Genomic DNA, 104,334 nt, shown 5'->3' on the forward strand with positions numbered 1-104,334 from the left:
CCACCTGATTCATGTTATTTCCTCCAGCCCAGCCGGCACTGAGGGTAATGACACTGTGTGCTCCCTCTCTCGGTGCCTCCCCTTCAGACTAAGCCATTCTCCAATGTATCGGAAGCCTGTGCCAACACAAAGCAGCCATAGAGGAAATGAAGACAGCCTCTAATCAAGATGTCTGTATCAAGGGATGATGGGAGGATTATTGGCACGGATTTGGAGTTGAGAGGAAAGAGGGGGATGCCGAAAGAGGGTTGCTGGTTGCGGGCTCTGCAGCTGAGCCACAGAAGAAACAGAGTTGGTGGGGTCTGATGGCTAAATGAAAGGCTATGTAATACTCGCTGATAGCCTATAGCCTGGAGCTAATAATGTGCCCTTAGGTTCTCTGGGGTTCATAATCAAACCCCTCCTTGTCACATGATTGTCGACTTCTTGCCAGGGTCCTGTTTATACGTGAAGATGCTCCAAAACTATTCAAACCTGTCCAATAAGAAGTGTTTCATGTAGCAAAAACATTTTCTACAGTGTGCATTAATTAACAGAACCAGGTGTTGGGATACTGACTTTCAGAAGGTAGTCTGAGTGTACATTGATCACACATTTCCTGCTGTGAGATAAGTTGAGTTATCTGTCTGAGTCATACACTATAGTTATACACTAAGTGTACAAAACGTCTGCTCTTTCCATGACATAGATTGACCAGGTGAATCCAGGTGAAAGCTATGATCGCTTATTGATGTCACTTGTTAGATCCACTTCAATCAGTGTAGAGGAAAGGGAGGGGCAGGTTAAAGAAGGATTTGTAAGCCTTGAAAGAATTGAGACATGGATTGTGTATGTGTGCCATTCCGAAGGTGAATGGGCAAGATAAAAGATTGAAGTGCCTTTGAACAGGGTATGGTAGTAGGTGCCAGGCTCACCAGTTTGTGTCAAGAACTGCAACGCTGCCGAGTTTTTCATGCTCAACAGTTTCCCATGTGTATTAAGAATGGTCCACCACCCAAAGGACATCCAGCCACTTGACACAACTGTGGGAAGCATCAAATCAAATTGTATTGGTCACACACACGTGTTTAGCAGATGTTATTGCGGGTGTAGCGAAATGCTTGTGCTTCTAATTCCGACAGTGCAGCAATATCTAGCAAGTAATATCTAACAATTTCACAACAAAAACCTAATACACACAAATCTAAGTAAAGGAATGGAATTAAGAATATATAAATATATGGATGAGCAATGTCAGAGCGACATAGACTAAGATACAGTAGATAGTATAGAATACAGTGTATACATGAGTAATGCAAGATATGTAAACATTATTAAAGTGACATTATAATTAAGGTGACTAGTGTTCAATTTATTAAAGTGGCCAATGATTTCAAGTCTGTGTATGTATGCAGCTAGTAATGGCTATTTAACAGTCTGATGGCCTTGAGATAGAAGCTGTTTTTCAGTCTCTCGGTCCCAGCTTTGATGCACCTGTACTGAACTCGCCTTCTGGATGATAGTGGGGTAAACAGGCAGTGGCTCGTGTGGTAGTTGTCCTTGATGGTCTTTTTGGACTTCCTGTCACATCAGGTGCTGTAAGTGTCCTGGAGGGCAGGTAGTTTGCAGACCGCACCACCCTCTGCGGTTGTGGGTGGTGCAGTTGCCGTACCAGGTGGTGATACAGCCCGACAGGATGCTCTCAATTGTGCATCTGTGAAAGTTTGTGAGGGTTTTAGGTGACAAGCCAAATTTATTCAGCCTCCTGAGGTTGAAGAGGTGCTGTTGTACCTTCTTCTCCACACTGTCTGTGTGGGTGGACCATTTCAATTTGTCAGTGATATGTATGCCCGAGGAACTTAAAACTTTCCACCTTCTCCACTGCTGTCCCGTTGATGTGGATAGGGGGGTGCTCCCTCTGCTGTTTCCTGAAGTCCACGATCATCTCCTTCGTTTTGTTGACGTTGAGTGAGAGGTTATTTTCCTGACACCACACTCCGAGAGCCCTCACCTCCTCACTGTAGGCTGTCTCGTCGTTGTTGGTAATCAAGCCTACTACTGTTGTGTCATCTACAAACTTGATGATTGAGGTGGAGGTGTACATGGCCACACAGTCATGGGTGAACAGGGAGTACAGGAGGGGGCTGAGCACGCAACCTTGTGGGGCCCCAGTGTTGAGGTTCAGCGAAGTGGAGATGTTGTTTCCTACTTTCACCACCTGGGGGCAGCCCGTCAGGAAGTCCAGGACCCAATTGCACAGGGCGGAGTCCAGACCCAGGGCCTCAAGCTTAGTGATGAGCTTGGAGGGCATTATGGTGTTGAATGCTGAGCTAGAGTCAATGAACAGCATTCTTACATAGGTATTCCTCTTGTCCAGATGGGATAGGGCAGTGTGCAGTGTAATGGAGATTGCATTGTCTGTGGACCTATTGGGGCCTTAAACAAATTGAAGTGGGTCTAGGGTGACAGGTAAGGTGGAGGTGATATGATTATTGACTAGTTTCTCAAAGCACTTCATGATGACAGAAGTGAGTGCTACGGGGCGATAGTCATTTAGTTCAGTTACCTTTGCATTCTTGGGTACAGGAACAATGGGTGGCCAACTTGAAGCATGTAGGGACTGCAGACTGGGATAGGGAGAGTCAACATGGGCCAGCATCCCCGTGGAACGCTTTCAACACCTTGTAGAGTCCATGCCCCCATCGAATTGAGGCTGTTCTGATGTTTTTTACACTCAGTGTAGTACCTGAATGTACTAATAATATTTTTTAAAAGCTGGGAGTGAAAATATAATCAGATACAAAATGGAGTAAATAAATGTTATCACACCTGGCTTGATGATATGAAACATGGGACATCCAGTATGAAATTCAACGTGTTATTTTCTTGTCACAGAACTTGACTGTGAATATCAGAATATTCATCAGGCCTTGGGGCTAAAATGCAGTAAATAGCAGACTACTAGGTAGAGGGTGTGAGGTGTTCATTTTATTGAATTACATATTCCTGAGGGAATTAGCTATATACTTTTCTTATTCAATTGCATTTTCCAAATGTCTGATTTCTCAGCCGCAATGTGTTTTCATTGTCAATATTGCATGCCTGATGTGATTTATTGTGAGGAAAATAAAGTATCTCTTGCAGCCTATGCCATTTTTGCGGTCATGTGAGGACCTCTTGTGGTAGTCTGTAGTACAGTAAAATTAGTACCTTCCCTCATTCATAACCAATTAGAACCACAATCCTAACCCTAAACTTAACCCTAGCTTCATGTCCACATCCCAGTTCAACCCTAACCCTAGCATCAACCACAACCCTACCCCTAACACCAGCTTCATGTCCACATCCCAGTTCAACCCTAACCCTAGCATCAACCACAACCCTAACCCTAACCCTAGCTTCATGTCCACATCCCAGTTCAACCCTAACCCTCAACCACAACCCTAACCCTAACCTTAGCTTCATGTCCACATTCCGGTTCAACCCTAACCCTCAACCACAACCCTAACCTTAACCTTGGTTTATCCTACTTTATTTTGGTTTATCCTACTTTATTCTACTTTGTATCCTACTTTCCTCTTTGGACCTGTAAGGTGCTAAAGCTCAGCTCTACCTGGCTCTCCCTTTGGCACTTGGTGCAGGAGGTCAGCTGTGGGTGGCTCTGGGTAGCTCTGGGTAGCTCTGGGTAACTCTGGCTCAGTTACATCAGTTCGGTGAAAACCTTTTTGGGGACTTAAGCTTATTCTTATTTTGTTATGGAAACATGGCACTCTCCGCTCCTTAGCACACATGCACTCACTCAAGCACACACATACACTCATCCATCCATCCACTCATCCACTCACACACATACACTCATCCACCCATCCACTCATCCACCCACACACATATACATTTACGCTACACACACATCACAACTCTACCAGACTCTTATTGTTATTGCTAAATAGAGCACAATTTAAACACTTGCCCCCCAATCCACCCTTCCCCAAAACAAGTGTCAATATTGGACAATAAATTGTTCCTTTTTGTATCGTACGTATGCTAAAATGTTTATTCTATTGAGCCATTTACTTTATGTTCGTATTGTTGTTGCATTGTCAAGGATGATCCATTTGGTTGGACAATACATTGGACAATACATTGGTGCGTATGTAAGATATGTACCCTTCACATACAGTATGACTAATTAAACTTGAAACTTGATGGCGATAGTGTCAGTAAAATAACCACTAGGTGGCCATAGCTGCATTGGTTACACAGTACAGTACATTTCAACATAAATAGGATAGTGAAAACATTGCCCATCTTGGCTTACCACTGTAAGGGGTAATGAGGCCTGGTTTTGCTTTGTGTCAATTAACTATGATAAAGTATTATAGCTACAAAGGAGATGGAATTATATTTATTGACATTTCCTAAAGATTGGAAAGCTGCCACGGTCATCCCCCTCTTCAAAGGGGGTGACACTCTAGATCCAAACTGTTACAGACCTATATCCATCCTGCCCTGCCTTTCTAAAGTCTTCGAAAGGCAAGTTAAACAAACAGATCACTGACCATTTTGAATCCCACCGTACCTTCTCCGCTGTGCAATCCGGTTTCCGAGCTGGTCATGGGTGCACCTCAGCCACGCTCAAGGTACTAAACGATATCATAACCGCCATCAATAAGAGACAGAACTGTGCAGCCGTCTTCATCGACCTGGCCAAGGCTTTCGACTCTGTCAATCACCGTATTCTTATCGTCAGACTCAACAGCCTTGGTTTCTCGAATGACTGCCTCGCCTGGTTCACCAACTACTGAAGTTGGAGACTTAAATCTCCCTCACTAACTTTAAGCATCAGCTATCTGAGCAGCTTACCAATCGCTGCAGCTGTACACAGCCCATCTGTAAATAGCCCATTCAACTACCTACCTCATCCCCATATTGTTTTTATTTACTTTTTTGCTCTTTTGCACACCAGTACTTCTACTTGCACATCACCATCTGCACATCTATCACTCCAGTGTTAATTTGCTAAATTGTAATTACTTCGCTATTATGGCCTATTTATTGCCTTACCTCCTTACTCCATTTGCACACACTGTATATAGATTTTTCTATTGTGTTATTGACTGTACTTTTGTTTATCCCACGTGTAACTCTGTGTTGTTTGTGTCGCACTGCTTTGCTTTATCTTGGCCAGGTCGCATTTGTAAATAAGAACTTGTTCTCAACTGGCCTACCTGGTTAAATAAAGGTGAAATACAATTTTTAAAAACATATAATAAGTGATCACATATTTCAAATGAGTTTACTAGTTTTACAAATTAAGCTGCTGACAATGACTAGAGGTTTATGGCTCTGTTTATGGCTCTGTCACGTCCTGACCATAGAGAGCTCTTATTTTCTATGGTAGAGTAGGTCAGGGCATGACTGGGGGGGGGGGGGTTTATCTAGTTTATTTAGTTCTATGTTGTTTTGGTTCTAGTTTCTTTTTTCTATGTTGGGATTTTTGTATGATCCCCAATTACAGGCTGCTGGTCATCGTTGTCTCTAATTGGGGATCATATTTAAGTAGTTGTTTTTCCCACCTGTGTTTGTGGGAAATTATTTTGAGTTAGTGCATGTTGCACCTCTTTCATCACAGTTTGTGTTTTGTTTGTAGTTTATTGTTTGTTTTGCAAAGTTTCACATTAAAATAAAAGATGTGGAACGATACCCACGCTACGCTTTGGTCTCATCCTTCGGACGAACGTGACAAAATCTCCCACCACCAGAGGACCAAGCAGCATGGCCAGGAGTGGACATGGGAGGAGATCCTGGACGGCAAGGGGCCCTGGATGCAGATTGGGGAGTATCGCCGTCCAAGGGAGGAGATAGAGGCAGCAAAAGAGGAACGGCGATGATACGAGGAATTAGCACGGCAACGACAGAAGCCCGAGAGGCAGCTCAGGTGTAATGTAATGGACATACACAAAACAGTTTAAATTGGTGAAATGGAAAAAATAACCTTTTAAAATTCTGAAAAATAAAGAACGGGAAAGTGGTGTGTGCATATGTATTCACCCCCTTTGCTATGAAGGCACTAAATAAGATATGGTGCAACCAATTACCTTCAGAAGTCACATAATTAGTTAGATTGAACACAGGTGGACTTCATTTAAGTGTCACATGATCTGTCACATGATCTCAGTATATATACGCCTGTTCTGAAAGACCCCAGCGTCTGCAACACCGCTAAGCAAGGGGCACCACTAAGCAAGTGGCACCATGAAGACCAAGGAGCTCTCCAAACAGGTTAGGGACAAAGTTGTGGAGAAGTACAGATCATGGTTGGGTTATAAAAAAAATATCAGAAACTTTGAACGGAGCACCATTAAATTCATTATGGAACCACAACAAACCTGCCAAGAGAGGGCCTCCCACCAAAACTCACAGACCAGGCAAGGAGGGCATTAATCAGAGAGGCAAGAAAGGGACCAAAGATAACCGGGAAGAAGTTGCAAAGCTCCACAGCGGAGATTGGAGTATCTGTCCATAGGACCACTTTAAGCCGTACACTCCAGAGAGCTGGGCTTTACGGAAGAGTAGCCAGAAAAACAGCCATTGCTTAAAGAACAAAATAAGCAAACATGTTTGGTGTTCGCCAAAAGGCATGTGGGAGACTCCCCAAACATATGGAGAAGGTACTCTGGTTAGATGAGACTAAAATTGAGCTTTTTGGCCATCAAGGAAAATGCTATTTTTGGTGCAAACCTAACACCTCTCATCACCCCGAGAACACCGGCAGGGACTGGGAAACTGGTCAGAATTGAAGGAATAATGGATGGCACTAAATACAGGGAAATTATTGAGGGAAACCTGTTTTAGTCTTCCAGAGATTTGAGACTGGGACGGAGGTTCACCTTCCAGCAGGACAATGACCCTAAGCATACTGCTGAAGCAACACTCGAATGGTTTAAGGGGAAACATTTAAATGTCTTGGAATGGCCTAGTCAAAGCAGGGGATAGATGTGCCAAGCTTATAGAGACATACCCCTAGAGACTTGCAGCTGTAATTGCTGCAAAAGGTGGCTTTACAAAGTATTGACTTTGGGGGTGAATAGTTATGCACGCTCAAGTTCTGTTTTTTTTGTCTTATTTCTTGTTTGTTTCACAATAAAAAATATTTTGTATCTTCAAAGTGGTAGGCATGTTGTGTAAATCAAATGATACAAATCCCCCCAAAATTAATTTTAATTCCAGGTTGTAAGGCAACAAAATAGGAATAATGCCAAGGGGGTTGAATACTTTCGCAAGCCACGCAATACAGTGCATTCGGACAGGATTCAGACACACATTTCGTTACGTTACAGCCTTATTCTAAAATAGATTAAATTGATTTTTTTCTTCATCAATCTACACACATCAATACCCCATAAGGACAAAGCAAAAACAGGTTTGTATAGATTTTTGCAAATGTATTAAATATAATAAACTGAAATATTACATTTACATAAGTATTCAGACCCTTTACTCAGCACTTTGTTGAAGTACCTTTGGCAGCGATTACAGCCTCAAGTCTTCTTGGGTATGACGCTTCAAGCTTGACACACCTGTATTTGGGGAGTTTCTCCCATTCTTCTCTGCAGATCCTCTCAAGCTCTGTCAGGTTGGATGGGGAGCATCGCTGCACAGCTATTTTCAGGTCTTTCCAGAGATGTTCGATCGGGTGTAAGTCCAGGCTCTGGCTGGGTCACTCAAGGACATTCAGAGACTTGTCCCGAAGCCACTCCTGCGTTGTCTTGGCTGTGTGCTTAGGGTCGTTGTCCTGTTGGAAGGTGAACCTTCACCCCAGTCTGAGTTCCTGAGCGCTCTGGAGCAGGTTTTGTCAAGGATGTACTTTGCTCCGTTTATCTTTCCTCTCAATCCTGACTAGTCTGCCAGTCCCTGCCTCTGAAAAACTTCCTCACAGCATGATGCTGCCACCACCATGCTTCACCGTAGGGATGGTGCCAGGTTTCCTCTAGACGTGACACTTGACTTTCAGGTCAAAGAGTTCAATCTTGGTTTCGTCAGACTAGAGAATCTTGTTTCTCATCGCATGAGAGTCCTTTAGGTGCTTTTTGGCAAAATCCAAGTGGGCTGTCATGTGCCTTTTACTGGGTGCTGCAGAGATGGTTGTCCTTCTGGAAGGTTCTCCAATCTCCACAGAGGAACGCTTGAGCTCTGTCAGAGTGACCATCGGGTTCTTGGTCATCTCCCTGACCAAGGCCCTTCTCCCCCGATTGCTCAGTTTGGCCGGGCAGCCAGCTCTAGGAAGAGTCTTGGTGGTTCCAAACTTCTTCCATTTAAGAATGATGGAGGCCACTGTGTTCTTAGGGACCTTCAATGCTGCGCAAATTGTTTGCTACGATTTCCGATATCTGTGCCTCGACACAATCCTGTCTCGAAGCTCTACGGACAATTCCTTGGACCTCATGGCTTAGTTTTTACTCTGACATGCACTGTCAACTGTGGGACCTTATATAGACAGGTGTGAGTGCCTTTCTAAATCATGTCCAATCAACTGAATTTACCACAGGTGGACTCCAATCAAGTTGTAAAAACATCTCAAGTATAATCAATGGTAACAGGACGCACCTGAGCTCAATTTCGAGTCTCATAGCAAAGGGTCTGAATACTTACACTACCGTTCAACAGTTTGGGGTCACATAGAAATGTCCTTGTTTTTGAAAGAAAAGCAATTTTTTTGTCCATTAAAATAACATCAAATTGATCAGAAATACAGTGTAGACATTGTTAATGTTGTAAATGACTATTGTAGCTGGAAACGGCAGATTTTTTTATGGAATATCTACATAGGCGTACAGAGGCCCATTATCAGCAACCATCACTCCTGTGTTCTAATGGCACGTTGTGTTAGCTAATCCAAGTTTATCATTTAAAAGGATAATTGATCATTAGAAAACACAATTATGTTAGCACAGCTGAAAACTGTTGTTCTAATTAAAGAAGCAACAAATCAGGCCTTCTTTAGACTAGTTGAGTATCTGGAGCATTAGCATTTGTGGGTTCAATTACATGCTCAAAATGGCTAGAAACAAAGACTTTCTTCTGAAACTCGTCAGTCTATTCTTGTTCTGAGAAATGAAGGCTATTCCATGCGAGAAATTGCCAAGAAACTGGCTTTTTCTTTGCAACTCTGCCTAGAAGTCCAGCATCCCGGAGTCGCCTCTCCTCTTGCTCAGTTGTGCACCGGGGCCTCCCACTCCTCTTTCTATTCTGGTTAGAGCCAGTTTGCGCTGCTCTGTGAAGGGAGTAGTACACAGCGTTGTACGAGATCTTCAGTTTCTTGGCAATTTCTCTCATGGAATAGCTTTCCCACTCATAATATAGAGAGATATGTGATAGTATACAAATGTAAGCAAGATTTGTAATGATTATGTTTTAGTCAAATATTATGTATGTTTGGGCTTCTTGCAGTCCATTTGCAGTCTATAAATGATGTGAAATCTAAATATCACATGACATCTAAGGATTAGGCCTACTGTATAAAATGTGATATAAAAAAAAAAGTTTCGTTTTTTCCAAACCCTTTGTTATTTATTATGATCCATGCACCGCGATGCATAGAAGTAGGCCTACAGTAACCTTGTACTAGCCTCAAAAGGAGGGGCGACGCGGACGCGCGCTCAAGGTTTGCATGCTGGCGCGCATGGGTAAAACACTTGCAGTTCGCACGTCAGCTGTGGCAAGAAACTTCATTAAACCTCGACTATGCCGTGATAGTACGCGAATTGTTTTCGTTTTTATCACACGTTTTTAAACAACTAGTATTTCCTCTAGGATTTCCTATTTGTATCCTTCTTTCAGTATGGTCTTAAACGCAAAAACATGGAATGTATATCTGTGTGGAAACTAACGTGGGGTTTAAATCTCACGGCTGCTTTGCTTTCCATCGTTCGGGTGTGCTGCATACAGGATACTGCAGCAAGTCTTTGAAAGGATATTTGCCCTTAAAATATACTTTACTATTGAGTTTATTTTTTCAGTCAGTTTTGGAGGACACAATACACATTTTTACTACAGTTTTGGCAAGATAATACATTGCTGAAAATGGAGACTGTCATTGAAAGAGAATGCAGTGCGCTCGGAGGACTTTTTCAAACAGTGATAGGCGACATGAAGGTAACACTTCGGGGACTAATGTATATATTGTTTATCTTAATATTTATTTAGGTTTCGTAGGGTATTATCTTAATTTAAATTGTCTAGAATAATACGTTTTATTGATATGGCAATACGTGCCCTTATGTTTTTACCTAATCGATGTGACATTGATTGTGATAAAGGGCATGCAATTATATTTGATTTTGCAGAATACGATAAAAATGCAAAGAGTGGCAGGCTGGGAAATTATTGTGTACAGCCTAGGCTACTAAATTGCGCTCACGGAGGGACTGCATAGAATCTAGGTACGCACGGTGGGCGTGTTCTGATTCGTTGACCACGAACGGTTGCATATAAAAGGCTAAATGATCCAGGATATGGATTATAATAGAATGTTCTAAAACCACGTCAATCAAGTAGCAGTAAATGTCCTGAAGGTTTCCCCTTGGCTTTTGTTCTGAGGAGAGCAAGACAATGTGTCACTGTTGAGATGTGGAACTCATTTAGGCTACGCATCTGGTTTATTTTGCTTTTCTCATAAACTCAACAGTTGGAAATGAAAGAAGTACTATTTTTTTGCACAATGCCATCTCAGAAGGAAACATGCCAATTTGTATTTTCTATGCTTAGCCTAATAAGCAGAGAGAAAAATAATTGAAAAAAACATATTTTCTGACGCGCCTCCAGTCTGGCCGAAAGTGTTAGCGCACCTATTCTTACCTGTCCCCACCTGTTCCTCTGACAACTGAATGCAGTGAAATGGTGGCAGATAAATTCAAAAGGGTGTGAACTGTGAAAGTTTGCCCTTTAGCTGTGGCTGAGTGCATTTTGGGGTTTATGGTGGACCGTGGCTTTGCGTGGGTAAAATCCCTGGTGAAGTAAGCCCCCCCATATTACAACCTGCTGTATGTGTTGTGATAATCGCGTTGTTTGCTCTATAACCTGTTATTTCATATGCCTTGCGACCTTGATATATAGGCGTAAAGGGTCGAGACGACAAGAGGACACAGTGGAAGTATAAATTCAACCACACCTTTGTTTTATCACAAAACCAGATAACAACCTCTGTCCAGTGAAGTCCACAAAGCATATTGCATGTACAGTAACAGACAGTTACTACAGCATAGTCAAGCAAGTTAATGTTTCCATTTCAACTTCAATATTTCAACATCATCAAATCACCTCTGCTTAGTCTAATACAGTCAGTGGCGGTTCTAGACCATTTCAACTGGGGGGGCCAAGCTGGGGCCAGTTGTACTGTTAGAGGGGCCAGTGACATTAGACGTTATTGTTGTCATATCGTTTTCTTCACTGCATTGCAGGCATTAGCAGGTAAAAGACCATGTTCATAATCATCATCGTTGCCACTGTCTAATAACAGATGTAAAAAAAGAACAATAGCAAAAATAAGTTATGTAAAAATTATTTCATACTCCACATTTAGGTGGGCCACAAGGGGGTCCAAAATTGTTGTCACAGGGGCACTGGCCTCCCATGCCCATCTCCAGCCATGGCTAATGTAGGAAAGGGACAATTTTAGCCACCAGAGGACAACAACACAACGAGATGCAACAATTAAAGTTTTCTGTCAAATCTTTTGTCAAGGGAGGCCGATGCTCGCTGGCTTCCCTTGCCTTCAATGCTACGGGCGGCAACAATGTCACACTCGTTTTGACCAGACAGCGTCAGATAGAGGGCCTGCACATACGGAGGGGCGCTGTTTCACTCGCTCGGGTGCTTTCTCCGGTGAAATACATTCAGCCTTTTGCAAATTGTAGGAACATTTTGAAACACAGAGAGGTGAAAGATAAAGCATTTTTTTTATTGGTCAGTTGTTTTGGGAAGCCAGGCTTCCTTTGGCATCCATGAATACATGCCACTGGCGGTGGATAGACGTTTGATGTAGGAGAATAGAGATTGAGATTCCAAACAAATGAAAACCATGATGTCCATGATGTGTTTGAGAAACTTTTGCAAAGCCATGTGATCAACTCTGCTTAACTATAAATGATTTCAGAGAAACAATGGGACAAACATTAGAGAAATTGGCAACTTTTGTAGATTCTGATGACGACAAATGCTTTCCAATGGCCTAACATTAGGCAGAAATATGTTCATTCATGATAGCCTTCTACAGCCATTTCAGACAGGTTTCACTGGACCTGTATAATAAACCGTTTTCGTAGGTGGAGGGCTTTTCCAAAGGGCACCAGGAATTAGACTCTTGTCTGCTGGCAGATGTGTACATGTGTGGGTGGGGATTGTCTATGTGTGCCTATATTTGCTCGCCAATGTTTGTGCTTAAATTGAATCAGCGTGCTGGTTGGTGTGCGTGTGTGTGTGTGTCTTTGTGTGTGTGTTAATACATCATTCATTTAGATACTGTTCACACATCCCTTATTGTCTAAGCAGACATGTTACCATTCATCTGTTTAACTGGAACCAATCCTACATGCCTTTCCTGAGCTCCAAGCGTTCTTTAAACTGAGTATAAATTCTGCAGTGTGAATGACCCCAAAAAAATCATGGAATTCAGTGGTAATTGAATCATTTCAGAATTGGTTCTATAAAGGTTTACTTTTAGGTTTTATTTGTGAGTTGTGCTACTTCATGGATCTGTTTTCTGGATACATTAAGCCTAGTCCTGAAATAAAACACAGGCTACTCAATGGAGAGTCTAGGACTATTTTTAGTCTTGGGCTAGGCCTAATACTGTACGTGTCTGGGAAACCGGCCCATAATGCTTTATTCTCTATTACCCCTTCAAATGTATACGCGTTTGAGCACCATTACATTATTAATCTGTTGGCTTGAGGTTGAAGGTAATGCTATTGAGGGCATTGGATGTAGGCCTACTTTGGTTTATTAATAAGTATTTATATTAAATCAGAGTGGATCATCACTCTGGCTAAAATAATCCTCTCACTGGGGGGTTGGGGTGAAATGACTAGATGAACCATAGAACTGGAATGGATAGAAAAGATAAACCCTAGAGGTCTGCTTTGGATCTAGTTATGACCATGCATTGATGGATCCATGAGAAGTCTTGTTGAACACACAGCCATGTTCTTTTTACCCATTTTCATTTCTGAGATGAGCACCGTGCGGTAGAATTGCCTGAGTCAAAGCCTGATCTTTTTGTTTGCCTGATTCGATGCATTTTAAATGATCTGCATTTATTCAGTCACTGCATTGAACCTGAAATGCCGTTTGCGATGCTAAAACGATGATCTCTCAGTAGGACATCAACACATCAAAGCCATACAAGTGAGTGAATTCATGCAGAATTCATGCAGTGCATATTTCATGTTATTCCTCGCCTCAGCGACGTAAAGGATGAGCGCCGGGGAGATTGAAGTGCAGCGTCATTGCCTCGGTCGTGTTGTCACGGTAACCAATGTGGAGGGCTAGTGCCGTGGATGAACAAAAGGATGCCTGAGTGAGGCACTGAGAGACGGCAGACTTCACATGTATCCCTCCTCTCAGGGGAGTGCGGCTAGGGCGCTAATCAATCACTCAAGACATATCACCTTGACAACGACAAGTCTGACAGTGTGCTATCTCGTTAACCCCACCGCCCCGTAATCTGATTGTTCGGCCCCATTATCAACTCAGGGCTGTGATCCATTGCTATCACAGTTTTTTTTTGAAAAGGCTTACGGTGTATATTTTCTACTGTGTTTTCTATGTTCAAAACAATAGGGTTGTGGGTAGTTTATTTCAATTGAAGAGTCTATTCAGAGAGTGAGTTGAAATGCAGATCTTGTATCTCAAATACAACCATGTTCATGTGTTATTACATATTTACTCAAAGAGTGGAGGAAGTTGAGCTGGAATTGAATTGACCCGCCCAAGTAGTGTCTGTCTTCCTGTGCAGGTCTCTTCATCAGTCGCGGACACACTTATGCACTTTTACACACACACACACACCTCTAAGAAGACACTTGTGTTTGTCCACTCAGCGAGCATGTCACTCCCAGCTAGAGGCCGTTCCCTGTTGACTTCCACAGTCTCTTGCCTTCCAGCTGTGGTGTGGCCTTGTTAGCTTCACCCAGACTGCCCTGGTGACAGATGTTTACTGCATGGCCCCCAGACCATAGCTGGCTAGCTACCACTCTGTCCTTTCACCACCACAGCCCTGAATTTAGACGTTAGAGGCCTGGGAGGGGATGACAAGGTGCTTCAACGAGAGGCCAACATGTCTTCAGACAGGCAGGCTAACCTACAGTCACCTGCTTCTAAGTGTAGTGTCAGTCCTATATGGTACATTTCAGGTCCCGTGTGGCTCAGTTGGTAGCACATGGCACTTGCAACGCCAGGGTTGTGGGTTCGATTCCCACGGTGGACCAGTAAGAACATGTATGCGCTCTGGATAAGAGCGTCTGCTAAAAATGACTAAAATGTAAAGTAAACATGTTTAGGGCGGCAGGTAGCCTAGTGGTTAAGATCACTGGGACAATAACTGAAAGGTTGCTGGTTTGATTCCCTGAACCGACTAGGTGAATAATGCCTTTGAGCAAGGCACTTAACTATAATTGCTCTGGATAAGAGTGTCTGCTAAATGACAAAAATGTACATTTCCAATGTTCTTGCACCTCATACTGAATAAGCCTTTAAGGTCTTCGCACTGACAACAAAGGCAACACTCAATTCATGGGATTCTTATGATGTTTGAAGCCAATTTAAGCAATGAGGCCCGAGGGGTTGTGGTATATGGCCAATATACCACGGTTAAGGGCTCTTCTTAAGCACGACGCAATGCATAGTGCCTGGATACAGCCCTTAGCCGTGGTATATTGGCCATATACCACAACCCCCCGAGGTGCCTTATTACTATTATAAACTGGTTACCAACGTAATTGGTATATGGTCTGTTATACCACGGCTTTCAGCCAATTAGCATTCAGGGCTTGAACCACCCAGTTTATAATCCACTTTTTAGAACTCTTCGGTTTACTGTAGTTCAACTTCACTCATGGTAGCCTACATTCTCAACAGAGATACCACAATGCAGTATTGGGACTTTGAATTGAACCCAATTTGATCCTAACTGTATCCATATTGCCTGTGGGCTATTGTTTTACATACACTGAAAGTGAGAGTGGGGTCTACATTCTCAGTATGGGTCTATGGATTTATTTTATTGATCTCTCCCATTGTTGCTCTTGTATATGTGAGATTTTTCAGACATGAGCTTGCGGACATGTTGCATTAGAAATGTCTTTGTCTTTGTGTGTACTCCTCGTCCTCACATGTTCCTCTTTTATGTCCTCAGAGCAGTTACCCAGTGTGGGATGACTTCATCAGCAAGGCTGGGAAGCTACAATCACAGCTCAGGTAAACAAACAAACTAAGCAAAGCAAAACAACACAACAAAGAAACACGGACTTACTGCACATCTCTCTACACACACACACACACTCCATTTACCCAACCTCATAAAAAAATATCCTTCTTCTTCAGATGTTCCTTGTTATCTGTCTAGAATTTCACACACACCCTGCCCTGGTCTTGTCAGCGTGTTTCTGGATCACAGTTGCACACAGTCACAGCTGAAGGTCATGAGGGAAGGAAGAAAAAAAAGGGAAAAACTTAATGAACCTTTCATCAAACTGAGATTAACGATCAAATCATAAAGTCATTATCTCAGCGTGGTGGATCAGTGCAGCGCGCCAGAAGCTTTTATTTCAGGCCAAGGGTTACACTGGGTTAACCCGCTGAAAAACATCTCTACTTCCTTGTCCCGGTGAGGCTTGTGGAAGAAAAGGCTTCCTGAGAAATCCTACCGCTGGTGTGACAGAAGCCAGCTGGAAATGTCCTCCTCCTAGCCTCTTGGCCTTTCTCATTCAACAAGTCTTCTTGCATCCATAGCTCTATAGTCTCCCCCTTTACTCTCCACAGGTAAAGCGAAACATGCTAACATTACAAACAGAACATGCATTTTTCTAGTTTTCTATTTTTCAGCTCTTTCTCACCACATGGTAAATGGTGTGTCTACAATAGCATGTGTGTGAAGCAATTTTTTTTGCGTCTGTGTACTGCACTGTGCATGTACGTGCTTACGTGACACACACCTCTGCAATCTAGGACAGTAGCAGTGGCACGGTGCACCAACTACATGCTATAGGGAGTGAGTTCCGGAGGGCCAAAGGGCAGATACCCATAACCTCTGCAGTGCCAATTGTGTGCGACCTAGTCCGGGTGTTTTCCTAACACCATTTTAAAGGAGAATTTAGCTTTTTAAAATGGCATGTTATAGAAGGGTCCAGACCCTTTTTTTTTTTAGCGATTCCTCATCCTCGTTGTGCAGCTCTGAAAAAACATGAATAAATGCTCCGAAAACAGCCAAGTAAGTCATTTTTAGAGCCCCCGTACTGCACAACGAGGATGAGGAAGTGAATCGCTGGTTGGGGTAAGTTAAATTGCTAAAAAAAAGTGTCTGGACCCTTCTACAACTTGCCATTTACATCCAAAATAAAAATTTGGTATAAAAAAGCCAAATTCTCCTTTTAAATAGCTCATCTTAAGTTAGAGTAGACATGTCCACTCTTTAAGTAACCGTGCTCTGCTTTAAATAACGAAGAATTGCTTGCATCCGCTTAGCCTTGTGTTTATCTGAATAGTCGTTACTTCATTAAGAATGAGAGAAAAGCAACCCTTTGGATTGCACATTGTACAACAGAGTACCATCATGCAGCATGTGGCTCAGTTGAATTTCCTAACCTGAAATGATTTATGACATCAAATTGGTTGATGATAGTTTGCCTACCTACTGACTTCAATTTCAGCTCAGTTTCTTGTCAACAAAGGTCAGTCTCTACTTTATACAATTTCAGGGAGGGCTGGAACAGACAATTTAGTAATGGATTTGTTTCTCTGGCTGCATGGTAATCTTAAAATGCAGAAATGCAAGGGCATAGAGGTAAAAAAAAAAGCTTCAACAATAATCCAGATTAAATCTACAGTGACCCCTTTATCCATAGTTTTGTACCCCATGCAGTGTGGTTGCTTATGGTTACCACCTAAGGGGGTTTGAAAATGTGTTAATACGGGGATGGTTGAAGGTTAACATTTTCATATAGTTAGATGATGAATACTCATGAAAGGCAATGCAAAAAAATGGGGATCTAGTTGGATGTAACCCCAGTCTTTCCCCAAATTCAATTTCCATGCGCGGTGCAAAGGACCCTAAAGCAACATTCATCACCCATCCAGGCCCTCTGGCATCAAACTGTCAATTGAAACCAATAGAAGCCTATAACATGTTTAGATGGGGGGGGGGGGGGGCAATAGAGCTAGATGGAGGGACCCACCCCGCCTATACAATTGTAGGGTAAACACTGACCCAACCTTGACCAGACTACTAACTCTGTCCACCCCTTTCCCAAAGCATATGGTGCTACTAGTGAAGTGATTCAAACCATGGTGAATATGGGTGTTGTATGGTTGTAGGTCTATGTTGTACATACTGTATGTTCTGCTGCCAATAATAATCAGAATGGTGACCAGCTGTGTCTTTCTCATCTCCCAGGACGACAGTTGTCGCAGTAGCCGCCTTCCTGGACGCCTTTCAGAAAGTGGCTGATCTGGCAACCGGCAGCAGAGGTAAGCAGATGTACCTCATAGTCGGGGGGCTATGAAGTGTGTGTGTGTGTGTGTGTGTGTGTGTGTGTGTGTGTGTGTGTGTGTGTGTGTGTGTGTGTGTGTGTGTGTGTGTGTGTGTGTGTGTGTGTGTGTGTGTGTGTGTGTGGTTTGGAGGACGAATGGCAGTGGGGTATTGTGGGGGCTGGTTGCGATGCTAAGGACACATATTGACAGAGGAAATCACGTTTTCTCCTGGTTGCAGTCGTTCATGTTCTATACATGTAGAAGACTTGTCCTAATCATTTAGAATGATTTACAAAGACCCACATCGTAATAATGTTATGTTCCCCTCTTTAGCCAGCTCTCTGCTTAGCCTTTCATTTGGACTTGAAAGAGCCACTAATAGTCATGCTCACTCACCCTCCTGTTAACCTCTAACCTCTAACCTGCCTTTCTGGCAGACACTTGAGCACTGAGCTGTCCACCTCATTGATGGATGCATGTACAGTATGTTCATGTCTTGGAAACTATGTTTTCCTCATACCCACAATCCTAATACACTATGATAGTGTTTTTGTCAACAAACAAGCAACATTTTAACATAACTGGAGCTGCCTTGTCATTTCTGAAGGCATGATACTACCTAACTGGCTATGTGGGGAATAGTTTTGCCGCACACACTTTTATGTGGTAATAGTGAGTGTATTACATTTATGACAGCCTTTACGGATGCTATATGAATGTTTTCTGAAGGAGTAGTCTCCCTCACCCTCAACAATCGGAACTGTCAATCTAATGCAACGTCAAGCTTCCATCAGCGGGATTTGTGGTCCTAATGTTGTTGACAGAGTGGTTGTAAGATGCAGGAAGAGTGGGTTTGTGGTCAGGTTGGGGTTGGTCTGTCTGCCCACTACAGAGCGCTGTCATGGCCACTGACTGTCACGGTGACAGAGCGAGCCACGACCAGGCAGTCACTCTTCGCTTGGCTAATTGAAGGGTTAGTAGGTCAGTGGAGCTTTTTCATTTAATGTGAGGGGTGTCACATCTTAAACAACTGTCATGTTCCATCAAACACTTTTTAAGTGTTTCAAGTGTTAACATGAGAATATGGTTCAAGAACATTGGCCACACCATCCCGGGCGGTTGAACCGTGGTTGTGGTCGCGTCTGTGACGGTGCAGCTTTGTTTTGTGGTGAGACTGAGTACCTCCGAGGGTTTACAGTTGAAGTTCACAGGGAGGGCATGTCCTGAATAGAATGGACTTCATTTAAAGACTTTTGTCACTTTAAGTGGTAAGGTGGGATACACGGCAGTGGACAGAGTGCGTATGGTGACCTCCTTTTCCACTCCTCTCCTTCTTTTCTCCCTCCTTTCTAATATGTAGGCTACTACCCACAATGATTTCCAAGGTTTTATGACATAACAACGGAAGCCCACAGGCCTTTATTATCAATATGTAAAATGTAAGCAAAAAAAGCTGCATTTTTTTTTTTATCTCCCTTGGCTTTCATTATAAAACCCCTCTGATTCTTCAGTAATATGTTATCCATTCCAATCCAAATACATGTTTTTTCAATACCTCAGTAATGACATATTGTAATGCCACATGTTTTTATTCAATCCAGTAATGGCTATTCAATCTGGCTGCCATAGATTCAGTTCAATCGTTACGTAAGCGACATAACCCTATTTTTACATTTCCGCATATTCATATCCTCTGCTGTAAATGATTGCAGCTAGACAATCGGACGCTCACAACTCAAAGGCCACAGTGGGAGGCCTTTCCACACAAAGGATGAAAGGTCCAAATTTGACAACACCTTTCAGCTGTGTAGGTGTATGGGAATATCAACCCAACACAGTGGAAATAACCACCAGTGCTAAATAAAAGCATTTTCTTATGCTGAGCACCTCAATCCAGTTTGTCTATGTCATTTCTTTTGATACCCGTTTTAGAATAGGCTGTTGTATAATATGGCGTAGGGCAGCGATTCTCAACTGGGGGGTTGTGAGGTTTTGAATGGGTCACAGGTATCTGTGTAAAAAAACGACCAGGTAGAAAGTGTGTTGACATTTCAGTGTACTTAAATTTTTAAATAATTGAATCTCTGAACAATATTTCTTCAATCACAGTATTTTCAATATAGAGTTCAGGAATGCTTTTTGGGTGTATGTTTTTGGTCTCAAACCAGTGAGTTTAACTTTCTTTATCAACAATATGGGCAAAATGTTTTTATTGACAATGAAAGAGGTGGGAATGTTGTTCCCTTGTCATATAATTGCTACATTTAATATCAATATGTCATTAAAAATAGTTTTCCAGATTGTATTTTGCCGATTTTGTTTTTCGTGACGCGAATATTGCGTCGCAATTGAGACAACCTGGTTTAATTTGGGTCCCGAGGCGAAACCAGTTGAGAACCACAGGCCGAGGAGCGGAGGTTGACGAATGAGATTGTCTGCCACAGTGTATGTATGTATGTTTACAGATGTTTTTGTTGTACGGTAGGGACCGTATTTTCTCCATGTCAACGTACATTGTCATATAGACATGAAAACGTCATTATGGGAGGTTCCGCAGTTAGCCACACTGCACCGTGATTAGCCGTTGGCTGTTTTTGTGTGCTAGTCCCTAGACGGGGGAGATTGACTGAGTGTAGGAGGCCCATTTTTCAATCTAAAGTGGAGTACACCTAAAATAGCAGTGCTTTGCCCTCCTTTTATTCTTCCCTCTCATTACTCGGTCTGACTGTCTGGGTGTGGTGTGAGGCAGCCCGTATGATGACCATGTATGGTCAGGGCCCAACAACGTCCAGTCACGGTTTTGTTTATGCGACACACAAGGCCACTAATGTTTGTTTCTTTTGTGCCCTTTGTTTGTGCCTTGTCTTATGTTCCAATGCGTGTTACGTACAGTATTATCCACTTACGCAATCGCACAGCCTTCTGAGGATCTATGAGGTTTCTAAAGGACAGGCCTACAATTGTCAGTGCACCTCCCAGATTGTTTGAACTAGCGACTGAGACAGCCCCCACTACTCCAGTCCACACCCCTATCCTTTACCTTTAATCCAGGATAAACCGTCCTTCAGTAGGCTACGCTAAACCCCCCCCACCTCATTTTCATATTTATCTGCGTCTCAAAGAGGCCGTCGTGAACGGATGGCCATATGTGCTTGGCTCCTGTCCTGTCCTTCCACACAGCAGCTAGTCACAGCCAGACCGGTGCTCATGGCAACAAGTATGGAAATCAGGAGGGCTGGTCCCACCTCTGGAGCCATGCTGTAGGAGCCCTTAGCAGCTCTGCGGTGGGAGACGGCATAAGCAATAGACAATAGGAGTAGACCATTATGAAGAGCAGTGTGTGAAGACACCTGACATAGGACTTTGTTCACGTTGATGCACCCTTGTTCAGTGTGATGGGAGTTTGATTTCAATTTCCAATGGATATGAGCACAGTACAGTCTCAATGAGGTTTGCTTGCGTTGGATCATGTGATCAGCCCTTTCTGTTAATTAATGGCCATTTGGTGCTCAACTCTACGGCTAAATGCATCATAGAACTAGAAATGACAGAACAGTCATCAATGCCGAAATCATGGGATAAACACATGTTTGCTACACTCGCATTGAAGATTCTGATTGTATGCAACAAGCATTCAACCGCTAAATCCGTCCTACTTCCTCTGACACAGCACCGTTAATGTCTTTATATGAAAACCAGGAGACGCAGTCATTCTGTCTGCTCTATTTCTACATCCAGCACCTATTTGCTATGTATTGTGTGGCTGTGGTTGCCATGGTGCCCCACTGCCAGGAAGGATTCCTTTCTTTAAGAGCTCGGGGTGTTGTGGCAGATGTCAGCAACCCTTCTGTGTTGCCTTTGAGAGAATTAGATCCTGCAGGTAAAAAGGGCTAGCCTGGTCCCAGATCTGTTTGTGCTGCCTTGCCAGCTCACTCACGTGACAATGAGTATAGGAGTTGTCAAGACCGCACAAATACAGTGGCGTAGTGGAGTTTCGCGGAGGCCCCCACAAGGTCCGAGCAAGGCCCCCCCCCCCCCCCCCCCCGTGGCGCAGAAAGAAAAATGTGCAGTATTATAGCTTATCTCATGCTACAGTATTTTGCCATGAGACTGAGAGGAAGTGTTGCTATTTTAGATCTTAGGGATTCTTGAAAGATGGGACAATCTAAACTTTTTTCCCCACAAATATTTGTCTTACTATTAACCCAAAAAGGTAGATATATTTTGATAGACCAAAATATCAGCTATCAAACCATGTAAAGGAACAACCTTCTATTGATTTATTTTTCATAAAATGTAACTAACTGGATATTTATCAACTCTGTCAGACACCATGAAAGGCATTTCATTTTTACAATTATTGTCCAACAAGTGTTTTAAAGGCCTTGATTGTTTAATTCTAACATTAGATTATTCAAATAAGGAATACAAATCTCCAAAACGTATTTTTTGTTTTATTGTATGGCACTATTAAAAGCTCCAGGGCTAATTAGATTTAGAACATAAAACAACATTTCTAAAGCAAACATTATCCATTAGGTCTAGCACAGTAAATTGTTTAAGCATATGTTGCAGAACAGTGGTTACAATATTTTTTTCAGAATATGAAAGAAAATATATTGACTCCATCAGTGACGCAGTTGACGAGCTCTGATGGAGTTGACAACAACTCATAACGTACATTTTTGCCTCTAAAAGTTAAAGTTCAATACAAACATCTGTAAAATATGGAAAGTTATTCATTTGAAAATCCCCAATAAAAACACAACCATTTTATCAGACCTTTCAGCACTCTGATGGAGTTGATGTCAGACAAACATCTGACGGAGTTGATGTTTTATGAAGTTGACAAAAAAAAATGTTTTCATCAGTTGCTTTATGACTATAAAACCCGAATGAAATGTAACATATTTGAACCAAAATTCATATTCTATCAGGCAGAAGGAGTTGACAGTTTATGGTTGTGACCGTGGTGATTCCATTTTCCGTTTTAGTTATTTAGCAGACGCTCTTATCCAGAGCGACTTACAGTAGTGAATGCATACATTCATACATTTTTTTCTCCGTACTGGCCCCCCGTGGGAAACGAACCCACAACCCTGGCGTTGCAAACACCATGCTCTACCAACTGAGCCACACGGGACCGGGATTCCAATATTGTTTGTTTACATCTATCAAAAGTCGAGAACTTTCCAGACCATGAGTGGTCTTGTTGCACTACATGTAATGAAGACATGAATAAGGGGTCCTTATGGTATAGTTGTCCCTGCTCATTCCTGATTCATTTAGGATTTTAGACAAATCTGACACGGTTGACCAAATCTCCAGACACATCTTTTAGGAATCACAGATTTGAGATACATATTTACAAAGGGCTATTGCAAGAAACTACATGAGTTAATTGTTCAGTTAATATCCATTATTTACCCGTTTTATATATATATATATATATATAGATATATAGATAGATAGATAGATAGCATTTTTGGGAGTTTGAAAATGAGACCCTTTGCGCCGGACAAGGACATTTCCAGACATTGAGCCGACATTAATAACATTGAAAGTATAAAAAAAAATCCAAAACAAACCTTCTCCATTATAAAGGTCCCTTAAATGTAAATGTTATAATGTAACAAAATCCATTATTTTCCTCTCTAAAAATAATTGTCCCGACTTTCAAGAATCTTTGAGGTAATCTCCTACTATTCTAGGCGTTGGGGGCCCCCAAAGCTCGTGGGCCCCCGTCTTGCGGGGGCTGCAGGGGTGTGTGCTATGCCAGTGCACAAACAGATCCAGGACCAGGGTAAGAAAGGGCCTGAATGTAGGTGACAGAGATGAAGGGGTTTGATGAATTACTAAGCTATACTGTAAGATCAAGGGGTACGGAGAAATGACTGTTGCATCAGGACTAGAATTAACGTCACATGCAGTGGTTCGGATTGGAGGGACTGGAGTTCCACCTACTTAGGCTTAGAGACGACTGTTAAAAATGGTCATTGAAAAACAAGTCCGACTGAGAATATGAAAATTAGAAAATGTGAATATCCACATATGCTAATTGACGATTGTAAAATGTACTACAACGTACATAAAACGTTACGTCAGTTGATATGTAGTTATTATGTAGATCAATTGGTGGCCCACGGTTTCAAAACCGGTCGAGCTGATTTGATGTGGCCGGCCAAGGCCTTTTTGTTTATGTCCCTTGGAGAACATGCAAGTGGGCAAATCACTAGAGGATGCACAGTGAGTGGTCTCCACAGAGACAGAAGGACAGGCGTGCCAGTCAGAGGGAAAAGCCTCAGTGCCATCAACTGTACAGATGGACTCCTTTGGCAGCTTCTGCTTTTATGATCTCATCTCTGCAAAAGGGAGAAATCATATTTACTGCATTGCGCAAGACAGGGCATTTTTATAGTTTCAAGGGATTTTCAGTGCTACTTTTCACTCTAAAGGGGTAGATTTGTGCAATTGTTTTTGTCAGGTTCTTTTATATCAGTGCAAACTAGTAAATCATATTTTGTGGATGAATTCAATTTGTGGGTTGCTTTTGCTGAATCCACTTTCCTTAGTAGCTAGCGGGGGTGAAAAAAATGATCAAATTGTCATACTTGTTTAAAGTAAAGATACCATAATAGAAAATGACTCAAGTAAAAGTGAAAGTCACCCAGTAAAATCCCACTTGAGTAAAAGTCTTAAGTATTTGGTTTTAAATATACTTAAGTATCAAAAGTAAATGTAATTGCAATTTCATACTTTAGTATCAAAAGTAAAAGTATAAATCATTTCAAATTCCTTATATTAAGCAAACTTGATGGCACCATTTTCTTGTTTTTTATTTCCGGATAGCCAGGGGCACATTCTAACACTCAGACATCATTTACAGATAGCCAGGGGCACATTCTAACACTCAGACATCATTTACAGATAGCCAGGGGCACATTCTAACACTCAGACATAATTAACAGATAGCCAGGGGCACACTCCAACACTCAGACATAATTGACAGATAGCCAGGGGCACACTCCAACACTCAGACATCATTTACAGATAGCCAGGGGCACATTCTAACACTCAGACATCATTTACAGATAGCCAGGGGCACACTCCAACACTCAGACATCATTTACAAATGAAGCATGTGTTCAGTCCTCCAGATCAAAGGCAGTAGGAATAACTAGGGATGTTCTCCTGATAAGTGAATTAGACCATTTTCATGTCCTGCTAAGCATTCAAAATGTAACGAGTACTTTTGGGTGTCAAGTACATACATTCCTTCAGGAATGTAGTGAAGTTGTAGTAAAAGTTGTCAAAAATATAAATAGTAAAGTACAGATACCCCCCAAAAAACGACTTAAGTAGTACTTTCAAGTATTTTTACTTAAGTACTTTACACCGCTGATAGCTGGGCCAGTTAGACAGAGACTTGCCCAGTACTTTGGCCACTGTCCGATTTTAACAACAGTCAATGCCAACGAACCTAGTAGCACCCTCAAAGTACACCTCCCCATAGTCCCCGCAGTCTCTTTTTCTAAGCCCAGGAGCTTTGCCTGAAACCTTTCTAGCTTTACGAAGCTCTACTCCCGTTCCGTCCACCACTCCCCCGTGGGTGAAATCTACAGCAAAGATGATGTTTCTTCTGAATAATTCTGCGTGAGTTTTTTACCACAAGGTCATAACATATTCAATTAGAGAAACCTCAGTAGATAATTAGATAACTAATATTAGATAATTAAGTCATGGTTGAGGGATCAATCCTAGGCGTTGCACTCGACCTACAAGTCCATTCTCCCTGCAGTTCACTGAAAAGTCTGTTTGTGGCGATGGTGTCGCCAGGGCTCTTCCTGTTGCGTGCCTAAACAGCCCTATAGTGTCATGGCTGGCTCGTTCCCCCCCTGAACCCATGTCCAATAAGGTACTCTGGGAAATACGAGACCACTATGTTTGTACTCTACTCTCAACTCAGTGGCCACGTTCCAACAATCTCACATATCCTCCTAACTTTGTCGCCTCTCCTTCAGTGCCGCTGTTCTGAAAGGACTTGTTCCAAACAGTCTCAAATATCCTCCTTCCGTCATCTCCTCTCCTTTACACCTACTGATCTGAAAGGACTTGATAGGTGAAAGCATCAAGGCAAAATCATATTCCATGCATTCACACGTCGGAGGCCACAAAGGAAAGGAGATGAGGAAAGAAAGTTGAGTGTGTGCCAATGTGTGTATGTTCTGGCAGAGTTAACAGGTCAACGATCCCCACCTGTCCCTCTCCATATAGATTCTACTGGCATTAATTGAGAGTGTAATAGTATAATTACAAGCGGGCTGACATGGTATGCAGCATAGCAACAGCCGGCGGAGTTCCTGACGTCACTGTTGCACTCGATCCACTGTCAGTATGTTTGGAGGAGAGGGAGCGTGCTCTGCCTCTCTAGATGCGTACATGAAAAGCCTCCCGTAGTCAGTGCTCTGCGTACGACGCAATTTGCATGGTTGGCTGGGCTCGTAGAAGGAGGGGTGGTAGTGGAGATCTGAGCCATAGAGGACAAGTCTTCTCAGACTGCCTGTGATGTGTGAAGTGGCCATCGGTAGCCTATATGAAGGAGTGTGTTGACATAAACCCATAGCTTATGGCACCATAAGAACTGTAAGAGAGGGGTATGACACACTCTGTCTTTCTCTGTCTCTCTCTGTCATCCATCCATGCATTTAGTCCAATCCAGTTGTTATCATTCAATAGTCCCTAAAACATTTTCCTATCTAATTACCTTGCAAGCAGTGTGTGATTTTTTTGGTAGCTGGCGACGCATGTAACGAAACAGCAGCTGTAATTCTTTCTTTGTAACCAAGCCGATAGTGAAAATAGCCGAACACCTCAACTATTCAACGTTGCCCTTCCTCCTGTAGCGTGTAGGACTATGTTCTCCCCCAGCTGACCGTACAGCCAGAGGACATGTTTGAATTATTGACTAAGATCACCCAGCAGGTGAGTCTGTTCTTTCATGCGTTTCACAATGCCCAACCCCCCCCCCCCCCCCACACACACACACACACACACACACACACTTTTAATTAGTTATGAAGCCCTGCTCGTCTCCGCTCGTTAGCGTGAATCAAACAGCATAATTTACCGCCCGTGCGTCTGTTGATACTACTTTGAGGGTAATTGTACTTACTATGACTGTGATATGATATGTGGGTGTCTCACCTAGCTGTCTCTAAATGACTTAAATGTAAATGCTAAAATGCTAGTCTGTTATCAAGACCCAGTGTTGCCTGGTACCTGTAGCCACAGTGGAGTAGATGGTAGAAGTTGGTGATAGAACTGGTCCAGGGTCAGATATTATATTTAGGTTGCTAATGTTTGAGGTTAAGGTTGGGGGTAGGGGAATCTGATCCTTGATCTGTGGTTCTAGCTGTATGGGGAGCTCCGTATCATGGTAATGAAAGAGGGAAGTTCTCCCAGTGCAGTACAAGCCCTTACAATGGCCATTTGGCACCTGTCATGAAATATGCAGCCCACATTATGAGATACTGCTACTTGTTTATACACGATTGTTCATTGTCTGAAGCATGTCGTCACCACAAAGTGGTAGTCTACTGGTGGAGTCCTATCGTGAAACAGCCCACAGAGAGGTGAGATGCCAGAGGATCCTAAGGGAAAGCTAAGTGGTCACCAGGGGAGCAGCGCATTTTGTAAAGGTTGAACAGGTATTCAATAATTCAGTCATCTCATGCTGCAAGACTGACTCACAAAGCACAAGTGTCTGATTGTTGAATTTAGGTCAGAACAAAGTTGATAGTAGGTCACAGATCTCTTGATTGACGCTCAATTTCATCTTTTTGCTATAACATGTTTTCATTGAACGTGAAACGGGTGCACTGCTATCCAATGAACATTGTGCTTGGGTGGCGTGTAAAAGAGAGCCTACCCTCTTCTACCTCAGAAACATGATGTCCTATTTATAATTTTATATATATATATATATTTTTTTAATGTAACCTTTATTTAACTAGGCAAGTCAGTTAAGAACAAATTCTTATTTACAATGACGGCCTATAATATGTGGGATTCGAATCCCACATTGGGGCTGTTTACAGTAAACTCAGTACAGTGTTAGTGTTAACTCTCACGGTGTATCATTTCCGTGTTGTTGTCTCACATTAGCCTAAATGCACAATGTTCCTAGAACAATGCTTCATAGTATTTTAAAATGAGAGTACCTCAGGGAGGGACACAGTTACTGTATGGGAGGGGGTCGGGTTGTCTGACTACCTTTTCTCAGTGCTTTATTGCACACCACGGTACATAATAATTAAACCATTTACTGCTTTTGTGGTACTTGGCGCACAAACAGCACACACCTCGTCCGACACAATTTCCACCAACAGCACCACTCACATGTTGCTAACCTTCAGGCAGCTAGAGAGCATGATTCTAGTGGCCAAGGACTTTAATGCAGGGAAACTCAAATCCGTTTTACCTAATTTCTCCCAACATGTTAAATGTGCAACCAGAGGGAAAACCACTCTGGACCACCTTTACTCCACACACAGAGACATGTACAAAGCTCGCCCTCCATTTGGCAAATCTGACCATAATTCTATCCTCCTGATTCCAGCTTACAAGCAGAAACTTAAGCAGAAAGCACCAGTGACTCGGTCAATAAGAAAGTGGTCAGATAAAGCAGATGCTAAGCTACAGGACTGTTTTGCTAGCACAGAATGGAATATGTTCCGGGAGTCTTTAGATGGCATTGAGGAGTACACCACATCAGTCACTGTCTTCATCAATAAGTGCATCGATGACATTGTCCCCACAGTGACCGTACGAACCACAACCAGAAGCCATAGATTACAGGCAACACCCGCACTGAGCTAAAGGGTAGAGCTGCTGCTTTCAAGGAGTGGGACTCTAACCAGGAAGCTTATAAGAAATCCCGCTATTCCCTCCAACGATCCATCAAAAAAGCGAACACTAAGGTAACCTGCCTAAATGGCTATCGACCCTTAGCACTCACGTCTGTAGCCATGAAGTGCTTTGAAAGACTGGTCATGGCTCACATCAACACCATTATCTCAGAAACACTAGACCCACTCCAATTTGCATACCGCCCCAACAGATCCACAAATTATGCAATCTCTATTTCACTCCACACTGCCTTTTCCCACCTGGACAAAATGAACAGCTATGTGAGAATGCTATTCATTGATTACAGCTCACTATCAACACCATAGTGCCCTCAAAGCTCATCACTAAGCTAAGGATCCTGGGACTAAACACCTCCCTCTGCAACTGGATCTTGGACTTCCTGACGGGCCACCCCCAGGTGGTAAGGGCAGGTAACAACACATCCGCCACGCTGATCCTCAACACGGGGGCCCCTCAGGGGTGCGTGCTCAGTCCCCTCCTGTACTCCCTGTTCACTCATGACTGCATGGCCAGGCACAACTCCAACACCATCATTAAGATTGCCGATGACAGTGGTAGGCCTGATCACCGACAATGATGAGACAACCTATAGGGAGGAGGTCAGAGCCCTGGCTGTGTGGTGCCAGGACAACAACCTCTCCCTGAACATGATCACGACAAAGGAGATGATTGTGGACTACAGGAGAAGGAAGACCGAGCACACCCCCATTCTCATCGATGGGGCTGCAGGTTGAGTGTTTCAAGTTCCTTGGTGTCCACATCACCAACAAACTATTATGGTCCAAACACACCATCGAGAGTATCCTGACTGGTTGCATCACTGCCTGGTATGGCAACTGCTCGGCCTCCGACCGCAAGGCACTACAGAGGGTAGTGCGTGTGGCCCAGTACATAACTGGGACCAAGCTTCCTGCCATCCAGAACCTCAATACCAGGCAGTGTCAGAGGAAGGTCCTAAAAATTGTCAAAGACTCCAACCACCCTAGTCATAGACTGTTCTCTCTGCTACCGCACGGCAAGCGGTACCGGAGCGCCAAGTCTAGGTCCAAAAGGCTTCTTAACAGCTTCTACCCCCAAGCCATAAGACTCCTGAACAGCTAACCAAAGGGCTACCCAGATCCCTCTTTTACGCTGCTGCTACTCTGTTTATTTTCTATGCATAGTCACTTTAGCTCTACCTACATGTACATATTCCCTATATATTTTGATTCTGTGGATACTGCAGATTGCCTTAAATCCAAGATATACTAGATAGCTATACTAGATGCTATCGGCAGATCAAAGCCATAGGTTTGGCAGTGGAGGCCCAAACAGAGAGTGAAGCGGTGCCCAAAGCCAGCTCTGTGTGGTAAACATTAAGCAACGGTAATATGTATCACGGTGTAAACCAAGGCCTCCCAGGTGTGTGTGTGTGTGTGTGTGTGTGTGTGTGTGTGTGTGTGTGTGTGTGTGTGTGTGTGTGTGTGTGTGTGTGTGTGTGTGTGTGTGTGTGTGTGTGTGTGTGTGTGTGTGTGTGTGTGTGTTAGTATTGTTGTGGAAAATTCGATCCGAAGACTAAGGCAGAGATTATTGAATGATATAATAGAAAAATCTTTAGTGGAAGCAGCTACAAGGGGAGATCTATCTCTGATTTCACAGGGAAGAACTCAAATAATAAATGGTTACATGCCCTTTATACTGTTTAGTGGGAGGTGAATAGTACAATCATATTGTTTACACGACAGTTCTTTCAATACAAGCAACAGCCCCGGAACACAATGTCCTTGTGTTAGGGTGCAGACATACTAGGTGTCTATGAAAGGCATAGTCCAACACAGAACATATCCCTTGAGAAGATACAACAGCTCACCCCAAATTCTGCCACCACAGTATTATCCAAGTGCTTTCTCTGGGTACTGGGAATTCAGAAAATCAGTTGAGTAACTTTTTCTATAAATAAAATACAGTTTTATTTTTCACATGCTTCGTAAACTAACGGGGGAATTTTAGTTTTTCGGGCCCTTTCCAACAATAAAGAGAAAATAGAGAATTAATAGAAAAATAAAACGCATAATAATAAATACACAATGAGAAACGATAACTTGGCTGAAATGTGATATTCCCACCTATACTCAATACAACACATGGAACTTTTTTACATTTATTTTTACATTTTTTTAAATATTAAAACATACAATCTACTTGCAGTGAAGCCACTCAACATCTACATCACATGCAGTCATCTAACAGACTCTATCCAGAGTGACCCACAGAAGTAACTTTATGCATTTAGTTTTCTTATTTGATGGGACTACACATAGGGAAAACATGGTACAGTACGGTGCCTTCGGAAAGTATTCAGACCCCTTGACTTTTTCAACAAAAAATGAGGTTACAGCCTTATTCTAAAATGTATTAAATATATGTTTTCCATCATCTACCCACAATACCCCATAATGACAAAGCAAAAACTTATTTTAGAAATGTTTGCTAATTTATTAAAAATGTAAAAATTAAATGGCACATTTACATAAGTATTCAGACCCTTTACTCAATACTTTGTTGAAGAACCTTTGGCAGCGATTACAGCCTAGAGTCTTCTTGGATATGATGGTACAAGCTTGGCACACCTGTATTTGGGGAGCTTCTCCCATTCTTCTCTGCAGATCCTCTCAAGCTCTGTCAGGTTGGATGGGGAGCGTCACTGCACAGCTATTTTCAGGTCTCTGCAAAGATGTTCGATCGGGTTCAAGTACAGGCTCTGGCTTGGCCACTCAAGGACATTCAGAGACTTGACCCAATGCCACTCCTGCATTGTCTTGGCTGTGTGCTTAGGTTTGTTGTCCTGTTGGAAGGTGAACCTTTGCCCCAGTCTGAGGTCCTGAGCACTCTGGAGCAGGTTTTCATCAAGGATTTCTCTGTACTTTGCTGTGTTCATCTTTGCCTCAATCCTGACTAGTCTCCCAGTCCTTACAGCTGAAAAACATCCCCACAGCATGCTTCACCATAGGGATGGTGCCAGGTTTCCTCCAGACGGGATGCTTGGCATTTAGGCCAAAGAGTTCAATCTTGGTTTCTTCAGACCAGAGAATCTTGTTTCTCATGGTCTGAGAGTCTTTCGCACCAAACTCCAAGTGGGCTGTCATGTGCCTTTTACTGAGGAGTGGCTTCCGTCTGGCCACTCTACCATAAATGCCTAATTGGTGGAGTGCTGCAGAGATGGTTGTCCTTCTGGAAGGTACTCCCATCTCCATAGAGGAACTCTAGAGCTTTTTAAGAGTGACCATCGGGTTCTTGGTCACCTCCCTGACCAAGGCCCTTCTCCCCCGATTGCTCATTCATTTTAGAATAAGGCTGTAACATAACAAAATGTGGAAAAAGTCAAGGGGTCTGAATACTTTCTGAACACACTGTATATTGCTTTAGAAATGCTGCAGTAGGGTGAATTGGCTACAGAGTAGAAGAGTCACTGAGTTCCTTTTGATCCTGGGAGTAGCTGTGCCTATCAGGGCGTACATGTTGCTCTTTGCCTCCCTGTCATGCTCCCAATGTTCCTAATTTCCAAGTTTTATCTGCTAATGTTTATGAAAGCGTTACAGAGCTTGGCCTCGACAGGCTTCAACCCCACAGACCACACACACTTCGGCTGTGGCCCAATTCTCTTAATAGACATAAAAGCACTGGAATACAAACACTGCTTGGCAGTTATGCCCCCCCCCCCCCTTCCTCTCTGTCTGGTCTGATATGAAGTTTTGGCTGGTTTGCTTAGTAGGCGTTTTGCTTTCGTGGCTAGCCAGCCATCCAGAAGCCGGCCGGTCAGAAGTGTGTTCCACTCCGGAAATTGGGTCTTGTTAAATCCATGCTACCCCGAGGGCACGATCACCCCTGATGCGCCAGCCTGATATTTCCATATCAGACACACATGTGGGCACAGACACACTCATGCACATGCTTGGAAACACACATGGAGGGAGGGAGAGAGCGAGAGAGAGAATGACCTACACCCCCCCCCCACCCGCATTCTGGTTCTCTGTCTAATTTCAAAGCCCCAACAGAATTAATGAAACAGACAGGGAGATATCTGGCTGCACTAGAGGATGGAGGAGAACGAAGACAGTGGCACATTTTTCAATGGATCCTCTAATAGAGCTGTTTCCATTGGGGTTTTTTTGGGCGTGAAACGAGTTGACTGGTGTCTTTGTGTCGACGGCCCTTTTTCATTTCTACATCTCTGAGAATCACCTCAAGGTTTTGTCAGTAAATTAAAGCTAATTAAAGGCGAGCGGCATTCGGGAAGCGGACCCACTGGTACCGCCACCGCCTCACGTTTCAAAGTGAACAAACACGCCAATTAACACCCCAAAATAAGCACGCCACGCACTAGCCCCTCGTGCGCCTCACTAAATAACTATGCTATTCACAGCTGATTACGAAGGCTAGGTACAGTACACACTAGCGGTTCTGGGGGGGCAGGGGGGGGCAGGGGTGGCAGGGGGGGCAATGCCCCTGTGACAACAATTTTGGACCTCCTTGTGGCCCCCCTAAATGTGGAGTATGAAATAATTTTTACATAACAAATTTTTGCTATTGTTCTTTTTTTACATCCGTTATTAGACAGTGGCAACGATGATGATTATGAACATGGTATTTTGCCTGCTAATGCCTGCAATGCAGTGAAGAAAACTATATGACAACAATAACGTCTAATGTTACTGGCCCCTCTAACAGTACAACTGGCCCCAGCTTGGCCCCCCCAGTTGAAATGGTCTAGAACCGCCACTGACAGTACAGGGGAGTTGTCTTGGTAGTAAAAAGAACAACTTACGTTTAAATGCTCTCTCTTCAAACCTCCATTACTCCATAATCTTCCAGACTGTAGTCTCCTTCTCTTTTATTTTCTCCCTTATTTCCTCACGTCTCCGTTTTCTCATTCACAGCCCATTGACTTTTATCTGGCTATAGCTGAAAGTAGGCTTATCATCATAACGGTGTCCCTTCTGGTTCAGATTTGGCCTGGTAATATGGGAAGGCCATAAAACACTTGAGCAAGATGGGGATTAGGAGGAAACTTATTTTAGCCCCAGAGGCCTTTCAGCCGCGGGCGGCACGGGTCGGCTCGCAACTAGGACTAAACGGTGTCACATTGTCGCGCATTAAGTCTGCTGAATAATCCCAGATCCAGATATGTGTGTCAAAGACGGAGGGATGAAAAGAAGAGAACTAGGCCTCTGTGGCAGGGTCTTGGAAGACGACAAATGGAGTGGGAAACTAATGAAGAGATTGAAGAGAGAGATGTGTGTGTGTGTTGGATACTCTGGGGCTTATTCGTTTAGCATTCAGCTGCAATACACATACAGGAAACAGAGCCATGAGTGTAATGCCAATGGGTAGTAGTGACTGAGGCTGCCAGTGGAAAAGTGTTGTCCTGTCCTCACTGGGGCTTTAGCTACAGATTACTGCTCTATTGAGGAAAATGATTTTGCTTAGAGACTAGTGACAAGAACTGGGTCATATTCATCAGGGCAAGCCTTAGCAAAATGTAGCAAACCGTTTTGCAACAGAAAAGAAAAACGAGAATTTCTTATTCAGGTAATTGCTCCCTGTTTCAGTCCGTTTTCTTCTATTTGGTGCGTAATGAATACGACCGTGGAGTGAAATAACATGATGGGTTGAATGAACTGGATTAATGAATGATGTCTTCATTGGTTGACCCGCATCGTTATATACTGCAATTCGGAAAAGGTCAACAGAATCCTGTCAACCTGAAAGTTATTTTAAGCCACACCCTAACTGCTGTACCTAACATACAGATGGAATGTCATATTAGTCCCACAGTCTTCCAAACGGCCTGCTTTGGTTTTCACAAGCCGTGCCCTCACAGTTTTCTCTTTACGCTCACAGTTTGTGAGGCCTGTTCTGTCTCCCGGTCGTCTCATAGTCGTGAGCCATCCTCAAAAGCCCTTATGAGGAATTACCAAGAGGCTGGGATGTCTCTCAAACCCCACCCTTATTCTAGGGCTGTCTGTCTGCCTGCATTCCTATAGCCGTCCTGTCTACCACCCCTACTCTCAGCTGTCAGTAGTAATCCTGTCTCCATGCCCCCCCCCCCCAGCCCCAGACAGCTGTAGGACCACCAATGTACCTAATATAGAAGGGAGAGCCTTCTTCAATCTGATAGTCTGCACAGTTGCATAGACACCAAAACCTGGTTCAAATAGTCTACCATTTGTTTTATTGGGGCGTTGGATTGAGCCTGCGGGCAGGGTTTGCAAATTTGAACTTTTGGGACTAAGTACCATTGGTTCCCTTGTGCCAGGTGAGCTCAATCAAGCTCATCTTAAGTATTTGATAGATTAGTTCTATTATTTGAACCCAGGTCTGATATAGACCGGACTGCGGTCTGTCTTGTAGAGTCTGCCCCATCATACAAACACCACATGTCTATGGCATGAAGATTGACAAGGCTCTACGGGGCTATAAGATGGGCTAATGGGGTGATAGGATGAGTGGGAGGGAAGGAGGTTAGGGGGTTTCCTGGGTCTTATTTAAGGAATCTTGGAGGAATGCGAAGACTGTGCCCCCACCCTTGAAGCTATTTGGAATGTGTAGTTCATTAGTTTCCGCCCTCACTGTTTTGAGGAGGAACACCCTGGGTAAGGAATTTGAAAAAGGAGTTAAGTTGACCTTGAGGGCTGTAAAGAACTGATGTAACACCATGCAAAACTGTCAAAGTGATTTGATATCGACAGCTTTCAGATACTGCACTGTCTCATGATTGGGCCTGCCCATCGTCCCTCAACCAATCAGAGCTTCCTCAGCAGTAATTGTGACACGATCACAACGGGGTGTTTTTGTTGACTTCACAGGTTGTCACGACGGCGTAGTGGTGTCATTGGTAATTTTTGCAGTAGAATTTGCTAAATTGAACCACATCCTTTTCCTCAAATGTGAACTTCTTTTGGATAAAATTGTTCCGTTTAGCTAAGAACTTAGAGCCTGTTTTTTTGTCCTCTTTTTTTGGTCCTCAGACCTTGTGGGACTTTTCTCTATTTCAAGGAAGGCATCTGCTCATATTCCTTACTTTGTCATGCCCCAGTCAATAAAGTTAATTAAATGTCCGATTCCAAGGAGGAAGGGCTTAGTACCACAGTCCTCTATCCATTACCCTGGCTACAATAGGACTCATGACAATTGACTCGATTTAAAAAATGTTTTTAAAAAGTCAAAGCCCAGACACACGAAATCTAAGAGTTAGCTTCATGGTGGTGCACTGAATCCAAACGTTGCCACGCTGAACCATCCTCATCATTTCCACTGTATGCATTGGGGTCTTTGGCTCGGCCATGTCCTCATCTGCTCTAATTCCCCGTCCCGGTTCTCTCCCTCCACCCCAGGCCCCTGTGGCGCCGTGGCTGGGATTGGTGCTAGCACTAGCGTAGCGTCACACGCTAACACAGGCTAACACAGAGGGACAGGGACAGTTCTGCCTGCCTTCCCAGACTCCCGTCTCAGTAAAGGGTGATTGTAGGACACTGCTGTATCTAAGCAGATATATAGGCGGTGTTACGTTTCACTATCAGAAGAAAAGCTTGGTTGTTGGTAGCTGAAATGTGGTGCTCAACAAGGAGATGGATTTAGTCTTCAGCTTCAGTTTCCCTCCAATAAGAGCCTTCCCGCTTTTACACCCACTGACAGCCACAACAATCCATTCAAAACAAACCACAGACAAAACAAAGTCTACACGGCTGTTTCTCATCTACAAAATGCTCTTGACTCTGCATTTTCCTCCCTGAGTGGGCCTGCCAGTAGCAGTGTGGTGAGTCTTCATCCCTGCGTTCCGCGCTTGTTTGTGGTACCCTGCCCTTACCCATGCCACACACACACACACACACACACACACACACACACACACACTCCACACCACAGCATCCCAGAGAGACGCCACACATTCCTCATGCCCTGTCACATTGTGTGAGCAGTGGGAGATGGAAAGGACAGCTCCATCTCTGTTACCTACTCAGGGGAAGGCTGATGCACTGACATACAGAGACGAGTGGTTGAATGGGCTTTCAGAGTAACCTAAAGAAATACACCGCAGACACTGTAGAACAACATTGGAAATAACTAGAAGAAGAATGTGCCTTGAAGCATCACTCCCTCTGATTGTCTCACGGATCTTGATAAAGTAGTCAGTGACATACTGCAATTTTATGGTAAGTAGTATGGAGATTAGCCTAATTATAAGTGCACTTCACCGTTTTTAACATCATATTCATTATCTCCAGCACCACACCAGTGTCGACATGTGAAAACGGCCATTTTCTACATTCTGTTGTCAAAAATATAGGAAGGAGCTGTCTGTTGCTTTACAGATAGCTAGAGATCATACTAAACATATTTGGTCACTGGGCCAAAAACATACGTTGACATGTCTAACTATACATTTTGCTGACTTGTCTAGACCAGACAGAATTATGGCGACACACGTTGGTAAACACACTGGACTGTTAGTGCTGGTCTGGACAAAGAGGTGAATCGATCAGCCTGATTGTCATTAAAATGCCATCAACTCTGCTGTGGTCAATACGTGTGTGACAGCTGTAGCCTGTTTGGCCAGAGGGCGTTGGCCAGCCTGCAAAGTCAGTACAACATGGCAACACTAAACTGCAAAATGGCACCCTATTCCCTCTATAGTGCACTACTTTCCACAGGGCTCTGGTCAAAAGTAGTGCACTATATAGGGAATAGGGTGCCATTTCACGCAAACTCTACCAGCTTTCATTGCTCTGTATATTTCTAGCACTCTGAGAGCCTATACTGTAGCTACTGTAGCTATGTAGGTCTCTTTCTGGTTTGTAGTATATTACTTTATGTAGGTCCCTTTCTGGTTTGTAGTAAATTGCTTTATGTTGGTCTCTTTCTGTTTTGTAGTATATTGCTTTATGTAGGTCTCTTTCTGGTTTGTAGTATATTACTTTATGTAGGTCCCTTTCTGGTTTGTAGTATATTACTTTATGTAGGTCTCTTTCTGGTTTGTAGTATATTGCTTTATGTAGGTCTCATTCTGGTTTGTAGTATATTACTTTATGTAGGTCCCTTTCTGGTTTGTAGTATATTACTTTATGTAGGTCCCTTTCTGGTTTGTAGTATATTGCTTTATGTAGGTCCCTTTCTGGTTTGTAGTATATTACTTTATGTAGGTCCCTTTCTGGTTTGTAGTATATTACTTAATGTAGGCATCTTTCTGGTTTGTAGTATATTGCTTTACGTAGGTCTCTTTCTGGTTTGTAGTATATTACTTTATGTAGGTCCCTTTCTGGTTTGTAGTATATTACTTTATGTAGGTCTCTTTCTGGTTTGTAGTATATTACTTTATGTAGGTCCCTTTCAAACTAATCTGGGCCGACTGTTCCGCAACTAGATCAGACCCTTCCTAGATATTTTACGACAAAGCTCATAAAAAAGCTTTGCATTTTAAGCTTGTTGTTAGTGTCTGCCTATTAAGTTTATTAGCAGTCGGTGAATCATTTGTCATCTACAAATGATACATCAGCATAAACAGTTACCATTTTGTCTTCAGTAGAAATAGGCTATATGTTTCTATTGAAATGCTAGGTCATTCTACAAAGACCAGACTGACAGATAGAGATATCAGAGGCAGTTTTTCCTCTTGCATCAAAGAGGTGGGGAGAAGAGGAGAGAAGAGGTAACTCACAGAAGGGGAGAGGGAAGGGGAGGGTGTGAGAGGGCGTGAGGAGAGGGTGAGAAAGAAGGGAGGTGTTGGTGCAATGCAGTGCTCACCATGCCACAGGGCCCCCATGTCACAGCTATTAATAAGGAGTGCTATTCCATACATCAGCTATTCAAGAGGGATCCTGGCAACCAGAGCCCCCGCGCCAACCAATCTGGTTATTTATAGATTTGGGGGTCAGGAGATTTTTTGGAGACTGGCATTGTAGGGGCGGGACTTCACATACTAGGAGTAGGAGACAGTGTGTGTATGTGCGTGTGTGGTGGGTGTGTGAAGAGATTGGTGTGTGCCTGTGTGTGTGTGTGTGTGTGTGTGTGTGTAGAGCAGGAAGTATGTCCGGAATTTTCCAAACCTCTTCTGGATTTCAATTAGATGTAAACACACCACCACCAAGGTATTGTAGCATATAAACACTACTCCTTACGTAAGATAGTGAGCGAAGGACGGTGTAGAGGAAGATTTGAATTGTAACGACTGTGGCATAATATATTAGGGAGGAGCAGGAGATTTATTACAGACGGGTGCCGTTCAGCAGAGGAAGTCGGATACATTTGTTCTGTATGTAGAGAGGGATGAGGAGGGAGAGCGAGAGAGAAAGAGAGATTGAGATTTATGTTGACTGCTGCTGTCTCCATGGCAACCCTCGAGCATCATGGGGTGGAACATTGTATTTTCCCCTCTCGGTGCTGTCATTTTGCAGGAGACCTGTCATATTGACAAGGCGCAGAGGCGCTTACGTTAGAAAAAGACACAACTTTTCACTGCTTCATAAACAATGTAGAGATTTTGGTAGTGGAGCAAGTGCTAGGCTAGGATAGAACTGTATTAATCCATCTGCAGCTAACTTCTGAGTTTTCCAGCGTAAGTGCCTATAAGAGAAAAACCTTACAGTTATAGATCTGACTGTCCAGTGGGTGCTTGAAAAATAATGAGCCCCATGTTACCCACAGACATGGACGGTACATAATAGGAGAGCGGTGAACAGAAATCCCCCTAACAAATGTTGAGCTAAAGGAGCACTTTTACAGATGTCGGATCTTAATTTGAGCTAGTTTTCTACAGCGGGAAAATAATCCTGCAGCAACAGGAGAAGTGAATTATGATGTGGATTCTAATCAATGGACATTTTTGTAGGGGTTGATGCATTTTTGGTACGGGAAAATCAAGTCTGAAATTTCCAATTGGAAATTACAAACTTCAGAAGCCTTTTTAAGAGTGCAACAGGCTGATCAAATTAAGATCCTACAGCTGTGCATAATACTGTAACACAATACCCCAACCGCCCTTTAAAATAATGTATCTCCCGGGTTTCATTTTCAATAGCTTTACATGGCCAATCTCTGCAGATGGAAATATGGGTTAGAAATACCATACAATAACATATGGAAATATCACACCGTAGCACATTATTATATTTCTATTAATGCAATAGTAGATGGATGACAGAGGGGTCACACAGACAGAGTGACGACAGTCAGACAGCCAATCCACAGAAACCTAGTGAATGATGGATGAGGAAGATGTGAAAAGGAGCTGGGAACTTGAGAAGGGAGAATGTGAACCATGGCTGATGAGCTCCACTTCATGGTTGGATGAATTGACAAGAATGGTCTTTTTAATAATTCATCGACTTAACCCTAGCTGTGGATATTGAAATACATCACGGTACTTCCTAGGAGATCAGTGACAGTGCGATGAAATGGATTTTGAGTATGACATGGGTTTGGTTTGAGAAACATCATCAGAGCTTGTACTGAATTGGGTAGAATACTGTAGAAAAACTCATTTGTTTTACAGTAATGACTAAATGCACAAGCTGTTTTCTGCAATCCCCACCGTTTGAAACGATGGTCATCAGCAGTGGTTACAAGTGCAGCAGTACAATACAAAACCCCCAAATAGATGAGTTACAGTGGATCTAGCCATTCCATTGTCCACTGCACCATTGAATCACACACCCACTTGTTATAAAGGGATGTTTTTGAAGAACTTCCTCCTCCATAGAGCAGCCTGGGTCTTTACTGATGAGGCTTGAAGTCCGAGGAACAATAGCCCAGGAGGGAGTCTCTGTCTGGGGGAGAGAGTGGCCATCTGTCCCCCCTGGTGCCTGCATAGCTATTAGCTACTGCTAGTCTGCTACTGTTGAGTGCTAGTCAGTCAACACAGGGGGGTCAGGAGGGGGGTGTGGCTTTTTTACTGTCCCCAGGGAAACCAGGGGGGCTTTGTGGAGGATGACACGACTTTTTCTTCTGGCCAGGAATTTTCTTCTGGCCAGGAACACCCTCCTCTACTCCCTCCCTTTTTTTCTGGAGAGGTGAGGTCATAGGCTTTGTTTGCTTTTCACTAGAAACCCTAACGGTCACACTTAAGTGATTACGGCTCTGTGTCTGTGTGTGTGTGTGTGTGTGTGTGTGTGTGTGTGTGTGTGTCAGTGAGTGATGGAATGAACAGTGTGCTACCTCTCCCCTAGCAAGCTCCTCCTGATAGTCCTAGACTTAGACAGACCAGGCCAAATGGAACGGGTGTGTTACAAGTAGTAGCATTTTGTAGAAACCACCAAGTCAGCTAAGTGACGTGCGCTGACTGTCTTTTGACCCCTGTCGAAAGGACCTATCACTGCCTCTGTTGCTTCAGCCTTCCACTGTGGAACTAACTCTCCTGTTCGTGTACATATTTGGACACTGTATGAGTCATTGACGGCGTACTGTTATGTTGGCCTCCGCTGCTCAGGGACACAGCATCCAACTACTGTACGTTATGAGATACTTACGTTTCACTTACAGCGGGGTTTTTTTACAGTAGCACTCTTACTGTTTATCAGTTCGTTGATGCTGTCATCACAAAGCGGTTGAAAATGGAATCGACTGTAAATCATCATATCAGTGACTAGGCTTGAAATTCATTTTGATATTCTAGTTTAATGTGAAAGCACATCTATGCGTGCTCTGACTGTTTGTGATTTAGCTCGTGCACCCGTTCAATGATTTCGACAACCTTCAATCATTTGTACAGGGAATAACAGATCGTTATAAAACATTGTGAGATGGGATCCCTCTTCAACAGACTCTGCCTGATAGCTTGTGTTGTTGGTCTGGTTTCAGGTGGCACCAGAGACATCGGATCAGCCCTCACCAGGATGTGCATGAGGCACCGGAGCATCGAGGCCAAGCTCAGGCAGTTCTCCATGTGAGCCCCCGTCTCCTCCTCCTCCTCCATTCTGCCTTTTCTCTCTCTTTTCCATCCTTCTGTCTGAATGGGCCCATTAGCTCATATTGTGGCGAGAGTGAAATAAGCAGAAATGAGGAGATGAAATTGCGCACAGTGCCTACACACCTAGAGGAATACACCAAGAAAAGTAGCCTTGTAGCAATTCTTCTCTGCTACAGATCGTTATTCTCCGCTCTGTTTGACTTGAGTTGTAATCCCCACCCAAGGGTTTTCATCGACTGCCTGATTAACCCTCTGCAAGACCAGATGGAGGAGTGGAAAAGAGTGGCCAACACGCTGGACAAGGACCACGCCAAAGGTAGGGGCTACACACACACACACACACACACACACACACACACACACAAATCACAAAGATGCTTGTCTTTTATCACCACAAAATAGCTTCCTTTGTGTTTTAAAGGCATTACTTTGCATAGTTAACAGTACAATAGTGCTTTTATGCGCTTCAGCTAACCACCTCGAACCCAATCCCCCTCTCCGCTCAATAATACCCAACCTAGGAGTTCAGTTCTCCCCCTTAGAGAAAAAGAGTGCTCCCTCGTTGCAAGGTTTGATTCCAGCCACCGCTTGTCATAACGAAGTTACAGTACGATGGAAAGCGCGTCCCTCAGAACAAAGATCAATCAGATATTATTCCTTTTTCAGAGTCGCCCACGTTTTGGGTGTGCTGCCGCACTTCAAAGCACTGACAATGGCAACGTGCGACACTGTGTTTCCCTTCCTTCCGCAGAGTACAAGAAAGCCCGTCAGGAGATCAAAAAGAAATCCTCCGACACTCTCAAGCTGCAGAAGAAGGCAAAGAAAGGTAGGGTGACTCTGAGGATGCCTGGTGTTGGGTGTGGACTGCTTACGACTGGAACTAGAACTTACGACTTTGAAGCTAAATCCGATTTTGGGGGTGGCGGAAGGAAACTAAAGTGTTGATACTGAATTCTACCAAGACACATCTCATACTGTCCCAGGTGACTTGCCATAGGGTCAGAATAGTAATGGGAAGAGAGGCAGCTGAGCCACATAATTTTGGGACGTTATGTGTCTGGATTTAGGAGGGACTATGTTGTGCAAATATCAGGATAGGACAGAACCGTACTCGAGTCACGTAATCCTTGCTGCATCTTGGCAAATCCTTTGGGATTTTATCACAGACCTTTATATCTTTACGATTTTGGGCCAAAGTCTAATATACTGGGCAAGATGATAAGGATCTGTGACAATTCTGCAACCTGTAGCCATTCAAGAACAGGTCCCCTTGTCCTGGGTCTAAACTGACTGAGATTTCTCCTCTCTGCTCCGACAACTGCCATGTTGCATCCGATCACGCCCCTGTTCTTTCCAGCTGACGTGTTCGGTAAGTCGCTGCCCCCTCCAGCTCCCTTTGTGTCACGGTTCTCTGTTGACCTCCGTTGACCTTTCCCACCTGTGTGTGGTCTCGTCCCTGTCCCCCCCCCCCCACCCCATGTACCCTGTCACATTGTCTACTGGTCTGTTTCATATTGTGCGGTCACATTCCTCACTCAGGGGTTAAAAAAATCTCCTGAATGCCCAAAATAGTTCATCTCCCTGCTTCTCTTACTCTTCCGGTCTCCCCTGAGGTCCCCTCCCCCACCCACTACCCTCACTGTGTCATGAGTTTGGTCTGCTTCCAAATATATCTCACTGACTCCCTTGGGCTTTTGGCTGTGGCTTAATTTCGTATCATCAGGGGAGATCGGGACTGCGGCAAAGTCAGTAAATAATTGTGGAGTTCATTATTTGTCTGGCTCCAATATACAGGTAAATGCCAAAATAAAGGAAACACCAACATAAAGTGTCTTAATAGGGCGTTGGGCACCACAAGCTGCCCGAACAGCTTCAATGTGACTTGGCATAGATTCTACAAATGTCTGGAACGCTATTGGAGGGATGCGACACCATTCTTCCACAATAAATTCCATCATTAGTTTTTTTTGTAGATGGTGGTGGAAAAACTGTCTCAGGTGCTGCTCCAGAATCTCCCATAAGTGTTCGTTCACACACACACACACACACACACACACACACACACACACACACACACACACACACACACACACACACACACACACACACACAATGCTCCTTTGAGACCCCTCCTTCAAAGTCACTGAGATCTCTTCTTCTAGCCATGGTAGCCAAAATAATGGGGCAACTGGGCATTTTTATACATGACCCTAAGCATGATGGGATGTTAATTGCTTAATTACCTCAGGAACCACACCTGTGTGGAAGCACCTGCTTTCAATATACGTTGTATCCCTCATTTACGCAAGTGTTTGCTTTATTTTGGCAGTTACATGTAGATCTCCTCTGAAACCCAGCCACAGCCAACAATCAGGGCCTCTTCTTTGACAGCTATGATATTATATAGATTTGTGAGAAGCTTGTCAAGAAAATCGCTTGTTGTTTAGAGTTATGTTTTGACTTGACTCCTGCACTGTCTCACCCTGACCATATCCTGCCTGTTATGAAACCAAGTACAGCTTAGTTTGTATCTTGTATTATGATTTACGTGTTTACATCATTTGTAGAGTTTCGGCGTATATCATTCTTGTTTGTAGAGGTTAAAAATGTTGTAATATTCAATGTGAGAGAATGATTCAACATTATGAATGATACCCTTTTGCATACATTCACCAAACACAAAGAATTTGCAAGTACAACGAAAAACTAAACATTTGCTTTTTGAACCAGTCTTTTTGTCTGTTTTAGTAGCATAAAAGGCCTATTATGATTATAAACAAGGCCATATTATCCTGACCATCAAAAGAGTTTGATTACCAGCTTCAATCTCACCTGTGAGACAAAACAAACAGGACCGATAACTGACCCCTGAGGAACCTCAGATGTGGTCAGAGCTCTCTGGTTCAATAGTCTCCCTAGCCTGTTATATAGCACAGGGAAACTCCCCCAGTGCATTTCTATGAGTGAAATAGAGAGCAGCAACATGCCGAATGTGATCCTTCAGCACACAGTAAATAATGTGGGAAACCAAACGTTGCATTCTGTGTCCTGTGAAGGAATTCCTCTGCAGTGCTTTCCCTGGAAAATAAGAAGGGCCTCCATCTATCTAGCCTTAACCACATAACTGGTACAGGCTCTTCTAAGAAATGTAAAACTATAATTGCATGTTTACGTCCTTAAAGCCTACAGAGGAGATTATTGAACCTTTCTCTACAAGTTCAGACTAGAGTTTTATCATTTTAGCACACAATGTCTTGATACTTAATCTACTTAGATTGTGTTCTTAATGCCCTTTCGGTGAAAGAGCTGTTTGAAAAGGCCGAACTAAGATTTCAGCCTGTTTTGTGGGATGGAGTTTTGGCCTGCCTGGTGTCATCACCAGGTGGTCAATTAGTTAATAGACCAATAAGAAAGAGTTCCAAACAGGGTTGGAAATGAACACCTGCTACCTGCCAAATGCGGGTAGATTTTTCATTGGCGAGTAAGAATGTCTATTTCACCAGCCATGTTGGCGTGTGGTCACACAAAGGATTTGGGATATATATTTTTTAAAGGCCACATGTAGAAGTTGGTCGAATTGACAAAAAAAGGCTACTAAAGTGTGACTTTGTCCTCGTGTTTCTTGGCAAGTTGAATTGTTTTGTTCACAGGCTAGGTTAGTTGCTGCAACTGTCTGATGCTAGGAAGGCGTCACAGTCTGAGATTTTTTCATCACGGACTTGCAAGTGCCCAAGTTATCACGGTAAAGGCTTGTCCCTTAAAGGGGCAGCTGGACATTTTTGTCTCACCTAATGATTGTACTTGATTGAGCATGGATCAGTCCTAAAAACATTTATTCATGAACTTTTAGTAATTTCTTATAATTAAAACACTCATGTAAATTGTTCTCCTAGATTTATTTGTGTACTCCTAGTAAAAAACTGTCTGCGTAGCCATAGACCGTAGAGTCCTGAATAATAATAATAATAATAATAATAATAATGAATAAGCCATATCACTCAGCCTTTTGTGGCAGGGTTGGCACTCTGTTGATTCTTGATGTTCGGTTTTAGAGATGTTTATCTATACTGAACAAAAATATAGGTGTTGGTCCCATGTTTGATGACCTGAAATTAAAGATCCCATAAATGTTCCATATACACAAAAGCTTATTTCTCTCAAATGTTACACACAAATTTGTTTATATCCCTGTTAGTGAGCATGTCTCATTTGCCAAGATAATCCAGCCATCTGACAGGTGTGGCATATCAAGAGGCTGATTAAACAGCATGATCATTACACAGGTGCACCTTGTGCTGGGGGCAATAAAAGGCCACACTAAAATGTGAAGTCTTGTCACACAACACAATGCCACAGAAGTCTCGAGTTATGAGGGAGCGTGCAATTGGCATGCTGACTGCAGGAATTGAATGTTCATTTCTTTACCATAAGCAGCCTCCAATGTCATTTTAGAGAATTTGGTAGGATGTCCAATTGGCCTCACAACCACAGACCACTTGTGATTACACCAGCCCAGCACCTCCACATTGGGCTTCTTCCCCTGCAGGATCATCTGAACCAGCCACCTGGACAGCTAATGAAACTGTGGGTTTGCACAACCGAATAATTTCTGCACAAATGGTCAGAAACCGTCTCAGGGAAGCTCATCTGTGTGCTCATCGTCCTCACCAGGGCCTTGACCTGACTGCAGTTCGGCGTCATAACCAACTGGCACGCTGAAGAAGTGTGCTCTTCATGGATGAATCCCAGTTTCAACTGTACCGGGCCGATGGCAGACGTGTGGGTTATGACTTCGTGTGGGCGAAAGGTTTGCTGATGTCAATGTTGTGAACAGGGCTCCCCATGGTGGCAGTGGGGTTATGGTATGGGCAGGCATAAGCTACAGACTATGAACACATTTTATCGTTGGGAATTTGAATGCACAGAGATACCGTGTCAAGATCCTGAGGTCCATTGTGGTGCCATTCATCCGCCGCCATCACCTCACGTTTCAGCATGATAATGCACGGCCCCATGATGCTAGAATCTGTACACAATTCCTGGAAACTGAAAATGTCCCAGTTCTTCCATGGCCTTCATACTCACCAGACATGTCACCCATTGAGCATGTTTGGGATCAAATCAAAATCAAATCAAATGTATTTATATAGCCCTTCTTACATCATCTGATATCTCAAAGTGCTGTACAGAAACCCAGCCTAAAACCCCAAACAGCAAGCAATGCAGGTGTAGAAGCACAGATTGACGTTGTACGACAGCGTATTCCAGTTCCCAACAATATTCAGCAACTTCGCACAGCCATTGAAGAGGTGTGGGACAACATTCCACAGGCCACAATCAACAGCCTGATCAACTCTATGCGAAGGAGATGTGTCGCGCTGCATGAGGCAAATAGTGGTCACACCAGATACTGACTGGTTTTCTGATCCACGCCCCTACCTTTTTTTTTTAAGGTATCTGTGACCAACATATGAATATCTGTATTCCCAGTCATGCGAAATCCATAGATTAGGGCATAAATAATTTTTTCATTGACTGATTTCCTTATATGAACTGTAACTCTGTAAAATCTTTGAAATTGTTGCATGTTGCGTTTTATATTTTTGTTCAGTGTAAATTATTTATTTGAACATATATTGGTTTGAAGACGCAGGTCACACAAATTAAATTAAGCAATATACCCCATTACTTGTTACTAATCATGCTCATCCGTTTATATGTATATTTTTTGGTATAATTATGCCAACAACAAAAAAATCTGAATGGCTGGTAAAAAAAAAAAATTCTTTACCTGCCACGGTAGCTGGTGGACAAAAAAATGGATTTCCCAACCTGGTTCCAAACCTCTGTACCACTAAGAGCTAGTTTTCAGTCCCAGACAGTCCTAGCAAAATTTTTGCTTGAGAAATTGATCTTTGCTAAGAAGCTATTTTTGTTAGTTTTTGACCATTTTAATTGAAAACAATCACAGTAAGTTACTTAATTGTTACCCACAAATAATTAGATATTGAGATAAAAATGGCTGCATTGGACGTTTAAATAAAAAAGTGACACTTTTTATATTAAAACACGGCTAGATTTCTGAATGTCAGTAAAACCAAAGACACTGATTTGATACGATTAAGTGGTCAAATTTGAGAGGGTAAAATGTCCAAATCAGAACAATGCTCCATTTTGTGAAGAGCGATTACATAAATGCACTCCCATCTCCTAGGGCGATGGTTCTTCAGTGTGTTCCCGAATCCTAAGTTTGTCTAATATTGTGAGGGTGTGACCCCGATGTAAACACCAACTGGTTCCACAACATGATTTGATTGGTGCTTGAGATAGCACTGTGAGGTTATCACTAATAGATATAAATAGTCTATGATTACACTGACCATTAGTGATCAAAAGATGAAGCGTGAAGTAGTGCAAGGGATTGATGGTTATATCTATATAACCATATATCTAATGATGATGGTGATGATGACGACGACTGGACACCACAACAATTCAATTAAAACCTAACTTTAAGAGGCATTGGTGTCTTTTCGTGCTGTTTTCACTGCCGAATTCCTTGTACGTCACACGGCTACAGTCCCTTTGTCTGGTTTGAGACCGAACATAGATGATGTTGCTGTGTACTCAGAAAGACCTTGTCCTCCTAAACCTTAAGTTAGGATAAAACTAACAAAGATGCTTGTTGTGTGTGCCGCAGGCCGGGGGGACATCCAGCCCCAGCTGGACAATGCCATGCAGGACATCAGTGATAAGTACCTGCTGCTGGAGGAGACAGAGAAGCAGGCGGTCAGGAAGGCCCTGGTGGAGGAGAGGAGCCGCTTCTGCACCTTAGTCTCCATGCTGAGGCCCGTCGTGGTGAGTCCCCACCCAGCCGTCTGTGTAGTCAAACACGCATCATTTGTTAGGGGGTTCTGGGCTGATGAAAACATGTAGAAATGAAGTAGGACCCCGCATACACAATTGCTCCAACACATTAGAACCAATCATGTTGTTCCAACAAATGAGTTCCAACCAACAGCGTCATTTTGTTATGAACGTTAATATACAGTGCACTTTGTGCGTCCAAACAACCATCTCATCCTTTTAAAGTGAACTATTTGGCGATTTTTGATGAAGGTGTATGTCACTCAAATGTCGCATTTGTTAGTAAATGTTTATTCTGGAAGTATACACAATCTGCGGTAGTCCACGCTGGTCAGTTTACTTTAGTTTTTGCTTCTCCTATGCACCTGTTAACGTGATTAATGTAATCTATTCTAAGTTTTTCTATTGCCATTAAATCTTGCTCTCCAAAGAGATTTGGAAAATCCCAGTAGAGAGGGATGACCTGCTTCAATTCACAGTCTAAAAGTAGAAGTATTGAGTTAATGGAGAACCAGATCTAATTTGAAATGTATACCACATTCATAAGCTAGCACAATCCCTTACACCAGGGCTCTCCAACCCTGTTCCTGGAGAGCTAGCATCCTGTAGGTTTTCAATCCAACCCTAATCTAGCACACCTGAATCTAATAATTAGCTGGTTGAGAAGCTGAACCAGGTTAGTTACAGCTGGGGTTGGCGCGAAACCATACAGGAAGGTAGCTCTCCAGGAACAGGGTTGGACATCCCTGCCTTACACCAAAGTGACATTCTTGTTCATCAGGAAGAGGAGATGTCCATGTTGGGGGAGATCACTCACCTGCAGACCCTCACCGACGACCTGAAGGCTCTGACCATGGACCCCCACAAGCTGCCCCCTGCCAGCGAGCAGGTCAGTGATTTGGTCCGCACTCTCAGGACAGGGCTTAAATAGTCCTCTTTTTTTGCATGTTACACTCATGTCCTGGATAACGGTTAGTGTCTCTGTGTTACTGATTCACATGGTTGGAGGTACGATGGTAAAGAAATCAATTTCCCTCTAGAAATAGGGCTGCCAATAGCTTTTTCTACAAGATTCTTTGTTCATAAATTCCCTTGTTCTGATGTTCTTCCTCCCAGGTCATTTTGGACCTGAAGGGATCTGAGAGCAGCTGGTCCTACCAGACCCCTCCTTCCTCCCCCAGCACCACAGCATCCAGGAAGTCCAGCATGTGCAGGTTAGTGAGCATGTCCAATAATCACCACTACTACACCCAAACCTCTCAGCTGGTTGAGAACATAGCATGGACTGGGAGTGACGCATCAGCCTAGCATTCAGTCCTCCTACTCCATCTTGTGGATCGGAGGTGGTAATGTAGCTTTGACATTTTTGCCATCATTTGGATGTTTACAAATGTGAGGCCGCAGTGGCCTCTCCGAAATTAATGAGTTCACTGTCTCAATAATTTCTGTGTTGTGTGAGGCATTAGGGCCAAAGAAACCATCATATTTGTGCTCCAGGCGAGCTTGTTAGCAACCTTTGCTTGTTGCTGGCGCTGTTACTTGTTCAAACTGTAGCCGTTTGCAATTACCTAGTAACAGTCTTTTAAAAACCTTCACATGTAAGTATTGTTTTGAATCAATATTTATTTATCTATTTACTTAGTTTAACCAGGCATTTCAGTTGCGAACCAGTTACCAATATCTGTAGTAACCAATGTTCTCTCATTGTCTCTCGCAGTAGTCTGAACAGCGTCAACAGCAGCGACTCTCGCTCCAGCGGCTCTCACTGCCACTCCCCCACCTCCCACTACCGCTACCGGAGCTCCGCCCTCCCTCAGCAAGGCCCCGCCCGCCTTTCTAGTGTCTCTTCCCACGACTCCGGCTTCATCTCCCAGGATGCCTACCAGTCCAAGTCGCCCTCACCCATGCCCCCTGACACCCACCCACAGGTACTACGGAGAAACGAGAACAGGAACGTGCCCTGTTACGACTGCTTTATCAACACCCCTCAAACAGACATGTTAGAGAAGCCCTAAACCGCTAAGAAGCAGTAACATACTCTATGAGCTAAAACATACATACACACACACACACACACACACACACACACACACACACACACACAGAGTAACGGTGGCATTGTATTCCAGCCGACACTTCCCTCTCCCCACCTGGACTCTGTTGCTGGTGAGAGAGAATCCTCCCAGGTTGCTAGGTAACGGGGCTCATTAGAGACAGCAGAGGCGGCGTCACTGTAAGAGACGGCGCAGATCGATCCTCAATGAGTCACCCTCCCATTCAAACCCCCGTTACATTAGACCAGTTAGGGCCACAGGGGGGCCACAGGGGTGAGCAGCAGCCCAACAGCCAGGCCCCCTGCTCACAGACCCAACACACACCTGGGTCTGATTGATTGCTCACCCACGCATACATACACACACACACACACACACAACGTGTGTGTTTAGTCACTGCACGTAGATCATGTAAAGGACTTCTGTACTGTATACCTGTATGACAACTACAGTGTTGCTTAGATACAAGATAAGGCTTGTGTGGTCTCAGTGGTGGCTGGAAGTATATGTCTGCTTTGTGGCTGCTCAACTCAAACAATGCCCTCGTAGCTCTAATTACCACTGAAATGGCTGTGCTATGCTGTGCTTAGTGGCTGAACAGCTCCGCTGTTTTCTGAGGTGTGTATAAGCGCTCAAGCTGCCCCCCCCACCCCCCCACCTTAGACTCAGCACCTGCTGTATGACTCTACTATTATTAATACTGTCCATTGCAATATCTGCATACTGCTAGCTGTTTAGTGTGTGACAAGTCATGCTGATTTGCATAACTTTCAGGCTTCGCCGTAGTGCTTATAGTTTTTGTAGGATATGTTTCATGTTTTCCTTCTTATCGATGTTGTGAACCCAGAATGTTTTTCTTCTGTTCTTTTTCTCTGTACTTCTGTCTGTGCGTCTTGTCTTTTTTACATGTCTCTTTGTGGCTGCTCTGTTTTGAACTGCTTCTTTGTGTGTGTGTGTGTGTGTGTGTGTGTGTGTGTGTGTGTGTGTGTGTGTGTATACCTGTGAATCTTTTCATGTATATTTGTGTGTGTGCGTGCGCCTTTCTGTCCTGCTGCACGGCTTTGCTGCAGACCTCTGGCTCTTCATCCTCGGCCGTCTCTGAGACTTGCCAGCCTGTCAGTGAGGGCAGCTCCTCCTCTTCCTCACCTGCCTCCTCTAAGGAGACCTGCTCCAGCACTAGGGTGGAACAGGTGAACACACGTTTAGACACGTACAAAACACAAGCAGTGTTATTAGGTGCACTTTTGCTGGTTGATCAAACCTCCCTCATTCCTGTCACATAGACAACAGCGTCATGTTCAGTGGGCCTCAAATACAGGAGCATTCTTATTGGACAAGTAGTAGCCTACCTTCTCTGGTTCTCTTTTGTTTCAAAATGTACCTGCTGAACATGACACAGGTGTCTGCTACCAGGATTTGGATGTTATTAGATTCCATCTGATTTCAGTCGTGTGCATTATTTTGACCTTCCTTTTTCATCACCAGCAGCTGCCATTTTGACTTATGATTTCTCATTGTTGTGTCACTTTGTCCTCCACTCACATTCAGCTGTCAAACGGGTATGATCATCATCATCATCAGGGGCCCTCCGCAGCCCCCTATCTGTCTGGCGGGGGCATGCAGGAGGTCTACCCCGACCTCCCACCATCCTCCCCCTCCACCCCCCTCGCCTCGCCCTCCTACTCTCCCACCTCCCCCGAGTGGGCATGGTCGAGACCAGGTTCCGCCCTCCTGGTGGACACCCCCCCCTATTGCGCCCTGGGACCAGGCATGATCCCCTCCTCCAAGGTCCTCACCTGGAAGGTGCGTCCGTTCTGTCATCGACCGCCGCCTCCTCTTCCTCCTTCCTTATTCTCCTCCTTCTCTTCCAGTCTCCTCTGTGGATGATCAGACACTGATACAGTCACGTCTCACAGTCACGTCTCACAGTCACGTCTCAGTCACGTCTCACAGTCACGTCTCACAGTCACGTCTCACAGTCACGTCTCACAGTCACTTCTCACAGTCACTTCTCACAGTCACTTCTCACAGTCACTTCTCACAGTCACTTCTCACAGTCACAGGGAGATTGCAAACACTCTCCGGTTACATTATGCAAGTCTTTATATGTGAAGTCATACAGCATAAATGTCATTCATAAAGGCATGAATGCTATAAAAACCCAATCAGTTTCAGTCCTTTTTCTTCCGTTTCTTGTGTAATGAACACAACAGAGCAGAGCTATTTTTGGTGGGCGTTGCTCAAGAGCTTTGTTTCTGTGTTTTGTAGGACTGGGCCAAGCCAGGGCCCTACGACCAGCCCATGGTGAACACCTTGAGGAGGACCAAGGAGAAGAGGGAGACTCCAGATCCCAGCAGCCCCCAGGCCACCACACCAGGGGATGAGCCCCAGAGAGCCAAGGCCACCAATGCAGTTATACAACGGGTGGGTCTAATCCTGAATGCTGATTGGTTAAAACCGCATTCCAGCCGGTATCTATTCCACAAGTTACCACCGGCTAAATCTATGAAGTTAAAATGCCTATTTACTCTGTTCCATCAGCTCAGCCAATCAATTTAAACATTTGATCTCCACTATAAAAAGCATCTAGAAATGATCTCACATTTCTTTTAGACTAACATTTAGTTTTCAACAGCGGAAATTTATATAAACCTTGCAGTCTGTCTCTCTCCGACATAAAAAAAAATATATATAATTATATTCAAAGTCGATCTCCAGCTGTCCCATAGTAATGAACGTGTCGGGACGAGACAGACAGGCAGGCAGCGTTTCTCAGCAGGCGAAATCATGAATCAGCTACACCCATAATTACAGAAACACATGTGGATGCTAATACTGATATCCTTAATGTAGAGGTGTACAATATATAAATGTGTTTTATGACCATGTGAATGTCATGTGTGTATTTTTATTGTACGACTTTACTGTATACTACAAGGAAAACTAAATCAAGCACAGCTCAAGTTTTTAAAAGTATTTGACATAGTATTTAACCCAGGTCTGTTGTGTGGCTGTTAAATGCAGTTGTCTGTATGGTGTGAAACATGTTTTTTAATATGTATTTTGCTGTATGCTTGAGATAACATGGACTTAATAAAATGTGGACTTAGGTCATTTTTTGTTGTTGTTGACTTAAGTCCATATTAAAGGGCAACTCTCCCACTTTTCAATCTCATTTTCATTATCTCCATCACATTACCATTGTCAACATACTGTATGTGAAAACGGCGCATTTCTACATTTTGTAGAATAAAATATATCCGATGACATCACCAAAATGTTACATTTTATTAACGGTGATTTTCAAACACTATGAGATTCACGGTAACGTGGGGAGCAAGAAAATATCCTCCCTCGTTAAACACTTGTAATCCTGCTCTGTGATGTCACAGATGAGCATTTTTTTTAGGACCTTTCTTCTTATCTTCTTAACCACATATCATAGACTGTGCTGTTTTCAGATGTGAAGACACTGGTATGGTGCTGGAGATAATGAGTGAGGTTGAAAAGTGGCAGGAATTGTCCGTAAAGTCAACTTATCCCAAATCTGAATCGGGCCCATATTGCATAGGTATGTATAAGCTATACGTGTTAATATGTGTGTGTCGGCAGGAGGAGGCGGAGGCCCATGAGGAGCTGGCCCTGGCTCTGGCCCGCGGGTTGCAGCTGGATATCCAGCGCTCCAGCAGGGACTCCCTGCAGTGTTCCAGTGGGTACAGCACCCAGAACACCACGCCCTGCTGCTCTGAGGACACCATCCCCTCACAAGGTACCGTAGTGTGCATGTGTGTCTCCCGCTGCTTGTTAGGGGTAATCGCCGTCAGTCCTTAATATGTACAGTAGAAGGTCAATGTGTGGATATTTTGATAGGGATCCACTCACTTTGAATTATAGTGAACAATAGTAGGTGTTAGTCGTGTTTTGACTAAAGGATCTGAACCTCTGTCTAATGGCATTTTCTGATTAACAGCCATACGGATGAAAAATATGTTCTGTATGTGTAGGTGACAATGATCCTCATCCACATATTATGTCTTCCCGCCAGTGTCCGACTACGACTACTTCTCCGTGGGTGGTGACCAGGAGACAGACCAGCCCGACTTCGACAAGTCCTCCACCATCCCCCGCAACTGTGACATCAGCCAGTCCTACCGCCGCATGTTCCATGCCAAGCGGCCGGCCTCCACAGCGGGCATCCCCACCACAGCCCCCTCCCCCGCCAGCATTGTCACCCCCGGGGTGGCCACCATCCGCCGCACGCCCTCCTCCAAGCCGAACCTGCGCCGGCCCTCCGGAGGCCTGGGTCTGGGCCCCATCCCTGTCAAGCCCCCCATGATCCCCGTCAAGACGCCCACTGTGCCCGAGCACCCCGGGGTGTTCTTCAGAGGAGAGAGTGAGGGAGGGGGACCACTGAGCCCCCAGAGCCCACTCTCTTCAGCGGCTGACAACGGGTTGGTGTCTCCCAAGGCAACTTGGGACACTCAGGCCCCCTCCGATCCTCCCACTTCCCCACCTCAGTCTGGTAGTAGGCTGTCGGAGTGGGACCGCGAGGCCCTGCCGGAGGTTCAGGAGGAGGAGCCCGGGTGCAGCGAGGGGGAAGACGTGCTCTTGGCCATACGGCGAGGGGTCAAGCTGAAGAAGACGGCATCCAACGACCGGTCGGCGCCGCGAATAGTGTGAGAGGCTTAGTGTGTGAGGTCCACTGCCCCTCGATGTAGCAGATTGAATCACATACAGTATGTGTGTCTTCACCCATAGGTTTAAGAAAAGGGTGGGAGTCTAGATGCGTGAAAATACATGGGAAAGTTGGGGAGGAGGGAAACGGAGCGACAACTGCTTTGACTATTTTCAAATGACGGAAAATATCTAATCTTTTATTTGTATGTACATATTTATATTTTGATGCGTTTGTATGTTTCGTGTCCGATGCTCCTCTTCGTACTTTCTCCTTTTACCCGTCCATTGTCATAAAAGGTGCCAAAAGCTGAATTAACTTAAATTACTTTATTTTACTGAATATGATTCATCTTTTCTGTGAAAACACATAGCAACAACAAACAAACAAAAAGATTGGAGGGAGAAAGATATAGACGGTAAGACTGTGTGGAGAAGAGGGGCAGATAGGGAAATAACCACAATGGAAAGCAACATTTTACTTTCCTGTAATAGCAAGTGTTTCATCTGTTTTCTTTTGCCATTGAAAAATAAATCAAATTGCATGTTCTACCCCAATTAATTGCACCCTAATAAACTAGACCGCCAAAAGATTCAGAGCGAGAATAAATACAACCCACTGTCAATAGGAAGCTTCTTGGTCAGAAAAGAAGGACGCAAAGACTTGCCACACTAACAATTCTTAACAATCGAATGAGTGGTTGTCAACGGGTGTCACATCATTTGTCATTAGTAATATGTTGCAAGGTTTCTACCTTGAATGCAACTCTGGTGTCAGTGGAAGCACTCATTGATTGGTGGCTTTAGAATAGGAGCCTTATTTACTTTCCTGTTATTCTCTAGAATTAGAGACGAAAGTTTCCATTACGCTTGAGACTGATCATTTATTTCAATACAAGTGATGCTGTGCTAAATGGTATACGGAGGATTCATACGCAAATATAACTGGAAAATGTAACAAGTGCTCGTCCTGCTGTGAAAATACTAGTAGACTCTGTGAAAGCTAGTGGTGATCACTGGTAACTAGAAGTCATTCGAAACGCGAAAACAAACTAATAGTATTAGTAAAAAAATATATATATATTAAAAAGTGAAAGGTAACATAGTGGAGTTTGTTAGCTTGTGTTCAGCACCGCGAACTGAAGACAGAATTCACTATTGCGACTACCTAAAGTATTTCACAAGATGACATGGCCTAATGTGTACATATTCTAAACATGGTCATTTCTTCCACTATAATTTGTCATGAACGCCATACCTTAGTTTGTGGTGTTGTAGACCAGCTTCCCTGTCAAACACACAACCCGTTAAATGAGATCCGAGTAATGCATGTTTTTTTTGTTATTTTTTTACTCAAATGTGTTAAAGCTCATTTTTATACTGAACCTATTTATCCCAATACATTTCCCCCGTTTGAGAGCAGTTTGACTTTCTGCATAGTGCCTGCCTGCAGCCTGATTATTTTTCCATTCAAGACAGGTAAGGCAGGGGAAACTAAAGTGTGGCCGATGCAACGACATGCATATGACGCTGAAGATCCTGTATGGCTCACAACTCAATTATTCTATACAAATGGTCTGATATTGTCCATGTAAAACTTAGCTGTAACATACTGTAGTATTTTTCGAAAGTACAGCCGTTGGTGTAGAGATACGTTGCTAAATCTTATGTATGCTAAATGGTTAGAAGTAATCGAAGTTAGTTTTTGGTCATGGTCAGACTCACACCTTGCAAATACGAGGTTTTGTCCCAATAGTCTGCAATGGTTTCCTTCTCTCATTTCCTTTTCTTCATGGTCAGATTCAAGAGGACTTAGCCTACTTATATGTGACAGGTAAAAGTAATATGATGTAAACATAATGTTAATCTAATGTGTTAATCTCGAAGTTCACGGACATGAGAGAAAAGAGGCGAGGAAATGAAGGAGCATTTGGACGCAGATTGTGGTCTAGATTGACACACACTAGTACTTTAGCCTTGTGAGTCTGTTGCTGATGACCTAGAGACATGTTTGGACAGAGTTGACCTCTTTCTGTACCACTGACGTTGTCTAAGATAATTATTGTTCAGTTCTGGGAATTCTGTCTCCTATTTTCTATGTAACAGTTGTTTCAGCTAAAAATAAAGATGTAGCAGAATGTGCGTCTGAAAAAGGTTCTAGAAGTGTTTTTGATTTTCTGCTTTCTACATTTCATATCAAAAGTCTCACCTTTGTTGTAGTATGATTTCCTGACTATAAGCGGAGATCATAAAATTGGTATCACTTGCTCAAGATACTCAACACTACAATGCCAATACTGCATATCAAGAGACACAGGAATCATTTCCCAAGAATTATACTCAGATTTATTTAAACAGATGTACAAGGACATCTACAGTACATTTGAAAGTCACCTGCTTTTACTACTAAATAATTGCTGTCAATTCAGACAGGGTGGAATATCTTCTGACAAAGCATACGGCAACCTCTTCCAAAACGACTCCATTATATAATTATCTTTACAGATGGATAGTAATTCACCAGGAGGTGAATCTGCATGCTGTTGTGTGGTAGTAGGTACCATGGTGAGCTGCCATGTGCCACTATGGAGTTATCACCAGGTAGTGTCATCCGGGGGCTCTTAGACGGGGCGCTCCCTGGGGCGGGTGACGTACTGCCACCACAGAGGGGGGAGGTCGCCGTCCTTGCGGGCCGGGGGGAGGGCCTCGGTCTTGGGCCCAATGGCAGGGGTCTCTTCCTGCAGCTGCTGAACCTGAAACGAGAGATGACACCACCTTAAGACTCAGAACAGTTCAAATTTCAACAATTTATGTAGATTGATAAGGCGGTCTGAAGTGAGTATAATCAATTGATTCATTGGGTTATTTAATTCATATGAACGTTTGTTAATCTGTCATATTTCTAATCCAACAGGAGGGAAGTAATTAAAAAACGTAAAAGAAAATATGCCAGGACCCTGATTATGACTTGAATGAACATTGCATAAATAAAATGTTCCCAGACTTCCAACTCAGACCCTTTTTGGAGGATTTAGGTTGGGGAGTGTACTTGTCGGCAAATATAAAACAAAAGTGCCTTTCGTAAACTAACACTTGCCCTTGGCTTTCCCCCCCCTACTAGCAGTGACTTATGATAGCTAGGTGGGACTACCACATATCACAGTAAGTACATTTTTCTTCTAAAGTGGATAAGAGCTTGTGCTAAACTACTGAATGTAAAAACAGACCCACTGGTGAACATCAAACCATGCATTCTTTAACTTTGATGCTTTGTTTAGCACAGAAAAGTACGAGAATGGACAGAATTCTTCACTTCGTGGAAAAGGGACTGTAGCCTAACTTACCTCTCCTGCCCAGCTCTGTTCTCGCAGCTTCTTCCACTGCTCCCTCTTGGCAAAGTAGTCAGGATACATGGCCTTCTCTGACGGATGCCAGTGATCTAAACACCATTCGGGGACCTGTAAAAACAGAATACAAGAAATCAGAAAACTGCTTCTCCAATAGAATTCCCAGATCAAGCTTGGAGATGTCATGGCGACTTTGGCTAGCTTAACTCATGCACAGAAAAACGTCATCGGTTCTAACGGTCATCTCGTGCCGAACTGCGCAAGTGCAGGCCGTCAAATGCAGTCCTTCGATATGAAGTCGTTTTTTGAAAATGAAAATGTGTCAGTTATAATAACCTGTTCAGCAGCAGCTACTTTAGATATTGGCTCAAATCTAGGTTGTGCCTTTTATATTGAGAAAATGAACAACTAAGAATTCCGTGTAAACTTGCAAGTTAACACGACCCCTAAGTTTATCTAAACAAGTGGCTGAATTAATAAGGTCACAAGGCATCAGTGTTCACATCGGCAGTGTTTGAGAAGTCAATGCCCTTTGTATGAGTTATCTGTACAGCTGCCACTGCATGGTTTCCTTGCGTTTTTGTCCTGTCCGTTCTCGGCCTGTCTACTCCTGCCACCTCCTATCTAAACAGAGCAGGCAGGACCGTTGCACTAACCGTTGCCCTAGCGATTCCAGACTCCGCACGGGCACAGCGTGTACACATGCTGCTTCAGAGCCTGTACTTTTCTTTAGACAAAACTTTGTTCATTTGCACAATGTCTCTCGTTCACATTCGCTTGTAAATGTCCAAACTCACCAAAAATGACATTCAGTAGCTCCTACCTACAGTACTAGTCTAAAGATTGGACACCTTCTCATTCCAGGGTTTTTCTTTATTTTTACTATTTCCTACATTGTAGTGAAGACAAACTATGAAATAACACAGCCAAAAAGTGTTAAAATCAAAATATAAAATATGAGATTCTTCAAAGTAGCCACCGTGACAGCTTTGCACACTATTGGCATTCTCTCAACCAGCTTCATGAGGTAGTCACCTGGAGTGCATTTCAATTAATAGGTGTGCCTTGTTAAGTTAATTTACGGAATTTTCTTTCCTTCTTAATGCGTTTGAGCCAATCAGTTGTGTTGTGACAAGGTACACAGAAAATAGCCCTATTTGGTAAAAGACCAAGTCCATATTCTGGCAAGAACAGTCCATCATTACTTTAAGACATGAAGGTCTGTCAATCCGGAACATTTCAAGAACTTTTAAAGTTCTTGAAATGATCTCCGCATGTGTGGTTCCCACCGTGAAGCACGGAGGAGGAAGTGTGATGGTGCTTTGCTGGTGACACTGTCTGTGATTTATTTAGAATTCACGGCACACTTAACCAGCATGGCTAACATAGCATTCTGCAGCGATACGCCATCCCATCTGGTTTGTGCTTAGTGGGACTATCATTTGTTTTTCAACAGGACAATGACCCAACACACCTCCAGGCTGTGTAACGGCTATTTGACCAAGAAGGAGAGAGATGAGTGGTGCATCAGATGACCTGGCCTCCACAATCACCCAATCTCAACCCAATTGAGATGAGTTGGACCGCAGAGTGTTGGAAAAGCAGCCAACAAGTGCTCAGCATATGTGGGAACTCCTTCAACACTGTTGGAAAAGCATTCCAAGTGAAGCTGGTTGAGAGAATGCCAAGTGTGCAAATCTGTCATCAAGGCAAAGGGTGGCTACTTTGAAGAATCTCAAATATTTTGATTTGTTTAACACTTTTACAGTTACTACATGATTCCATATCTGTTATTTCATAGTTTTGATGTCTTCACTATTATTCTACAATGTAGAAAATAGTACAAATAAAGAAAAACCCTTGAATGAGTAGCTGTGTCCAAACTTTTGACTGGTACTGTATATATATATGTTTCACTAAATTAGCTGGATTGTCTGTCTTTGTAATTAGTTTATTTTCATTTGCGCTAGTTATCATTTTCAGCTAGCAGCCTCCATGGAAATTTGCTATTACTTGTGCTAATTTTGTTTTGCATTGTGGTAATAGACACCCAATCAATGGGCTTTTATGGATATTTTTGGTGCCCCCTTGTGTACTTAACTAGTAATACCGTAAATCCCAGGATAAAAGATGGACCCTAATCCGTAACACAATGCACATCCAGATGTTGGACAATCTTCTAATTTAGTTACCTTGTACATTTCATATCTTTCATAGGAAGTTCCTCCTGGAGAGTCAGGGAATAGGTAAGGCTGGGGGTGTTGGTTAGACCAGAATTCCTCCTCTCCTGCCTTCAGCATCATAGTGGCTTTGACCATGTCCTTCTCATCCTTGGCCTCGTCGAAGCGTGCCCTCATCATGCACGCGTAGAAGCGGTATTTATCCCTGTAATCCAAATTAGTACTGTTAGGTGGTGCCGCGGTTGATGTCAACAACAGCAGGCTACACTGACTGTGCGTGTATGATCGACAGCTAGCTAAACACATTAGCTATCATAGTACAGAGGCAAGCACTAACTTGAATCGAGCAGATACCTAGCTAATTTATTGTTTATCCACCAGCTAGCTCTATAGCATGTCAGAGAGCGTATCGTTAGATTAGCACCGCGCAGGGGTAAACAGAGGGTGACCTAGCTAGCTAGCTAGCTGGTTCCATGCAGTCGATAAGAACATTGCACATTATTCAATACGACTCCATAACGAGAACTACTTTGCTTACCTAAAAATACACCATGATTCAAGGTGCCTCAATGATTTTTTGTACAGCCTCAAGACTTTTTGGTGGTGAGTAAGGTACGCAGTTGCCATTTTTTCTGTCCCCTGTCACCTTCGGCGGCGATGAGGATTGTGGGACATTGGATGTCTTGCGATTTGGCATTACAGTTTACCCCTACGTGATGCGTAATTACATTTTTACTATTTTAGCAATATTGATAATAGCAAAGAATATCTGATAATGATCTAGAGTGGCTGTAATAATACACAATACATACTATTTCCTTTCGTTATCATTTTTCGTCACCTGAGACAAAGGTAAATGTAAAATATGCGCATCTATTTGGTTATGTATGGTAATTGTGTATGAGGTTGTAGAATTATGGGAAATGCTCAAAATTGCATGTGGAGATTCTTTCAGCAGCCTGGCAAGGATGGCACACTTAAAATTTATAGGTAAGACGTTACCAGGGATCGGATTGAGCAGTGCTGCCAGATACAACAAGCAACTATACGTTGTCTAAATTAGAGAAATGGGTGTTGCTGAATGTACAGTACTACTGCTAGCTATTTCAGCTTACAGAACCCACCACAACTGCAGAACGACAGCTAGTCTAGCCAGTTTTCAAAACTATGCCCCTTGATGTAACAATACATTATTACATTACATTAGCTGTGCATGGAAGCTTGTACAGAATCAGAGATGGTCTATTGTTACTGTGCCACTTGACAATAGCCTAACTTTATACACGGTTCAAAATTGCTGATGAGCTGCCTATTTGTGGTAAAGCTGAACGTGATGTATTATGTAAGTACTAAGCTGCTTAGTACTTACTATAGACATGGATGCCTATAAAGCAGGGGATATATATGATTTCTGAGTTATGATTATGTATGCCATTCTCCTCCACAGATATCGGTATTAACCTAACAGACCCTATGTTTCGAGGAGTTTACAGAGGAAATCAAAAACACCAAGGTAGGTATGAGTTGAACATGCATTTGGGCTACATAACACTGCCAAATGAAACATCTGATCTGATATGTGCAATATGTATCTACGTTACATTTACTAGGCTGATTGGGAATGTATTAAGCATTTCTAACATATCTGTACTTCATTGTTGCCTAGTTATATACTCATAAATTGGTAACAACTTTTTATAAAAAAAAAAAATAATAATTGCAGATGACTTTGATGAGATAATTGACCGTGCGGTCAAAGTTGGAGTCCAAAAGGTAAGATTTGTGTCAATGTTTAATTTCATGTCAATATCATAAATATAATATTGTGTGAATAGCCTATATCGGGGCTATCCAACCCTTTTCCTGGAGAGCTACTGTCCTGTTGGTTTTCACTCTAACCCTAATCTACGGCACCTGATCCTAATAATTAGCTGGTTGATACACTGAATTAGGTTAGTTACAACTGGGGTTGGAGTGAAAACCTACAGGAGGGTAGCTTTCCAGGAACCGGGTCAGAGAGCCCTGGGTCATGTTCCTTAATGCTTACAGTTCATGATCACGGGGGGAAATCTTGAAGACAGCAAGGAGGCCCTCAAATTAGCAGACTCCAGAGGTAATGATGATGTATCAAAATGACTAGGATTAAAATGATTATTCACTCGTGTTTAATACATTTTGGCAGCACTTTGAGTTATAACAGTTTCATTATGGTCATACAATTTGTGTCTATGCACAGAGGAATTTTACAGTACGGTTGGATGTCATCCAACACGCTGCAGTGAGTTTGAACAGAGTGGACCAGATCAGTACTTCACATCACTGAGGGAGTTGGCAACATCAAACAAGGGCAAGGTGGTGGCCATTGGAGAATGTGGATTAGGTAGGTTGGCAGCCATGTATTGTCATCATCTCCAACTCTTAACAGTCCCTGTTATACATGTATGTTTAGTGGTGTTTACAGTTTCAACATACTGGTACATGTACAATAAATGGGTCAAGTTATTTAGCCCACTGTATGCCTCTGCTCTCAACACCACAGATTATGACAGGTTGGAATTCTGTCCAAAAGAAACTCAAATTAAGTGAGTTACCTTTTTCTTTTAGAATAATGTTTATAGACTGCACCAATACAAATAATATATTGCACTTAACAAAAGGAAAAATGTAAAAGTTAAGCTTATAAGTGCATCAAACCACTTTTTCCCTGTGACAGGTATTTTGAGAAGCAGTTTGACTTGGCTGAGGAAACCAAACTGCCAATGTTCCTTCACTGCAGAAACTCGCATAAAGATTTCCTTGGTATGTTTGTTGTCTCACACATGTACATCTGCCTCTTGATGCCATGACAATGGCTAATGTTTTATGTTGTAATTTGTTTTCTTGGCAGACATCATGAAGAGAAACAGAGACAGATGTGTCGGAGGTGTGGTAAGGAAATGTCTCAATCAGATGTTATTTTGTAGTTGAGAACCATTCATGTAATGAATACATTATTTTCCCTTGACCCCCTAGGAAAGTTATAAATCAGAGTGTCATTGAATGCTTTGCAAATCTACCAGGTCCATTCTTTTGATGGAACTAAAGAAGACGCTGCTGCCCTTACTGACTTGGATCTATACATTGGCATAAACGGCTGGTGAGATCATTTTGAGGTTGAGAAGTTATGCAGAATAGTGACCTGTATAAATATTGTCTATTTCATTCCAAATCTTTGTTTTTGTTCTCTCACCATTTCAGTTCTTTGAAAACAGGAGCAAATATTGAAGCGATGAAGTCCATTCCCAGTGAAAGACTGATGATTGAGACAGGTTTGTGACTCTGCTGAGAAAAAGTGCTTATATTAATCTGTGTCTCAGCTTGCTGCAGAACATTGGGAGAATGCTAGTTTGAGTGAATGCTCTCCTCTCATTTCTAGATGCTCCATGGTGTGGGGTGAAGAACACTCATGCGGGGGCCAAGCACATCAAAACTACATTTCCCACCAAGAAGAAATGGGAGCCAGGACACTGCTTGAAGGACAGGAACGAGCCTTGCCATATCATGTATGTCAGTTGGTTCCGAGGTTGAAAGGGATTGTACAAAATCTGTGGGTCTTGATAGCATATAATATGTTACAGTGATGACCCAACTTGGACTTGTTCATTCATTCATGCTAATCTGAGCATTACCAGCTGAATTAACAGCTGAATTGTTTAGCCCTGTGAGCTCATTGTGTTGTTGTTCAGGATGATATCTGTGACTTTTTGTAATGTCAATCCCTTTTTTTAACCTTTATTCCAGACAAGTGCTTGAAGTCATGGCTGCTGCAAGGAATGAGGATCCTATGGAGATGGCAAACATAATTTACAACACCACTATGAAAGTGTTCTTTCCTGGAAGCTGATTACTTTTCCTAAAATACATTTTCCCTGACCTAATTTGAAAATGCCTTTTGCCCTTAAGGAAGAGCATTTCATGCTACTCTTCAAGAGTGGTTTATGTTTACACCATCTGCCAACAGGCTCCAACTGCTCATGTTAGCACTTGCTGGTGTCAATCAGTGAATGCCTTATCACCAACTTTGCATGGAGAATTTAGTTAGCATGGCCTTAAAATGCCTATTTACTCTGTTCCATCTGACTGTGCAATCCACTTTCTCATCAGCCCAGGGAGGGACGTTATAAACTTGATCTCCACTATAAAAATAATCTAGACATTATCTCACATTTCTTTTAGACTAACATTTTGTTTTCAACAGCGGAGATTTGTATAAACCTTGCTGTCTGTCTCTCTGACATTTGCAACATTGTTTCAATATTCAAATTTGATCTCCAACTGTCTCATAGTAATGAACATTTCGGGACGAGAGAGGCAGGCTGCGTTTCTCAGCCAGTCGAAATCATGAATCAGCTGACATCATTTTTATGGATAATATACACAAAGAAATGTCAATTAAAAAAAGGTAAAACGAAGTGCAGCTAGTTTGCTAGTCTTTCCCGCTTCAGTCAGCTTCAGTTTGAAGTTATTGTGTTAGCTGTGTTGTTGGCTAGCTCCTCTGAACAACAGTGTCTTAACGAGAGAGCACATTTACTATGCCAGGCGAAACCGTGCCTCATTAGCTCAAAGTTATGGATGTATCCAAATAAATGTTGCCACAAAACAGTTTAAACAAATGCAGCTACTGTTGTTATTCTGTCTGCACTGTTTGACATGACCGTAAGTTAGCCGTAGTTGGCTGGCTAGCTAGCAAGCAAGGGATAAGAACATTGTCGCCTGTATGGCAATGGAACATTTAGAAAGACCAACTGGGTCGCGTCTCTAGTAACCGAACCAATAGAACAAACGACCAGCCGGCTTGGGTAGCAACCCTAGATTGGTATCAAGAGTATCTTGTGGAAGTGTGAAATAGTATGAATTAATTAATCAAAATAACGTTTTTTAATAAAAATGTCAATCGTTATTTTAATGTGTTGTATAAAAGAGGTAATGCCCTCAAAGACGGCCCGAACAACACCCATGCTAATATATCCTCCAAACACCGGATTCGAGGGCATTATCACTTAAGTATAAGTATTTTAACCTTTACTTAACTAGGCAAGTCAGTTAATTAAGAACAAATTGTTATTTACAATGACGGCCTACTGGGGAACAGAACTGCCTTGTTCAGGAGCGGAACCACAGATTTTTACTTTGTCAGCTCAGGGATTCGAAAGGTTATTGGCCCAACGCTCTAACCACTAGGTTACCTGCCGCCCCTTGTGTTCCCCATGTACATTTTGTATTGATGTATTATTGTAATAAAATATAAAGTATGCTATTTCCGAATAGCACGTGAACGCGGCAGAAAGCGCCATAAAGCCACAAATAGAAGAATGTACCATATATTTCGCCAGATGTCTAAATGTGAAGCATCCGGTTGGCGTTTCCACTCACTACCAAATATGGTGATGAGAGGAAGAAGCCCTGTGGCAGGCAGAGGGGAAGATGGAGAGAGATGGATTTTGGCCGACATTCTGCAAATGTTCTCATCAATAAAATATTTGATCTACATACAGTATTCTGTTTCCAAAACTAAAATATGTAACAAAAAGAGTGGACTGCGTTTTGTAGACTTCACCCTTTGCCAAAGTTTCTGAAATGTGCGTTGTTTAGAAGGAGCGCAAGGGAAAACTGAGTTATTGCACATGCGCACTTTACAGATTAGGCAAATATGCAAATAAATGCTACAACGCGCCAATATAATCTCAGTAGCTGGTGCTTGGCTCCTCATCTCCTTGCTTGTTCTACCCACTATGATAAAATTACTCCCATTGGAAAAGACAGGCTCTGGTCTATCTTGGGTTAGTTATAAAAATCTTTGATAAAGCACGTGGATACGTCACAGACTACACCTTTTGACGTCCAAAACGTCACGAGGGTTTAAAAAAAGTAGAAACTTCCGCGTTCTTTGCATAGCAGCAGGAGGGCAGCGAAGATGGCGATTTGTACGGACCCCGTTAAATAACGTGTGGGAAGTTGACACCAAAAGAAGCTGGAGTTTTTAACTCTTTAAACGGAGCGACCGAGTCCTCCAGGACTTACGCCCTAAGCCATGGCCTCAGCTAATGTCCGAATCGGCCAACAAGCCTTGACCGTGCTGGATGTGGCATTTCGAGTCCCTTGCATCTTTATTATCGACGCCATTTTTAACTCTTACTATGCTCCTGGGTCAGGATGGGCCGGAACAGCGGGCAAGATTTTAATCCGAGTAATGGGTAAGATTATTAGTAGTTTTGGACCCCTACATGCGAGCCGCTGTCACCCTCTTGACAGCTAGCTATAGTTACTATTGCAGACGTCAGTGTGGCTGACTCGCGTCACCTGTCCACCGCGAAGGGCCTGGACCACAGCCCAATCCTTCCAAAGCCGTTTTATTTTTATTATTTGACCTTTATGTAACTAGGCAAATCAGTTAAGAACAAATTCTTATTGACAATGACGGCCAAACCCCAACCTGGACGACGCTGGGCCAATTCCTGTGCGCCGCATTATAGGACTCTCAATCACGGCCGGTTGTGATACAGCCTGGAATCGAACTGTAGCACTGAGATGCAGTGCTTTAGACCGCTGCGGCTGTGCCACTCGGGAGCCAGTGATAACAACACGAAGACCATGTTCTTTGCAATTGTTAGCCAGATAGGTAGCTAATAACCATACCCCTTACTCCTAGGCTTTCTAGTACAGTTAGCTAGCCAGCTAAGTAACATTAGGCAGACATATGACCAACATATTGGCTATCAGACAAATTAATACCAGCCAGGTGTTGTAGGATAATTTACCTCTGGCCAAGTAGCTATTAAGTAAAGTTATGAAGTATGGGTAAACCTGTTTTGTCAATGCAGGACAAATAACTGATGTTGTGGCCTTCATTTTGGCCTGTCAATACTGTCACAGGCAAACAATCACGTCTAGGTAGTTTGCTGACCTCCCTGTGTGTTTGATCAGGTACTTTTTGGCCATACTTACTGCCCTCAAGTCCAGCACTATGTTTGCATGACCCTTGTCAAAACACCTACCTACCCTGCAAGTTACCATACTAGTCTCTCTCCTTGCAAACATGTCAATCGTTACACTTAGACCTATGTAATGTTTTCAGACATTTTTAGATACCGACCCTACCTTTTGCGCTTGATTACACTGAACTACACGGGTCGGAATGCAATCATGGTTACATTAAGACACAGTGGAGTCGAAGTGAGATATGGGTCTGAAAACGAACCTCCATGCAGGGATGGGATATGCCGCTATATCAAGTTATACCTTCATCCACACTGATGCATAGAGAATGTTGAAATACTGTTAGTTTTCCTGGAAAACTGCCCTTTTCGTCCTCAAACTAGCAAACAGTAAACACTGCAGCCAATTTTGAAATGGCAGTGTCAGCCATTCAGCTCCTTTGTTGTTCAACGTGACGTGCCATTTCATAATGGCTGCCATGGCTAGGGCTACCTCGTATGAGGACAAAAAGGGCAGTTTTCCAGGAAAACTAGCAGTATTTCAATATTCTCGATGTATCGGTGTGGATAAAGCTACAATTTGGAGTACAGTGGCATATCCCATCCCTGCATTGAGGTAAGTTTTCCGACCCCAGTATAGTTCAGTGTGATCAAGCTCAACGGTAGGGTTGGTAGTTTGCCTAAAGTAAGATACTACCAAATTACTGATCCCTCTCCAGCTAAATGTTGTTCTAAACCTTATCATAAATCAAGACCTTTTGTACAGTAGATGGTCTGTTTCACTTGATGGCATGTTGACACTATGGTTTGAATTTGTTTCAGGTATCATGGTCTCCAGTGTGGTCCTGGTGTTGTCCCAGAAGGCCCTATTCAAGTTCTACACGCTATTCTTCGCTGTGCTCCTGGGAGTGGTGGCCGTTCTTATCAACTACTATGCCATATCTCACATAGACTTCTACAGCGCCTACTACAAAGCAGCGCTGGGCTTTAGACTCCTACCACGAAACGGGCCCACCCTATGGTTGGGCATGGCCGTGGTGCAACTCCTTTTTGGCATGGGCTATGTGGTGCTTCTAAACATTCAGTCAGTGTTTGCTGCCCTTGTGGTCCTGGATGTCATGATTCCGCTGTGGGGGCTCATCATCGAGCTTCCCGTGGACATACGGCAACTGATAGCGGTGGCCTCGGGCCTGGCTCTGGCTCTGAACACGGCTGTGTGCCTGGCCCTTAAGCTCAAGTGGTTCTACTACTCCTGCCGCTACGTCTACCTGCTGGTGCGCCACATGTACCGCATCTACGGGCTGCAGCTTCTGGTGGAGGACACCTGGAAGAGGATCCGCTTCCCGGACGTGCTGCGTGTCTTCTGGCTCACACGCATGACAGCGCAGGCCATCATCCTGGTCTACGTAGTCAAGGTGGTGCGGCACGAGAGTGGCGAACACAGCTACCTGACGTGGGACGTCTTCTGGGACCTGTTCAGCAACCTCATCATCAGCGGCTGTGACTCTACACTGACCGTGTTGGGCATGAGCGCCGTCATCTCCTCCATCGCCCACTACCTGGGCCTCAGCATCCTGGCATTCATCGGCTCCACCGAGGAGGAGGACAAGCGGCTGGGCTTCGTGGCACCCGTTCTTTTCTTCATCCTGGCCCTGCAAACGGGCCTGAGTGGTCTGGACCCTGAGGAACGGCTGGTGCGGCTCAGCCGCAACATGTGCCTTCTGCTGACTGCCATCCTCCACTTCATCCATGGCATGACGGACCCCGTGCTCATGTCGCTGAGTGCCTCGCACGTCTCCTCCTTCCGCCGCCACTTCCCGGTCCTGCTGGTGTCGCTCTGCCTCTTCGTGCTACCCGTTGTGCTCAGCTACACCCTGTGGCACCGCTACGCCCTCAACACCTGGCTGTTCGCCGTCACGGCCTTCTGCGTGGAGCTCTGCCTCAAGGTGGTGGTGTCGCTGACGGTCTACGGCCTCTTTATGGTGGATGGCTACTACAACGTGCTGTGGGAGAAGCTGGACGACTACGTCTACTGCGTGCGCTCCACGGGCAACGTCATCGAGTTTGTCTTTGGCGTCATCATGTTTGGAAACGGCGCCTACACCATGATGTTCGAGGCGGGTAGCAAGATCCGCGCCTGCATGATGTGCCTCCACGCCTACTTCAACATCTACCTGCAGGCCAAGAACGGCTGGAAGACCTTCATCAACCGCCGTACGGCTGTCAAGAAGATCAACTCCCTGCCGGAGGTGAAGGGTGGCCAGCTGCGCGACATCGAGGACGTCTGCGCCATATGCTACCAGGAGTTTGCCACGTCGGCACGTATCACGCCGTGCCAACACTACTTCCATGCACTCTGCCTCCGTAAGTGGCTCTACATCCAGGACACGTGTCCCATGTGCCACCAGAAGGTGTACATTGAGGAGGTGGCCCGGGACAGGGTGCCCTTCAACAACAACGGCTACGTGGCGCCAGGCGGGGACCTGGGCCAGTTTGCAGAGCCCGGCGGGGCAGAGGCCGCAGCAGCCGCAGGTGGGCCTGAGCCTGAGAATGAACTACTGGAGGATAATGACAGTATTGAGTATGACGAGGATGAGTGGGGGACAGAGAACGGTGAAACGCCCATAGAGGAAGACTATATTAATGATGACACAGACTCTAACGGGGACTGATCAGCCCTATAGAGATAAATATATTATATATATTTAAGTAAAAAAAAAAAAAACATCTTAATTTTCTCAACATCAGGGATGTCACACATTTTCACTCTTAAGATTTGTTTCCTTTTTTGTTTGTCTTTGGGTTAGCTCCTCCAAGGGCTTGCAGAGGTGTAGCTGCTATGATAAAGTGTGCCTAGGTGGTTGGGTGTTCCAACAGGTGCAGTTCCGTGTGAGAGACCCACATTCCTTGTGTTTTGTAGGGATGCTGTTGGTCGTGTGTTTGCTGTTTTGCTGAAAGAAAGTAAGCAGGGAGCCGAGAGGGCCTCCAAGAGCTCCGCGCCAAGAAGAGGTTTAATTAAAATGTGAAGTTCTACTGTAATCACAGATATACCTCTTATTATTACTACTGGTCTCTTGTGTGACCTTGCTTAAATTGTGTACGTTATTGTACATGTAATAAAAATACACTTTCCCTTAGAAAAGGGAAGGTTGTATGCAAATGAGTGTTTTGAGAGATGCTACTTTACTCGACTTCGAGATGTTTGAGTCTTACCTTGAAAATGAAACCGCAACTTTGCACCATGTTTTGCTCAGACCATGTGTTCATGAAGCAATCTGCCCTTCAACTCACTTGGCTCAAATAGTTTTGTTAGTGCTGCTTATCCGCACTATTGCAGTTTTAAAAGGGCAGTTGATTTTACATTTTACAACTGAAATGACATTCTTTAGAAATGGCAACAGCTTCCAGAGCAACTAAAGACAACATTGTAATCTTCAATGCAATAGTCATTATTATTAATCATGGTGAATTGAAATTACTGAAAGTATCACTTGTCCTAATCAGGAATTGAGAGGCATTTTATTTAATTGAAAAGCTGTGCTTTCAGTTTGTTTCAGCAATGAAGAACTTTGATTATTGCTTTAGTTGTTTGCTTTTAATGAAAGGTAAAGCTGTTCATTTTGTAAAAAAAAAAAGATTAATGTAAATAAAATACTCTTTAATAGTGGTTTGGTCAATAAGTGCTCAAGAATAATAGTACACGGTAGTGCGATACTTTTTCATCACAGCATGACATGAGCTACATTTCCATCCAATTTGCATCAGATTTTCATGCGAATATTCCGAAATCTGCATAAAATATGCACATTTTACCACGAGATGTATTTTTCATTCGGTATTGGAATTTACCAGCGATCGTTATTTCTATGTGCACGGCGTCATCACGCACAGACTTTTATCATCAATAGTTAGATTTTTTCGCATTTTCAGAAAAACTTGGGTTAACGTTATATAGAAATCAATTCGCAGCTACAGTGCGAGTAGGATACCTACATGATATTATTATGAATAAAAGCGATATTTGTATTTGTCAAACGGCAGCAAAGCATCAATCACCATGTCATCAGAATAAGACCCTCTAACGTTACATATATTGGAACGCAGTGTCAAACTCATCCACGTGCACTTTGACCACCCTGTGAAATTCATAATTGATTTAATCTGTAGCCTAATAAACTGCATGTCGTACTGTGAGGACCACACAATATATAATTGCGTGATGGTTATTATATTATTTGCGCATAAAGGCGTTTCCACCGCAATTTCTCGCATAATTAATTTTACAGACACAAAAAAATCCCACCATGTTGAACGAACAAATCGTCTGTCGGCATTTATAAAATTGTACCGGCATATCCTGTTTCTATCAACCGGTCGGTCGTGATTTTTTTCATGCGTCAGGTAATTCATCCACATGAAATGGTTGGATGGAAACCTGGTTAGTGATGATGAACATTGTGTTTCTTTGATAAATACCTAGGCAGAACTACCAGGGATTAGGGAACAACATAGTCCTGCCTGCTCAACCCTGCATACAACACACAGACCAAATGTAAACTTAATGAAACAAATGCTGAATCCTCACCCACTATATATACAAAAGTATGTGGACACTCCTTCAAATGAGTGGATTCGGCTACTTCAGCCACAACAGTTGCTGACAGGTGTATAACATCGAGCACATAGCCATGCAATCTCCATAGACAAATATTGGCAGTAGAATGGCTTTACTGAAGAGCTAAATTACTTTCAGCGTGGTACCGTCATAGGATGCCACCTTTCCAACAAGTCAGTTTGTCAAATTTCTGCCCTGATAGAGCTGCCCCGGTCAACTGTAAGTACTGTTATTGTGAAGTGGAAACATCTAGGAGCGACAACAGCCATGAAGTGGTAGGCCACACAAGCTCACAGAATGAAACCAAAGTGCTGAAGCGCGTAGCGCGTTCCTTGGTTGCAACACTCACTAACGAGTTCCAAACTGCCTCTGGAAGCAACATCAGCACAATAACTGTTAGTCGGGAGCTTCAAGAAATGGGTTTCCATGGCGGAAAAGCCGCACACAAGCCTAAAATGACCATGCGCAATCCCAAGCTGGAGTGGTGTAAAGCCAGCCGCCATTGGACTCTGGAGCAGGAGTGCATCTGGCAGTCTGATGGACGAATCTGTTTTTGCGGATGCCGGGAGAACGATACCTGACCCAATGCATAGTGCCAACTGTGAAGTTTGGTGGTGGAGGAACAATGGTCTGGGACAGTTTTTCATGGTTTGGGCTAGGCCCCTTAGTTCCAGTGAAGGGAAATCTTCACGCCACAGCATAAAATGACATTCTAGACGATTCTGTGCTTGCAACTTTGTGGCAACAGTTTTGGATTGGCCCTTTCCTGTTTCAGCATGACAATGCCCCCGTGCACAAAGCGAGGTCCATACAGAAATGGATTGTCGAGATCAGTGCGAAAGAACTTGACTGGCCTGCACAGAGCCCTTACTTCAACCCCATCAAACACCTTTTGGATGAATTAGAACGCCAACTGCGTTCTAATCAGAACACTGACTGCGTACTACCTCACTAATGCTCTTGTGGCTGAATGGAAGCAAGTCCCTTCAGAAATGTTCCAACATCTAGTGGAAAGCCTTCCCAGAAGAGTGGAGGCTGTTAAAGCAGCAAAGGGGGGACCAACTCCATAATAATGCCCATCATTTTGGAATGAGATGCTCAACGAGCAGGTCTCCACATACTTTTGGTCATGTAGTGTAAATGCTTGACAATGCAGCAATTACTACACATTGTTTTGCGAAATAAAGGTACTTATTATTATCATCACACAAGGATACTAATGTAATAAGAAAGATAAGTATAACTAACCCTGGATAGTTAATCTGTGTCGTTTACAGTGGGAGCAAATTAAGCACAGAGGGCAGAACAGGCAAGGTCAAAGCCAAGCACGAGCTAGCAAGATACTATTGGCGCGTTGTATCATGTATTTGCATATTTCCGTTAGGAAACGCCTCCTCTGAAGTGGGCGTGTGCACAAACTAAATTCGATCTGGCACTAAACAACGTCATTTTTTAAAACGTTGGCAAATCGTCAAGTCTATAAAACGTAGTGCATTGTGTTCTTGACATATTTATTGAGATCAGATGTTTCATCGATGAGAAAATTAGCGGCCCAGTTTCAAATAGTTCCATCCTCGCCCACTACCCGCGACAGGACTTTCTCTCACTACCATATTTGGTGGAGAGAAAACGTTCTGTGTTTCTCCTTCTGTCTGTGCAGGGTTGCCATGTTTGTAGTTTAGGGCTACTTTGAAAACGATGTAGCGGTGAAAATGTATTGGTCGCGGGTTGCGTGTTTTTGGGCTATTTCTAATTTGCACCGCGGCCGCCATGGCATTTCTAAAAATATATATTTCACTGTGACCTGCTGCTGACCGTCAGGCAGTGATTGACGTTGTTACTGAAAGAGCAGCACGCGAAAACATCGTGACAACGTTTTACCATTTGTAGGTAGGCTATTTCGATCGTAATTATGGGGACACCTATTTCCAAAACTTTTTCCATAATACATATTAACACCCTAGAACTGATGCACATCAAGAAATAATGGAGGCAAAGTAGTGGAACACGACTTTGGGTTACATCAATATTCTAATGTAGACTTTGCTTTCAAGCGAAGTGTTTTATGCGTGCTCAGTTCTTTGGTCTCGGGGGCTCCCCGAGTGGAAATTTTAAATGGAAGTTCGGGAACTCCCTCGCGTGGTTATTTTATGTGGAGAATGATACATTTGACTCTGTTGGCCATCAAGTAGCCTATTAATTTATATACCATTGTAAGCTACCATTTGATACAATAAATATGTTGCAATTATGATATCATTTAGTCATTGCAAATCAATGTGCCACTTGTGTTGACTACATGGGGCTGGCAAACCACTTTAATAAATAGCCGAAAACTGTTGTAGCCTTGTGTTATTGTGCAATTATTAATGGACATGTTTAGTTAATTACATTTGAAGTTATCTAAACTCTATCGCAATTGCCGGTCAGTTGTTAGAACGCATTAGATTGATGGTAACAGTAGTCAGATTAGGCTACAGTTTTCTTTTATATCCGAAACACTGGCTGTTGTTGACAAGCATATTCTGTTCATAAACACTACCATCAAACGTTTTAGAACACCTACTCATTCAAGGGTTTTTCTTAATGTTTTATTATTTTCTACATTGTAGAATAATAGTGAAGACATAAAAACTATGAAATAACACATGGAATCATGTAGTAACCAAAAAAAGTGTTAAATGAAAATATATTTTATATTTGAGATTTTTCAAATAACCACCCTTTGCCTTGATGACAGCTTTGTACATTCTTGGCATTCTCTCAACAAGCTTCACCTGGAATTCTTTTCCAACAGTCTTGAAGGAGTTCCCACATATGCTGAGCACTTGTTTGCTGCTTTTACTTCACTCTCCGGCCCGACTCATCCCTAACCATCTCAATTGGGTTGAGGTCGGGGGATTGTGGAGGCCAGGTCATCTGATGCAGCACTCATCACTCTCCTTCTTGTTAAAATAGCCCTTACACAGCCTGATGGTGTGATTGGGGTCATTGTCCTGTTGAAAAACAAATGATAGTCCCACTAAGCCCAAAACAGATAGGATGGTGTGGCGTATCGCTACAGAATGCTGTGGTAGTGCCTTGAATTCTAAATAGATCACAAACAGTGTCACCAGCAAAGCACCACCACATCATAACACCTCCTCCTCCATGCCTTACGGTGGGAAATACACATGCGGAGATCATCCGTTCACCCACACCACGTCTCACAAAGACACAGCGGTTGGAACCAAAAATCGCAAATTTGATCTCCAGACCAAAGGACAAATTCCCACCGGTGTAATGTCCATTGCTCGTGTTTCTTGGTCCAAGAAAGTCTCTTCTTCTTATTGGTGTCCTTTAGTAGTGGTTTCTTTGCAGCAAATTGACCATGAAGGCCTGATTCACACAGTCTCCTCTGAACAGTTGATGTTGAGATGTGTCTGTTACTTGAACTCTGTGAAGCATTTATTTGGGCTGCAATTTCTGAGGCTGGTAACTCTAATGAACTTATCCTCTGCAGCAGAGGTAACTCTGGGTCTTCCATTCCTGTGGTGGTCTTTATGAGAGCCAGTTTCATCATAGAGCTTGATGGTTTTTGCGAAAGTTCTTGAAATGTTCTGTATTGACTGACATTTGTGTCTTAAAGCAATGATGGACTGTCGTTTCTCTTTGCTCATTTGAGCTGTACTTGCCATAATATGGACTTGGTCTTTTACCAAATAGAGCTATCTTCTGTATACCCCCCCTACCTTTTCACAACACAACTGATTGGCTCAAATGTATTAAGAAGGAAAGAAATTTCACAAATGAACTTTTAAGAACGCACACCTGTTAATTTAAATGTATTCCAGGTGACTACCTCATGAAGCTGGTTGAGAGAATGCCAAGAGTTTGCAAAGCTGTCAAGGCAAAGGGTGACTGTTTGAAGAATCTCAAATATAAAATATATTTTGATTTGTTTAACACTTTTTTTGGTTACTACATGATTCCATATGTGTTATTTCATAGCTTTGATGTCTTCACTATTATTCTACAATGTAGAAAATAGTAAAAATAAAGAAAAACCCTTGAATAAGTAGGTGTTCTAAAACTTTTGACCGGTAGTGTACATATTATTAATATTTAATTCAGTGATTGAAATTATGACCCCATCCTCAGTAGCCTATTCCAGCAGGCTATTGGGGAAAACAAGCACTTCTTACCTCAAAATCCCTTCGCTATTCATGTTGAATAAATTAGTCTGTTAATTTGAACAAAGCAAGCTGCTAAATTGTTCAGTTGACATTTTACCTTCATCTTCTCTAGGCTACTGTAGACTATATGAAATGAGATGTAGGCCTATCAGGGACCTACCTTTATCTAAGCAAACCATGGCAAAGATGAATTGATAAACCCAGATTTTTGTCTGTAGCCTATGCCTATTGAAATGACAAGCCAATCTCGCAAATGGGCCATTTATAACGGTTTGTAGTCTTAACATCTGGCACAATTGCCAGAAAATAGCCTAATATTTGTTTTTTCAAGTTTGTCTGAGTGTTTCTTGCTCAGAGATTTCAAAATCCTCTGACCAATTTTCATCACTCAAACTCTCCTGTCTGAATCATCTATAGTTAATGCACATGCACAAAATGGATTTAATTACAATTATAACCCTGGTTCAATCCCTGAATGCTGCTTGGCTGAAAGCCTTGATATATATGAGACCATATACCACAGGTATGACAGAAAATGACTTTTTACTGTTCAAATTGCATAGCAATAAGGCACCCCGGGGGGTTGTGTTATATGGCCAATATACCACCGCCATTGGCTGTATCCAGTCACTCCAGGTTGCATCAAGTTAAGAACAGCCAGTAGCCAGGTATATTGGCCATATACCATACCCCCTTGTGCCTTAATGCTTAAAAACCTCTTAACCTCTATGGGATCGGTGTGATTCCCTAGTTGTCTGATTTCCCTTTTAGCGAATGTATGTACATTGGAATAATGTATATTTATATTTGTAATGAATTGGATACGTTTTGTGTTGCATTTTGGTAAATGTGGTGTACTACTACTCGGGGCAGAATCTCATGATCAAATTTGGAACAACAAATATCTCAGGACACGTGGTAGCTAGGAGCAAAAAATAATGAATCTAGATGAATACATCTAAATGATATGTGAAATGTCAGCTCAACATAGTAAATTAAATTTGAGGAAGAACACGAAAGGAGAAACCATAATGTCTTTGGGAGAGAAAAAAACTACATTGGTCGCAAGTGGAAGTAATCGAATAACGCTTCCAGTCGACGACAGTTTATGACGTTGAGCTCTATTTTTCGGGGGTCCATATCAATACTTTCTGATGAATTGCACGGACGATGCAATGAAATTGTTTATTTCTCAAGCCAAAACGAAAGAGGACCCGCTAACGCCACAATAGTAGCAGGCATGTCAGGCTGGTCACGTGCGGGTTTGTGCAATTAACGTTAGCTAGCTACTGTGTTTTCCTTTCGTGAACTGCTCTGTCTTGCCAGACATATTTAGTAACGTTAATGTATTATTGCAGAAATGTAACAGGAGTCGACTGTAGTTGCTAGCAAACGTTACATAAAACCAGCCTTCCCAAATAATAGAAGAGGAGAGAGGACTTAAACGTTACATGTTGGGCATTAGCTACAAGCTAACGTTGCAACTAGGCAATAATACTTAACGTTACCTAGCTTAGCTGTGGGTTCGCTACTTTGACAGCTCTCATTACTCGAACACTTGCAATATTAGCTACTAACGTTACTACAGCGCACACCTTAGTTAACGTTAGTTAGCTTGCTGAATTATCTGGTTGGCAGTGCCGTTGAGCGTTAAACTGGTAAAGAACCCAGCCATCTTATTTGAAGTTTTTTAATTTTATTTGTACGAACATATTTTCCCTATTTTGCCACAATGTTCAAGCTTTGTCTTCAGATAGCTCTACGACCCACCATCTCAACAAGAGCAGTGCTGGAAAGTGTCACGGTCAGAAAGGTTTTGAAGGTGTCCAACTTGCAAAGTTGTTGGATGGGAACGCTCGGACGCAACGAGCCGCGGGAACCCCTAAACTCGCCGAAAAGAGCGAAAGAATTCATCTACAGCCTTCACCCCAAAGAAAGAACATGTTTGCTGAAAGAACTGCAGAGCTTTGAATCCATAGCTATAGCTCAAGGTAAGATAACAGATATTGCAAGAAAGTTCCTCTCCCATTTTATAATTATTGACATTCCTTCCCTCACTCCCTCTGCAGGCAGGGGGATTTTGTGTTTCCTATTCTTATAGTGATGTCAGGAATGTTGAAACTTCCCACCCCAAGTTGGTCGCTATCGTGGTGGGAACAGTGTCCTCCACTTTTATCTATTGGGATATTCTGGGCAACATTTCAGTCATACATTTGTCATCCTTATTTTTCTATTTTCAATAGTCTATGAGGATAAAGTAATTGCTGTTGTCAAATCAACTGACAGGCTACCATTTTTAGTTAATTACATTTTTCTTAAACTTGTGTTTGACCTGCACAACTATGGGTGTTATTTATTTATTTTTTATCCTGAAGAAGTTCCTAATACGGTGTGAAAGTGTCCCTCAGATTTGTAGTTTAACTTTTGTAGCCTTTTTGAACGGCCTTCAATAGGGAAAAACGTAGTGCAATTGTCTTCAAGTGCAAAAACTTCATAAAAGGCATGTGGCAGAAGTAAATTCATCCACAAACACATTTAAAAAAATAAATTATAATTTTATATATATATATATATATATATATATATGCACGCACAAGTATGTTGACAACACTTTCAGCCACACCCGTTGCTTATATGTGTATAAATTCGGCACAAGCCATGCAATCTCCATTGACAAACATTGGCAGTAGAGTGGCCTTACTGAAGAGCTCAGTTACTTTCAACGTGGCACCAACAAGTCAGTTCGTCAAATTTCTGCACTGCTAGAGCTGCCCCGGTCAACTGTAAGTGCTGTTTATGTGAAGTGAAAACGTTTAGAAGCAACAACGGCTCAGCCGTGACGTGGTAGGCCACACAAGCTCCCAGAACGGGGCTGAAGTGCGTAGTGTGTACAAATCGTCTGTCCTCAGTTGCAACACTTACTACCGAGTTCCAAATTGTCTCTGGAAGCAACGTCAGCATGAGAACTGTTCGTCTGAAACTTAATGAAATGTGTTTCCATGGCTGACCAGCCGCACACAAGCCTAAGATCACCATGTGCAATGCCAAGCGTCGGCTGTGGTGTAAAGCTCGCTGCCATTGGACTCTGGAGCAGTGGAAACACGTTCTCTGGAGTGATGAATCATGCTTCGCTAGCTGGCAGTCCGACAGTCGAATCTGGGTTTGGCAGATGCCAGGAGAAGACTACTTGCCCCAATGTATAGTGCTAACTGTAAAGTTTGGTGGAGGAGGAATAATTGTCTGTAGCTGTTTTTCATGGTTTGTGCTAGGCCCCTTAGTTCCAGTGAAGGGAAGTCTCATACAATAACATTATAGACGATTCTGTGCTTGCAACTTTGTGGCAACAGTTTGGGGAAGGCCCTTTCCTGTTTCAGCACAAAGCGAGGTCCACACAGAAATTGTTTGTTGATCGGAGAACTTGACTGGCCTGCACAGCTTTTGGATGAATTGGAACGCAGACTGCGAGCCTGGCCTAATCGCCCAATATCAGTGCCGAACCTCACTAATACTCTTGTGGCTAAATGGAAGCCAGTCCCCACAGCAATGTTCCAACATCTAGTGTAAAGCCTTCCCAGAAGAGTGGAGGCTGTTATAGAAGCAAAGGGGGACCAACTCAATATTAATGCCCATGATTTTGGAATTAGATGTTCAACGAGCAGGTGTCCACATTATTTTGGTAATGTGTGTGTGTGTGTGTGTGTATATGAAATGAAATGCGTTTTCACTCATTTGATGATAGAATCAGAGTTTCTAAACCCAGAGGCCAAACATTGCGAGGAATGCTTGCGAAACAGAGTAAACAGACAAGACCGGAGTTTGAGAAGTCTGAGAGAAGTGAAAAATTCTTCCTTATTTCTTAATTTTCTCAATCTAAAGGCACAACCTCGATTTGAGACAACATCTTAAAGCCCCAGTGCAGTCAAATAGATTTTCTTGTGTTTTGTATATATATTTCCACGCTGAGTTTGGAATAATACAGTGAAAATGATGATAATGCCCTTTTTAGTGTAAGAGCTGTTTGAAAAGACAGTCTGAAATTTCAGCCTGTTTTGGTGAGATGTAGTTTTGGACTGCCTGGTGACATCACCAGGCGATACATTAGTTAATAGACCAATAAGAACGAGTTCCCCTCTGCCAACAACAGCTAGTTTTCGGTTTTCCCCTCCCCACTCAGACCACTCCTAGACAGTCCTAGCAACATTCTTGTTTGAGAAATTGCAATTGATATTAAAAACGGCCTTATTGGACCTTTTTAAGTAGCCTAGTTGAAGATGTTATTGATTAAACCTTGTCAAAGTGATAAACTGACACGTTTTCATTTTCGTCCAAAACAACTTTATATCCAATGATTGGCTTTGATTTGACTGCCTGCACATGTGCAGTTTGGCGCAAGACCGTTTTTCTGCACATGAGCTTAGCTAGCCAATGTCACCATGACATCGCAAGTTTTTGCCTATTTTCATACTGCATTTGTTTTTGATACAATCGTAAAGCCCATTCAAAAGATTGGGGGAACATGATACGGAAGTAAAGCGGAAGGGATGGTTACTTCCACCGGTTATGGCAGCCATGCAGTGCATGTTCATTGCACAACCTTACCAAATGCTTATGCCGTTTTGTGTGTTTGGTGCTGCAGTGGTATCTGAAGGCATTTGGAGTACCATAATATGCTATGGTGTCTCTCTGCAGCTGAATGTCTTCTCATTCCAAATTATGCCGCATCATACTCATTAGCAATAGGCCTACTTCAGGGATGGAATCAGACTTGACAATGTAGCCTATGGCTCATGTATGACTGCCATACCATGTAACTCCCTGGTGGGGACTTCTTGTTCCATTCATCCTTGTAGAGTTCTGTACAGTAGGGTTGGGCAACATTACAATAGTATCGGATATCGAAGATGATTGACCGCTATCGTGATGTGACAGACGATTTCAACTTGACTGGCACCACTCATTAGAGCTGACCGCGCAGCCCACAGCAGGGCAATGCCAAGTGGCCTATTCCTTTGCTATAGCCTGAATAACCTATTTCAATAACTGTTATAAACTACAAGCTAAGATTTTCACCAAAGCAGCGCATTCTCAATGTTGGATGATCTGGGCCATATAGCTGAAGCCCATTACATTTTTTTGTAGCGGACACTGTCTATTATAAAAGCCTAATGTTGTATTTTATCTTAACGGAGTTGTAGACTCAAAGTTTTAAGCGGATCTGTTCAGTTTCTTATTAGAATGGCATGCTCTTAGCACTGACTGATTTGTAGATCCATCACTGGAGGTAAACTGTGCCCCTAAGTACCGTAAATTCCGGACTATAAGCCGCAACTTTTTTCCCAGGCTTTGAACCTCGCGGCTTAAACAATGACGCGCCTAATATATGGATTTTTCCCGCTTTCAATTTTTTTTTCTAAAAAAAAAAACACGTTCTGTGACGTGCTCAGTTTTTTGGCGGCATGAAGCTTTCATTAGACCAAAGAAATTGCCGAACGGGTTAAGGTCAAACAACTTTTTTGTTTACTGTTTAGATTAAATCGAGCGCTCTCAAACTTCCCATCATTCTGATTACGGTAGTCATTTTGTCACCCTCATCATGGCAAAGACACGGAGAAATGCATATGATGCAGCTTTCAAGTTGAAGGCGATTGATCTGGCTGTTGGAAAAGGAAATAGAGCTGCTGGACGGGAGCTTGGTCTTAATGAGTCGATGATAAGACGTTGGTAACAGCAGCGTGAGGATTTGACTCAGTGCAAAAAGACAACTAAAGCTTACGGCTAATTTTTTATTTTTTGTTACAAGCCGTGTTTCGTTAAAGCCTCGCGGCTTATAGACATGTTTGTTTCAATGTACCGGTATGCACCTGCGGCTTATAGACATGTGCGGCTTATTTATGTTCAAAATAATATTTTTTTTAAAATTCAGTGGGTGTGGTGTAACCGATGTGAAATGGCTAGTTAGTTAGCGGTGGTGCGCGCTAATAGCGTTTCAATCAGTGACGTCACTCGCTCTGAGACTTGAAGTAGGGTTTCCCCTTGCGTTGCAAGGGCCGTGGCTTTTGTGGCGCGATGGGTAACAATGCTTCGTGGGTGTCAGTTGTTGTGTGCAAGGGTCCCTGGTTCGAGCCCGGGTTGGGGTGAAGAGAGGGACGGAACCTACACTGTTACAGCGGCTTATATTCAGGTGCGCTTAATAGTCCGGAAATTACACTATATAGCTGGGATCCTGGTCATGTGAATAGTCCAACTTCTCATGGTCCTACACATTCCCCCTCCTCTCTAAAACTAAGTGCATTGTATTTGGTAAAAATCATTCTAGACCTCAGCTGAATCTGGTAATGAATGGTGTGGCTGTTGAATAAGTTGAGGAGACTAAATTGCTTGGTTTTACTTCATGATGCACCGATATTACATTTTTGGCCGATACCGATATCCGATATTTTCCTTGCCAAAGAAAAACTATACTGATATTTAAAATGTTTGCAGCCTTTTAAGCATTCTAGTACAGTTAAATAGTTAACACATGGACGCAGCGGTCTAAGGCACTGCAGTCCCTGGTTCGAATCCAGACTGCATCACATCCGGCTGTGATTGGGAGTCCATAGGGCAGCGCACAATTGGCCCAGCGTCGTATGTGGTTTGGCCGGGGTAGGCCGTCATTGTAAATAATAATTTGTTCTTAACTGACTTGCCTAGTTAAATAAAGGTAACGCCGCACTGACCAAAAAGTTATTTTGTTGGCATTTACGTATGTCCCCATTACCAGTAAAACATAATCAAAACCTATTTTTTTCACTTACTTGCTGTGCTGTTTTGTTATTCATTTATTCAGTCGTTTCATTCTCAACCAGGATTTCTCATACTATGGAACGCCGTTTGGGTCTTGGCGTGTCAAAAAGGATACACGTCAAATAACACTAAGTGTTGTTACATAGATGCTGTGTTCACTATGCATGATTAATACATAATTCAAGGTTTATTTGATGTAGTAAATAAATAAATGATTTATTGATGTATAGATAAGAATTTAAATGTTATGTAACAGGTAAATTAACGTTAGGCCATTGTCTGTGTTTTTATGTTCCATCCCGGAACTAACGTTCTCTGTTGTGTTACTGCTACAGCTAAAGCTAGCTAGCTACCCCAGAAGTTGCGGTCAAACAAATACTGCTTTATTACCAACGAGGTATTGTAATCACATCGTTCGTGGCCAGTGTTTGCTTGTTTGCAGACTTTTTTTGTACAGCTTTGACAGTGCTACTGATTGTAGTGGTGGCGCTTGGCTTGCACGTGCAAATTCAGAACACGCAACATTCTATAATAGAACTGGGTTATTTGACGTGTCAAATTAAAAGCTTATTTAACTTGTCAAATAGTGTTATTTGATGTATCTTTTTTTGACACCCAAACGGCGTTCCATAGTATGTTGTGAAGCTAATAGCAGTGACGCCATTACTGTGTAACTCCGGTAGGGCAACATCTGAAAAATAGCGCACTTGGTAGTGTACTGGTGCTCGGCCAGTCGGCGAAAGCCGACATCACCCACGACAGAGAACGGTTGATTGTCAAGGGCAATGAATTCCATTATCTTGGCATTAATGGATTTCGCCTTTGTGTTGTCTCGCTGAAATTTTCTTACACTTTCAAATGACTGCTCGAGATGTTGACTGCTCGATCCACACAGCAGACATTGTGGGCTAGGTTAGGAATTCTGTGTTGCACGTGTAGCGCAACATTTTACTTGACGTCATTACGTTATATAGGTATGCACATCGGCGTTAAACTAGACATTGGGCCGATACCGATATTGTCATTTTTAGCTAATATCAAATGATTCTGATATGTTCAACTATTTTTTTAATTTATTTATATATTGTTATTATTTTTATTTTTTAATACTTATTTTTTTATATCGTGCATCCCTTGTAAACTGTCATGGTCAAAACCTATAGATTCAATGTTGTAAAGATTGGGAGAGGTTTGTCCGTAAAAGCAGACCATCTCTTTATTTTGACACCACACCCCACACAGCAAGTCCTGCAGGCTTTAGTTTTATCTAATCTTGATTATTGTTAAGTCATATGGTCAAGTGCTGCTAAGAAAGTCCTAGTTAAGCTGCAGCTGGCCCAGAACAGAGCGGCACGTCTTGCTCTTCATTGGCTAAGAGTTGAGGAAAGACTGACTGCGTCACTTGTTTTTATAAGAAACATTATTGTGTTGGAAATTCCAAATTGTTTGCAGTCAACTTACACACAACACTGACACACGCAGACATGCCACCTGAGTCTTTTCACAGTCCCCAGGTCCAGAACAAATTCAAGGAAACGTACAGTATTATACAGAGCCATGAGTGCATGGAACTCCCATCTTCTTGTTGTGTGTACCTCATAGATGCGCACACACACGACATGTTTTTAAATGTATGTAAATTGTAAAGTCTTTTGTCTGTAATGTATTTTTTGTAATGTGTCGGACCCAAGTACGACTAGCTGTCGCTATTGGCGTCGGCTAATGGGGATCCTAATAAATCAAAATCCTCGACTTTAACCCCGGGAGAAATATGTAAGCTTGAAGTACAGTGACCTTTTCCAGAGCTCATTCCTGACCCTCCCTCGTGCCAGCTGGTCTCTCTTGGAGCAGGTCTCTGACAGATGGGCTCCCTCCACCATGTCCCTGTTATGCCAGCCTCTGGTAAAACGCCAGGAAACCGCTTAAGCACTATTAGCCCTGATGCCTCCTCGGTCATGCATTCAGAGCTTTAAATGGACAACCATCATGCAATTCAGGTTCTCCTTTTCCCAGAAGTGTTCACTCTATATGTGAATGAGTGCAGTGGCTAATGAGAAGAGCCTAATGTTTTGCACTGGTGCTCATTATAGTTTCATTTTTATAGTAAAATTGTAGAGGGTGCACTAGGTAGACCTAGGCGTTTATCTTGTTTAGTTGTCCATCCAATGTCAATGCATTATGAGGAGCATTTTCTCTTGCTGTTTGAACTGAAATTGTAAAAGCCACCCAGTCAGGTGAGTGAACTTTTGACATCCAGTACATACCGTACCTCATAGCTTATTATTAAATGTTTGAGGAATTGAGGAAGACCTACCCAGTCAGGTGAGTTAAACTAGGTGAAGTGTGACAATGTACTTCAGCTCTCAGTAGATGAAGCCCTTTTTCCATAAAAGTCCCAGTGAAACTACCTTTACACACCCAGCCATGCCCAACTCTTCTCTTTATGTGCCGCGTATCCCCCTTTTTTTCCCCCTCCAGACTCTGAGGCGTCCAGCTGCACTAGCCAGTTGCGTGGCCAGAGTGAGACACCTGAAGGAGAAGTGGGGTTACAGGGTACAACAATGTGTGTTTTCCTCACGGACGGACTGCCAACATTTGCCTTGCCTGCTTTGTGTACCTTCAGTGTTTCCCCTAAGAACAAGGACTGGGGTTTTCCATTTTTTTTCCTAAATTTTATCTCCTGCTCTCAATGACTTCACGAGCCAATTCTATATTAACCCCAAAAATGTTTTGCTAACGTAACGTTACTATAACTTAGCTAACAATTATTACATACTGTACATATATTAATAGAGTTGGCTCATGGAGATAGATAGAGGATGCAACATGTGTCTGTGAGTACATTTTCTTCTACTATGAGTTGGAGTGTGTTGTTTGATTCGGTATAAAGCCAAGGTTGGTGATTTACTGCCACCTGTTTACTGCCACCTGCAGTCATGGAATGTTTGCTCATGAGTATAATTCATTGGCTGAACCCTCCTGATGAACAGGATGGAATTATGTGATCCTTCCTTAACCATTAAGGCCCACCCAGTGACTACTTAAAAATGCTGAAAGTCCTCAATGGTGCTGCCTGTGCTAGAACAGGCTTTTGGGCAAGAGTCTTCAATCTACATTATTTATATGGGTTGGCTACACTTCCAGGATTAGAAGGTCGATTGCTAGTTACCTTGGAGGTTTCTCGGACTATCTGATGTGAATCTGACAAAGATATATAAATTGTTGTAACTTGTCACTCTGATCTTAAACTCTTCTCTGCAGAAATATTTTTGTTGTTCCGGCAATGATTTAGCAGCAGCAGTGTGCTGCTGCTAAATGAATATAGGGGAAACACTGACATTACTCAAGTTTGTCCATACTGTTGCCACATTGTTGGCTGGCATGACAATCCAATGCTGCTGCCTTGTTCCATGTTACTCTGTGTTCAACATGAACTCCCCAGGAGAGTCAATTTAGTGATTCAGATAACTCTTTTCTTTTCAACACAGAAATTGCCCTGAATGTCAAGGGGCACTGTGGCATTTCAGTAATGGGCTATTTAAAATGTTAATCCTGTGAACCAAACCTCAAGGCCCTATTCCCACTACGAGATATGAAGGAGAGTCTGAGGAGCGGAGTGGCAAAAAGGATTTCTACTTTTCAATTCACATTACATCCTTACATTTCGTTGTGGCTGGCGATGCGACACTCTTGGTCCGCAGCTCAAATTGACCTTAAATATCACAGTAGTCAGTAAGCACAAACTATTCAACAATGACAAACTTTTCTTCTAAAACATATTACACTATTGAATAATGCAACCAAACCATATGACAATTTACAAGCATGTAAGTGATCAATTTTTCATTTGGAAGAGTCAGCTTTTTAAACCAACATGGCTCAGTTTAAATTATTTTTACATTGTAGTAAAACAAAATCTCATTTGAAAGGGTTTATTTTCTTGTCTGTAGGCTACAGTCATTACATTTGTCTTGAAGCTAAAATGTAGAGTTGCTAACTGCATGTCTTCAAGTAAAGTCAGCCAACCTAAAATTAACGATTTTAAACCTCTCATATGCATATAAAGTACAGTAGGCCTACTTTACAACAAACCAGGCTTCATTTTTAAAAATCAATATCATGCAAATCGTTACATGTGCTAAAAGCAAATTGCAACTGAAAACGTGGGTATAAGTGAATGCACTGCGAAAAGCTGTTTTATATGGAAGCCCAAGCCCACTACCAAAATAGTTTTTATAAATTGCCTCATGATTTGTCAATGTGCACAATTAGTCTGTGCTTAAGTCTGATCAACTGTAGCTTACTGATAACAAGCACAGCTGCAGGTAGCCTAGAGAAGCCTAAGTAAAAAAATTTTTTTTTAAATGAATGGAAGTAAATATGGAAGTAGTTTACTGGCTAAAATAAGGGGTTAAATAGGTGATCTTATATCTCAGATATAGGATAGACACTTCAACAAACTTTTTATTAAAAAAAAAAACGTTTGGATAAATTCAACGTTTCATCCATAGATTTTTTAAAATAGATTTTTTGGTAACTTATGGAGTCTTTAAAATAGAAGAGCATTTTGATGTTCTTGTGTGGTTGCTATAAAGTGATTTTATTTTTTATATTGTTACGGTCCTTAGGTTGTCTGAGCAAGATAGTAGTTAGATTCCATAGAGATTGTAAAATGAGTGCACTGCCCTAACTTTTTCACTGGGAAACAACACATATTGGCACATCTTCCTGTTCCGCTCCAATTTCATTTGGGAAATATTTACATCCACTACTATAATTGGGGAGAATTAATTGGCCCTCAAAAGAATAGCAGACTAAAGACGAACACATCTCCTCTCCAATTCCGTCCTAGCAGCAGGTAGTCCTGCACTTCCCCTGTTAAGCCTTTCTAATGTGTTGGAGTGCCAGTTCCTCAGAACTGTGACAGCAGGCAGATGGTGGTGACAATTGCCACAGACAGCAGGAGTAGACACTTCTGTAATTAGGCAGTTTCACATGCACCACTTCAGCTAAGCTCTGAGGGAAATGACTCATCAGCACTGCTGCTGCCTGCTGTGACCGTTATTGTTTAGAAGGGTAATATAGCGGGAGGGGTTGGACATTGGAGTGACCGATGACAAATATGTAGCCTTATGCCATTTCTCATTGAACATTTGCCTGAAGTCTACTGGCTGCAGATTGCACAGATATCAATTTTGTCATCTAGAAGTTTATTGATATTTTCCTATCAGCCAAGTGTCCTCCTTGAGTCAACAGAAATTAAATCGCACAAATAAGCTTCTGTTGTGTTGCATGGTGTTGTGCCGCAAGGTGTTGTGTTGCATGGCCTTGTGCCGCAAGGTGTTGTGTTGCATGGCCTTGTGCCGCAAGGTGTTGTGTTGCATGGCCTTGTGCCGCAAGGTGTTGTGTTGCATGGCCTTGTGCCGCAAGGTGTTGTGTTGCATGGCCTTGTGCCGCAAGGTGTTGTGTTGCATGGCCTTGTGCCGCAAGGTGTTGTGTTGCATGGCCTTGTGCCGCAAGGTGTTGTGTTGCATGGCCTTGTGCCGCAAGGTGTTGTGTTGCATGGCCTTGTGCCGCAAGGTGTTGTGTTGCATGGCCTTGTGCCGCAAGGTGTTGTGTTGCATGGCCTTGTGCCGCAAGGTGTTGTGTTGCATGGCCTTGTGCCGCAAGGCGTTGTGTTGCATGGCTTTGTGCCGCAAGGCGTTGTGTTGCCTTAGGGTTACCTACAGACTTTGACCATGCCCCCTGCTCAACTTGTTTACTCGGTCACTAGTAAGCAGTTTATTATGGGTTTTATAGCGACACTCTCCCTCAGTGGGAGGTTCTATACTCCACACTGAAAGCCTGTTCTCTTCTATGAGCTGCTGTGCACTCATGAGCAGATTGGCCTGCTGTTCTGATTAATTAGTATTCCATGACGGTCAATAGTATTTCCATTCTCATTAAAGTAACCTGGTCAGCTGGCGGTCACCTCGCCTTAATCTTAGGTTCACCTTTCCAGAAATAGCACCCCAGCCCCTCTGTCTCAAGGTAGGGTCCTTGACCTTTCCAAATGGCATTCATATTAGAGGTGTGAATCTGTTTAGCACTGGGGTTTGTGTGTTAGCCTCTCATTCATTGAGAAAGACTATGTAATTTGATAACAGTAATGGGAGACTTTCATGTCTGTCTGAATTCACTCCCACAAAACAGTTGACTGTCTAGTAGTCCTATGACTTTTTAAACACACGAACACATTCACTTGGAACATGCCCCTTTAGTTCTCAATGAATATCCTACCAAGAATCTGTTTCTCACAGACTATAGAATATGGAGCCTCTTGGACGGAGCTGAGTAGTCAGCATTATACAGTGAACATGTTTATATTTGTGCTGAAGAGTTTGCAGTCTACACCTCTGTGCCAAACTTTTTGGGAGAGAAAGCATGAGGGTTGATCAGGATCTGAAAGTTCTACCCCAGTGCACATCATTTTTCAGATATGAATCTTTGTTTTTGATCTTGTCTTTCAGAGACTCAAGAGGCTTCACCGCTTACTCAAGCTCAGATCAAATACGGTAAGATAAAAGCAGTCTCTCAAATTATGAATGTAATTTTCTTTATACCATAGAGATTTATAGCTCAAAAGTTCTCAGTGGGATCAAAAGGGTCTATGCTTCCGTAGTCACATTATACCCCTTTGAAAACAGTTTTTCTAAACTAATTAATTATGGGCTTATCAGCTTTTGTTTCCCAGCAGCTCTACCCGTGCTATTTCTCTTAATGAACCCACAAAATAAACTCAGCAAAAGAAGAAACGTCATCTCACTGTCAACTGCGTTTATTTTCAGCAAACTTAATGTGTAAATATTTGTATAAACATAAGATTCCACAACTGAGACATAAACTGAACAAGTTCCACAGACATGTGACTAACAGAAATGGAATAATGTGTTCCTGAACAAAGGAGGGATCAAAAGTAACAATCAGTATCTGGTGTGGCCACCAGCTGCATTAAGTACTGCAGTCCATCTCCTCATGGACTGCACCAGATTTGCCAGTTCTTGCTGTGAGATGTTACCCCACTCTTCCACCAAGGCACGTGCAAGTTCCCGGACATGTCTGGGGGGGAATGGCCCTAGCCCTCACCCTCCGATCCAACAGGTCCCAGACGTGCTCAATGGGATTGAGATCCGGGCTCTTCAGGATGAGCCTGCAGGAGGGTACCACATGAGGGAGAAGGATGTCTTCCCTGTAACGCACAGCATTGAGATTGCCTGCAATAACAACAAGCTCAGTCCGATGATGCTGTGACACACCGCCCCAGACCATGACGGACCCTCCACCTCCAAATCGATCCCGCTCCAGAGTACAGGCCTCGGTGTAACGCTCATTCCTTCGACGATAAACGCGAATCAGATCATCCCCCCTGGTGAGGCAAAACCACGACTCGTCAGTGAAGAGCACTTTTTGCCAGTCCTGTCTGGTCCAGCGATGGTGGGTTTGTGCCCATATAGTGACATTGTTGCTGGTGATGTAAGGCAGGTCCTCACCAGACAACAGGCTTACAAGCCCTCAGTCCAGCCTCTCTCAGCCTATTGCGGACAGTCTGAGCACTGATGGAGGGATTGTGCGTTCCTGGTGTAACTCGGGCAGTTATTGTTGCCATCCTGTACCTGTCCCGCAGGTGTGATGTTCGGATGTACCGATCCAGTGCAGGTGTTGTTACACGTGGTCTGCCACTGCGAGGACGATCAGTTGTCCATCCTGTCTCCCTGTAGCGCAGTCTTAGGCGTCTCACAGTATGGATATTGCAATTTATTGCCCTGGCCACATCTACAGTCCTCATGCCTCCTTGCAGCATGCCTAAGGCACGTTCACGCAGATGAGCAGGGACCCTGGGCATCTTTTCTTTTTGTGTTTTTCAGAGTCAGTAGAAAGGCCTCTTTAGTGTCCTAAGTTTTCATAACTGTGACCTTAATTGCCTACCGTTAACGACCGTTCCACAGGTGCATGTTCATTAATTGTTTATGGTTCATTGAACAAGCATGGGAAACAGTGTCTAAACCCTTTTCAATGAAGATCTGTGAAGTTATTTGGATTTTTACGAATTATCTTTGAAAGACAGGGTCCTGAAAAAGGGACGTTTTCTTTTTTTGCTGAGTTTACATTAGAAAGTGTATAATGAGGGGAAATGTTCATGTCAGCCATTGAAAAATGACTGCAAGCTGTCTTTTGCCAAGCTGTCTGTCAGTAAATACATTTGGATTTTCCTCAATGTCAGTAGGACACTGCCCCATAAACATACAGTACACACAGGCACAAACAAGCAAGCATGTGTGAGTCTCTTAGTGACACGTGTGTTCTGCTGCCAGTCAATTCCATTACTCAATGGAAAAATGTATATTCACGTGTGGAGACCTAACTCCCAAGACAAGTTGATCTTAGCAGCAAATGATAAGAAAATGTTTTTTTTTATTGGGGTACTATCTTGTTTGCAGTGCTTCTACACAATGCGATCCCCTTTATTGGTTTTGGCTTCCTGGACAATGCCATCATGATTGCAGCAGTAAGTGGTATGACTTTTTCTGGTGTTTAAATTTACCTGTATTCATTGTTTAGTTTGAACTAGCATTTAAAATGTATTTTGTATTTCACATTCTCATTAGATACTGGCTGTGTCTGAATACCCATACCCTTCCGTGTACTACATAGTATGCAAAAAAAAAAAAATAGTACTTTGACTGCGTCATGTAATGTGCGATTGCGTTGACTCCCACCATTTGTTAATTTTGGTACAACCAGTCAATTTATCTGATTATCAGCTGTTGGCAGACACGTAAAATCGGAAGAGACGAGTGAATTCTATTAGATCAAACACCAAAATGAGTATGCAGTTTAAGTATGTAGTACACTAGTATGGGTATTCGGACACTGCCACTGAGGATGAAAGGGAACATTGCAAAAAAAAAATTGGGTGGTAAAGTCAACATGATTGCTAGCCCTCCAAGAAACAAATGTCCACGTAATATTTCTGCTTTCTTGACTTTTAGGGAACCCAGATTGAGTTGTCTATAGGTGTCACCTTTGGATTATCAACCATGGCAGGTAAGACTGTTCAATTGTGATCTGAAATGTTCAAATTTGGCAGTAGCTCCCTCAATGAACATTGGTCAGAATACTTCTCAACCTTACAGGGGTCAAATATTTTGCAATGTAACAAAAGTCTAGCCAGCCTCTACCCAATGGGTTAGATTAACTGGTGTTCTGGAGATCACATCAAAATATATGGCATATTTGTCCTTATTTCAGAGCTAAACCAAAAGTACATATTAGGTTACCATCCAGTCTTGACAGTGATGATGGTAATTGTTTTTGTGTTTGTCACCGACTTGTGTATTACTCATCTTGAATCACACTGTGGCAGTAGATGGCAATCATTTTATGGGGCCTGATGGTATTTTCTAGGCTGTTTTTGGAAGCATGTAGGCATCTATCCCTGATTTATGAAGCTCTTCAACTAACATACTTTGTCTATTTGAGCCCTGCTTGTTCCATTGATATTTACTGCAGCTATTCACATTAGACAAAGCCCCTCCCAATAATTGTGGGATGGTTTTGTTTAGGCTATATACTTTTGTTTAGAGTGGACATACAATGCCAGACGGAAGCCACTCCTCAGTAAAAGGCACGACAGCCCGCTTGGAGTTTGCCAAAAGGCACCTAAAGACTCTCTGACCATGAGAAACAAGATTCTCTGGTCTGATGAAACCAAGTTTTTTCGTATGAAAAAAGTACAACGAAAAATACAATTACATGGTCATGTTATTTACAAAGCTTTCAATCATATTCTAGGCCTTTATTTCAAAACATCACATACATCTCCACATTCTTCGCAGACCTACAGTGTCCCTTTGAATGCTCCCCAAAATACTTTTTGGTACACTTAAGCTTTCTTTCTACAAAATCCATGTAGGGATGCAACAACTAGGGCTGGGAATTGCCAAGGACCATGCGATACGACATCATGATACTTAATGAACCCATGTATTGTGATTTGATACTGTGATTGCGATTCGTTCCAAACAAATTTCTGATGCAGAAGGACAAGAGAGCCACGAGAAAACAATATGTTTTGATGAGTCATGGAAATAAGAGCTCCCTATTTAAATCTGCAATATTTCACTTTTTGGGCGAATTGGCCAAATTCACATAGAAATGTGAGTTATAGATCTGTCATTTGCATCAAAATCAAGTCTGTAAATATTTCAATATTTTTGATGCGGTATATTGTAAAAAATGATATCCTGATATGTAATTGTACCACTCCCCCCCCCCCCCCCCCCAATCACTAGATGCAACACTAGTATGTGGAACAGAATCACTGGACCTTTCTAGTGCTTTGGGGATAATTTTTGTAATATCACCACTGTCCAACGAATAACAGTTTGATCATTGAAACCAAGAACACATTGATATTGGCTTGTCTCATCCATAATTTACCAAGTGCCACCATACATCCACAATGCAATTTACAGTCGCTCCTCATCCCAGTGTGATGCACAAGCAGTGTTTTCATGAGGCTTTCAGGGTTTATAGCAGTTGGATCTATGCAGTTCCTTGAGCCTGGTCCATATCATTATGAAATGAAGTGATAATACAATTCAGTTCACTGATCCGATTATAAACTAGAGACAGTGGCTGACATTTTGAACGTTTGAAAAAGGTATCAACATCGCACAACAGCTGTTCAGCACTGTTTACATGTTTAAACAAACATCAGGAGCAGTTGTATTGAAAAATGATCTGATTTCAAGAATTGTTTGGTTTAGAGACTGTGTAAAATCTAATTTGTCTTCTGTTACAGCTGCAGCTCTTGGGAACCTAGTGTCAGACCTGGCTGGACTTGGGTAAGAGCACCAACCACTTCTCCATTCTGTGTAATATTTAGTCAGTTATATAACTTTCAAAGCCTTGCCAGTATTTCAGGGGTGGGGGTTACAAGTTACTGGGTAGACGGGTATGATTTTGACATACTTTTGGTAATGTAGTGTATGTGGACACCTGCTCGTCGAACATCTCATTCCAAAATCATGGGCATTAATATGGAGTTGGTCCCTTTTTGCTACGATAACAGCCTCTACTCTTCTGGAAAGGTTTTCCACTAGATGTTGGAACATTGCTGCAGGGACTTGCTTCCATTCAGCCACAAGCATTAGTGAGGTCGGGCACTGATGTTGGGTGATTTAGGTCTGGCTCGCAGTCTGCGTTCCAACTCATCCCAAAGGTGTTCAATGGAGTTGAGGTCAGGGCTCTGTGCAGGCCAGTCAAGTTCTTCCACACCAATCTCGACAAACCATTTCTGTATGGACTTCGCTTTGTGGACAGGGGCATTGTCATGCTGAAACAGGAAAGGGCCTTCCTCAAACTGTTGCCACAAAGTGGAAGCACAGAATCGTATAAAAGGTTATTGTATGCTGTAGTATTAAGATTTCCCTTCACTGGAACTAAGGGGCCTAGCCCGAACCATGAAAAACAGCCCCAGACCATAATTCCTCCTCCACCGAACTTTACAGTTGGCACTATGCATTCGGGCAGGTAGCGTTCTCCTGGCATCCGCCAAACCCAGATTAGTTTGTCGGACTGCCAGAATCGTGATTCATCACTCCAGAGAACGCGTACACACTGCTCCAGAGTCCAATGGCAGCAAGCTTTACAACACTCCAGCCGATGCTTGGCATTGTGCATGGTGATCTTAGGCTTGTGTGCGGCTGCTTGGACATGGAAACCCATTTCATGAAGCTCCAGAAGAACAGTTATTGTGCTGACATTGCTTCCAGAGGCAGTTTGAAACATGGTAGTGAATGTTGCAACCGAGGACAGACTATTTTTACGCGCTTCAGCACTCAGCGGACCCATTCTGTGAGCTTGTGCGGCCTGCCACTTCGCAGCTGAGCCATTGTTGCTCCTAGACGTTCCACTTCACAATAACAGCACTTACAGTTGACTGACTGGGGCAGCTCTAGCAGGGCAGAAATGTTATGAAATGACTTTTTGGAAAGGTGGCATCCTATGACGGTGCCACATTGAAAGTCACTGAGCTCTTCAGTACGGGCCACTACTGCCTACTGTAGCTCAGTTGGTAGAGCATGGTGTTTGCAACACCAGGGTTGTGGGTTCGATTCCCACGGGGGGCCAGCACAGAAAAAAAATGTATGATATGTATGAAATGTATGCATTCACTACTGTAAGTCGCTCTGGATAAGAGCGTCTGCTAAATGACTAAAATGTAAATGTACTGCCAATGTTTGTCTATGGAGATTGCACGGCAGTGTGCTCTTATTATTATTATTATTATTTTATATATATATATATATATATATATATATATATATATATAATTTTTTTTTTTTTTTTTTTTTTTAATACACCTGTCAGCAATGGGTGTGGCTGGAATAGCCAAATCCACTAATTTGAAGAGGTGTCCACATACTGTATGATTGTGATTTGTTTTTTTCTTCTTGAAATGGAATGGTAATATACATTTTACATGACTACGATATCTGTGTTTCTTATATTGTCTGTCTGTGGGCAGTCTTGCCGGATACGTGGAGGTCCTAGCCTCCAGGCTAGGGATGCAGGTTCCTGACCTCACCCCCAAGCAGGCGGACATGTGGCAGACCAGGGTTAGCTCCCACATGGTGAGTGATTTAGAAATGATTACCTTTTATGGGCTGGTCTACTCCTGTACTAAAATTTCTTCATCTGGTTACTGGTCCTATAAGGTTGAGAAATTTAGAGGATGGGTGGGTTACTAGCTATCCATGTTCAAAGATTTATGTTAACCTTAATAGTAGGAGAAACATTCACAAAACTCAAACTGTTGAACTTCCCATTTGACATGCATTATTCTCCCGTTGTGTGCAGGGAAAAGGTATTGGAGTCACAATCGGATGCATTCTCGGAATGTTCCCCCTGTTATTCCTAGGGGATGATGAGGATGATGAGAGCAAGAAAAAAGAAGCACACACCAACACCACAGACTCTTAACAGCATGTGAACCAGCTTTCTGGTCTCAGGGTCAATTGCAAGCTGCATCATCAGCATGATTTTAAGTTCATCTCTAACTCTGGAAAACCATTCTTCTCTATTTCATAATATAATACATGTAATTTATCCAAAGCGACATAGTCATGGGTGCACACATTTTACATACGGGTGGTCCCAGTAATCGAACCCACTGTGCTGGCGTTGCAAGCGCCATGCTCTACCAACTGAGCTACCAAATAATCTTCCAAAAGTTTATTATGACCCATTAGGCTTACAAAGTAGTTGCATTTGATGGCAAGTTATTTTCATAGGATGGATTTTATAGATGAATTTGCCTAGGAGTTGAAAATGAGTTAGAGATTACTTTTAACCAATGTTTTAAGATTGTGAAACAAAGGAACACATGTCAACTGCTACCTCGATGGCATTTTATTTTGGGGGGGGGGGGATTTGAAACGGCAAGAGTTGAACTAGCTTGTGCAATATATATTTTCAAAGGATACGTCTTTTGTTGAGGAATTTCTGTACAGTATATTACGCATTGAACTTTATTGATTTAGTTTGTCAACAAACAATTACGCTATGATTTGAAAAACTGGTCACAAATGCTGTTATTAGCACTACCAACCCCGTTTTTCAGATGCATAATTACAAACATACCTCTACTATACGCACACTAAATTGAGTGGGCGTAATGCCTTGGGTTCCTAGCATGTCAGTCTTAAGTTGCCTATCTATTCTAACTGCTGATCTATGTCTCTTAGCTTTCACATTTATTTTAGCAAAGCCAATTTTCACAGTCCATACCATAGAAGTGCCTCACCTTATTTTCTTCACATCACTCTAACCAAATGTATTGTTATGACCTTTTTAAAAACCAGCACATAGGAGATTTTATTTTGAAGTATTTAACTTCATGTTTGAAAGAACGTCATTGTTAATCTGCTGTATTTTAAAGAAATTTAAGGAAACAAAGTCAGTTCATGAAGTGAGCTGAACGACAAAGAGTTAAACTGTGCACTCACTGTTTGTTAAAATGCAATTGCAGCACCTATTCCGTTGCCAATATGATTGACTTTTTGTAGGATAGTTACTGTTTGTTCATTGATAGACAACCATTAGCTTATGGTGGCCTAAATCAGATTTTTTTTCACATTGATGTAATCAAACTAGTCATTTATTGTCTGAAAGGATATTCTTTGTTTTCTGTCTATGAATATCGGTGTTCGTTTTTCCGTTTGCCTTTTCGTATTACAGTAAATGCAGTGCTTAAACTGGAATGCCCCTCACCATGCTGCTGTATTTCCTCATGAACTGTAGTGAATGTTCATAATGACCCTTATTATTTAAACTATTACTGCCAAATGCATTTTTTTTGTCACCAAAGTACTTGGCTGTAAAAACTGCATATTTCAGCACAACCAGACGATAAGAAAATGGGCACCAAGGTGTAACATAAATGGTTTGATGGGTTTTGTTTGAAAGCAACGGAAATGTTCTGTTCTGGATGAGTAGTATTTCTGCAGTTTGATCATGATCTCACTCCATCCTTTTCTTTAGCGCTAATAGAAGCCATGCACTTGTTCCTCACTTCCACTGCCCTCTGGTGGACGGAGACAATTTTTATCTGCCCCAACTCATTTTCCCTACTGCTTTTCCTCCTGGCGTCCTCTGGTCTTGCTTGTTGCACCACTGTTCTGGGCTTGCTGGAGACTCCTGGTCACATGTGCCCTTCAGCTGTTTTAGGCTCTAGAGCTGCAGAGACCCTTGATCCACACACTCTGTCCTCTTCTATTTGGTGTTTGTCTAACACCACTCCATTGGTCGTCTCTATAGTCTCGGAAATCCCAGACGTATGTTGGAACATGTTAATGTGGAAGGTAAGCCATCTTGCTAAGGATATACCATCTCTAGAATGTATTTTGCTCTTGCCAATTTTCTCCTGCAATCTTCATGGGATGTCTCCATCTCTTCTGTCTTTCGCCTTAACACTTTTTTTCTCTCCCAAACATGTACATCAAGTTTCCTTCAATCTCGTTTGGTGTTCTGTTCTCCAGTTTGATTCCTGTGGTATGGTCCTCTGTCTGTTTTGCCATCTGTATCTGAACCTCACTCCCCGTCATTACTATCCAACTCTTCTCCCTTCTTGGCTATTGGTCCACCATGATAGTTGTCCTCTCACCATGATATCAAAGCACACCTCCATTGTCCTATTCTGTTTTCTCTTTGTTTGTCACCATTAGTGACATGCTAGAAAGTCTGGCATGGTAATAAGAACTATTCATTTAAACAAACATGGACTTATCTAATGCTCATCCCCACTCCCATGTAAACGACAGGCACATAAAATGTATCTATGCTGCCACGTTTACATTTTAAAATGTACTTATGCCAACAAAAATTTAGAAAATACTTGTGTAAAAATACTGTTTGATCGCTCTTGTATTTTGCAACGATTTAATAAAACGATTGGAACTATTTCACTGTTTGACCTCGAGGCTTTATGGGTATTATGACTCATACTGTGGTACTCTATACTAATCAACTGAAATATGTTAATCCCATGCTAAATTGGCCCGGGGGGGGGCTTCATCATTCGTGGGGGATGACATGTTTACTGTTGCCTTGTTTCTATTGTGTTTCTGTGCACCAATGGAAAGTCTACAAAACTATGAGTAACCAGCCTATGTATTGAATACATGGAATTGGATTGTGATGATACCGGTGAATGAATCCTGCACACAATGTGCATATATATATATATATATATATATATATATATACATACATACATACATACATACACACACACACACACACACACACACACACACACACACACAGTTGAAGTCGGAAGTTTACATACACTTTAGCCAAATACATTTAAACTCAGTTTCACAATTCCTGACATTTAATCCAAGTAAAAATTCCCTGTCTTAGGTCAGTTAGGTTCACCATTATATTTTAAGAATGTGAAATGTCAGAATAATAGTACACATTTATTTCAGCTTTTATTTCTTTCATCACATTCCCAGTGGGTCAGAAGTTTACATACACTCAATTAGTAATTGGTAGCATTGCCTTTAAATTGTTTAACTTGGGTCAAACATTTCAGGTAGCCTTCCACAAGCTTCCCACAATAAGTTGGGTGAATTTTGTCCCATTCCTCCTGACAGAGCTGGTGTGACTGAGTCAGGTTTGTAGGCCTCCTTATTCGCACATGCTTTTTCAGTTCTGCCCACAAACTCTCTATAGGATTGAGGTCAGGGCTTTGTGATGGCCACTCCAATACCTTGACTTTGTTGTCCTTAAGCCATTTTGCCATAACTTTAGAAGTATACTTGGGGTCATTGTCCATTTGGAAGACCCATTTGCGACCAAGCTTTAACTTCCTGACTGATGTCTTGAGATATTGCTTCAATATACGCAAAATGTTCCTCCCTCATGATGCCATCTATTTTGTGAAGTGCACCAGTCCCTCCTGCAGCAAAGCACCCCATCAACATGATGCTGCCACCCCCGTGCTTCACGGTTGGGATGGTGTTCTTTGGCTTGCAAGCCTCCCTCTTTTTCCTCCAAACTTAACGATGGTCATTATGGCCAACAGTTCTATTTTTGTTTAATCAGACCAGAGGACATTTCTCCAAAAAGTACATTCTTTGTCCCCATGTGCAGTTGCAAACCGTAGTCTGGCTTTTCTATGGCGGTTTTGGAGCAGTGGCTTCTTCGTTGCTGAGCGGCCTTTCAGGTTATGTCGATATAGGACTCGTTTTACTGCGGATATAGATACTTTTGTGCCTGTTTCCTCCAGCATCTTCACAAGGTCCTTTGCTGTTGTTCTGGGGATTGATTTGCACTTTTCGCACCAAAGTACGTTCATCTCTAGGAGACAGATTGCGTCTCCTTCCTGAGCAGTATGACTGCTGCGTGGTCCCATGGTGTTTATACTTGAGTACTATTGTTTGTACAGATGAACGTGGTACCTTCAGGCATTTGGAAATTGCTCCCAAGGATGAACCAGACTTGTGGAGGTCTACAATTTTTTTTTCTGACGTCTTGGCAGATTTCTTTTGATTTTCCCATGATGTCAAGCAAAGAGGCACTGAGTTTGAAGGCAGGCCTTGAAATACATCCACAGGAACACCTCCAATTGACTCAAATACTGTCAATTAGCCTATCAGAAGCTTCTAAAGCCATGACATAATTTTCTGGAATTTTCCAAGCTGTTTAAAGGCACAGTCAACTTAGTGTGTGTAAACTTCTAACCCACTGGAATCGTGATACAGTGAAATAATCTGTCTGTAAACAATTGTTGGAAAAATTACTTGTGTCATGCACAAAGTAGATGTCCTAACCGACTTGCCAAAACTATCGTTTGTTAACAAGAAATTTGTGGAGTGGTTGAAACACTTAGGTTGGAGTCATTAACTCGTTTATGTAAACTTCCGACTTCAACTGTATTTTACTTTTATAAAAAGGTTAGTTCCATGTCCCTCCTCCCCGTCCCTCTCCTTTGTGCCTGTGCAAATGCAGGCTGAGGGGACTTTACCATACCCACCTAGAGTGAATAAAACAGTATTGTAGCGACCTTAATCCAACACCTTACGACCTCGTTAAGGGTCATTTGACATAACGGCTAAGGTGTTGGGTTGAGAGTCGCTAGACCCAGATTTGAGTCCTGGTCGGGGCCACCCCATGAATTCGCTACAGTATTTTACAGGTGCTTAGTCAATACAAATGACAGAGAATTAAAAATACCAATTTCTGTAAGTCCTTTTTATTAATTGAACATTTCAACAAGTGAACAAGTAGCTAGATGTGTTCCTTAAAAAATATACCTTTGCTAACCAAGTTTTTCTTTAAACTAGTATTTGTTTTTTTTACTAACATCTCATAACAATCTTTAGTGAATTTGAACAGCTAGACGAGTTCATTTTTACCCCCCTTGCATCTCAACAGGTAGCTAGACATTAAAAAATATTCCCTTGGGTCACCAAGATTTTTCTTTCCAACTAGTATTTTGTTTTTATTAGGCCGGTCAGAGGCACTGATGGTGCCAAGACAAATTCAGGTGCATCTGTCAATCACACCCGCAGGGGCGTCCTATTGAGTGTAGGAAACAACCAACTGCTAAAATCAATTCACAAAGAAAATAGCAATGGAACAGAAGTGGGAGGGATGAGACTGAACAAGTAGGTACAGTACTGGTCGGTGTTCAAAATGGTGTCTGAAGTATAAGAGATACCAGAATGGTTGTGTGCCTGGTTTTCCTCCATGAAAAAGAGGTAGACATCATACTAAATGTCTTGTGTAGAGGATCTGAAGCCCTTTAAATACATTTCCAGTGGGAGCTGTGCGGGGAAATATATTTGTATACCATACTGTACATGTTGGGCATATTCCAAGACACACAAATTCAAACAAATACTGTACCAGTAAAATGTTGACAAATTCCTGGTGACCCCTTGAGCTTCCAGGAACTCCTTTCGCTACCAATTTGATGCACTGGCTTGTCTAGGTCCCTGGGGTTGTAGAGGAGGATGGGTGATTCCACCCTAATTTATCAAGCTGAATGATCTAGATAGAAGCCATGGGATTAAGAAGATACTTTTGGTCATGTAGTGTATGTGGACACCTGCTTGTCGAACATCTCAATCCAAAATCATGGGTATTAATATGGAGTTGGTCCCCCCTTTTGCTGCTATAATGCCACTTCTGGGAAGGCTTTCAACTAGATGTTGGAACATTGCTGTGGGAACTTGCTTCCATTCAGCCACAAGAGCATTAGTAAGGTTGGGCGCTGAGGTTTGGCGATTAGGCCTGGCTCGCAGTCGGCGTTCCAATTCATCCCAAATGTGTTCGATGGGGCCAGTCAAGTTCTTCCACACCGATCTCGACAAACCATTTCTGTATTGACCTCGCTTTGTGCATGGGGGCATTATCATGCTGAAACAGGAAAGGACCTTCCCCAAACTGCTGCCACAAAGTTGGAAGCACAGAATTGTCTAGAATGTAATTGTATGCTGTAGCGTTAAGATTTCCCTTCACTGGAACTAAGGGGCCTACCCCGAACCATGAAAAACAGCCCCAGACCATTATTCCTCCTCCACCAAACTTTACAGTTGGCACTATGCATTTGGGCAGGTAGTGGAAGTTTGCAGAAGTTAATGGATATATTTCTTTAAATAAAAGTTTTCTTCAAAACCATGGTTTATAGAAAATTTATAATTAATTGCTTTTAAAGTACCTATAGACCTCCATACTACTTCACTGCACAGTACGTGAGGCCCACCATACGTCATCGTACACTTTCTCACTTTTGAATGCTTGATTTCGTTATTCCCTTTACATTCATTGGACTTTTTAGTTTCACAATTTTTGGTGACAGAAATGGCCGGCCTATGGCGGCAGATTGACGAGGACGGTATTTTCTGAGCTGAACTGATCAAGACGCACCTCCAACAACGACACATCATTCTACCCCAAAACAATGACACTTTCTCTCACCGAGTGGCACACAGTGCCTTAGGAAAGTATTCAGACCCCTTCATTTCCCCACATTTTGTTACGTAACAACCTTATTCTAAATGTGATTAAATGACATTTTTTCTCATCAATCTACACTACCCCATAATGACAAAGTGAAAACAGAAATACCTTATTTACATGAGTATTCAGACCCTTTGCTATGAGACTCGAAATTGAACTCCGTTTGGGCATTAATTGAACTGTGTTTCTACAACTTGGAGTCCACCTGTGGTCAATTTAATTGACTGGACATGATTTGGAAAGGCACACACCTGTCTATATAAGGTCCCACTGTTGACAGTGCATGTCAGAGCAAAAAACAAGCCATGAGGTTGAAGGAATTGTCCGCAGAGCTCCGAGATAGGATTATGTCGAGGCACAGATCTGGGGAAAGGTACCAAAAAAAGTCTGTAGCATTGAAGGTCCCCAAGAACACAGTGGCCTCCATTATTATTAAATGGAAGAAGTTTGGAACCACCAAGACTCTTCCTAGAGCTGGCCGCACAGTCAAACTGAGCAATGGTGGGAGAAGGGCCTTGGTCAGGGAGGTGACCAAGAACCCGATGGTCACTCTGACAAGAGTTCCTCTGTGGAGATTGAAGAACCTTCCAGAAGGACAACCAACTCCACCAATCAGGCCTTTATGGTAGAGTGGCCAGACAGAAGCCAATCCTCAGTAAAAGGCACGACAGCCCGCTTGGAGTTTGCCAAAAGGCACTTAAAGGACTCTCAGACCATGAGAAACAAGATTCTCTGGTCTGATGAAACCAAGATTGAACTCTTTGGCCTGAATGCCAACTGTCACGTCTTGAGGAAACCTGGCACCATCCCTACGGTGAAGCATGGTGGTGGCAGCATTATGCTGTTGATGTTTTTCAGCAGCAGGGACTGGGAGACTAGTCAGGATCGAGGGAAAGATGAATGGAGCAAAGTACAGAGAGATCTGGGGGCGAAGGTTCACCTTCCAACAGGACAACGACCCTAAGCACACAGCCAAGACAACGCGAGAGCGGCCTCGAGACAAGTCTCTGAATGTCCTTGAGTGGCCCAGCCAGAGCCAAGACTTGAACTTGATCTAACTTCTCTGGAAAGACCTGAAAATAGCTGTGCAGCTACGCTCCCCATCCAACCTGACGGGATCTGCAGAGAAGAATGGGAGAAACTCCCCAAATACAGGTGTGCCAAGCTTGTAGTGTCATACACAAGAAGATTCAAGCCTGTAATCGCTGCCAAAGGTGCTTCAAGTACTGAGTAAAGGGTCTGAATACTTATAACATTTTGATAATTAAATTTTTTATACATTTGCTTTGTCATTATGGGGTATTGAGGGGGGAAAAAACTATTTAATCCATTTTAGAATAAGGCTGTAATGAAATGTGGAATAAGTCAAGGGGTCTGAATACTTTCCGAATGCACTGTATGTCTCATATTTTGAGGGTGCGTGCAATTGGCATGCTGACTGCAGGAGTGTCCACCAAATCTGTTGCCAGAGAATTTAATGTTCATTTCTCTACA

General features: G+C 42.8%; 5 protein-coding genes across 13 annotated transcripts; 4 read left to right on the forward strand and 1 right to left on the reverse strand.

Annotated features, from left to right (window-relative positions):
- Window positions 1–9,658: 9,658 nt before the first annotated feature.
- On the forward strand, window positions 9,659–57,343 carry LOC115173588 (protein MTSS 1). Of its 7 annotated transcripts, XM_029731827.1 has the most exons (16): window positions 9,659–10,134; window positions 15,392–15,453; window positions 17,648–17,721; window positions 41,485–41,569; window positions 41,818–41,909; window positions 42,345–42,419; window positions 42,951–42,962; window positions 48,294–48,451; window positions 49,242–49,349; window positions 49,577–49,674; window positions 50,178–50,388; window positions 51,585–51,704; window positions 52,063–52,317; window positions 52,783–52,938; window positions 54,127–54,283; window positions 54,560–57,343. In XM_029731827.1, the coding sequence occupies exons 1-16, from the start codon at window positions 10,063–10,065 to the stop codon at window positions 55,192–55,194; spliced, it is 2,370 nt and encodes a 789-aa protein (XP_029587687.1). In that variant the 5' UTR covers window positions 9,659–10,062; the 3' UTR covers window positions 55,195–57,343. The 7 variants fall into 7 exon arrangements, with proteins under 7 accessions (XP_029587687.1, XP_029587690.1, XP_029587689.1 ...); XM_029731830.1 differs by lacking the exon at window positions 52,063–52,317; XM_029731829.1 differs by lacking the exon at window positions 51,585–51,704.
- A 168-nt stretch (window positions 57,344–57,511) lies between these two features.
- Window positions 57,512–61,404, reverse strand: ndufb9 (NADH:ubiquinone oxidoreductase subunit B9). Its single transcript, XM_029731835.1, has 4 exons — window positions 61,254–61,404; window positions 60,728–60,920; window positions 58,533–58,646; window positions 57,512–57,941 (listed from the first exon to the last, which is right to left on the reverse strand). Exons 1-4 carry the CDS (start codon window positions 61,340–61,342, stop codon window positions 57,810–57,812), a joined length of 528 nt encoding a protein of 175 aa, XP_029587695.1. The 5' UTR covers window positions 61,343–61,404; the 3' UTR covers window positions 57,512–57,809.
- Window positions 61,405–61,604: 200 nt separating this feature from the next.
- On the forward strand, window positions 61,605–65,367 carry tatdn1 (TatD DNase domain containing 1). The gene is made up of 12 exons (XM_029731834.1): window positions 61,605–61,705; window positions 62,163–62,228; window positions 62,439–62,488; window positions 62,765–62,828; window positions 62,952–63,095; window positions 63,255–63,297; window positions 63,429–63,514; window positions 63,603–63,643; window positions 63,775–63,851; window positions 63,953–64,023; window positions 64,131–64,257; window positions 64,496–65,367. The coding sequence occupies exons 1-12, from the start codon at window positions 61,639–61,641 to the stop codon at window positions 64,596–64,598; spliced, it is 939 nt and encodes a 312-aa protein (XP_029587694.1). The 5' UTR covers window positions 61,605–61,638; the 3' UTR covers window positions 64,599–65,367.
- Window positions 65,368–66,613: 1,246 nt separating this feature from the next.
- Window positions 66,614–71,356, forward strand: rnf139 (ring finger protein 139). The gene is made up of 2 exons (XM_029731837.1): window positions 66,614–66,948; window positions 68,512–71,356. The coding sequence occupies exons 1-2, from the start codon at window positions 66,786–66,788 to the stop codon at window positions 70,359–70,361; spliced, it is 2,013 nt and encodes a 670-aa protein (XP_029587697.1). The 5' UTR covers window positions 66,614–66,785; the 3' UTR covers window positions 70,362–71,356.
- Window positions 71,357–77,291: 5,935 nt separating this feature from the next.
- On the forward strand, window positions 77,292–98,770 carry tmem65 (transmembrane protein 65). Of its 3 annotated transcripts, none has more exons than XM_029731839.1 (8): window positions 77,295–78,137; window positions 78,233–78,470; window positions 89,775–89,819; window positions 91,743–91,810; window positions 92,295–92,349; window positions 94,109–94,151; window positions 95,837–95,942; window positions 96,169–98,770. In XM_029731839.1, the coding sequence occupies exons 2-8, from the start codon at window positions 78,326–78,328 to the stop codon at window positions 96,289–96,291; spliced, it is 585 nt and encodes a 194-aa protein (XP_029587699.1). In that variant the 5' UTR covers window positions 77,295–78,137; window positions 78,233–78,325; the 3' UTR covers window positions 96,292–98,770. The 3 variants fall into 3 exon arrangements, with proteins under 3 accessions (XP_029587698.1, XP_029587699.1, XP_029587700.1); XM_029731840.1 differs by having other exon boundaries at window positions 77,295–77,741; XM_029731838.1 differs by having other exon boundaries at window positions 77,292–78,470.
- The last annotated feature ends 5,564 nt before the right edge of the window (window positions 98,771–104,334 follow it).

The sequence above is a fragment of the Salmo trutta genome, chromosome 34 (assembly GCF_901001165.1).
Source record: "Salmo trutta chromosome 34, fSalTru1.1, whole genome shotgun sequence".
Lineage (NCBI taxonomy): Eukaryota > Metazoa > Chordata > Actinopteri > Salmoniformes > Salmonidae > Salmo > Salmo trutta.

Excerpts from the sequence above, each read along its gene's own strand:
- rnf139 (XM_029731837.1), top strand. The coding sequence starts at position 66,786 with ATGGCCTCAGCTAATGTCCGAATCGGCCAACAAGCCTTGACCGTGCTG. Across the intron at positions 66,949-68,511 it reads GATTTTAATCCGAGTAATGG|GTATCATGGTCTCCAGTGTG; the intron begins GTAAGATTATTA and ends AATTTGTTTCAG.
- LOC115173588 (XM_029731827.1), top strand. The coding sequence starts at position 10,063 with ATGGAGACTGTCATTGAAAGAGAATGCAGTGCGCTCGGAGGACTTTTT. Across the intron at positions 41,570-41,817 it reads AAGCTCAGGCAGTTCTCCAT|GGTTTTCATCGACTGCCTGA; the intron begins GTGAGCCCCCGT and ends TCCCCACCCAAG. Across the intron at positions 41,910-42,344 it reads GGACAAGGACCACGCCAAAG|AGTACAAGAAAGCCCGTCAG; the intron begins GTAGGGGCTACA and ends TTCCTTCCGCAG.
- tmem65 (XM_029731838.1), top strand. The coding sequence starts at position 78,212 with ATGTTCAAGCTTTGTCTTCAGATAGCTCTACGACCCACCATCTCAACA. Across the intron at positions 78,471-89,774 it reads ATCCATAGCTATAGCTCAAG|AGACTCAAGAGGCTTCACCG; the intron begins GTAAGATAACAG and ends CTTGTCTTTCAG. Across the intron at positions 89,820-91,742 it reads TCAAGCTCAGATCAAATACG|TGCTTCTACACAATGCGATC; the intron begins GTAAGATAAAAG and ends TCTTGTTTGCAG.
- ndufb9 (XM_029731835.1), bottom strand. The coding sequence starts at position 61,342 with ATGGCAACTGCGTACCTTACTCACCACCAAAAAGTCTTGAGGCTGTAC. Across the intron at positions 60,921-61,253 it reads GAATCATGGTGTATTTTTAG|GGATAAATACCGCTTCTACG; the intron begins GTAAGCAAAGTA and ends TTTGGATTACAG. Across the intron at positions 58,647-60,727 it reads AAAGATATGAAATGTACAAG|GTCCCCGAATGGTGTTTAGA; the intron begins GTAACTAAATTA and ends CTGTTTTTACAG.
- tatdn1 (XM_029731834.1), top strand. The coding sequence starts at position 61,639 with ATGCTCAAAATTGCATGTGGAGATTCTTTCAGCAGCCTGGCAAGGATG. Across the intron at positions 63,096-63,254 it reads CATTGGAGAATGTGGATTAG|ATTATGACAGGTTGGAATTC; the intron begins GTAGGTTGGCAG and ends TCAACACCACAG. Across the intron at positions 64,024-64,130 it reads AAGACTGATGATTGAGACAG|ATGCTCCATGGTGTGGGGTG; the intron begins GTTTGTGACTCT and ends TCTCATTTCTAG.